The following is a 140,469-nucleotide window of genomic DNA, read 5'->3' as shown; positions in this document are numbered from 1 at the left end:
GAATCGCCCGTGCACGAGTGAAGTGAGGAGCCGAGTCGGTGAGGCTTCTCTGGTGACTGGGTTCCCCGGGCGTCTCCAGAGCCGGCTTGCGGGCTCGGAGCGGGAAACTGAGGCGCTGAGGGCTGCTGTAGTGGTCGGGAGCCTGGCGTGCTTCTGGGTGGGGGAGGGGCCGTTCCTATTATGCAGCGCATGTGGGCTCTTCCACCCCGGGTGCGCATGTGCGGGGCGCTGCTAGCTCCCCGACGGAGTTAAGTCACCCCTCCCGGTCCATTTTCTTACCTTTCGGCTTTCTGTAATCACGCAGGGATGCGGAAGACGCGGTGTACGGTCGCGACGGCTATGATTACGATGGATATCGTCTGCGGGTGGAGTTTCCTCGAAGCGGCCGTGGTACAGGCCGAGGCGGCGGCGGGGGTGGAGGTGGCGGGGCTCCCCGGGGCCGCTATGGCCCCCCTTCCAGGCGTTCTGAAAATAGAGTGGTTGTCTCTGGTGAGTTTACCGTTCCGTGCGGGTTGATGTCACTTTTGGTCAGATACCACACTTTAAAGTTTTCTTTGCATGACCAGTTTGACAAATGTTAGCTTTCATGCCAGATTAAATTATTTTAGTCGCATGGATGAATTTAGTAACCCGGAATTACTGTATTCGAGATTTAGCGAATTAGATTGCAATGCCTAGAATATGAAGATCATTACTTTGCAAATAATTTGGGGTTTTTAATTCTAGAATTTTGAATATTTAACCTGAGATGTTAAAATTAATCATTAATTTTAAAGTAGTCCTGGTTCTAATGTAAATTTTAACTTTAATGTGAAATATTCGTATAATTGTTGAAAAAACTCTTTTTCAGGACTGCCTCCAAGTGGAAGCTGGCAGGATTTAAAGGATCACATGCGTGAAGCAGGTGATGTATGTTATGCTGATGTTTACCGAGATGGCACTGGTGTCGTGGAGTTTGTACGGAAAGAAGATATGACCTATGCAGTTCGAAAACTGGATAACACTAAGTTTAGATCTCATGAGGTAGGTTATACACTTATTCTTTTTATTGGCCAGAATTGGATACAGTGGTCTTAACTGTGGAATTTGAAGGTAAGATTCAGGCAAGGGTGTCCAAGTAAACCCAGTAAAGTGCCTCTGGTTTAAATAAGTTGTATTCATTCAGCATGCCTGAAGACAGGTGAAAGCTTAGATCTTTCAATCGAAAGTTCTGTCTATTCAATAGGGAGAAACTGCCTACATCCGGGTTAAAGTTGATGGGCCCAGAAGTCCAAGTTATGGAAGATCTCGATCTCGAAGCCGTAGTCGTAGCAGAAGCCGTAGCAGAAGCAACAGCAGGAGTCGAAGTTATTCCCCAAGGAGAAGCAGAGGATCACCACGCTATTCTCCCCGTCATAGCAGATCTCGCTCTCGTACATAAGATGATTGGTGACACTTTTTTGTAGAACCCATGTTGTATACAGTTTTCCTTTATTCAGTACAATCTTTTCATTTTTTAATTCAAACTGTTTTGTTCAGAATGGGCTAAAGTGTTGAATTGCATTCTTGTGTAATACCCCTTGCTCCTAACATCTACATTCCCCTCATGTTGATAAATTGTATTTTAAGTGATGTCATAGCCAGGATTGTTTAAATTTAGTTAACTCTCCATGCTCTTCAGACTGTGATATTGTGTAAATGTCTATTCTGCTCTGGTTTGTGTGAACTGGGATGTTGGGGGTGTTTGTGGTTATCTTACCTGGGGAAGTTCTTATGTTTATCTTGCTTTTCATGTGTCTTTCTGTAGACATATCTGAAGAGATGGATTAAGAATGCTTTGGATTAAGGATTGTGGAGCACATTTCAATCATTTTAGGATTGTCAAAAGGAGGATTGAGGAGGATCAGATCAATAATGGAGGCAATGGTATGACTCCAAGTGCTATTGTCACAGATGAAATTGGCAGTATTGACCTTATACTAAAAGGCAAGGGTTTAAATTGATTATATATACATCTACCATAAAACACTTGTAAGCATCTTATGCAGTTACCTTTAGCTACAATTGCTTTGCTCTTTAAACCTTGGCAATTGTGGCAAAATTACATTGCCCATTTTGTAACTATTTTGCTCCCTTCCCTTTTTTGTTTTAATAGGGACTAATGTGGGAAGAACTGGCTAATTTGTCATAATGCTTAGTTACAACTGTTAATGTGTGACCTGCTGTTGGTGTACATGTGGGTACAGGGTGTCTTTAATTCCAACCAGATAGAGTATAATATCAATACTGCTAAATCTGCATGTCCTCTGTGTGACTGATATAGCGTTGCTACTTCATTTTTTAAAGACAAAATGAAAGGAAAATATAGAATTCCAACATATTGGTGTAGATAATCTAGTTGGGAATAGTTTTAAGTCTCACCTTCCCCTTTAAACTAGTATTCATAATTGACTCATGTTTAAAATACTTTAATTTACAAATTAAATTACAAATGGGAGCGTTAGATTTAGTTTAGACTTAGGGGGGTAGCAGTACCAGTAAACTTTTCAACTACTTAACTTTTTGCAACCACAAAACCTGTAATACGCTGTACAGTAACAAGTGTTGGCATTATCAGTTGAACTGTAAATATAAAATGCTTCTTCCAATTAGTCTCTATGATGATTAAGTTTCTAAAATTTATCAGAACACCATTCAGAAACTTGTTTTGGGGAATTTGATAGTTATTGATGTACATCTGTTAAACTGATGACAGACATAACTCATCATTCCCCAGAAACCTTTTTTGATTACAGTATCTAACATTTTGCCTCCTCTTTTTTGGTTTTGCTGGTTATAAAGGTTTGGATTGGAGAGGGCTCACTGGATCCCAATCCTTGGAGCTGGATCATTGGATTCAAATCATAATGTGGATAGGATAGGGAGGATGAATTACAAGGATTCATGGAGCGGGATCAGATTACCAGGAACATAGGAGTGGATTCCTGCCCCAACCAAACCGCATTCGTGTGGATTTTTTTTTTTTTTTTATTCAACTTAATTGGCTATTCCAAAGAATTTTTTTTTTCCTATTTTTGACGATTGGAGCCCTTAAGATGCACGATGGAATTGTGTTTTGCATTTTTGGTAAAAGGAGCAAAGCGAGGACCTGGAGATATACGCTGGAGCAATCTCCTTGGAAGGATTCAGCACGAGTAGATGGTAAACATTTAAAGGGGAAAGGGGGGGTTTGTTTAAAATAGTAAATCAGTAAGTCACTTCTAAATTTAAAGAAAACAAAATTGGAGTTGAAGAATAAGTAGGTTTCCAATTGGCTGTTGCCGTTTTTCTTTGAAAAAAATAAACATTTTTTAAAAAACTATGCATGGTTGTCCTTTTTCCTCTTGTAAGATTTTTTTTACTGGGTGACTAGTCTCAGTTAATACTTAAAATTTATAAGATTCTGATTTTTGTGTTTGTGTTAGTAATTTAAAGGTTCTTGAAAGGAATTTGCTAATGATATTATCTCACTGTTAATTTGTAAAAGTCTTCAGGGGAAGATTAAAAAAAGTGAGAATAAGATAGTTGTGTATGTAATGTGGTAAATGAAGGGTGATTTAGTTTCTGGAGGATAAGCTGCAAAACTTTGATTAAAAATGACTAAGTTTATGGATACTGCTTATTTTTGGAAATTAGCATAAGAGTTTTGTGTAAAATCAGGTAATGACTAGTGAATGTTGGTATTATTAGCCTTTGAGTTTCTCAATGAAAATAATTCATCTCAAAAATCGGTAAGTATTAAAATTCAGCGCAGATTAGAATTCTTAAATTACATTTTCTGTTTGAAATGTGAATAGCACACTAGAAGATTGAACTGTTTATTTGAGTGAAACATTGCTAATAAAAGCTGGGCATTCTTTAAAATTTTGCCTTGGAACTCTCCTCAATCATAGTTACTATCCAAAACATACCAAAGCAGTGATGACATCTTGTCACCTACTAGTTTTTGTATCTTTTACTTGGTAGCCCCTTGGTGCTAAATTTTCACGTAAGAGTTGGGGGAAGGAGGGGGTTTTGCTTAGTATTCCTGATCTTTTTTCTTCTGATTTCCTGATAGTCATGATCATCAGACCACTTTTTGTGCACCTAGAAAATAGCTAAATCATAAGATTTCCCTTGAGTGTTAATTATAATTGGAAGCAGAATTTAAGACTGCTATTCAGGTGATGTGATTTCAAATCTAGGAGACACTAGAAATCTTGGTAGTGGAGACAGCCTGAAGATTTGCATAAGGTCTCCAGCCAATACATTTAATGAACCTCGTGGAATGTCAGGAGGAAGAGAAGGGATAGTAAAGTCAAGATTAGGATTCCATTTTTTTAGAGTACTTTGCATAGATCCATTAAGGGAGTAACTAGTTTTAATGTAGGAATTCAAAATACAGTATTGCAAGAGTAGACAATACATAAAACTAGGTTGTTTCATCTGAGTTGGCCAAAAAGTTTATTCAAGTTTTTTTGTAAGATGTTAAAAGTGGGAATGATTTTGTAAAGAGCTAGACTTGACTGGGCCCTGGGTTTATTTGTATTCATTATTTTGGAACCAGGACCAAGATGAAAATTGCCCTCACTCAAAAGTTGAGTGCATTTAAGCTAAGTTCAAAGATGAGCTCTACTTTAGGAGTTTTAGTAGTCCCAACCAGATTGAAGTGAGAAAATACTACTTGCCTGGTATATAGGCTGTTTAAGATTAGAGAGGATTTTAACCTGTATGAAAGATAGAGGGGCCAAGTTTTCCAGTTCAGTAAGAGGAGACTAGACAACTAATTGTAAGAGGAGATGCAGACTATTTGTCAGTCTTAAGAAATTGACCTTAAATCTCTACCTATATTAGCAACTCTTAGAAAGCAGTCTTGGATTTTCTGCCTTTCTCCCTATTTATGTCCCCTTAGATGTTGTAGGGAGCTTATAATTTATTTTCTAATCAAGGAAAAGTTTAAGTCTCTTAAGAAGCAATTATTTCTCATAACATCAGATTGAGTAACCCACCTTGCTGTTCAGCCTACATCCTGGAAACAAAAGGTAAGAATTCCATTTTCTGATTCCTAATTGTTTGGGACCTGAATTTTATGTTTAAAATTTAAGTTTAGTAATTTTTTAAAAATGCTGTTTGGAATGTGAACAGATTTCCTTCATTTAAAATGTTTTCCCCCCCATAAGTTTTATAGTTTGGAATGTTTATGTATCTACTCATTGTAGTGCTTTAACTTGAATATGATTCTAGATTTTAACTTTCTCATTTTTGTCTTTGAAATATATCTTGCTTGTTAAGGGCCTTTTTTTTTTTTTTTTTTTTTTCAAGTTTCTGTGAATTATTTGTGTGCTTTTTTTGCTTACTTTGTACATGACGTTGTAATGAAATCACAAGTTACATGTCTGTATTTACCATAAATAGTATTAAAAGGAAAGAAACTATTAGACTGAAGTTCTGTTATAGCCATTCTTTGGTTTAACCTATTTCTATCACGGTATGAAGAGTGCAAAGACAGAAAACAGGTTCACAATCTTTTATCCCAGAACTCCAAAATCTTTTGTTGTTAAGCAAATTGAATGTAAAATATGACCAAAATCAATGCATTTGTTTTGTACTTGGTGTGACTAAGAAATACTAATGTCAGTTGCCACGGGTTGTGCTGAGTGTTAATGTGGTAAAGGATCTATATATGAAACCTTTATAAAATGCAAAACGCTCTGAATTTCAAATACATCTGCCCTAGAGAGTGGATAAGGGATTGTAGAACTGTTACGGAATACACGGAGCGAAGGCTTCTGTGTAGTTTTGGATGTGTGAGTGAAAACAAACCCAGTTACTCTTGATTTCTTTATTAAGCTGTTAATTCCACATTTCTTTAGGCTGAAGCAGCCACCAGAAAAGGTATGACAGTTTTTTTTATATTCTGTTGCTATAGTGGACTCGTAATTGTCTCCATTGAAGGAAATAAATACTCTCCCATTCCATTCTATGTGGTGGAATACTCTATTTGGGGGTAATTTTTCCCAGTACCTATTTTTTAAAACTAAGAATCTGATCCTATAGGACAGGGTGGGATTGGCATCAAGTAAAGGGAGATTATAAAGAAAGGTGTTCATTTTGTCTCCTGATTGTTGAAGAAATAGTAATCCCCGCAAAAATTTTGCTTACAATGTAGATCTAAGAACTTACAGTATACTTAAAATAGCTTATCCATGTGATTATACTTAAGATTGAGATTGGGGTGGGGCGTGCTTCTTGGTAACTTTGAAAGCTGTACCTGACAACCTTTTAATGTGATTTTTTAGGGATGAAAGGAGAGAAAGATCTTTTTCTTATACAAAAGTTCTTGGTGCTTCTTAGGCAGAAAAAAATCTCAAACATTTAAAAATAGGTGGCTCACTGGCAAGAGAGAAAACATAAGGAGATTGCTATTTAATGTAGGTATGCAAAACAGAAGAAACAGTTGAGTAGATCCTGGGTGTTTTATCTTCATCTCTTAAAAAGGTTAAACTTTTCAACTTTTTATAATTGCTGATAGGATTATCAGTGTAAAGATAGTAGAAATTAAGAGCTATAGAATGCTGTACTCATCCTCACCAAATGTACTTTGAGCAAACAATTTTAAAGGTATGCCAGATGTCTAATGAGTTGTCTGGAGGGTGTTATTTTGTTTACCATGGTCTATTCCACTCCCCTTATTTGAGTAAATGTTGGGAAAAAATCACATAGCCACTAGAGGGAGCTATGATGCAAAATTAACCAGGAAATACCCTAGGGCAAAGAATGGTAACAGCAAGGTGGAAACTTAATCCTCTGTCAGCTCCAAAGTTAGAATTTTTTGGTCTAAGTTTTTTTCCTGTAACTCTACCTTTGCCTCTCCATCTGTTGGTCAAAATCCTTTGCCTTTTCCTTTGGGTTTTGAATAGTAGTTAATGAGTACCAACCTTGTATAAATCAGAAAACTGTCTAGGTTCTGGGACTTAGGACAAAATGCTGAAGATGTGAAGCTGCTTGTTTTTCTGCCTGCCTTGTACATCCCCAAGTATGTAATAGTAAGGCCAGAAGTGTAAGAATCAGGTACAGGAGTAGATATGTGCCACCCATTCCACCCCTGCCCCCCCCATCTAGCCATGAAATTGGTCATGTGATATAAAAAATGAGTATCCTTTGAGAAACCTTTGTTTATATGGTGTGAAACACTTTCTGGAATGATAAGTCTTATTTCTTGACATTACTGAGACTTTCGGTGATTGTTGTGTCATAGAACCCTGTCTATTCATGAAGTTGGCTACTTAAATTTTTCTGTTTTACAGAACAGGCAGTGATCAAACAGAACAACAGCTCAACAGAACAGTGTGATCAAAATGTCAGTACTGACTTCTCTGTTAGGAACTAACACTTCAGCATTTTGTCATTCCAACCTCCCTTCAACTTTACATTACAAAAATAGAAAAGACACAAGCTTTTTTGTCACTAAAAATAAGTTTTTTAGGCCCACTTGTGATACCATTTAGTCAATATGGGAGCACTTGGCTTCAGACACAAATGTTACAAACTGCTTTGAAGAATAAGACACCAAAAGAGGACAAATTTTTCTAGAAGAGTCACATTTACACAGATTACCTTGCCTACCAAGCTCACGTTTTATGTAGCAAGTTAGGCTACCAAAGGTAGTTGCAAACTAGTAAAATAGCCTTGCTGCAAATTGGATTGAGTACTGAAAGTGCACTAAATTATCCCTTAATTCAAGAAATGTTAGCTCTGATGTCTTAATTTATCTTGTGAGGAGGCTAAATCCTAAATTGCTCAAAGTGAAAATCTGGAATTCCCTTTGTAAAAGAAAAAGGCTAAACTTGGAGGTTATTTTAAGTGCCATATGGCATGGCAGAATTGTACCCTGAAGTGCTGGGTGTTAGGAGGGCCTTTGTAAGTTTGAGATAAGCTTTCAGGTTGTATTTATTAAGGTTTAATCCGTATGACTGGACTGCTACATCAGTTGACAAAAGATAACCTACAGCCTTTAACTAGGACTTGGAGTCTTGGGCTGAATCTAAAGCTGTTGATAACCTCATCCCAGTATCAAAAGTTATCTCTGAAAATTTAACACCCATCATACTGTGTTGGCACAGACTTTTGTGTATATCTGGTATGGCATATGTCTTGTTCTATCCATTTATCTGCCTCATCCGGATTCGTGAGTTTATTTTCTAAGGAACCAAGACCGTGTTTATCACATGATAGTCACTGAAAAAGCACTAATCCTTATTATGCATAGTATTTTTCTACCGGATCTTAAAACTCTAGCCAGTATACCTTTAATCAGTGAGTTGTTTATTGTCTCTCTTCTAACAGGTCATAACCTGTTTTCCCTTTTCTTCCCAAGTACATGGCACAGTGCTGTGCACTGCATAGACACTCAGTTCAGTAGATTACTCAGTTCAGTTGCTTAGAAAGAGAAACCTAGAAATGTGAATTACTCTACTTCCCTTTCTGAGTATCTTGAGTAAGTAACCAGTAAATAGAATCTTAGGTTCTTCTGTTTGCAAATTGGAAATCAGTCCTTCAGTTGATACTTCCAGAAGAAGCTAAGTAACATTAAGACATTTTCCATCTTTTTATCAGCTGATATATTTCTAACTTTTGGAGAATTTTTTTTCTTAAGTTGAATTACAAAATAAGTGACATCCACAACATAAGGGGCTTCCCTGGTGGTCAGCAGTAAAGAACCCACCTGAGATGTAGGAGATGCAGGTTCAATCCGAGTCAGGAAGATCCTCTGGAGGAGGGCATGGCAGCCCACTCCAGTACTCTTGCCTGGAGAATCCCATGGACAGAGGAGCCTGGCAGGCTACATACAGTCCATGGGGTCACAAAAGGTTGGACATGACCGAAGCACCTGAGCACGTACATGCACAACTTGAAATGTAAAATGGTTAACAGTACACTGCAAGTGTACACAACAATAAGAGTGTTTGTTGGTTAACAAGCTCACTACCAAAAAAAAGTGGTTCCTTTGTTCTCTGAAACTACGTAGTAAACAGCATGGTGGGAGTTAAGTTCTGTGTCTGAATATAACCAGTTTCTAGCCACCATGCAGTTGTGTCTGTCACTTGAACTAGAGTAAGGTTTTGTTTACTTCCCAGATGGAGTACTTCAAAATGCTGTTTGGATTTGTCTCCCAACTTCATTTGCCATGCTGACATCTTTGTCCGTACAGCCAAAATCATTCCTGAAGAAATGAAAAACCAGTTAACTGGCCACCTCCATCCTGGCCATCAAGTCTGATCTTCCTAAAACTTGCTTGTCTAGTATGAAACAGTGGGCTGTAGTCTACAATTTATCACCATTTTCAATCACATTTTCCCTGCTCTGGTTGATCTGGTAAATATTTTTTACTGATCATGATTGTTTTTACTTCTCTATTTTTTTTATGTTTTCAAACTTTTCTGCCCTTATTAGCAGTCACCCTGCTGCTTCATGTCCTTATCACTGTCAAGTTAGATTTAATTTCTGAAATTATAAAAAGCAAGCTTTGAAACCCATAAAATAGCTCTAGACCTGTGATGCATTTAGTCTCACAATTTTATTACTGTTGAAATTTGTGTGTTAATTTTTTCTACCCAGTAGAATTTTTGTTGTATTGGCATTTCCCAGTGAGCCATATGTTTACTTGCTAGATGGAGTTCTTCAAAATGCTGTTTGGATTTGTTTCCCACCTCCATTTGGCAGTTTAATAAATGTTGATTATCAAAGAGAAAGAACTTAGTACTCCTTAAAAGCAAAGTGATACAGAAACCTAGTCCACAAACTATTGGTTAACTGGGTAGATTATTGGAGAAAGTGGTAATCCTAACATTGCATCAAATAGTTTCTCAGCTGTGAAAATAGGAAATGCAAATTACTGTTGGTCATTCATGTCAGTTAGAGGTGCTGACCTGCCACATGGTGTAAAATTAACTATAGTCAGCCTTCTGTATCTGCAGTTAATGCATCTGCAGATTCAACCAACCATAGGTTGTGTAGTACTGAAAAAAACAAGTGGATCTGCATAGTCAAGCCTGTGTTCCAGGGTCAACAAATTTAAATGCTAGTTTAAGTCACGTATAATTGTAAAAACAAATGTTGCTCCCCAAAATCAGTCTTGCAAAGTCAAAAAGAAAGTTTTGTTGCAAGATGTGCCACACTTCAATACAGATCCTCTAGAATTGACTGTGTTGTCTCCTAAAGGAGCAGAGGGGTTCCCTCTCTTTCTTTCTCCCGAAGTGAAAGTCAGTTGTGTCTGACTCTCTGCAACCCCATAGATACTGTACAGTCCATGGAATTCTCCAGGCCAGAATACTGGAGTGAGTAACCTTTCCCTTCTCCAGGGGATCTTCCAAACCCAGGTCTCCCTGCTTTCTCCTGGATTTTCCATTATTAAGTATAATTCTTACAGAAGAAGCCTTAATTAGTTCTGAATTTAGTAACCCTGTCTCAGTTTCTACAGTTTTCTCATTAGGATTGAATTATTTTGGTTCTTCTTTATTCGTAGTTATCCATAAAGAGATTCATATATAGAATGAAGAAACTGGGTAGTATATTACTGGTTTAGGAATCTTAACATTACTCCAGGACCATGACCCTGATCCTTAGGCTGATAGAGGATCAACTAGCATAAGCAGTTCTCAAAGCCACGGACTCTGCAAATTCACAAATCTTAAAAGCACTCACATTACTTTTGCCTTTGAAAATTCTTCCCTTCATGATCTGCTAAAGACTAAAGCAATCTTGCACTAATTGCATTGTATTTCTGCTTTGCTTTTCTTCAACATACATAGTGTCACGTAATGGGTACACCTGCATGTTGCCCTTAAACTGGTGTCTGATTTCATGTATGTTTTTATTCCTCTAGCTTCATGGTAAACTCCTGGAGACCAAAATCTGTATTAATAACTTTCTGACACTTTTTCTAAGATGCCTGGTACACAACACTCACCTTACTGTTGATGTATAAATACGTTCATGAAATCCTCAGCAGGTGAACTGCATAGCTTAGATCTTATATGTAGTGTGGTCCTCCAATCAGATTGGGCTTATTTCCAAAGTAGTGACTTCAAGAGTTTGTGCCATTTTCTACCTTCTTAATGGAAAAGTTAGAGGGGAAAATGTAAGGACATAGGATAAATACTTAGTAGAAGTAGTAGCTGTTTTTTTGGAGTGCTTTGACTCCTTTTAATTCTCCAGTGTTGCTAGCCTTATTTTGGAGTTGGAGGAAATGGACTAAGATGTTAAAGTGACAGACCCAGAACTTGAGTCCATGTCTTTTAGTGCTTGTTTATTTTATTACTATATTGATTTTTAAAAACAGCCATTTTCCAGTGGAGAGGTTGGGGGGAAAGAGAAGTCTTTGATCCAAGTGATCACTATCTGTAATACCCACCTGATGCCACCAGGGTGCCCCGTGGTGCTGTCTTTGATCCATGTTCTTAGCCAGGTTGATGGGGCTGTTTGAAAGCAGTGTTCATCTTGTCACACTGGCCAGAGACCAGCAGCACAGAGTGGGGTACTTAGCTCCCTGGCTTTCCAGTGTGCAGTGCACAGCCAGCATCAGAGAAGCCCTTGCCCTCTGTTGACCCCTTCTGGTCACACTGGCCCCACAGAAAGCAGATCAGACAGTGGCCAGAAACTGGCTATCTACTCTTAACAAGCTGCAATCTCACAAAGGATAGTAGCACAAAAAAGATGCTGAGAATGGGTAAATGTTTGTAAACATGCACTTGTCTTGTTAGCTAAGTGTACACTTAAATTCATATTAGCAAAATAGATCTGATACACAAAACCGGATTGAATTGCTTTAAAAGCAATGTGTGATGACTTTCCAGTTTGCAGTAACAGTCTCCATTATACTTGGTCCTGAGCATACAGCCTATTAGGCATTAGTTGTGGTATTCAACCCTAGATGACAGTCCAGTGTCAAAGCTGTCAGTTATGTGAGAACCAATGAAGTCTCATTTAGTAGAACAAGTAGCCCTTTTAATATTTTGTTTTCTTCCCAGTGCTCTTATAATCATTTTGTATAAACATCTAACTAGTCTATAATTCGTTCAAGTTTTGATACCTCTATTGGAGGAGATTTTTAAAAGTATCCAGTGACTGACTAGTACAGTTGCTGGCCTTAAGTAGATGCTTCATAAATATTTGCTTACTGAAAAAGGATGATAGTTATGGCATAGTTCTACACATGAGCCATTTTTCTAAGGAGAGAATCCACATTAGGAGGTCTTTGTTTTGTCCAATCCATTATGAACAGGAAAGTTAGTACCTAGGGTGTGTTGGCTAGCCTTTCAAAACCTAGAATATATCATTCTAGGTTGGAGGTAGCACGGCCTGAATTTTGGGCTGAAGCTGAGCTGATTAGATAGCATCCATGTGGTATCTCTAGGACTAGGCGTTTACCAGGGTTCTTAGAACCATGGGGGAAACTTAAGTTAAACTTTACTGCTTGAAGCTGTGGCCTTGACGTGCCTTTTCCCTCTCCCTTTCCTATTTTCTCAGGTACATTTCCATCCCCAAATTCCTGTGGTTTTAAGATCACTGTGGAACAAATCCCAAACCTCCCCTCTAGTAGTTGAGGTTTGCTTTCAGTTTTTTTAGCTCTTCTGTGGGGAGAAAGCTAATCACAGATTGTATGAACTTGGACCTTCCATATGCTTTGCTTAAGTGATCAGAGTAACTGATCTTTAGCTAAATGAACTTGCGTATAGAACATACGTGGGGGCTTCCTAAGGCTTCATGAGTTTTGCTAAATGTACTGTGTAGATCCTGGACAAATTAGGAATAAAATTTATCAATTCTAATGCAAACAAAAAAATCCTCTTGTCCCTAAGAAGCATAACTAAGCAAAACTAGCTACCTAATTTAGTTTTAATAAATTGGTCTGAAGATAATCTTCCATATGTTAAGAATAAACACATGCCTTTCCTATTTAAAGAATAAATCAGTGAGAGGCAGAGATAGTATGTATTGCAACCCCCAGGATTATTTCTGGGACTGCGTTTTACCTGATGCTTTGGATGCATTTTTACTGGCTTGAATTGAGTACTTGCCATCTGCTGTCAGCACTCACTGCTGAATAAAAGGGGAGGAGCGGGGAGAGAAAGTGAAATGAGAGGTGGTGGGGTGGGTGAGGAGCAAGGAAGCTGGAAAAACAAGAGGAAACAGCTGGGAGCTAGGAAGTTGGGGAGGGACTTAATGTAAGGTCAGTAAAACAGCTTGCAGAGGACAGGGTCAGGCCTGGGGGTAAAGGGCTAAGTAACTTCTGTCAACTAGTTGAGCAGAGCTTTGTGTGCTTTATTTTGGAGACTAAAATTACTTCAGAGGAAACATCTAGATTCTCTGAATCTGATCCATTTTCCCTGTGTATCATAGTAAATTGTTCACCAAGTCAGAATCTATCCTGCCCTCTAGGAATTGTCCTCTTCAGGTCTAGCAAAGAGCTTGCTGCCACGGTTCAGGAAATCAAGGGTGAAATGCTTCACGTAGTAGTAGTGGATAGCAGGTAAGCTTTATGTTTTAGTACACAACTTAAGGATTAAATGCTGAGTACAACTGTTGTCTCTGTAGAGTTTAAAAACCAGCTTGCCAGGTTCCCTGCACCTGCTTGTATACTGGGCCAGATGACTGACTGTAGAACTTTAGACAGCTTCTCAGAGTCAAGAAACATCCTTAAAGAAGCAAATCTGGAGCTTGTGCCAGATCTTACACTGTTCTGACCTTGTGTTGCCATCTCAGCATTGCTGTCTAGAGTGGAGCAACCTACCTAAAGCTTAGTCTAACCAAGTTTTGTGATGCTGCTTCAGTGTCTTAGGTCACCACTGCTCATGTCCCTCACTCAGGGAACATAATAGGTTCCTCAAAACCTGTGTCATTATTTCCTGTTTCTTTCACTACGCAGAATAGAGGGATCCTCAGTTGAAGATCAAATTGACCCAATGAGGCTTTTTTTTATCTAGGCCAATGAAAGGAAGAGGAAGGAGCACCAATTCAGAAAGAGGGAGTTATAAGATCTGCAAGGTATTAACATGGTAACTCTTTGAAGCCTAAGAGAAACAGAATCCTATTTGAATTCTGAACCATGGAGTCTGAGATGAAGATGAAATTGAGATGTTTCTGTTGGAATTTGGGTAAAGAGCGTTTATTCAATATGTATGTTCTTGCTCTGCCCCAGTCTTCTCAAGAGCTTCTGGACAGCCATTAACAAGCACCATTTTAAAATTTTTTATTTTTTTGCAACTGGATCATTTTTTCGTTAATGGAGATGGATGACTACTAGCACAATGTGTGTAGTGTCATTATATCCCTGTTTTAACCAGTGGAATATATTGGGTGGAGGCTACACCACTGGAAAGAGCTTTTCCTTTGTACCAGAGTACCTGCTTGTGTAAGGATTTATGTTTTTGACTATTAGCATGATGTCACTGAACTAAGCTTTCTAGTTTGGTTCAGCCCCACGAAGTTTGCGTGACCTCTCAACTTTTTTCAAGCTCAGCCATCACCCTGGGCTTGGGGCATCTGAGGGCAGGGAGGAACAGGTGTCCAAAGGAGAGATGCTGGTGCCTGAGAGCAATGTTTTCCAGTTGTATTAAATTTCTTACTTGGTGTATTTTTGACCTGTCTTAGTTTCTTTCCTTCTTGTGTTCTATGCTGTTTCGCTTGCTATTTGTTGTATGTCCTGTATCAGCCATTCAGGAGTTGTAAAATGGAAGGTATTTCTACTCAAATGTTTTATGGGTGGAACTGAAAGGTTAAGCATGGTGTGTAGTAGCTTCCTTCAGAAAGAGTGAAGGTGATAAATGTGTTAACCATGGCTTTGGATAGGTTTGGGTATCTGGGGCATATGGCCCTTCTTAGAAACAAAGGAGTATTTCAGGACTCTCAACTACCAGTAGATCTGCTAGGGAAATGGGTAGATTTATTCCCTGTCCCTTTGTTCTCCGTGACTATGTTCAAGCTGTTAAAGGATTTAAATTGGTATTTGGGGGGGGAAAGTCTTTGTTGTTTCTCCTTCCTCACCTTACCAGTTAAGACAGAAATAACTAGTGATGACACTTTAGGTGGTGGAATTGAAACACAAACCCAACTTCTGACCACATGGGCCACAGGCAGTTGGCTTAAAGCCCTTGGTGTGGGGAGGTGGGAAGGGCGGATTAACTTCTGCTTTCTTCTCAGAGAGGCTTGGTTGTTTTTGTTTTTGTGTCTCTCGTGTGTGTGGGAGGGGGTGTGGGGTGGAGGTGTTGGTGGGGTGGTTGTTACCTTTGGTTTGGTCTGGTAGAGTGTGTGTCCTTTCTCTTCAATTGCACTGAGGCTGTTAATGAAGGGTATCATTTCTCTAGCTGATATTTTTGGTAAATATTGCAGTCTTGATTTTTACTAGTAGATCTGTTAGTTCCAGCTTTCTTGCATGAAGCATTAGTTCTTAACTGCGAATTTGAAGCTGCTCCTAAGTAGATGGTCTCTATGACGTTTTGGATTTGATTCAGTTTTGCTTTGTTGAGCAGTCTTTCTTGGGAAAAGTAATTGACAATAGCAGAGATGGTTTCTATTCCTCAGCTTCTGAATCTAATCTTAATGTACTCACACGATTTTAAAGTCCTTTTTAAAATGGGAAGGAACTATCCTGTTACTTTCTAATGTTTGCTAAAAGTTGTCTTTGGAAATGCTAATCTTAATAGGTCTCTTCCTTTGTCATGTGTCATTAGCCTTTTGGCTGTTTACCTTGGGGCTCTTTGAGGGAGGGGTGGGTGGGGCACAGGGAAAAACTTGTTACTCTGAGAGAAAGTTAAGAACTGGCTCAGGGCTCTTATGCAGAATTCCCAGTCCCAGACTTCATCTAGAACCATTCAGTAGCACCAATAAAAAATACTTTCTTAGCACATGTTATATTCCAGGGAATGTTCTAAGCTTTTTATACACATTTCTCTTTTATCTACATTTCTCTTTTATCCACAGTCCTATATGTGAGGTAGGTATTTACTTTGTTCTCATTTTCCAGATGAGGAAATTGAGGCCCTGAAAGATTAAGTTACAGGTTGTACACACTGGGGCAGAGAAGGTGGGAAAGAACCTGAACAGGGTGGGAAGGGAATCTGAATTTTATTTGGGTGGATGTAGGCATGTGTATTTTTTTTTTTTTTTTGTCTTAGACACCAGACATTTCAGTTATTCATCATATCTGGAGGTAACACCGCTGACGCACTCACTGAAAGTTGTTTACAATAATCAAGATGAATTTATTATCCTTAGACATTGCTGTTTTGATTGGGCCCCAGTATGGTCTGTGGAAGCAGGCTTGAGGAGAGGGGTTCATTTTGTTTGTAGTTAAAGATTCTGTCTGTCCTAAGGATGGAATATTTTATCATCCTAATTTCATTATATTCCTCAAAACAGTTGGAGCTGATTGTTTTTGAGTACTCATTCCAAACTTTTGGGTGGTTTCTTTGTAAAATAGCCTAAGATTTAACATTTCATCTGAATTTAAAAGGTTGTTCATTTTTCTTTTTAAGGGGAAAGAAAAATCGGAGCAATTAGGAATTCTGGTTTCATCTCATGGATAGAAAAATGAGCCATTTACCTCAAGAAAAGTGATACTTCTGAATCCCGCTCTTCAGTAATGAGAACTAGACGGTTTTACTTGACGTCTACTTTGAAGTAGTGGGGAACCCCGTCTCCAAAGGTTTTTGAGAAGGACTGCTAAAAAGGGTTTTCTAGATTCTGGGGAAAGAAGTTCAAGAGAGTCCAGCAACATTGTCATTACAAAAATGGTCTTCATCAAGTGCTAGTCTTAGAATCCTGAAGCTTCATTTTCACCACAGTTTGAAAGGCAGCAAAGTAGGAGAGGCTGTACAGGGGAGGAGAAACACTGAGGAGAGATATATTACAGAGACCTTGAAGTCAATGTGTTAAAGTAGGAAAGAAGCAGAGACCTGCATTCCCTGAATGAAAACAAAAGAATGTGCAGTGTCTCAGGTCAGAGCCAAAAGGTTTTAGTTTACCTAGTTAATTTCTTAGGTTTACATCTTGGTTCTTTCCTTATCTTATATGTATATATAAGCTTAGGCTTCCTGAACCATATATTTCTCTTTGCAAAAGAGACTAATGGACATTTTTTAGCAGACATAAAGGGCCACTGTAGCAGTTTAGCTGAGGAGTGTAATCAGAAACTATTCATCATTTTCTGTCCCCTCCTGTCCTAGGCTGACTGGTTCCCTGATGTGTTACCTGCTTCTGCCACTGATTGAAACTACAGAACTTCTTATTGGTCCCCAAGACTTCCAGCAGGGAGTCAGAGGACGTTGGCCAGCCCCTTCACTCTGGTGACTGAGGAGAGGAGAGTGGGCAGCGGCTATGCATGTGTAGTGGATGGAAAAGAAACACAGACTGTCGATTACTGTGCCTCTTTAGTTTCTTTTACCAATCAAATTCCACAACCGTTTTATTTTTATTGTGTATGTACGGGGGAAACTGGAGATGGTGACCTTGATTAGAATGTGACTTAAGAGGAATAAATGGAGGGGCTAAGATAAGAGAGAGTCAATTATGAAAAATGTTGAAGTCTTGAAATAATGTGACTACCTGAGGATTTTTTTTTAAAACCAGAATTTATAAAAAACTGACAGAGCCTGCCCCCTCATTTCCCGCCACAGGAGACTTACAGGACTGGAGGCAATTGTTTAATAATAGCCTGTCTGCTATTCCCAATAGCTACCTCTATGTGAGGAATGGATAGAATACGTTCAGGGCATCATCATACAAAGCTCCAGTAGCAGTGACGCCTACACGGAAGGCTTGGAACTGCAAACAGAGGCTGGGGTCACCTCAGTGACATCTGACGCTGTCCAACCAGAAGTTCGATTTTTGTTTGGGGCGGGGGGTCGGGGGGTGTGAGGAAGCAGACTGTACTAAAGACCTAAAACAATTTGTCTATACTTTCTCTTTAAAAAAAATTTTTGGGCGGCGGGAGAGGGGGGTGTTAAGTAGAATTTCACATCGTATCTGAAGTTAGGAGGATGGGAAAGCTCAGCCCTTCACCCAAGAATAACCCAGTAATGACACCTCTGCGCGTGGGAAGTGTTTCCTTCTGCACAGGGAGGATGTGAGGCTGCACCCCAGTGGGATTCCCTGCTTGAGCTGGAAGGCCACTCAGAGATGCGTGTCGCGCCAAGAGTGCGGAGCTTTCGCTGGGATGAAATACCAGCCTGGAGAGACACTCCAAGTCGAAGGGGCTTCCTCCAGCTTGGAGGTAGGGGCCGTGCTGCGCAAAGGGGACCGGAGAGCCCCGGGACCGCCGCAGCCCGCGCCTTCCGCCGAGGGCCGGCCGGGGACGCGATGCTGCCGGGCGCCGGGCCCGCGTCGCCGCCGCCGGCGCGGCCGTGCCCAGCGAGGCCGCGCCAGACCCTGGCGTCCTCCATGTTCTCTCCCGGGCTCCCCCTGCTCCCGCTGCCTGGGCCGCGGACCGCAGCACCACACACCCCCGCGGGGGGGGACGCCGCGCCCCATCCCCGCCCCCGGCCCCACCCCGGCCCCGCCGCGGGGGCCCCGACCCCACCGCCGGCGGGCACTGGCTGAGCTCCGAGGCCGAGAGCCGGCCGCGGGGCCGCGCGGGAGGGGTCGGGGCCGCCGGGGGCGGCGGCGGCCGGCTCGGGGCTCCCCCCCCGCCCGCGCTCGCCGCGGCGGTGGTGCGTCCCGGAGGTTACCGGAAGTGGCCGCGCTCGGCGCTGCCATGTTGAGGAGCCGCCGCTGCCGCTGCCGCCGCCGCCGCCGCCGCCGCTTTGTTGTCGCCTCCTCCGGCTGAGGAGGCGCCCCGAGCGGGGGGAGTGGGGAGGAGGGGGGTCGGCCGCCGCAGCCATGGAGGCCAACTGGACCGCGTTCCTGTTCCAGGTACTGGGGCCCCCCCGGGGGGGCACGGGGGGGACAGGGGGGCCGGGCCCGGGGCTGGCGGGCGGGCGGGCGGGCGCTCCTCCTCCCTCCCTCCCGGCCCCGCTCTCCGGCCCGGCCTTAATCCCCCTTTGTTTTTCCGCCCGCCCGCCCCGGCGGAGCGGGGCTGCTGAGGGGAAAGGAGGCGGCCTCGCGGGGCGCGGGGGAGAAAGCAGGCCTCGGGGTGACCCCCGGGCCCCCCCAGCACACACACGCACACGCACACACCCTTCGCTCCCGCCCCGGAGGGGAAGGGAGGAGGCCGGCCGCTGTCACCGCCCGCGGCCCGGAGAAAGGAGGGCGCCGGGCCGCTGGAGAGCGCGGTCCGCTTGGCCGCGGCGCGCCGGGCCGGGGCCCACGCCGTGGGGTGAGGGGGTCCCCGGGTCCCACTCAGTCCCCCCCTACTTGGTCTGTCTTTCGCTCGCTCTCCGTTCTTTCCGCCTCTGTTTTTGTGCGTGTGTTGACTTTCTGAGACCCCCCCCCCGCCCCGTCCCCGCGAATAGCGGGTATCCCTGGGCTCCCCGCCACTCCCCCTTCCCGCCGCCCCCCTCGTGTTTACCCAGTTGGGGGTGTTGTGACTGTGTGTCCCCTCCCCAAACTTTTTCACTGGCTTTACGTGTTTTCTCTCGCAAGCCTCTGCCGAGCCTTGGCAGCTGACACCCGCTCCCTCTGTCCAGCTCTCCCGCCGTCCCATTCAGTCCGGGGAATCCCCCGGCCGGGGAGGGGGGTGCAGGGGGGCCAGGACTCGGAGGCCCCACCTTCTCCCGGGGCGCGCTTCTCTCGTCCCACCTCGAGCGTCTCCTCCAGCCAAGTGGGGGAGACGGCAAGTGGAGAGAGCAAACAAAGTCCGCTTACAAAGCCCCCAGATGAGTCATTCGTGGGGTGTTGGTCTTCATTTTTTGCAAAAAACTTGAAGGTGACTGTGGCCGATATGTTGGCAGTCGGCTCACTTGAGGTGGGGACCCCTGTTTAGAAGACCCAGAACTTTTTCTTTTTTTTCCTGCTCCGTTTCTGTTTGCAAACGAAGCACTTGGTGGGCAGTAGTAATGAGCTCACAGGGAAACTTCGTAACTGGAGGCTAGGAAGCTCGTCACTTTAAGTGCGTTCTTCCCGCCTCTTTGAGTTATTTTCCTTCTTTGAATAACTTCTAGGAATCCCAAACCAGTAGCTTGGGTGCTTGAAACCTTTTGTGACTAACCAAGAACGGATGCAGAATTTTCAAAAAGAATCCTCCCAGCCCCTGGACCCATCCCAGTGGAGTTAATATAGGGAACTGGATAATTCTAAACGTTGCCTATTGTGTAGAGATGGTTTATTGTTTGAAGATATATTCTTTCGAATGTAATTTGCTTTTTAAATAATTGTATTATATTCAGGCTTCTTAAAATTGAGCATACTCAAAATTATGGAATTCACTAACTTGGCCTTTTTCTCATTCTGATCTAGTATTGTTTTAACGTGCTTTGATGAGATTGATAATGAGATAAGCCAACTTAAAAATGCATTGGAAAAGAAATGATATATAACCAGCTTGCATCCAGGTTGGTGTGAAGGTGGCAAATGCCCTCTTGAGAAAAAGCTTTCAAATGGTCATTTTAAAATATGGGATTAATGGGCCACTGAAGTGATTTTTCACATGAGGAATGATTGAGATTTACCGTATTAAACGCACTCTCTCTTAATGGAGATTGGAAAAAATTGAGAGTTCTTTATATAAAAGAAAACCCCCTAACTGATTTTTGGAAAACTGTTGAAAAATCTTTTGTAATACTTTTATTATTCTTTTCCTGGGGAAAGCAAATGCCAAGCATTTATTGATCAACTTTTTAATTAGATTTTATATTATTTAATTTTTTTCAGCTATTAAAATCTTTTTTTCCACCTGATGGAGAAGTGTGAAAGCTAATATTTGATCCTGGGCTTGGCAATGTGTGCAGTGATAATTTAGAGCCGAGGACAGTTGAATGGGTAAAGAGAATATTTCAGTCTTTTCTCTGGAAAGGTATGAATAGACTTACTCAGTTCCAGTTTTAAGTAATTTTCACTGGGGAAATGGAGAGTCGAACTCTCTTGTTGTTTCCTGGAGCATCCTATTGAATTTATATTTTAAAACAATTTTAATACCTGCTTGCTTTCCAAATAATCTGGTGGAAAGTGAAAGCCATAGCTGTTAAAATGTTTGATGGATGATTCTTCTCTAACAGGACATTCAAGATGTGACTCACTGATGCTAATTTCTTCAGTGCAAAATCTTTTACCCTCTGGCACTGGAGATTGCATGGTGCCATATCCTACCACCCTGGGTGATGAAGTAACATTTCTGTTTTGCCAGCACCAGAAGAAAGCTTGGGCAGGGTTTTAAGAAAGAAAAGAAAAGCCTTGCTATTGAAAGAGATGGGAGATAAATTTTGGTTTGATGATGCCAGTCAAATAACAGTCTACCCAGAAGTTATATATTTTAAAAAATCACCTAACTGAAGGCAGGCCATGGTTGTTATTTTACTCTGTCTCTCCCCCAGAGAACAAGTTGGGGAAACCCAGTTCCCCTCTTAGAAGGCTTCATGTAGAAGTGTGGGGATCCTAGGAATCCTCAGAGAGTGATTCCTGTAGTGGTCAAGGCATTCTACAGCATTTCACCCGAGAAGCAGGGACCTGGTGTGACCTCGTGTGAGAGTGAGCTTCAGCAATGCTGTAAAAATACTTTATGTTGCCACAGACATCTGAATTGGTAAAATGGCAGTAAGTGCTTTTAGTACTCCATCGAACTAATGGTTGTTTAGAATTGAAAAATGCCTCTAAACGCTATAAGTCTGAACTTTGTCCAGAAGATTTGCGTTTCCTATTATCTGATCTGATATCCTTTGAAATTGTATATCTTGAGCTATCTTCAGCTATTAACCTTTTATATATTATATGGAAGCTTGGGTATCCTACAGCCAGGTTGGAGATGGGGTAAGATTAGAGTCCAAATTCTATAAAAGTGTCTACTGAGGTCACTTGGGTAGATCCTGACAATGGTAGGAGCTCCCTAAATTAAATGAAACGTGGACTGTAATTCAGTATGAGCACTAAATCTCGAAAGAGAGCTCATAAGTAAGCACAAAAGGAAGATTCAGTCAAAATGACTAGATTGAAAATGGTAACTCAGTAACATCTCCTGATGATTCAGGGGAGTCTGGTTCTAGGCTTAGTTAACTATTGTGCTGCTATCAAGTAAACATGGGGCTGTGTGTGGTAGATGTTCTTATTCATCAGAAGAGCTGTGTGTGCGTGTGTGTGTGAATGAGTGAGTGTGTCCTGTCTGTCTCCATGGTTTTTTCTCCTTAATGGAGTGAACTGTAGGACCTGGGATTATAGAGTATGAAGGGTAAATAGGTGTCTAGAGTCTCTAAGCTGATGGGATGGACCCTTCCAAAGATGTTGTATGCTTTAAATATTTGGAACTCTTAGCTCTGAGTGCATATATCCTTTTAGGATTACAAAACTCAAGCACAGGGGCTCAGGGTTACTGTCAAGAGTTTCAAAATTCATGTTGATCAAGTACAACATATTAGGAAGAACTATTTCAGGAATTTTTTCCCCATCATTTCTTAAATGTTTATCAGTATGGAGGTATGGACAATTTCGGAAGAATCAAATCCAAGAGACTAATTACTCATAAATACCAAGAACCTGATCCACAACGAAATGTTGGTTTCAGTGCAGCTAAAGAAAATTTCCAAACAGTGTCCAGCCCCCAGTTTTGGAGGAGTGGAAAGCACTTTATAACAGCAAATGCCCAATACTTTTAACAGGACTTAGAACCACTAGAAGTAGGTGAAAATGAAAGGAATTTAAATTATTTATATCTTGTTTTCTCTTACTAGTTTGAGTTTAGGGTTTGAACTAGTGTTGCTAAAGGATGAGATGAAATAAACTAAAAAACAACTGACAGGTGTCTGCTGGGGGCTGCCTTCACAGATACCTTCCAGGTTTCATTTCAGCCAAATCTTTTAGTTAAAATTAAGTGAAAACTTTGAAAGTAAACTTAACAACTAGCATACGTATTCCCAGAACTAGTGCCTGTCTTTTCCTAGGTAAAATAAACAAGTAGATGATAATATGTCTGTATGTATATATGTGTGAGTGTGTGGCTTGTGCATTACTGCAGTAAGGTACTGTTAAACTCTTAAGTCTAAAGTGTAATTTTTTTGACAAGTTATTTAAACTTGGTTTCAGCACTGGCAGACTAACACAAACTGGTTTCGTCAGCTGGTATGTCCCTCATGAACCAGGGTGGTGTGTAGTTTAGTCAGCTGTTTGAAAGCAAGATCACTGTCAGCAATTTATTTGCAAAAGTTTTGTGTCTGTGCAGTGATTTTAAGTGCTTTGTAATGGGAGCTCTGAGAGTAGCTAGGTAGTTGCTGGATCTCTGCTGCAGAGAGTAGCTTACAGGCTCATTGATTGTTTCTTCTGGTCTCTGTTGTCTGAAGCATGTTGTATTTTGAGGGTGGTTGTGAGAGGCCAAGTTTCTGAAGTGTGAATGTTTGATTTTAGGCCCATGAAGCCTCCCATCATCAGCAGCAGGCAGCACAGAACAGTTTGCTGCCCCTTCTGAGCTCTGCTGTGGAGCCCCCTGATCAGAAACCATTGCTTCCAATACCGATAACTCAGAAACCTCAGGCTGCTCCAGAAACATTAAAGGATGCCATTGGGATTAAGAAAGAAAAGCCCAAAACTTCCTTTGTGTGCACTTACTGCAGTAAAGCTTTCAGGGACAGCTATCACCTGAGGCGGCACGAGTCCTGCCACACAGGCATCAAGCTGGTGTCCCGGCCAAAGAAAACCCCCACCACGGTGGTTCCCCTCATCTCCACCATCGCTGGGGACAGCAGCCGAACTTCGCTGGTCTCCACCATTGCAGGCATCTTGTCCACAGTCACTACATCTTCCTCGGGCACCAACCCCAGCAGCAGTGCCAGCAGCACAGCTATGCCCGTGACCCAGTCTGTCAAGAAACCCAGTAAGCCTGTCAAGAAGAACCACGCGTGTGAGATGTGTGGGAAGGCCTTCCGAGATGTGTACCACCTCAACCGGCACAAGCTCTCCCATTCGGACGAAAAGCCCTTCGAGTGTCCTATTTGCAATCAGCGCTTCAAGAGGAAGGACCGCATGACTTACCACGTGAGGTCTCACGAAGGAGGCATCACCAAACCCTATACTTGCAGTGTTTGTGGGAAAGGCTTCTCGAGGTAGTGCATTTTGCTTTGTTTCTTTGTGTTTTTTTTTTTTTTTTTTTTCTATCATGGTATCAGTACAATCTCTAGATCTAGAATGTTTATGTGAGACTAGATATGTGCAGGCCTGCCTTATTAGAGGAGATTGGTGACAGATAAAGTATTATACCTCCAGGGCTAATTCCAGTTTGGTGTGGTTGACAAGTGTGACATAGGGATTAACTAATTATTTCGTTTAAGAAGTGCCTTGGTGGACTCAGGCCTTTATTTGGCACAGCAACACTTCTTATCACTGCAAAACCAGTACTTTTCGGTTCAGTTGGGTGACTGGTCTTGAGGTTAACTGCACAAATCAAGGAAACATATCCTGGAAGTTGGGATGACCTTGGATACTCTTAAAACTTTTAAGAGAGCGTGTTTTTCCATTTCTCTCTGGTTACTAACATTTCACTAATTTTCATTTGTAAAGGCTTTTTAAAGTTAATATTAATAGCAGTTGTCTCTGGCAAGTGATAGTAAATTTTGGGTATTCTGTAACTGTAAAGAGTCAAGACCTAGTATGATTTGATGTTGACTAGAAGAGAAAATTAACAAGTAAAGGACTAAGACTTTTGTTTATGGTAAGAGAGGTAAGGAGGCTTGCACTGGGGGATGGGGGAGTTGGTAATTCTGCTAGCTTTCTTTGAAATGCCCCCCACCCATATCTGCCAAGCATGTAAACATCACAGTAAGTAGCATTTCTCTATGTGTGTTCCATTACATCTTCTGTTGAAACTCTCTCTTTCACAGGCCTGACCACTTAAGCTGTCACGTAAAACATGTCCATTCAACAGAAAGACCCTTCAAATGCCAAGTAAGAGTTAAAATGACTTATCCTTAGTGTAGCACTTAATGCACATTATCCAGAAGGTCTGAGCCAATCTCACCATTCTTGAATAGTCTTAAAATCACTGACTTGAGTAAATGTGGTCCTCTTGAATTCTAGTTTTATAAAACATAAATGACAGCTTCTATTTCTGGGAGGCGTGATCATTTAAAAATGTAAATAAATGTTGTTTTTGTTAAGCTACATTTCCTTTTCCTTGGGCAGCAGTGTTTAGTAATAAGAAAAAAAAAATGTATTGTCTTGCAAAGGTCACTGTATTTGAAATGAATGAAGGGCTTTAAGTTAATTTCTGGGCTGATGGTTGAGGTTGTTTTAACTCTAATAGAAGAAAATAGGGATGTTTTCCCAAATGTAACCACTTACTGGATTTTTGTCTGCTATTGCCACATTGGAGCACTTTTAATGACATAAATTGTGGTAATGAAAAGTTTAAGAATTTTAATGAAATGACTGTTAGGTGTCAGTAATTCTGTTTTTTATGCAGAAAGTCTTTTTGTGCTCCTTTTAGTTAAATTTGTTAATAACTGATTTTATTAAGTAAATGATTGAATTCTAAGAAAAATCCAGTTGAAGGAAGGAGACTAGTGTCATTGAATGAATACCTGCTATGAGGCCGTGGGCCAGGCTCTTAATCCACCAGTAATTTTGTGAGGTAGGTATTACCTTCATTTTACAGATGAAATAAATTCAGATAGGTTAGCTAGCTTGCTGAGTATTACACTGTTTAGTGAATTAGGAAGCTGGATTTAAATCCAAGGTTGACTGACTCTACAGCTCACATCTTTTCACTACTTGTTCAATATTTTTTTCTTTCCCTCGAAATGTAAGAGTCCAAAATTGACCAGGTGTTTTGTTATGAGTACAGTTTTAGGTAAGACATGCAATTAAAATCCAACTAATTCAGTCTGCTTGCTTACTTGGGTAGGGTAATACCTTAGAATATAACGTACTTTAAAATGAGTAGAACAGGATAGTCTATATTTAAAAAAAGTTTTCCTCCCTCATGCAGACATGCACTGCTGCCTTTGCCACCAAAGACAGACTGCGGACACACATGGTGCGCCACGAAGGCAAGGTGTCCTGTAACATCTGCGGGAAGCTCCTGAGCGCAGCGTACATCACCAGCCACCTAAAGACGCATGGGCAGAGCCAGAGTATCAACTGCAACACGTGCAAGCAGGGCATCAGCAAAAGTGAGCGGCGCCCCAGCTCGCATTCTCGTGGTGGTTCAGATTGATGGAGTGTAGATTGTTTTTTTTAATGATATATTGAAGATATTTTCACTTGTGTTCTCAGGACCGTATTAATATTCATCTTACTTGTTTCCTCCTGTTACTAAAGTACGCAAGCACACATCAGCGGAGAGTGTATGTTAGTGTTGGAAATACACTTAACATGCATGTATACAGACAACACTGATGAACACTCCACTGATTTTGCCTTTATTCCCTCACTGTCTACTAATAATGCCCATGTTAGAGGAGCACAGTTTCCCTGCAGCTGTTTTCCCTTCTTCGGAGTTGGAATAGAAAGCTTTAGTGTGTGAGAATTGTGGTAGAAGTGCCTCCTAACTCCTGATTGCATTAATAACATGTCCTCAGTAACCTAAAGATAAAAGCAGTGTTAAATAATTTTACTTTCCAAACCCAAATCTATACAGAAAAGGGCTATCATATCCATTGGAATGTTTAAATGCTTTGCTTACCTTAAATTCAGAGCCAAAGATAGACTATTCCACGGACCTGTGGATAAAATTCAGTACTTGCATTTAGAGGCTTTTTCTTTTAAGATCTCCCTAACCACCAGAAGAAAGTGTTTTCCTAATTCTGTATTCTGTTATATATGTGCTTTATGTGGCAAAAACATCAGATTCTCAAAATAGCTGGCCAAACGTGAATGGGAAAGAATGTTAATGTGTTTTAATGTCATTTGTTTTTGCTTCTTTGTAAGTATGTTGAGTTTATTATCTAGCATGTCAAACTTTGTTAATTTTACAGAAATTCACTTTTAATGTACATCGTTGTGATCAAATAACTTAAGTATATTAGATATTTTGATGAGCCTCAATTATTCCATGCTAATATTACCCAAGTTCAATTCTGAAAAATACTTGCTTTTTAATGTAGCAAAGAATTCTTTTATATTGATTTCCCTAGCTTTCTGGATTTTTTTTTTTTTTAATGTATCTATTTTGACCAATAGAGACATAGCAGCACAAAAGATGTACTAGAGTAAAAAAATTATTGGGTCAGATGATAAAGATCATAGAGGTGTGAGGAGTCAAGGTATCTTAAGTTTTGGATTTTGGAAAAGTAGCCCACACTTTTTCAGGGTAAATTTGGTGTTTCTGGTTTGTCTTTGGAGTAGCGTGCATGAGTGAAGAGACCAGCAACCAGAAGCAGCAGCAGCAGCAGCAGCAGCAGCAGCAGCAGCAGCAGCAGCATGTGACAAGCTGGCCAGGGAAGCAGGTAGAGACATTGAGACTGTGGGAAGAAGCTGTCAAAGCAAGAAAGAAAGGTAAGATGAGGTGTCCAGTGCCCACAGCGTGGCTAGAAAAGTGTTTGCATCTAGTGTATGCCAAGTAGCAAAGGAAAATAGCCACAGCTCAGAGATTCCTGCTTTATGGAAACACTTTATGAAGATACTCTGTGCTGGGAAGTATCTGGTTGAGTTATTAGCAGCAAAGCTTCTAAGCTTCTGGATAGTTTTCTTTTTCCTAGGAAATAAAAATTCTCAGTACTTCTTATCATGTTCTTTCTTTTGATTTACTTTTCATTACAAATTTGGAGCCACATTTGGTACTTTGCTATGTACGCTCAGAGTTCCTTTTTATGTTCTTTTTATGTCAGCCTCCATGCATTAAAGGCTCCTTTTTTTTTTCTTTATAAAATATTCCCACTCTTAGAGGTAGATGAACTATCCTTCTGTGTACATAGTTCATTTTCTTACAACTGTGCTATTTTCTGCTCTTTAGGGTTGTTTCTGAATTGTGTTTTTTTTTTTTTACATATTTCAGCCTCTGTATTGCCAATGTCTTTTTTTCTCAGTCTTACCCTTAACCTCTTTCATTCTGTCACTAGGGCTGGCATTAGCTTAACGTGTATGTACTTCAGTTGATAGTGACTTGACTGTAATTGTTACTGAAATTTTGAGAATGGTTTGCTTTTCTCTATATATATCTTGTAAAGAAGCAGTTGGAGTATCAGTTTTCAACACAGCTTTTTAACTTAGTAGCTGTAGCTTTGGTTGTGCAGCCATTTCAGTTAAATCATTTTGTCAGAGTATCATCAGCCACTGGACAGATTCCTAAATTCTTTTTTTCCTCCCTCTCCCTTGTCATGTCTTATTTTAAATTCTTGAGGAATCCCCTGCATGTAGGCTCTGCTGTAATTCCTTTGCTGTGTAGTTTCTTCCATCCTCTGCTTTCATGTAGTGAAGCTATTCCCTTCCTCTCAGATCCCTTCTGAGCAGCCTGTACTTGGATAAAGATAAAAGGAATAGCATTCTTTTTCATGCATCAGCTGGCATTGGAGGGCTTCCCTGGTGGCTCAGCGGTAAAGAATCTGCCTGTAATGTAGGAGACACAGGTTCAATCCCTGGGTCAGGAACATCCCCTGAGGAGGACATTCTTGCCTGGAGAATCCCATGGACAGAGGAGCCTGGCAGGCTACAGTCCATGGGGTCGTAAAGAGTCGGACACGACTGAAGCGACTTAGCGTGCACGCACTGGCATTGGAGGAAAAGAAGGGAGCAGTTCAGAGAGGCTTTCCACTTGGTGCTGGTTACTCCTATCTTCCAAATGAATATTGTCATTTTGATAAAATGTTTTGTGATAGAAGGAGTGGAGAATGGCGGATAGGGGAGAAAAATGTATATATGTGTATATGCCATGATAATTGTATAGTGGGTTGAAAGCATATTATGAAGGAGATTTTACCCAGAGAAGAAGTAAGAGTGGTTAAGTTACAGAAAAGGACAGGGCTAGATTAAAAAGAAAATATGGTAGGGGAGGTAGGGAGATGGTGGATGGGGGAGTGAAAATTCACTGGGTTACAATAGGAGGAGAATGTTTTTAGCAGTGCTACCATCACCTCAAAAATGAGTTGGTTTTCTCCCTCATTCTTTTTTTCCTGCACTCTTCTGTTTGGTATTGTATTTCAGTGTGCTTGCACAATAAGACTCAATTGTTTAGCTCATCTTCTGATCTCCATGAAACAAAATGCTATTATAGTCCCACTTGTAATGTGAATCCCTTTGGAGATTCACTGATGTTAGAAACTTCTGTGTTCATGTTAGTAAATGTCACATTTTGGGGAGAAGAGACTCCTGATCTGAAAACCTGAACTTGAATCAGCACGTCACTTTTAAATATTGGGTTTAAACAAGGTAATTAAGTTTCCAAACGTGGATGACAATCAGATCATCATTTCAGGAGCTTCTTAGATGTACAGATTTCCCAGGTTCCGTCTAAATCTCAAGATTGAACTTCTTGGGGAGCAATTCCCCCCCCCCCTTGCAAATAAGTGCCCCCTAGATAAATGATTTTGATCATCAGCCAGTTTTGGGAATCCCTGATAAGGAGTATGGAGCAGTGCCAAGGTTACATCGTGCTCATCAAGGAAGTGCTGCTCTTTGACTCAGGGGGCCACCTGAGATGATTTGACCACATGTGGCATGCAGGCAGACCTCTATCTTTAGTCTCAAATGCATTTCTCCATTTTGACAACCGAGTCACAGCACCCCATCCGTCTTCTTGCTGCTCTTTTCTGACACACCAGCAGATGATGCTGAATTTTGGTTGAGGGGTGGAATAGGGGGGTGTCACCTCAGAGGAAAGTTTTCCTTAAGAAGTGCTCAGGCTTTGCTGATAACAAGGACCATGATACCCCAACTCACTGCAGGGTGTGCTCGCCTCACTAGTCCCCTTTGGTATGGTTGGTGGTTTTGTCATATGTACAGTTAAATGACACTAGGGGTAAAGTAGATGATTATGTCAGTTTCAGAAAAAATGAGAGGGGAGGAGAACATAAACCTACTGAGGGATGCTTGTTCTTAACATTATTAATAAACGTAAGCAGAAACAACAGGATTATTTAAAATGATTTGTCTAAGACTGAAATAAACAGATGATTATTAAAATAGCTTGTTTTTCTATCCCTATTTAATGAATTTTTAAAACCTTAACAGAATGTGGCTTCACCTCTGAGAAAGCTTTAGAGTACATAGCATCGAGAACACACATCTCTCTGCTAGTTACAGTGTGCCTTACAAGAAGATTTTTCTGATTATCTGTTGTGTAACCATCAGCCCAGCTCTGTGTAAGCAAGCTCTTCTAGCCTGGCCTGTGGGTGCTTGGCTCTTCCCTGGAATGTCTGTAGAACTCTGAGGAGCCACATGAAGCGTAGTGATAATACTTAGCCCTACTCGATATCTCTGCCCCGCAGAGTGCCTTGCAGAAATTACCTGATCTTCCAGCATCATTGTGAGGTAGGTAAGTAAATCTAAACTTGAAACCAAAAGCACCAAGGCTAAGCCAGTTTCCTCAGTCCTTGTGGAAGGCCCAGTGTCAGAAAAGAGAACTGCTCTCACACCAGGATTCCTGGCCCCCAATTTTGTTCTCAGAAGGAGCCTCCCTTCCAGTTGACCATGGGGTAGAAAACTGTAATTTAACTTATTAAATGTTTGTCCTTTTTAATTAAAAGAAGTTGATTCAGAAACTCAATTGTGTTCACTGTTTTTAGAGTCTAAAGGCCCTTTTGTCTTCTTATTTTAGAAGCTGCTAACCTGTGCCAAACCTCCACGGCTGCTACGACACCTGTGACTCTCACTACTCCATTCAATATAACGTCCTCTGTGTCGTCTGGGACTATGTCAAACCCAGTCACAGTGGCAGCTGCAATGAGCATGAGAAGTCCAGTAAATGTTTCAAGTGCAGTTAACATAACCAGCCCAATGAACATAGGGCATCCTGTGACTATAACCAGTCCATTATCCATGACCTCTCCTTTAACACTCACTACCCCCGTCAACCTGCCCACCCCCGTCACTGCCCCGGTGAATATAGCACACCCTGTCACGATCACGTCTCCAATGAACCTGCCCACACCTATGACGTTAGCTGCCCCTCTCAATATAGCAATGAGACCTGTAGAGAGCATGCCTTTCTTACCCCAAGCTTTGCCTACATCACCACCTTGGTAAACAGTGTTATAAAATCAGAATATGGGATAAAGTAAATATTTACCAGCAACTTACTTTTAGTTTATTAAAGCAAAAAGTAAACCATGAGATTGGGAGATTCTATTAGTTAATAATAGTGTAGTAGCATTTTCCTCCAATTTGGCTGGGATTGTTCACAGTAGGGTATGTACGTCATTTATCATTGGACCACTTTAGTTTAATCAGAAATTCCTTTTAGCTGACAGCATTGCTTAAACAGGATAGTAGTTGGCAAGATGAAACATCAGAATTAAAACCAGTCATAAAAAAGCAAAATCCATTTCAAAATAAAACAGCATTACTGTTTCTAATCCCAAGAAATCATTTTATGCTAAACACTAGCAGAGCTCTTCTCCCCATATGAACAAGGTGGATGGCGGATTTTAACCTGAAGTTCTAAATCCACGGATTGTGAGCTAGTGTATTGTCTGTGTTTGTTTTTATGAGTAAATACATGCATTGTCATAATAAAATGCATTTCAGAGAATATGCATTTTACCTTTGGGAATATGTTAATTTCAGGCAGCATTCCCTATGGGAAAGGTGATACCAGCTCTGATATGCAAAGCATATGATAATTTATCATTCTAACTTCAACACATAATAGGGATTGTGACCTGATATTTGGAGATGTAAATATTGCTCTGCATACTAATCCTGATGAAATACAGCATTGTAGTTGACTTTTTAAAAAAATTTAAAAAACAAAAACAAAATATACACATTGTGTTTTGGTAAGAAAAGGCCGCAGCTGGCAGAGGAGAAGTCAGGTGTGCGGACAAGCAGACTCCTAACAAACGGAGGCCAGCGGGACTCCTGTTCAGGGGTCACAGAGTACTTCAGAACAGTTAAAATGTATTTGCTTTAAATTGGAAGACGCTGGAGGCACTGGGATGTGATATGCCCCTCTCTCTCCCAATCAGAGCCTGTTGATGTTTCAACAGGGAAAGATGTGTTAGTTGCTCACTAGAGTTTATGTCTTATATTAAATTGTATACAGTTTTTATTCTAACCACTAACTAGGTAGTATGCCCCTTCAGAACAAGCAGAGTCTATCTTTTTTTTTTTTTCTCCTTCCGTTTCTTAATCAAGTATTGTGCAGATTTGTTCAACTTTGTAAATACAGACATCACTTTTTTTTTTTCTTTGAGAAAACACTTGTATCAGCTTTGTGAGGTTTTCAGGGAGACAGCTGTCTGCACTCCCTACAGAAACCCAGCAATGATTGTGCACGTTAAGACATGTGCTTTTTATTTCTTAGCAGGATGTTTTTATCTCTGTACATAAAGTAGAAACCAAAAGCTAGGGAAACAGATACTCTCCACCATCATGCCAGACATTAATGTTTTTAAAGCATTGTGTTTTTTTTTTTTAAGTTACTAAAACCAAGACGCTGTGATTTTTTTTTTTAAGTTGCAATATGTTTTTGGTTTTTTCCTTTTTTAATCTTGCAGTTAAGAGAAATGGACATTAGTTGTGTTAATCTTGCAAAATGTTTGCAGGACTGACTATCAAACTGGATGACTTCCATTTATGCCCCACTGTGTCAGTTCAAGCATCAAAATACCTTGCGTCTGAGGCAGACTTCCTACATCAGGGACAGGTATCTGTGTGTCATTATACAAAACAGTTCGAGGGGGTTGAACTACGTAGTAAAAAATAAAATAAATAGTACTTAGTGTAAAATAATTTTATAAATGATCTTTTGTACTTTAGGACATTAAATTGTACAACTTTTGTATATATAAAAGCTTAGGAACTTTCTGTTTAGCAGGAAGGCAACACATTCCTACACTTTTAATGTATATGTTTGTTATAATGTCCATGTAAACATGCCCTATGTTTGTGCCTTTTAATTAGTTTGTCTCAATAAACAAAATGTAGAGAAAAATATGTAGCTATGACTTTGTTACAACTGTTCCTATCCACAGTACTGAGGTGGTTTGTTTTTAACATGTAGAGCATTGTGTGTGGACTACTGGAAGGACTTGTGTAGGGAAGGCCCACGCGTGGCCCTGCTGAGGCCTGGATTGGGCAGATAGTGGCCACATTTGGAGGAAGCCCATGTTTCCTGGCACGCAGCCCCAGAACGGGGTTCTGGCTCTGCTTAATGGGCCGTGTCGTCTCTCTCTGACTGAGCAGGCAATCCAGTCCTCCAGCATGGACACAGCCCGGCTTCCTCCACAGTGGTCCAAGGAGCAGTCCTCAGTGGGGGCAGATGTGGACCCTACCCCCAGGCTAGAGTGGTCGTCAGAACCCTGAAAGTATTAGTTCTTTAAAAAAAAAAAAAAAAGATATATACTAGAAATGATTGCTTTATCAATTCATTGTATAATAAACAGGAGTGAGACTTCATTGTATGACTTCAGTTAAAATGCTATTTTGTATGCATCCTTTATTCACTTAAGCTTGTCTGCAATAATAAAGCCACGTCGTGTCTTCTTTTGGGAGGGAGAGAGTTGGCAGGATGGAGGTGGCAGTGGGCCACTGGAATGGCGGCGGGGGGGGTGGGGGCAAAGTAGGTTGTGGTGAAATTCTCCTGTCTTGGAACTGAAATTTGAGTTTTAATGCTGATGAACTGATTCAACCAAGTGTTGAAGGCACGACGGCCATCGCTCACAAAAAAGCAGAGAGTTTGTTTTTCTCTTCTGGTTGTAACCTGGTTAAGAGCGTCCCCTTTATCAGATTGGCAGCTAAAGAGTTGTATTAGATAATCCTCAAATCTGACATCCAGCCTGTTACGCTCTAGGGCTCGCTTCTTGGCCTGCATTTTGCCTTTTATTGTATCCATTTCCCTCCTAAGGTGTGCTCCTAAACAAAGGTTTCTATGTAAGCAGATGGATGATTTTTCCTGTCAATACCAGCACTGTATTACTAACATGCAAAAACTGCAGATTTATTTTGACAAATTAAAGTTAACCAGTCACAAATGTTATGATGGATTGCTTAATACCTCAGAAGCTTCACCAGTTCACCATGATAGAGAAATTTTTGCAGCGCTGCTTCTCCAGGTGTATACATCTTGATACTGGGTGGCAGAGAGAGGGAAGGACTAGTGACCCCTGGCCGAGAGGGTGGGACTGCAACCAGGCTGGCTGCAGGAAAACTACTTCCCACCTAAAGTAAACCCAGAGAAGATGGTTTTTAAAACTTTTTTTTCTTGTGCTCTAAATCCAGCTGCTTTACCTGAAAGGGGTTTTAGGTTGGGTTGCCTAATCATTTGTGTTGCACGAGGTTCATCAGATGTCTCCTGAGTGCCAACAATGTGCCAGGCACTGTTAGGCAGTAAAGGGCATAAAACAAAGATGAAAAACTGGTGGCTGCCTCCAAGGAGGCTGTTAAGAGAGATACGCTACGTTCCCAAGTGATAGTATCACCAGACAGCAAATCAAGATGCATCTGACACCATTTAATAAAAAGCTTTGGATGCCTACATCTGTTTTGTATATAGTTGAGGCTTTCCAAACTTCCTCTGATAATTTACCCAGTGAAAACAGCTGGAGGAAGAATTTCTTACGTTGCTTTTGTTTGGAATGGGAAGTGTCATTTCAGTGAGTTGCTAGTTAACAGTGCTTACTGTCCAGGTGTTTCTGCTCTTAGGGAGCCCTGCAGTTTGGTCCTTTCTGAAGAGACTTGGTTTCAGGAGGTTTTCCCTATAGTATCCTCAAGTAACATTGGACTAAAGGACAGTCCAATGTTTTCATGAATTACCATTGAACTTTCCCCTTCCAGCCCTAATAAAATCTGGCCTTCAGCCCTGCACTCGTCCCATTTCCTCCTTAAAGCATCCTGTAGCCTGAAAGAAGGTGATTTGTCCCCCCATCTGGGCCTATAAATCTCCCCAGAGCTGATCTGACCCTGGCAGATTACTGGGTAATCTCCCCTCCCCCACCTCCCGTCCTGTAAAAAAGGGAGCCAGACCTCAGTGTGTTAACGGTTCAGGGCTGAACGCTGACTGAGCTTGTGCGCTGATCTGGACTATAGCTTCTCTTGGCTGCTCACTTTCAGGCGATCGAAGGTCCATGTAGTTCCGGAGAAAAGAATGGAAGGAGGGTTAGGGCTCTGCTTCGGGTCTCCGTGTGGTGAGCGTTCTGCTTGGACCACCCCACCAAGGGGTGGCTCGTCAGCTCTCACCTTCCCAAGACAGGCACTTGACCCATATCTTGGCCCTGGACCCTGAGGCTCAAGTACTCTTCCCTTTACAAAACCTTGCCTGTCATGGTAAGCGAATGGATTTTCACACTTCAGATTCTGTATCACCTCTGACTTGCAACATGGCTTCAGGAGTTTTCTTCATCCCCGATGATCTTTAACTTGATATCCCACCTCCTTCCCAACCCTGAAATACCTCTTTAAAGAGAACAAAGTAGAACTTGAAGTCACTTCCTGGAGCGAATCCTTTCTGCCCACCATGCAGGAAGAATTGTGTGGAGTGTCGAATAAGTTTACATTGTTTATGGAATTTTCTAAGTGAGGTCCACTTGCATTTGGCTGTGTCAGCCCTTCCACCTGAATGTCATTTTTTCCCCTCAGTACATCTGTAAAGAGCCTGGGTAAGAACTAGTAGGCTAGTGATTGACATTTGAGGACACCATCCTCTTCTGCCAGTGAGCAACTTGGCACAGCCGCTGGAGAGGATGAGAAGACCAAGGGGAATGGAAGGAACATGTCCTTCTAGTGACTGCGCAGCAGGTCTGTCTGGCAGTCAGCGCCCAGGTCCCAGGCTGGGAGCAGACATGCCAGTTCCAGAGACTGCTCGTGCAGAGGGGAGCCAGCCTCGGAGGCTGGGACAAGAAGCTAAGTGTTGGTCAACCTTGGGGGCCACCAAAGCCACCACAGTTCTTACAGAGTCAGCTTAGATCCACTCAGAGATCAGGTTCCAACGAGCTTGGATCCTCAAGGCCTTTGCTCACGAGCCAAGAAATTCCTAACTTTGTTAATGGTGGCAGCAGAGCCAGAGGGAAATCAGCTTTGCTTATGAGGTGAGGGAGAGAAGGGAAACTGGGAACCTGGAGGTTAGAATGAGGCCCAGGGAGGGAGGAGAGAGAGATTTTGGCGAAAATGTCCTTGTGCTTCCTGTGGTGTACCCCCCACCCCGCCCTTCCTCCTGTCTCCATGCATCTGCCTTGGGCTGGATGTGATTCCTCAGAGGGCCCCGAGACAGGCTGTGAGGCTAAGCCAGCTGTGCTGACCTCAGCTCCAGTCAAGGGGCAGAAAAGAAGACATGCTCTTCTTAGTCAGAAAAAGGACAAAATCAGTAGCTGAAGAGACAGGCAAGATTCAGATGATTTGTAGGGAATTCCTCCTGTGGTGGGCACCCAGGAGCCACTTCCAGCTGAGGAGGTAGGGAGCCCCCTTCCTGGAATCCCAGAGCTTCATCCTAGAAGCGCAGGCCTTGACTCCAGGGTGGCCTGCCCCACGCAAGGGAAGTCCTGCCACTTTGTCAACACCAGAAACTTTGTGGCCGTCAAGGACGTCTGAGGAAGAAAACTGGGGAGAGGGTGGCGCTGTGGAAAGAGGAAGCAGGAGAACCTTTGTGTATTCTGTCCCTCAGGCCTAGAAAGTCCTCCCACAAGCAGCCGGCCAACGCCTGTGCTCTGTCGTGAACCCCTGGATATTCTGCAAATCTAATGTTTCTCCCTGGGAAACCTTCCCTGTAACTTTTATTTAGACACTTGATTCATTCCTCCTTAGTATAACCAGAGGAGTTGGGAGATATCCAAATAAAGTGGAGGTAGTCCAGAGCTCCACAGAAGGGAGGCTAGTTCTAAAGTTGGACTATATATTCTAGAAAATTTGCCACATTCTCTAAACCTCTGGTTCCAAATTTGTGGGACCATGGCACCCTGCTGCTAACTTGACCTTGCGTATCAATAAGTCCCAATGTTCAGCAAGCCTGAAACATGAGGCACCGAACACCAAGGATGGAAACAGCAGCAACAGGTCAGAGAGGCCCCCAGAAGAGTCAGAGCAGGACAAGGCCTGGCATAAGGGACAGCTTGGGAGGGGCTGTAATTCAGGGTTGCAGTGGAGAGCAGGGGCTTGGGATCTGGCAGGCCTGGGGTATAAACCCAGGCTATGCCAGTTGGAAATGTGTAACCTTGGGCGAGAGATGTAACCTCTGCGGCCCCAGTTTCCTCAGCTGAGAAGGAAAGAGGATAACAGTTGCAATATAGTAAAGATTTTGAAGATCTAATTTGTGTAAAGTGCTTCGTACAAAGCCTGATAGAGAGGAAAAGAGCCTCAAATTCAATATCCCCCACCTGCACCTGGGCGTCCTATATCCTATGTAGTAACAGCACCATCAATTCACTCAGAGGCACCAACTGCGTTCACCCAAAGAGCAAAGGAGCCAACTGCCTTCCTGCATGACTTCCCCATCTCAGACGCTGAGATTTTGAGGGTTGGCATCCAGCATGGGAACTGTAGCCTCATCTCAGGGAATGAGAAAGTTAGATGGGAGACACATCTAAACTGCTGCTGACTGAAGCCTGCTGAATATGTGGCAGGGAGGGCTCCAGTTACACCGAGGAAATAACCAGGCTGGGAGACCTGGAAAAATGTCAGGATGTGTGCCTCTCTGGGGACGGTGCATCGGGAGAAGTCGTTCCATCTCACTGCATTTACCAGCACTCACTATATCCAGAGAAGCTGGCTGTACAGTTTCCCTAGGCAACCGAACCATCCTAACAAAGAGTTAGTTCTTCTTATAGCTTGCTGCGAGCCTGGCACGGGCCTGACCTCCTTCCTTCCCAAGAGGAAAGGGAGGGCCACCACCTACCCAGGCAGGATGTGGGGGAGAAACCTGACATCCTTTGCAGACCTGCTCGCTCGGCCCTGAACCTGTCCTCATCGGCTCCACCTGCTCTCTTGAAGGCATCCTGGACCTAGCGCTCTGAGAGGCGTCCTGCAGAGCGCGCGGAAAATGTGGGTTTTGCAGGGTTGGGTCTGTCCACTACTGCAGTGCCCAAAGTCCGATGCCCTCCACAGTTTGGCCAAATCTATTTTGCCGGCCTCGTCTCCACGATTTCCTTCCGGGGGTAGACTAGGGTTAGAGCGGGACGGGTGGGGAGCGGAGGCAAACAACTCTGAGGCGTGTCAGCCCCGCCCCGACCAGGGCACTGCCGAGTCGGGATTGGCTGACATCTCCTGTGTTCTGGTTGGTCGGGGGAGGGTGCTCATTCACAGGGAGCCCTGCTCCACTCCGGCTGGAAGTTTCCAACGCTGCTTCGCTTTCTGCACTCTGCACAAAAGTTGTACCCCCTTCTATGTAAACACATAAAATCAAGTTCTATGATGTGCCTCCCAATATAACGTTGGCCCCTTGAAGGATGGCCGAATCTGTCAGCTTGCTGTATCCTATTTCTAAATCACACACGTGAGGGTGAGTGGGGAGAGGCTTGCGGGAAGATGCTGGGGGCTGCGGTTTGCCTCCCCCGGGGGAGGCTACGGCTTATCCTGGGGGCCGTTTTGTTGGGTTAGGTTTTCAGAAGGCCCATTTCCCCTTTCTATCATCTACACTTATACTTCACACTTCCCTGCCTTCTGTCTGTTCCACATGGTAGGGGTGCTTTTCCTTCTCATTTATTTTTGTTGGTGGTGGTTTTTTTCAACTTTTTACTTTGTATTTGAATACAGCCGATTAACGGGCTTCCCCAGTGGCTCAGCGGTAAAGAAACCGCCTGCAAGGCAGGATGACATAGGAGATGCTAGTTGGATCCCTGGGTTGGGAAGATCCCCTGGAGGAGGGCATAGCAACCCACTCCAGTATTCTTGCCTGAAGAATCCCATGGTCTTAGGAGACCGTGGACTACAGTCCTTAGAGTCGCCGCACGACTTAAAGACGCAGTCGGGCAGGACTAAAGCGATGGACCACGCACGCACACATAGCCCTTTCACAATGCCCTGATGGTTTCAGGTGAAAAGCGAAGGGACTCAGCCATACATATTCCCCAAGCATCCCTCCCATCCAGACTGGCACAAAACATTAAGTAGAGTTCCATGTGCTATACAATGGGTCCTGACTGGTTATCCATTTTGAATACATAAGCGTGTACATGACCTTCCCAAACTCCCTAACTATCCCTCCCCTCCCCCAAGCATAAGTTCCTTTTCGAAGTCTGTGTCCTTTTCTCTTTCTGTTTTGTAAGTTCATTTGTATAATTTCTTTTTAGATTCCACATATAAGGGGTGTCATACAATATTTCTTCTTCTCTGATTGACTTACTTCACTCAGTATGACATTCTCTAAGTCCAACTGTGTTGCTGCAAATGGTATTATTTCATTCTTTTAATGGCTGAGTAATATTCCATTGTATATATGTACCACATCTTCTTTATTCATCCCTCTGTTGATGGAAATTTAGGTAGCTTTTATGTCTTGGTGTTGTAAACAGTACTGCAATGAACACTGGAGTGCTTGCATCCTTTCAGATCATGTTTTTCCTCCAGATAAATGCCCAGGAGTGGGACGGCAGAGTCACATTTTTAGTTTTAATTTTTTTTAGTTTTTAGTTTACAGCTCTGTTTTTAGTTTTTTAAGGAACCTCCATAGTAGCTGTACCAATTTACATTCCCACCAACAGTGAAAGAAGGTTCCCTTCTCTCCATATCCTCTCCAGAACTTAATGTTTGTGAATTTTTTGATTATAGCCATTCTGACCAGTGTGAGATGATATCTCATTGTAGTTTTCATTTGCATTTCTCTAATAACTAGCGATGTTGAACATCTTTTCATGTGCGTGTTGGCCATTTGGAGAAACGTCTATTCAGGTCTTCTGCCCATTTTTTGAGTGGGCTGTTTGTTTTGATGCTGTTAAGTGTCATAAACTGTCAATTTTCAAGGCTAATCCCTTATCAGTCATATCGTTTGCAAATATTTTCTCCCGATAGATGGGTTACTTTTTTAAAAAATGTGCTTAAATATTCTTGATCCCCAGGCTCTACTGGAGAAAAAGTTGATTGCAGGGCTTGGGCAGCAAAAACACAAACAGTTTTGAAAAACTTTTATTTGGAAATAATTTCAAGCTTACAAAAGTTGCAAAGGTGAAAACAGTACAAGAGACACCTGTATACTCTTTAACCAGATTCACCTATTGCTAACATTTTATCCCTTGCTCAATCACAAGTGTGCTCTATCTCTCTCAATTTTTTTTTCTGAACCATTCCATGGTTTTATACATCATGAACCTTACCCCAAAGTGCTTCTTTTTTTTCCCCCACCCCTCGCCCTGCCCCAGGTATTTCTGTGAAATTGTATACATTTACACTTATATAGTACATTTATTTAATCTACAATCCATATTTCAGTTATGATCTGATTATGTCCTTGACAGCATCTTCATTCCTAGGACAAGCTCTAGTTTAGGGTCAGGTGTTGCATTTAGTTGCTCTGTCTTTTTAATTTCCTTAATCCTAGGCCATTTTTATAGCTGGCTTTTTAAAAAAAAATTACAGACCCCTGCTTTCTTTTAAAAAATAGAACATTCTTCATTTTGTGTTTGTCTGATGTTCCCCATTACACTGATATTATGCATTCTCAGCTGGAATCCTGCCGAGGCAACGTGTCCTTGGGATATCATATCTACAGGCACACGGAAGCCTCTGTCCCTCCAAGGTGACGATCACTCAGTCAAGGCATTGCCTAGTTTCTCCATTGTATAATTATTCTTTTTCCTCTCGCAACTAACAAGAAGTCTGTGGAGAAACACTTTAAGACCTTTCAAATCTCCTCCTCCTCCACAACACTTCCCCCTAGATTTAGCACCGATGGATGGTCTGATGCAGTCTTTACAGTGACAGTGAAAACATCTCTGTGCAAGAAAGTCAGGATGTGAATGTATCAAAGAAGATGGGGTGGACGCAGGAGGGACTTGCCTGGTGGTCCAGTGGCTAAGACTCTACGTTCCCAATGCAGGAGGCGCAGGTTAGACCCCTGGTTAGGGAACTAGATCCCACATGTCAAAACTAAGATTGAAGATCCCACCTGCCCCAACTAAAACCAAGTACATCCAAATATATAAATTAATAGATTTTTTTTGGGGGGGGGGGGTTCCCTCATAGCTCAGTTGGTAAAGAATCTGCCTGCAATGCAGACCCTGCATTCTGGGTTGGAAAGATCCCCTGGGGAAGGGAGAGGCTACCCACTATTCTGGCCTGGAGAATTCCATGGACTATAGTCCTTGGGGTCACAAAGGGTCAGACATGACTGAGCGAATTTCACTTTTAAACATTTTTTTAAAAAGAACATAGGAGTCAGCAAATGGCCAAATTCAGAGCAATCTATGCATCAAAATAAATATTAGTAGCAATAATAATAAATTATAAGCTGTTGGGAATTCCCTGGCAGTCCAGTGGTTAGGACTCAGCATTTTCACTGCCGTGGCTGGGGTTCAATCCCTGGTCAAGGAACTAAGATCCCACAAGCCATGCAGTGGGGCCCAAAATACATATACATATAATGTATAAATATATGTATGTATTTATATATGTAGATGTGCCTGCATGCTAAGTCGCTTCAGTTGTGTCCAATTCTTTGTGACCCCATGGACTGTAGCCCGCCAGGCTCCTCTGTCTATGGGATTCTCCAGGCAAGAATACTGCAGTGTGTTGCCATTGCCCTTCTCCAGGGGTTCTTCCCAACCCAGGGATTGAACCCGTGTCTCTTATGTCTCCTGCATTGGCAGGTGGGTTCTTTACCATCAGCGCCCCCTGGGAAGCCCATATGTGTGTATATACATATCTATAGGCTCTTGAAAAAAGGAAGGATCCATGACAACATAAGTAAACAAATGAGTGCATCCTGCTGCTCCTTGAACTCTCGATTCTGCTTTCTGGTGAAGCAGTCCTGCAGTGGTAACTGTGCCCCTCTCGCCAGCTGCGTTGGTCCTCTGACCAGCCACAACCATGTGGCAGTTCCCTGGGGAATGGAGCTGAACTGAGCCCCAGGCTCTACTCCCCCTGCCCCGAAGGGAGCAGCCCTTACAGCCTCAAGTGCAGGACCTGGGCAAAAGGTCTGGACCCTAGGAACCCATCTTGCCATAGCCTCAGGGTCCTCTTGCCCCGAGGGGCTCAGACCTGCTTCGGGAAGGGGGTTCTGTCTTCCTTTTTAAAGAGACACCTGGTGAGTGAAATCTCCTTTAAAGAGTCACTCAGACCCTTAGTGTCCTCCACCCACCACCCTGGAACTAGCTGTGGTATGTATAGCTCCAGGGAGGCTCTTCCAGTGAAGAATAAGACATTTTTGCCATTTCTTCTAGTGCCCAGAGCCCGGCGCAGGGGCTAAAGTGGTAGTGTCTGCTTCCTCTCCTTCCTTTTCCTGGCCATTTACTGGTGCTCCAAAGGGTCCCTTCCCCGAAGCACAAAGGAGCCCTCCCCAGGACAGCAAGGCCCAAAGGCTCCTCTGCCTGTTGCCCTGCTTCCCAAGCCCCCAGGTATACACATCCTGCCCCATCCCCAACATCCTCCATGGAGCTCCATCCCTGGAGAGAATCAGATCTGAACATCTGGATGAAATTGATCACAGGCAGGCCTCCTTGGAATGAAAGTGAAAGTCACTCTGTTTTGTCCGACTCTTTGCGACCCCATGGACTACGTAGTCCACGGAATTCTCCAGGCCAGAATACTGGAGTGGGTAGCCTTTCCCTTCTCCAGGGGATCTTCCCAACCCCGGGATAGAACCCAGGTCTCCTGCACCTCAGGCAGATTCTTTACCAGCTGAGCTACCAGGGAAGCCCCCTTGGAATGAAAAGCATGACAATAAGTGAAATTGTCATCATTCATGAAGTGTATCTGAGTGACAAGGAACAGACTTTGCAGCCAAACCACCTGAGTTCCTCTCCTGGCTCTGTGAAGAAACTGGGGCAAATTACTTAATCTCTCTGTGTCTCGGTTTCCCAGAGTATAAACAGGGTGTCGTGCATTGGAAGGCAGATTCCTAACCACTGGACCACGAGGAAAGTCCCTAGTTTTTGTAATTATCTCCAGGGGTACAGTGAAGTGCATGGGCTCCAGAGACACAGGCTGGGGCCATGTCTTGGCTAATTGTTGATCTACTTATTGTTGGATCTGGGGAATACTTCTGAGCTCCCTGTGTCTCAGTTTCCACATCTGTAAAATAGATATGGTAATAACACCCGCCCCTTGGGGTTTTTCTGAAGACTAAATGACCTAAAATGTGCAAAAGTACTTAAAACAGGACCAGACATTGTAAATGTTCAAGAAAATTTATTATTATTATTTTTAATCTAGTGAGGAGAAAGGTGATATTTTAGAGATGAGGAACTCAGAGAGGTTAAGTAATTCACCCAAGGTCATCCAGTTTGTAAACAGATACAGCAGGAATTTATTAGTACCCTGCTCTGACTGGCATGAAGGTCTGGGCACTTAGTCACTACACTGTACTTAAGGGGTTTAGAGGGACATCAGGAGGAAGAAGGAATCTGGTACTTCAGGCTGGGATTGAACCTCTAACCTCTATGAATGCTTTGTAGCAAATGCTTAACTCCAAGCTGGCTTTTCCCAGCAGCTGGTCTGGTGCAGGACTGGTGGACCTCACCGTCTCAAGTCTTGGAATTGTCAAGAAAATAAAAATGAATGTTAATATTCTATTTTTAGGTTCAAGCTTGTGCCTTCTCTGCAGATTGCTTGGTGTGGTGTTCCAAGCCCTCCACTGCACACTCTCCTCACCTTTCCAGCTTCATCTGGCTATACTACCCACCACCTACCGCACACTCTGGCCATCATGGACATTCACCCACATCCAAATATGCCTCAATGTCCTCACCTCTGTGCCTCTTCTTATGCTCTGCCCCCCAGATGGGAACACCCTTATCCTCAGTTAAAACCTTTTTTATCTCCCAAGGCACAGCACGAAAGCCAGCTCTTCAAATCTGCCTTCTCTGATGGGTCCTCCATGAGAATTAACCATTTGCTTCCTGGGTAGCCTCAGAGTCCTCTATTTACACCTTAATTTTAGTGTCACACACTGCCTTGTATTATTTTGCTAGCTGCTTCAAATCCATCTTACCCTTTGATTTGAGGGAGTGAAAAGGGGCTACATATTGTCCATCTTTGGGATCTCAGTATGGACATATGGGAAGTCAACAAAAATGGTCATGGAACTGGATTGAAATAGCCTAAGTTAGACAAAATTATGAAGGAAAGCTACTTATATTCACTTTCCTCTTTCCAATCATACCTAATGATTTGCAGGGGAGGGTCTGCACCTCTTGGGTTGTAGGGTTTAAGTTCCCTGGCTAGAGTCTTCCAGGGATCAAATCCATGCCCCAGGAATGGAAGTACAGACTCTTAACCACTGGATGACCAGGGAAATCCCCACATGTAATGATCTGGAAGGCTACATATATATATGATTATAAAGGAATGTATGTTCAATGTAGAAAGTTTGGACAATCTGGGAAAATGTTCATAATGCAGTAAAAGTTATCTATAAACCCTCATCCAATAATTGTTAACATGTTGTCATATAGTTAGACCTATAACTAACTAAAAAACAAAAACAAAAACACCTCACATTGCATATACTGTTTGGTTTTTTTTGGCTTCACCACAAGGCATGTGGAACTTCCCCAACCAGGGATTGAACCTGCACCTCCTGCAGTGGAAACATGGCGTCTTAACCACTGAACCACCACGGATTCAGAATATACTGTTTTGTAGCCTACCTTTCCCATAAAATATTTTGAATGGTTTCATAGACATGTAATATTCTTTTTTTCTCCTTTAAAAAAATTTTAATCAGAGGATAATCGCTTTACAATATTGTGTTGGTTTCTGCCATAAATCAACATGAAGCAGCCATAGGTATGCACATGTCCCCTCCCTCTTGAACCTCCCTCCCACCTCCCAACCCCACATCTAATAGTCTTTAAAAATCATTTTAATTGTTGCACAGAGTTCCATTTATCTATACCTAATCTCCACCCTGGGGCTTCCCTGGTGGCTGAGTGGTAAAGAACCCGCCTGCCAGTGAGTTATGACCAACCTAGACAGCATATTAGAAAGCAGAGACATTACTTTGCCAACAAAGGTCCATCTAGTCAAGGCTATGGTTTTTCCAGTGGTCATGTATGGATGTGAGAGTTGGACTGTGAAGAAAGCTGAGCACTGAAAAATTGATGCTTTTGAACTGTGGTGTTGGAGAAGACTCTTGAGAGTCCCTTGGACTGCAAGGAGGACTTCCTAAAGGAAGTCAGTCCTGGGTGTTCATTGGAAGGACTGATGCTGAAGCTGAAACTCCAGTACTTTGGCCACCTCATGCGAAGAGTTGACTCGTTGGAAAAGACCCTGATGCTGGGAGGGATTGGGGGCAGGAGGAGAAGGGGACGACAGAGGATGAGATGACTGGATGGCATCACCGACTCGATGGACATGAGTTTGAGTAAACTCTAGGAGTTGGTGGTGGACAGGGAGGCCTGGCGTGCTGCAATTCATAGGGTCGCAAAGAGTCAGACACGACTGAGCGACTGAACTGAACTGAACTGAATCTCCACCCCTGGGGCTTCCCTGGTGTCTGAGTGGTAAAGAACCTGCCTGCCAATGCAGGACACGGGGGTTTGATCCCTGGGGCCGGAAGATCCCCTGGAGAAGGACATGGCAACCCACTCCAGTATCCTTGCCTGGAGAATCCCATGGACAGAGGAGCCTGGCGGGCTGCAGTCTATGGGGTCACAGAAGAGTTGGACACGACTGAGGGACTAAACAAGAATAATCTCCACCCCATCACCTTGTAGAGAAGCTGACAGTCTCCGTACAGGAAGGCAGGGTCCCTGGGGCCTTACAAACAGTTACCAGCCAAGGGAAGACGTGGTTTTATTAAGGCACACCAGACGGTCTCATGACCCTTCCCAAGTCAGTCCTTTGGCAAATATTTACACACTCACGGGACCAGCCAGGCCTTGGGCTGAAAGGTTTGGGCACTGAGACAGAAGACGCGACTGACCTCCCAGGAGCTAATTCATTGAGCTCAGCCACAATACCATGTGCTCCATGGACAGAAGGAGTCTGTGGGGGCAGCCTGTTAGGCAGAGCAAGAGGGTTCAAGGGAAGTGCCAGAGGTGCCTGGGGGTGTGAAGGTGGTGGGTAAAGTGGTAACTCGGATGGCACAGGGTTAAAGACTTTGCCTGCAATGCAGGAGACCCAGGTTCAATCCCTGGGTCAGGAAGATCCCCTGGAGGAGGGCATGGCCACCCTCTCCAGAGATTCTTGCTTGGAGAATCCCCATGGACAGAGGAGCCTGGTGGGTTACAGTCCATAGCGTCACAAAGAGTCGGACACAGCTGAAGCGACAGCACAGCACAGGAGAGTGAGGAGGAAGGAACAGGACTTGATAACCAATACATCACAGGGCAAGGGACACTGTGGACTGAGGTTTCCAGCTGTGAAGCCAGATGGAATGGGGATGGGAAGGAAATGCTCTGGGCCTCTTGCCTCCTTGCATTTGGGGTGTCCGAGGGTCCCAAAGGTGGGGAGCCTCCGTAGGCAGCTGGGTGTGTGGGGCTAGAGCCCAGGAGGGTGGTTTGGCCTGGGATCCTGGGGAACATTCAGCTCACAGGCAATGGTGGGAGTGAGGGAGGTTACCCAGTGGGGTGTGAGAGGCAGAGAAGGAGTCTGAGAAAAAGCCTCCTGGAAGAGAGCCCCGAAAGGAAGCATATGTTACTAATGCCTAAGAAGCATTCTTCAAGAAGGAGCGACCATTACAGTGGTCAGTTTCATCTAATGACTATATGAATAATATATGAAAAGATTCCGTGAGCACTCGCCTAATAGCAAAAACTTCAAGCTTGCAGATGCATTTTCCCAGCTCCAAAATGCCAAGGCGACAGGGAGAGGAACTGCAGCGGGATCTCACAAGTAAGCAGAAAAGTGGCAGATGAACTGCGCCCTGGGCAAGTGTAATATAATCTGGTGGGGAGCATTTGGGAAAGGAGACAGGAGTCATGACAGAGGTGTGGGTCATTCCGTCTAGATTAAGGAATCTTTAACCTGGGGTCTAGGGAACAACTCTAGGAGTTTGAGGGGCCCCCAAAACTGAATAAACCACGGAGTGAAAGGGCCTGGGGAGAGGTGGGTGGAAGAGAGGAGGTCCTCGGAGGAGTCTGGGAACCTGGGCCCGGAGCTCAACTCGACAGGCTAGTCAAACCGGGTCTCCCCAGAAGGTGCGGTTCTGAGGTTTCTCCCTCTCCCAGGTCCCCAACCTGCTGAAGAAACACGCCCGACAAGCAAATGATGGAGACACATGGGTGTCTGGTGCACTCTGGTTTGTGGTTTTTACCTTCGGATGTCTCTGTGGCTAGCACCGATTGTCTCAGCAGGCTAGGGGGACTGCAAGCCCTGGTTGCCGGGGGGGGGGGGGGGGGGGGGGGGGGGGGGGTTGGGGGGGGGTTGGGTGTTGGCGGGCGTTCTCTAAGATCTGTACCCAGACGGGCAAGTGGGTCTCTAAGGCAGGCTTGTCCAGGAGGAGGGTGCGAGTCCTTGGCAAGCTGCCCGGGGGCGGGGGGGGGGGGGGGGGGAGAGGGCAGAACTGGAACTGGCTCTTCATGGGTTACAGATCCCTTTCTTAGGTAGCGCCTCTTCACAGCAGGATGCTTGGCACTTGACCCGCCCTCCCCCATCCCCTAATTGGCATCTGAAACTAAAAACACGTGGAAAAAGAAAGCCAAAGCTGATACCCCATTTATTAAAGTTCTTCCCTAGGAGATCTTTTCAAACTTCAGACGCCCCTGAGTTGACCTGGTATGCTGGGGAGGAGGTGGGGAGATGGCAAGTGGTATCCGATGGTGTGAATGGGTAATAACTTTGATTTCTGGATCTCCTCTGATCTCCACCTTTTGTTTCCTCTCCTGAACCCTAACTCCCCGGGGGCCGCCCTCCTCTCCACTTCAGCTGTCCCAGGCTCCAGAGGCGCGGCCACACCCTCTGGGGCAGCCCTGCTTTTAGGACCCCCCCACCCCCAGCTGAGGGCTTGGGTCTCCCGCCCCACCCTCTCTGGGGTGTGCCCTCCCGGTGCCGCTCCCAGAGCAGGGAGGCGCAAGGCGCCCCGCGCGGCCCGGGGGACCGAGGCTCCCCGATCGCGTCCTCCGGCCCTCCAGCCGGGAGTCCTCGTGGCTGCCGCGGGGATCGGTCCCCCGGGGATCCGCCTCGTCTTTTCCCGGCCCCCACCCTCCAACCCCCCACCTCCCCACCCCCTGCGATTGGCGTCCTTGGCGGCCCCCGACCCCGCTTCCTTCCCCTCTCCGAGGGACCGGCCGCGGAGCGGGTCTGGGGGCCGCGGCCCGGCCGGCGCCCCGCCCGCAGGCCCGCTCCTCCCCGCGCGGCCCCACTTGTGGCCTCGCGGCGGCCGCGCAGGGACAGCTGCATTTCGCGCCGCCCGCCGCTAGGAAGCCGGCAGCGCCTCGCTTTCCCCGCCTCCCGCGCCCCGGCCGCGCCGCCGCGCCGGGCCCGCCGCCGCCGCCGCCGCCGCCGCGGGGCCGCGCCCCGCCCCCAGCCCCCGGCCCCTCCGGCCTCTCCGGCCCGCGGGGAGCGGACGCGCGCGGCTGCTCGGTAAGACCCCCTTCGCCCCGCCGGCGCCTCCCGGCCCGCGCGCGCCTCGGCCCCACCTTCCGGGCCCGCTCGCCGAGGCTCCGCCGCGAGGGTCGGGCGGGCGCGAGTTTGATTCCCGGGGCGGCCGCCGGGAGCCTGCGCCGCCCCAGCCTCGCGCGGCGGGTCCGGCTCCGCGTCCTTCCCGGGCCGCCGCCGCCGCCTCCCGGGCCGCGGGCGCGCGGAGCGCGCGGGGACCCCGGGGGCCGGGAGGGGAGCGCGCGGGGAGGCGGGTGGTCGCCGGCGGGCGGGCGGGCGGCGCGGGCAAGGCGGGCCAGGCCTCGGCGAGCCGGCGCCGCACGGAGCCCCTTCCCCAGTCGCTGCCCCTTTTGTGTGGGCGCCCCTCCCCGCTCGGCCCGGGCTGGGGGGAGCCGGCTGCTTGGCGACGGCTGGCAGGGGGCGGCGGGGCGGTGGCGGGGGGCGCCTGCCGGGGCCTGAGCGCCTTTTAGGAAAAGGGGAGATGCGCTTCCTGCCACCGCCAAGGTCGGCTTCGCTTTCTCTGGTCCCACCCGGTCCCCTGGGAGCTGCATCTCCCGTGGCTCGGCCAGGGAAAGTTCACCGGGCGCCGTCCCCGCCCCTCGGCCCCCGCCCCTCCGGCTCCCGGTGCCCCGGGCTCTTAGCTCTAGGGGGGTGGTGTTGGCGCTAATTCATCCTTTCCTCTCCGTTTGCGGCTTGCATTGTTCGTTTTACACCTAGCGCGGGCTTGCCCGTTTCTTTTCCCCTTGAAAGAAGTTTTCGTTCCAAGAAATTTACACTGAAAGGAAATTCCTGGAGAGGAATCTGATGTCAGCGGAGGAAGCTTTTAGATTTTCTTCCTTTCGGTGAGATTGGAGGGTGAGGGGGAACGACTGGGAATTTTTCAGTTGTCCTAGGGGTGACCTAGCAGACAGGACCACCTCCCTCCTCTCCTACCGCTCAGGCAGGAGCTTGCTGAGCACCGGGAGTAAGCCCTCCGGTTGGCTGGGCGTCCTGAGCGCCCTGAGCGCTCAGGTCCAGGAGAAAGGACTCGGGGTGGTGCCTGAGCCTCTGGTTCCTTTTCCTTGCCACGCATGCTCGTCTTGCCAGCCTGGGTGGAGCTGGCCAGGTGTGCCTGAAGGAGGTGAGGGCCGCCAGGAGTTCTCAGAGGAGTCCTCTCACCATGAGATTTGGCGGCAAGGAATCAAGTGTGAAATGGGGCCCTCTCTGCTGTTGGCAGATGAGGTCTTTGGGACCTCTGTTTGCATGGAGGATGGTATCGCTGGGATGGAGAGAGAAACCTGGCTCAGGGAAGCTGCAGGGTGTGTGGGGGAGGGTTGGCTTTGAACTCACCCCACCCCTGCCCCAGTCCACCTTCTGCAGCTGGAAGGAGCAGGAGGCAAGGGACCAGGAGTGGGGCCTCAGGCCTGGACACATCCTTAGATAGGAGAAAGACCTTGGGCAACTAGCCTGACCCAGGGATGATAGTATGGCAGGCGGCAGGGGTGGGGTGGGTGAGTTCTAGGGGGGTGACCCCTAGCCAGAGGTAGGGGTCATGTCCCCTTTGAGGATCTGGTGAAAGCTCTAACTCCCCCCTCCCTCCCTCTGACACAGGCAAGTGTGCAGGGTCACATTTTGTATGCAGGATCAGAGGGTCACTGTGCCCCTTGGAACTGGGACCCCTGTTAAGATCGCCAATCTGTGGTTCATCCTAGGTGGTTCAGAACAGTTCCCTCTTTTGTGTTGAGTCAGTGAATAGTCCCAGGGTGTGAAGAGCAGATCTCTCAAGAGGGCTTTTCTCATGACCTTCCGATGCAACTTTGGGCTTGTGGCCATGGAGACCTGGAAACTCTGAACCGGATCCCAGCTCCGGACAGTGAGCCAGAGAATGGGGGCCAGTGGGGTGGCCGTTCTCCTGGGGCTGATTTTGTTGCCTTTGTGGGCACTAACTAGTCCAGTGCCACAGAGCTGTTGAATTAGAGGTAAATATAGGGATTAGGGGCTTCCCTGGTGGCTCAACTGGTAAAGAATCTGCCTGCAATGCAGGAGACCTGCCTTTGATCCCTGGGTTGGGAAGATCCCCTGGAGGAGGAAATGGCAACCCACTCCAGTATTCTGGCCTGGAGAATTCCATGGACTATATCATCCATGGGGTCGCAGAGTCGGACACGACTGGGCAATTTTCACTTTGACTTCCCTGATGGCTCAGATGGTAAGGAGTCTGCCTGCAATGCAGGAGATCTGGGTTTGATCCCTGGGTTGGGAAGATCCCCTGGAGGAGGAAATGGCAACCCACGCCAGTACTCTTGCCTGGAGAATCGTTTGGACGGTGAAGCCTGGCAGGCTACAGTCCCTGGGGTCACAAGGAGTCAGACACGACTGGGAGACTAAGCACAGCACCGGGGGGTTAGGGTGAGGGATGGTGTCACAACAAAATAGGAGTCAGGTGCTCTAAGAGTCCCAGCTCGTTCTCGGGGCAGCGGCGTTGAGGTGGTGGAATGTGCTTCAGTGGAGAGGGTAAGTGTGAAAGACGCTTCTCCTCCCCCCCGCCCCCAACTTTTTGGTTGAGCCGCTCAGCATGTGGGATCCTAGTTCCCTGACCAGGGATCCACCCCATGCCCCATGGTGTCTTAACCACTGGACCTCCAGGGAAGTCCCAGGACACTTCTCCTTTTGAGGAGGTCTTTACGCAGAGTTGTTTAAGGCTAGGATTGAGGTATTTTAGGTTCCTTGTTGTTCAGTCACCAAGTCAGGTCCAACTCTGTGACCCCATGTACAAAATGTACGCCAGGCTTCCCTGTCCTTCACTATATCCCAGAGTTTGCTCAAACTCATGCCGGTTTCCTTAGATCCTTATGGACTAGAGAAGAGGGAGCAAGCCAGAAGGAATGGCTGTCACCATCCCCAGTGTGTCTGCAAGGAGACCAGACTTGCCTTTTCTTTCTTAACCAAAGCTCACTGGGCCCTGGGCTGCTGCCCAAGTGTTGGTGGCATCACCCTTGTTGGGGACCTGGAAGAGCCTTTAGCAGGGTCTGCCATCTGTGACTTCTCTGCTTGGTATTGAGAAGCCCTTCTCAGGTCCCAGTGGCCCCAGACAATGATAGCTCATGGAGATTTTTCTTTGACTAACAGACACAGTGTTGAGCAGATAGTAGCGCTCAGACTTGTTTCTTCCTTCAGGGTTTCCTATCTATACTTTGCCTTGATAGATTTCCCCCAGTCCTGGCAATAAGCAGGATAGGCTGGAGTGTTCTAGAGCCTTGGGAGCAAGGTGCTATGCTTTGACTATGCAAGGTGCCCTGGAAGGATGTGAAGTCTCTGTTCTGCTTTCAGGAAGTGAGAACCGCAAAGGACCTGGGGTGCTCTGGTCCAGCGGGCAGTCCCTAACTTGGGACTTGACAGTTGTTTTGTAGGCGGGGTGTAAGGGTCCTGTGGTGGTGACTAGAGGTGCCTGTTCCTCAGGGGCCAGGACTTGTCTGCCTTCTCCACCACGGCATCCATGGATTGGTGAGGATGCTGGTTGTGTTGGCTCACTCTGTTCTCTGATGTCCTCTGCTTTCAGCCTCCCAGTAGGCCTCTCTGAATTGTCTGAACAATATAATAGATTCCGAGTAATCCAGCTATCGCTCTTATCTTTAAAACAGGTCATAAATGACAAATATGGTAACAATGCCTGTCAACATAAACTCCCTTTTCATAAATTGTGAAATGCACTGAGGAATGATTGGTGGCATAAAAAGGCTCCAAATCTAACTTCCACTCCCAAAGACGATCTGGCCACTCTGTGTCCATTTCTAGCATGGCTTCATGGTTTAGCGTGTAGGATCTGAAGTTACATACATTTTCCCCGTTGCACTCCCAGCTCTCCATCTTACTCTATGACTTTGTAGGTGCTTCAGTTTCTCAGCTTTAGAAAAAAATGAAAGGAGATACTCTGCCAGACAAAGAGCAAATTCTCTTTTAGAGTGGAAACTGTTATTATCATTCTTCTTATTTCTGCACTTACTAACATTCTGAGGCTTCTTATTATTAAGGAAGATCTTTGGTAAAAACTGTAGAGGCTGAGGCTGGCTTTTGGAGATGTGGGATGGAGTGGGGTGAGGTTTAAATTTTGAGCAGAGGGGAACACACGGTGGGGAGATGAGCCTGAAGCGTCAAGGGTGATGACAGAGAAGTATCGTTGGGGGCAGAATGACTCAGCATTCGTAGCCCTGATGTGGAACTAACTCTCCTCCCTTTTCTTTGGAAAATTTGCCTTCTAAACTGGTGAAGGTGGGGTGGGGGGGAGGACCATAATCAGTAAAGAGGGTTGACTGGCTTTTTAGATTACTGTTAACATCGCTTCTGGAGGAAGGGGGTCTAGTGGGGGGTGGGTAGGCTCGATGACAGTCAAGAGTAGAAGCAGGTCGGGATTTCTATGAAGCCATAGGCTTGGGACATAATAATTCCAGCTTCACTGAACACTCACTGTGGGTCAGACCCTTTTCCAAGTGCTTCTCATGCAACATTTAATCCTCACAAGATCCTGTGAAAGGTTAAATCTATATTTCAGTAAAGAAATGGAGACATAAGGAGGTTAAATACCATGTCCAAGATTGCATGGTTGGAGAGTGGCAGAGCCAGGATTTGAACCCAAGAGGCTTGGTTACAGAGCTTACATCTTTAGAGAAAGTCTGAGAGAGACCCCTGCTGAGCTGAGGGCTGAGAGGTGGGGATGGTGGGGTGGTGGGATTGGAGGGGTGACGTGCTCCGAGTGAAGGGCTGACAGTGCAACATTCAAGCATCGCTGGGACGTGCTGAGGGTTCAGCCTAGCACCGGCTACTGAGAACCACTGGCTGAGTGCCAGACACCCTCCTGGAACCGGAGCCCGCGTACAAAGTTCACTGAGACATGCCCCTGCCTGAGAGATGCCTATAGTCTAGCTGGGGGAACAAATATGTCAGCCTAGAACTTCAGTTGCCATGGCGAACGCTGCACTGAAGTGAGTGCTGAAGAGGCAGATGCTTTGGCAGCCAGAGGAGGAACTGGGCAGGGAGGGCTTCCTGCGGGAGGGGGCACTTGAGCTGAGTGAGGGTTAAAGGGGCTGCTGCCCCCAGCCTTTTGATCTGGCCAGGGTATATATCTCTCTCCCACTCTGTGAACTCCTCAGTAGAATCGAATTTTCTGGATCCTGCAGCACCCTTGCTTTAGTTGGCTCCCTTGGTACCTTTGTGGTTTTTAATAGTCACCTCCTCTATTGCCTGAGCGAACATGCTGAAGAAAAAATAAAAATCTTGTCAGCATTATTGCTCAGAACACAGTGATTCACTCTTGTCTCTCCATACTTAGAAGCAGGACCAGCGGCGAATGAATGTAAACTGCAGAGGAAGGACTTAAGTAAGATCTGAGGACAACACTCCAGATAGGATATGAGGACAAGTGACTCACAGGAGCGGAGGGGAATGGCCATCCCCGAAGGTCTTTAGAAATGGGAGCAAGTTCCATTTGTCTTTGTGGTTTAAGAGGTTTCATCTGGAGACAGGAAGATGAAGTAGAGGCCCCTCGAGATCTGTGTCAGCTCAGCAAAGGGAGGGGAAAACGAGCTGGAATTTTTGAGCTAGAATGTTGCTCAGATCTGGCCTAACCCCTCATTTTCCTGTTAAAGTGACTGAAGAATGTCTGTCTCCTTAAGTGGGTCATTCATTCATTAATGAGCCAAGACACCAACCACATCTGCCCCCAGCTGGGTGCTGCCCTGCGTTGATCCCTGTCCGGGGGGTGCACTCTGGGGGCACCCCACAGCCCTACCGGATGGAGTTCATGCCTTGTGAAGAGGGCTGCAGGAAACCCGCAAGTAGTTGACTGTCTGGCTGGTGGCACTAGAGAAAAGCTTCAGCTCCTACTCAAAAAATGTTCTGAAAATGGCCCAGTGGGAGCTAGTGGTCATCTTATTCACTCCAGTATTCTTGCCTGGAGAATCCCATGGACAGAGGAGCCTGGTGGGCTGCAGACTATGGATTCGCACAGAGTCAGACACGACTGAGTGACTATCACTCTAACTATTCACCCTCCTGGCCCAGCACCTAGAAGAGACCTGGGCATACCTATAGGGCCTTCAGTAAACTTCGCTGAATGAAGAGTAAACAGCAGACAATCCAAAAGTTATTCCTCTTTTACCAAACATTTGTTGGCCAGTGCATTTACCTTTTCAATTCTGTTTTGCTTAAGCCAGCAACTGAATCATTACACGATGCCCCCAGCAACAGAGAGAGGCGCCCAAAAGTGTGCTGGGGGCAAGCGTGACAAACAAAACAGTTTGGGATTTTTCTCAATGTGCATAATTCTTTTGAAAGGGCGGACATTATGTTCATTGATGTTGACTTGCCTTTTTTGTGTGTTGTAGTTTGTTGTTGTTCCCAGACGGAAAGTAAAGGCTGCATATTTCAAATTTAGGAAAAGCATGTGGTCTAGTTCTCTAAGCTGCATTCAGCAAGATGGCTACAGAGATCGCCAAAGGAACAAGGCTTGCTCTCAGAAGAGAATCTGATTAAGGAGGAGCCAAACAGGAGCCAGTGCTGGGCAATGAGTTTAGAATACTGAGTGGTGAAGTTTACTTCATGGGGTGAATTTCAATGGACTTGTGCAAATTAAAGAAAAGCAGCAGAAGAAAACACTATGGCGGGTCTCTTGCTTCTTCTTATCTGTTCATTAAGGAAGCATTGAGTTCTAGGAGGCACCTGCCCAGCTCTTTATTTTCCCGCAACCAGCGCGCTAAATCTGGAGCTCTGATGAGGAGAAGATCCTCTGCGGTCATGTAGGGTGATCAGGCTTAGGAAATGATTTCACTTTGTTCAGGTCTGAGATTAGTTTCGGTTTCAGGCTGTACCAGGAGCTGAGAGAAGAGAGCGTGAGCTAGAGCCAGCGAGAGGAGGAGGAGGCTGCTGGGAGAGCCTCACCATTGGCTGTCCCGAGTGGCAAGGTGGGCGGGCAGGGAACTCCTGCGCAGAGCAGGGAGCGGAGGAAGATGAATCAGAGATACAGTCAGGGGAGGCAGCCACTGAGCATCTCTGTGTCTATGGACTGGGCAGCAGCCTGGGACGGTATCAGCAGGTGTGTGTAGGGCAAAACCCCGCAGTTACAGGACTTCTGAGCCAGGGCTGCGAGGTCGTAGGGAAGCTGTAAAACACAGATTACCTGGATGAAGTGGGTTTTGCATGAGCAGGTGCCAAGCTAGGAGGAAAGCCAGGAGTCAGGGTGCCACAACCCCCCCCCCCCGCCCCCCACATCTTATACCCGTATCCTTACAACTTGCGTCCTCTTGCATTTGAGTTTCCTTTTAAAAAAAAAAAAAAAGACAAATGAAGGTTTGAGAGCTGATAGTTGAGAACTTGCAGACTTTTGCGAGTTGGCGCATCCTCTAAGATTCTGTCTTCAAGCTGTCGTTTCTCCTTGAGACGGTTTGCGGCCAGTCTGGCGGTTTCACGGGGCATCATTATCTCAGAAAATCAGCGCTTTCCCTCCCCTGACTGGCTCTGGGTGCGGCAGACACAGATGTTTCATCTCACCCGAGCAGTGTTACAGCACCATTGCATTTTATTCCTCCAAGTCATAAATTCATTTTATTTCTAAAAGAGAGAAGCATTGAATTTTACAGCCAGGAAGGATTTTGAAGATCATCCAGACTGCTCCTAGAGGAATTTGTGGTCCTGGGTCATTAACCACCTTAAAAAAGAACTATAGTACGTGGTTAAAAACTCTTGAGTCAGACTGCCTGTGTTTGAATCCACCTTTGCTAGTTGCTGCTGTGTTCTTGGGACAAGTTAACTCAATCTCTGAGTCTTAGTTTCCTAAGCCATATGATGGGAGTAATAATACCCCCTAATTGTTGCTAGTGAGGATCAAATACTCATTAAGCCTTAGCACAGTGCTTGGCAAATCGTAAGTTCTCAATAAATGTTAGCTACTGCTAGCATTTGTTATTATCCTCATTTCATGAAATCATATCATCATCAGTGGCTGGTTGGTTAGAGCCCGGGCTACAGTGCTAAACTCTTTACAATACTAGTTTTCTCCAGCATGGCCATACAATGATTTCATCACAGTCTTGAAACACACAAAGAGCATTAGTGAAAGTACTTGTGTAGAAATCTAATGCACAAACATTCATAAAAGAGCTGGAAGAAATGGGCTCAATCCATGTGTTAGATATATTAGACTGTGGGCATGAGGGCATGTGTTTACCAAATAATCTGTGTCCATAAACACCCTTTATAGTGTTTAGAGGTTTCCTAAATGCCAGAATGGTTACCTCTGCTGGAAAGGCCAGGGTGGGTTCTTCGATGTTTTTGTTGAACTCTCCTCAAATTGGAAACATCCATTTCAATGAGTTGTGATGGCAAGCAGGCTTCTGGGTGTAATGGAAATATTTCTGTAGCCTGGCTGCTGTTTATCAAGGGTGAAGACAGTGCGTGTTTTTAAAAACTATGGGCTTGGCAGAAGTCCACATGTCTTAGGCCAGGCCAGCACAATGCCTTCCCAAATGATTTGCACTGACCTTTTTTTTTTGCAAATTGTTGACAGCCTGGGAGCCTCCCAAGGGAGCCTGAAATATTGTTGAGGAGGGTGTCATCCTTGGCCTTGAGGGGTCTTTTGACACTTTTGATGGGGTGGTATAAGGCCGCTTTGGTATATTTTATTGGAATATGAAAACAAATGGAAATTAATTTTGTTTGGCAAATCCTGCAACATTCCCTTGAGATATTGCCACTCTCTGGGGCTTACAGAATTGAAATCTGTTTTTGATGCTGATCCATGGGACTTCTCAAATTTCTATGCCTGAGGGAGAGAGCTTGTTAGAGCGTGAAGTCTGTGAGTGTGATTCAGGGTCCAAGATGAGAAATCCAGTCTGAGCTCTGCTGTGTATGGACTGTCATTCTGAGCAGATCACTTAATTTCTTAGTTTGTACTTTTCTTCAGTTTAATCTGTTATTGTACTCACAACAACAAATGGCTTTTGAACACATCTGTTAACTAGAGCTGGTAATAATAGTACCTGTTGCACTAGATTGCACTGGATGGGGCTTCCCAGGTGGCGCTAGTGGTAAAGAACCTGCTTGCCAATGACAGGAGACATAAGAGACACAGGTTCGATCCCTGGGTTGGGAAGATCCCCTGGAGAAGGGCATGGCAACCCACACCAGTATTCTTGCCTGGCGAATCCCCAAGGACAGAGGGGCCTGGTGGGCTACAGTCCATAGGGTCGCATAGAGTTGGAATGACTAAAGCAACTGAGCATGCATGCATGCATTGCATTACTTGGCTGTGATGGTCTAACAATAATTACATTTTGTTTACCTACTTATCGCACGCCAGTCACCTCTCTGTACATTTTAAGAGGATACATTTATTTACTCAGCCCGCTATGTGTATAGTAGTATTTACCACTTTCCAGATGAGGGGCTGGAGACTCAGAGGGCTAAGTCAACATGCCCAAGGGCACACAGTCAGGAAACTGAGGAACTGGGATCTCAACCCTGAAAGCCAGGCTGCTGACTCTGTAGACAGTGTTTCTAAAATGACTTTGTTGTCGTGTAGTACTTCTTACTCTTCCACTGTTCCTCTTGTTATTTGACGAGCCGAGGGAGGGATAAGCTGAGCCTGGAGGTAGATTAAGTGTACAGATCACAGTGTTGGAAAGAATGAAGAGACAGAGCATATGAGAGCTTTTTTTGGAGTTATAGGGAAACAGCTGTTTCTAAGTTTGGGACAGAGCCGGAGAGCGCCGGCAGAGACAGAGAAGGACATTTCTCAGTGGCTTTTTGCTCTCTGCCGTGAAGGGCTGTGCTGTGGATTTAAGGGCCATGTGTGTCTTTGCTCTCCTATCACATTTTATTTGGAAGCCTTTCTCTCCCTTCCAGCCCTCAGCTGTGACAGCTTCAGAAACTTAGAAAACTGCCGTGGATACAGATAGCAAACTCTTGAGTCATGAAAGGCAAGGTGAAGGATGGACTTGTTAGTGGAAATTCTTCTTTGTTATTGTATTTCTGTGAAACGTCTATGGGGGTGACCCATGGAGTGGCTTGTGCTCAAAGGAGAGAGAATTGAGAGCTTGGGTGACTTTCTTCTCATGAGTTGTCTTAATAAGAATCATCCTATAAGCTTTCATCTTGGAAAAGAGAGAGGGTGCGAGTGAGTGCGATGTTATCTGACGGAAACCAGAGGCCTTCTGTGTGGGTCTCCCAGGGCAGAGCTGGGCCGACACAAGGGTCTTGGTGGCTCGAGCCAAGGGTGGGGGCCCCCAGGGGCTTTGGGAAGGGCTGCCGGCTTTGTGCCACTGCCACCTCCAGCCCTCTCCAGCCCTGAGAGGCTAGGAGAGGACTAGGCCTTAAGAGAGAAGTGGACTGGGGGCTGGGTGTGTGTCAGTTTTCAGTGGGGCTTCCCAGGTGGCTTAGTAATAAAGAATCCACCTGCCAATGTGGGAGACTTGGTTTCGATCCCTGGGTCAGGAAAATCCCCGGAGGAGGAAACGGCAACCCACGCCAATATTCTTGCCTGGAGAATTCCCGTGGACAGAGGAGCCTGGCGGGCTACAGTCCATGGGGTTGCAAAGAGTCAGTGACTGAGTGTACACTCACGCATTTTTAAGTGGCAAACCACTGGTGAAATTCATACATAGCAGTGATAATTTTGAGGATATTAATGTAAAAATTCATCCCATACAACTGGACAACGCAAACGTAAGTTTAGATCTGTAGGGATGTGAATGGCTACTCCGACTCCACCTGATGAAGGGGGTGGGGCGGGGCCCTCCCCGTGTTAGTACCTGGTTCCCTGGTACATTTTGGGGGACCTCTTGTTTTCTTCTAGAACTAAGAAAGGAACCTTCCAGGTCCTGGAGTCACCCTGTTTGTCTCTGAGTTTGTGAAGAAGCTGGGGGGCACAGCCTTCTCTGACCTCCTCTCCGTGACCTTTCTGTGGACTCTCCTTTGGATTGTGAGCTGAGTCTGGGGTCTCCAGAGGAAGGCGAAGTCCCCTTGGGAGGGAGGGATTGCTGGAAGACCCCCTCAGACCAGCCACCCAATTTAGGGATGATCCGTGACAGGGTGGTTGTGTTTTCAGACTTCCTCTGACCTCATGGCACACTTTGCCCAGAGTGGTTGTGTTTCTCCACAAGACCTCACTGCCCCGGTTTTGCCTCATTTTCCTTCCTGCCCCAGCCATCAGCAGAAGATACTTAAAAAAAAGAAAGAAAACAGGTATTTGGCTGTGTTGGGTCCTAGCTGTGGCTTGCAGGATCTTTTCTTGCAGTGCACTGACTCTCTAGTTATGGGGCATGGCCTTAGTTCCTCCGAGACATGTGGAATCTCCTTGGACCAGGGATCCAACCCACGTCCCCTGCATTGCAAGGCAGAAGTCCCAGTACCTACTGTTCTTACACTGCTCCCATGTGTAAGAGGATTTACTCATGTCAAGCAATTCACTTCAGTTATTTAATTTAGTCCTGTAGCAAACCTATACGCCAGGGGTTATTGTCTTTTTAGATGGGGGAACTGAAGCTGAGGGCTAACTAACCTGTCCAAGTAATAGCCACTTACTGTGTGGATGTGTTTTTTTGTTTGTTTTACAGTTTATTATAAAAATTTTCAAATATACCCAAACTTAGAGAAGCTAGTACAATACATTCCCATGGACCCATCACCAAACTTCTTCACTCCTTGTGGAGAAGCCCCCGCTGCAGTGCTTCTGGGGTCGCAGCATACAGCAGATACCTTTGTGTGAATTAGAAGAAAGGACTCTTTCTCTAGGGTTCACAACGTAGTAAGCCAAGCACAGGCTGGATCCAGCCCCATCTGCCCCTACGGGTGGCCCCTCTGTGTAGTGAACAGCCCACAAAACTGTATGTGATGGCTCTCTCTGCCTCACTGCTCTTCTCATCTAGCTTTTGACACAAAGAGTCAGAGTCATTTCTCTGGTTGGCCCTCAATTACAAGGGACGGGGGGAAGAAAGCTCAGGTGTTGAGGACTTCTGGGGCTAGAATAAATTACGCAGGGGGGTAATTCCAGAGGAGATATTCCGGCTGCAGAGGAGGGTGAGGGCAAATGAGCTGTGTCTTTTATTGCTCCTGTTTTTCTACCAGCCACCTGCTCCGTTGATGGCTCCTCCCCGATGCCTTCTCCTGTCTCTTCTGTGCCCAGGGCAAGGGAGGCAGTTGTATGTGTCCATGTGGCTGGCAGGGGGGCAGCTGGTAGAGCCCAGGGTGTGAAAACCTGGTGTGGAATCAGTCTTGGCTGCCACCCTCATGGAGTCGCTGGGACAAGCTGTCTTTGCCTTCTGGCTGTTCACCTTTTCTTGGGGCGCAGTTTAGCCAGTGGCCCAGGGGGAGGTCCCGCCTTCACGCCTGCAGAACTGCTCCTTTTAGTCACAAAGTCTGGTCTGTGGGTCACCAGGTAGGGGCCATCTCGAAGAGAGAAATTGGGTCTTTTTTTTACTGCTGTGCTTTTGGCTGTACAGCGTCTAGTCTTGGGGCTCTAGGAATATTTGTTAAACAAATGAATGTTAGACAATTATAGCATCCTGCAGACCAGAGAAAGGTGCTGAAGAGTCCCAGTTGAATGTTCTATGTGTTTCATTTGGGAGAGTAGCTGGACTATGCTGCAGTACTAGTCAGACTCTGACATTGTGGTGGCTTGACACAAACTGTGTTTCATTTGCACTCATAGGAAGTCTGACGTCGGTTAGACAGTCCTCCCCTCATCTGGTAGTCACATCATCTGAAATATGGGACCATCACAGTTCCCCAGCCCCTGACTTTTAACTGCCTTACCAACAAAGGTCCGTCTAGTCAAGGCTATGGTTTTCCCAGTGGTCATGTATGGATGTGAGAGTTGAACTGTGAAGAAGGCTGAGCGCCAAAGAATGGATGCTTTTGAACTGTGGTGTTGGAGAAGACTCTTGAGAGTCCGCTGGACTGCAAGGAGATCCAACCAGTCCATCCTAAAGGAGATCAGTCCTGGGTGTTCATTGGAAGGACTGATGCTGAAGCTGAAACTCCAGTACTTTGGCCACTTCATGCAAAGAGCTGATTCATTGGAAAAGACCCTGATGCTGGGAGGGATTGGGGGCAGGAGAAGGGGATGACAGAGGATGAGATGGCTGGATGGCATCACTGACTCGATGGACATGAGTTTGAGTAAACTCTGGGAGTTGGTGATGGACAGGGAGACCTGGTGAGCTGTGATTCATGGGGTCACAGAGAGTCGGACACGACTGAGCGGCTGAACTGACTCACTGACCAAGGAACTGACACCTATTACTTCTATGCACATTTAATTGGTCAGAACTTCTCACATGGCTCCAACCTAACTGTAAAGGAGGGTGGGAAGTGTAGAGGGGTAAAGGGTTGTCTTCATGGTTTCAAAGAAGAGGATTTTGTTTTTGATTTTTGTTTTGATAGGTAAGAAGGGAATTTGGAGAAGGCAATGGCATCCCACTCCAGTACTCTTGCCTGGAAAATCCCATGGACGGAGGAGCCTGGTGGGCTGCAGTCCATGGGGTCACTAAGAGTCGGACAGGACTGAGCGACTTCACTTTCACTTTTCACTTTCACTCATTGGAGAAGGAAATGGCAACCCACTCCAGTGGTCTTGCCTGGAGAATCCCAGGGACGGGGGAGCCTGGTGGGCTGACATCTATGGGGTCACACAGAATCGGACACGACTGAAGTGACGCAGCAGCAGCAGCAGCAGCAAGAAGGGAATTTATTCAGATTCAGAGAGAAGAGCACTCCACAGACAGAGTGTGGGCCATCACAGAGAGCGAGTGCTGCCTGTATTTCTTATCTCTGGTTTTAATCCATTAGAGTGCCTACAGCCTCATCACTTATCATCAGTTGTCATATTTTTTTAAAAACACTAACAAGAAGGGAACACCTGCCACTTTCTTTAATCCAGGGAAGGAGGCAAGAGATGGCCGAAGGGGAGTCACATGGCAGGAATTTTAACCCCTCCTTTATTACATTTAATCTTGTGATAATCATTTAGTCACTCCACCTTTGTGAGCCTCTTTCCTCATCTGCAAAAGGAGGATAATTATCCAACCCATCTGTTAGTTCAGACTCTACTGATTCCAAGTAACAGAAACCAACTTGAGCTATTTGAAGCCAGGGAGAATGCAAGAATCAAGGGCAGGAAATACTGCTGGCCTCCGAAGTGCCTGGAACTGCAGGATGCCGCTGCTTCTGTGGATGTATGCTAGATATCACGGGTTCTCAGCCCCCTGATATATCCATTTTCCTTCTAGAAACATCAGACTGGATTGTATTTCAGACCTTTGATTCAGATTCCTGAGAGAAGAATCTGATTGGTCCCTTACTGTCAGTTGTCTCCTGCTGGTCCAATCAGTGATGGCCAGGGGCACATGGTCATATAGTACCACCTGGCTTGGGCCCTTTCCCCTGTGAATGTGGGTGGAGGCAGTCCTCAAAAAAGGTGCTGATGCTTACCTGGTTCAAGGGTTGTTGAGCTGACTGGATGTCTGTAAGAGAGCTTTGAGAACTATTAATATAAAGTGCTGCATAAATATGAGCTGGCAGGGTGATGTGTTAGGAATCTTGGAGATTGCACTGCCCTGAAGAGGGGTGGGAGAGATTATATTGCTGTGAGAGAGAATTTAAATTTTGTTGGAGGCAGGGGAGCTGTTTGTTGGAAAGTCATGGAGCAGAGACTGAAGGAAGTGGACAGGACTAGCATGGTACATTGCCTGGGTCAAGCTACATTTATAGGCCATTAGACCATAACATTGTAAAAGAAGGAGTACTTTGAGTGTGTTTTCACCTCTGTAGTTGAAACTGCGATTGTGGAAATGATGTTAGTCCAGATTATGGCTTAGTCCTTGTCTGACACGATCCCAGTGGGCTGACTATGAGCAAGTCATGTCACCTTCCCTGGGCTGAGTTAATTCTGCTCTTTGAAGATGCTGTATCCATGAAACATGGGGATTAAGGCACGAAGTTTGGAATGAGACGGTTGGGTCTGGATCCTCACCATTCACTTGCTAGTTGTATGACCCGGGGACATTTCCTAACCTCCTCCAGTCTGTGTCCTTACTTGTGACAGGTACCTACCTCATAGTACCTACCTCATAAGGTTATTGTGCCAGTTATATGAAATGAAAGCTCGGTAAAATATCAGCTAGTATGGTTAAGGGAAGTCAAAGCTGCCGGATGCCAGGGACCCGTGGCCACTGTGGTAACACTGTGTGCTCAGTACTCTTAGTCAGAGTGAGCACGAGGCTTTCAGGGGGTGGGTGGGGCGCGGGGAGGGAGGGTGGCACGCTGGAGGGGCCTGGGGACCCACCACTAGAGGCAGTCTACGGGGCTGGCGCTCGGGGCTTTCGAATAATCCAGTTCCTCCCTGGAGACCTGTGCCCGCTCCCGCCCCTCGGAGCCGCTTCTGGACAGGCGGTCGGCTGGGTTCAGAAAGTTCAGCGGCCTCTTCCCTGCAGTCTTGGGAGGTCCTGGGTCTCAAACCAGAGCCAGGTTGAGGATTAAACTGCTTCCCGTGGTGAAACGGCAGTTTCACCTCTTCAAAAAATTTTGAAGATCTCTTCAAAAAAATAAATGAAGAACCCCCCCAGACCACAGGACAGTTTGAGGGCTGAATTATTCAGACGCCCGGCTGGCTCCTCGGGACGCGGGGCCGGGGAAACGAGGGCCCAGCCCGCGCCCTCAGGCTGCGTCCCTACGCCGCCCGGCCGCGGCCGCGGGTCCCGGCGCGGCGACTGTGAGGGGCACGCAGCGCGGCCCGCGGCCCGAGAGCGCGCGGCTGAGCGAGGAGGCAGGGCCGCAGGGAGGCAAGGGAGGTGTCGCCGCTTTCGCCCCCTCAGGACCGCGTCTTCTGACTGGAGGAGCATCGCGCTTCCGGCGACTGAGGGGCGCAGGAGACGGGCGGGGCCGCGGGGAGGGTCGGGGCGGGTGTCAGGGCGCCGCACCGCCTCCGCCGCCTGGAGGGCCGTGGCTATGGCAACCCGGCAGGCCGCGGCAGCGCGGGCTTTCAAAGGCCGCCTTGTTCCTGGTGGGGGCCCTTCAGCGCCCGCAGCGGGCTCTCCAGGCCCGGGCAGGGAGGGGCCGCGCGGAGGGGCGGCCTGCGGCGGAGGAAGTGCCGTTCCGCGGCCCCCTCCCTCCCCGGCTGGTTTCCTGGAGGCCCCGGTTTCCACAGCTCCTTCTGGAGAATGAAGAGAAACCTCAGCAGGAGGATGTGTTCGGTCTCCAGGCGACAGTGTGTGTGTCTGTGTGTTTGTGTCTGTGTTTCTGTGTGTAACTGAGAGGAGGTAAGGAAGCTTGGCGGGGGGGGGGGGGGGGGGGGGGGGCGGGATGGGAATCACTATCTTGCTGGCCTCCTACAATGGAAGAGTCTGGTGCCCTAGACAGATTTTAGCAAGCTAGCCAGTGCCACCTGAAGCAGCTCTTTAAGACTCTCTCATCCTTTTGGCAGTGAATATCAAAGGAGAAAATATCAGAGAAAATACTAAGTCACTCATTAGATGTAACCTAACCACATGGCAATTTACATGCTTATGTATTAGCTAGTGAATTTTAGTGACAAATCTGATCTTGAGAGCTTGAATAGCCTTTGCTGTTTTGGGGGGAAGCTTGGCCCCTGTGATTTCCCACCCTTTGTTTAGTCTTTAGTGTTGAAAGTGAAAGTGTTAGTCCCTTAGCTGTATAGGACTCTTTGTGACCCCCTGGACTGTAGCCCGACAGTCTCCTCTGTCCATGGAATTCCACAGGCAAGAATACTGGATGGCTTGCTATTCCCTTCTCCAGGGGATCTTCCCCACCCAGGGATCTAATCCTAGTTTCCTGCATTGCCGGCAGATTATTTACCAACTGAGCTACCAGGGAAACCCAAGTATAAAAATTGGGAAGGATGGCATGTCTGCTCTCTAAGCACCTTGTGAGTGATGAATGCATTTCCACTTCAGGCTGCTAGGGGTTAAGAGCCAGATCTTCCTTGACACCTTATCCCTCTTCGGCTTTCTCTGAAGAGGTGGCCTGCAGGGGTAGCCTCGGGTGTGGGGAGTTTGGGAGGCAGGACAAGAACTTGACTGCATCCTGTCAACATTGGTCAGGCCACTGTCAATCAGTTCTCCAGATCCTCCTGGGAAACCCTTGAAGCAAGGTGTGGGGAAAGATTCTTGCCTTTGGGTCTCAGAAAAAAGCTAATTCTGGGCCTGAGTTTAATTCCAAGTCATGATCAGCCCGAGGGAAACAGCGTTGTCAGGTAGACTGGATCTTCTACTGTTGCGGCTGTGCCTTGGCCTCATGCCTTCCATTCTGGCCAAGAAAGGTGGAGAGGGGTCAGTAAACTTGAGTACACATAGGCGGGCATCCTGGCTGTTTAGCAAAGGGTCCTCATACCTGAGCGACAGCATGCAGGGGGGCTTCTTCAGAGGTTGGGCACCGAGACCAAAGTCAGGTGGCTGGACTCTCAAAGGTTCCTGCCTCCGTCCCCTTCTCCTTGTGAAACCTGGAAGATTGTGTTAATAGATTATTCTTGTCATATACAATTGAATCTGGGGGAGATGGTGTTACCTGCAGTGGCTTCTTCATCTAGTGGGGGTGGAGAGGGCTCAAGAACTTTCCAAACTCTTCTGATTAGCATGAAATAGGTGCTGCACGGAGCATTGTCTGAAGCTTGGTGGAGAGAGGGGAAAAAAAAATGTAGTTCATGTTTCTGGAGAAATTCAAGTCTATGGATGAACCAACCAGCACATTAAAGGAGGGCCTGTAAAGTGACAGACATTCTTGTTTACTTGTAGAATCTTAGACCAGAATTAGAATGTGTGTGAGGTGGGCCCAGGCACCGGTGAGTCAGAAGCTCCCTAGGTGTTTCTTATGCACAGCCAGGGTTTCAGGCCATTCCCCCAGTGCAGTGTTCACAATCGGGGATGGTTTTGTCCCCCTGGGAGACATTGGCAGTGTCTAGAGATGTTTTTGGCTGTCCCAAGTACTGACAGGAGTGAGAGCAACTTGTAGGGAAGTAGCACACAGCAGGGTTTGGAGGTAGGAGAGTGTGGTTTGGGTTTGCAAAGAAGAAAGCGGTTCGTGGTTTCAGAGAGTCAGCTGAGATCCGGAGTTGGTTTTTCAGCCTGATTCTCGCCAGTGTGGGTTGTGTCTTGTCCAGACACTTTTGGTTCAGACATTGAGCCCCTCTAGCTGTGTTTACTGTGTGTGTCAGTAGCCCTCAGGCCCTGTTGTGAGGGAGGTGAAGGAGCTGTTGTCAGGTACATTCAGCCTCAAGGACCCAGCCCCACCCTGGGACTGCATGAGGGAAAGCTGATGCGCAGAAGCTCACCTTCCTTCTGGCTCCAGGATCAGGCAGTGCCCTTTGCCTGAGTTAATGGCTTCGTGGCCTCGTTGGTCATTTATTCCATCCTCTTGGAAAAGGGTGAGGAAGTGGCCCTTGTCGGTCGAGCCCATCATGGGACCAGGCTCGTGGCAGTTGGTCCAAATGTATTTTTGAATGAAAGAGTGAATCCCTAATGAGTGGGAGATCTGAACCTTTTATTGTGAATTGCCTCCTTAATAAGTACGCCTTGGGCCATAGTTGAATTAGGAGAGACAGAGTGGTAATAAGGAGGACAGTCTCTACAGTCAGGAATTTCCAGGGAATAGGACAGGTAACCTGAAGCAAGTGGGAACCATTTCCCTTTGGAGTGGCCACTAAACCATTTCTGCCCTCTGAGGGTAACCCAAAAGTGCATGTGTGGTGATCCTCCCAGGGCCTCACTGAGATCCAGCCACAGGGTGGAACGAGCAGAGCCAAAGCAGGAAGCACAGTTGTCTCTGTCTCTGTGTGTGTGTGCGTGTGTGTGTGTGAGCTTCTTTTGCTTAACGTGATATCCTTGAAATTCACCCACATTGCTGTATGTATAAAGTGTGTGTGTGTTCTCTTGTATTGCTGACCTGTCGTCTTTCGTTGAATTGATAATCCACAATTTCTTTTTTTTTAAAGACAGGAAGAGCACCTCAAAGAGAGATAGACTTCTCTGAAAAAGCCTGAAATGTTCTTTTCCAGAATCTGTGAATTTGTGTGTTTATTTCCGGGCTGTGCTAGGTCTCAGTTGCTGTGTGGGCTTTGCTCTGGTTGCCATACATTGCTGTTCCCGTACATTCCCGTACAGGGAAGCTTCTCACTGTGATGGCTCCGCTTGCTGTGGAGCACCAGCCCTGCAGAATACAGACTTCAGTACTTGCAGCACGAAGGCTCAGTAGTTGCCGTCTCCAGGCCCTAGAGCACAGGCTCAGTAGGTGTGGCCTTCGTTGCTCCTTGGAATGTGGGATCTTCCTGGTCTAGGGATCGAATGCATGCCTCCTACGTCGGCATGAGGATTCTTTACCACTGAGTCACCAGGGAAGCCCCAGGAAGCACAGTTCAATCAGAATACCTCCTCTTCTCTGCTCTGGTTATAGGTAGCAAATGCTTCAGAGCTGCTTTTCTCTGCCTTTGAGGCCTTGTTTCTGCAACTCAGGAGAAAAAGGTCCCTGGTGTCCTAGGCTCAGGCTAGGGTGGGGAAAGTGTGTTTCCGAGGTTGCCTGTGATAGAAGCCCAGTCCCATGCAGGGTGTCCTGCCCTCTCACAGCCAGCCCCAGGAAGTGGGCCTGTTCTTGGGCCCGTTGCTGGGTTCCTGCTGGCTTTGTCCAGCAGAGCTCCCAGTACCATCTTATCTGCTCCTGAGTGATGTGCGGTTAGAACCTTGCTCCTTGATGTCAGGTCCCCAGACCAGCAGTACCCATGCTGCCTGGTTAGAAATGGAGAGTCTTGGGCCCCACTTGAACTGCCCACGTCAGTCTGCATTTTAACAAGATGCCCGGGTGATTTGTGGGCATGTAAAAGCCTGAGGAGTGCCCTGCGAGAAGACTGTTCTGCTGAGGGGGCATCTGGGGAAGTGGCCTCTTTTGAGCAGCATAGGTGCTGTGTTTGCAGAGGGCTTTAGGACAGTGTTTCTCAAACTCTGAGGTGAAGGACCGGTGGTTTATTTTGTTCATCTGGGGACGGATATGTGGCCCAATGAGCACGGCCATCACAAGTCAGGGCTGGTCTGTATTCAGAGAGACAAGTCTGCCGTCACACACTTGAGTGTGTAACAATATCAAATTGCTGGAACTTCTCTAAAGCCTTCTTTACTCTCCCTGTACTTACCTCCCCAAGGACCTTCAACTAACAGTTTGGTCTGCAGATCTGCTTTCAGTGATCTTGGTCTAGGGTCCCATCTTCAGGGTCAGACAGACTTGAATCCTGGTTCTGTCACTTCCTTGCTGTGTGTTCTTGGGCAGCTGTTTAACCTCTCTGAGTCTTAATTTTGTCATCTGTAAGTCAGAGATAATAATGCCCGTGCCTCATAGGGTTGGAGTTAGGATTAAATAAGAAAGCGTGGGTGAAGCATGGAAGGCATACTTGATAATGTGCTGTGCTGTGCTTAGTCGCTCAGTCGTGTCTGACTCTTTGATCCCATGAACTGTAGCCTGCCAGGCTCCTCTGTTCATGGGGATTCTCCAGGCAAGAATACTGGAGTGGGTTGCCATGCCCTCCTCCAGGGAATCTTCTCAACCCAGGGATCAAACCCAGGTCTCCCGCCCTGCAAGTGGATTCTTTCCGTCTGAGCCACTAGGGAAGTAAAGAATACTGGAGTGGGTTGCCATCTCTTCCTCAAGGGAGTGTTCCCAAACCAGAGATTGAACCCAGGACTCCTGCATTGCAGGCAGGTTCTTTACCGACTGAGCCACCAGGGAAGCCCGAGAATACTGGAGTGGGTAGCCTATCCTTTCTGCAGGGGATCTTTCCACCCAGGAATTGAACTGGGGTCTCCTGCATTGCAGGTGGTTTCTTTACCAGCTGAGCTATCAGGGGAGCTCATGCTTGATAATATTGGCTATCAAATGTGGGCAACAGCACCATTGTTAGTGATTGCTGTCTTGGAGCATCTGAAAATGAAGACAGTGGCCCCAGTTAAGGGGTACCATTGGTTTTTAAAATATTTATTTATTTTATTTGGCTGTGCTGGGCCATTAGTTGTGGTATGCAGAATCTTTTTTAGTTGTGGCATGTGGGATCTAGTTCCCAGACCAAGAATGGAACCTGGGGCCCCTGCATTGGGAATGTGGAGTCTTAGCCACGGGACCACCAGGAAAGCCCTTGGGTACCATTGTTTTTATGACTAGACAGACAGTGGTCTTTACATGTGTAGCAAGTTTGTTTGGAACAGAAACTTTCTTCTCCCTGTGAATTTCTGATAGTCTGGGACTGCTGGTAATGTATTTTCTGCTATGTGAATTCAAGCAAGAATTGGGACAATGCTGGAACTTGGTTTTCAGTGACTGAAAGAAGTAAAAAAAATGCTAGGTAGGAAATCCCTTTCATCCGCAGGGCCATCTGCTCACCTTTCCCTCTCCTCCCCACAGTGTGTCTCTTGGATACTGTCTCCCAAGCAGGCCAAGGGGATTTTCAGTGCTAAGTTGCCTAATTCTAAACTGCCAGTGCATCCTCTATTTCTAGAGAAATGCAGCTACCCTTTTGGCTGTTTCATTAGCATGTAAGGAAGTGAAGTGAAAAAGCAGAGGACTCACCTTAAAAGATTTGTGTCCTGGAGTCAACTTAGCAAATCATTGATTGGGGTATCACCTCATTGGCCCACATTTGTTAGCCTCTTTTTGGGTTCCAGACCCCTTTTATAATCTAAAGAGAACTTTGACACCCACCTTTACCCTGAAAAGTGCACTCACACCCAAACACATTTAATTGTGCATTTGATGTCCTTGGAGGGAGGTTCCTGGACCTCGTGGAAACCTCAAGGACCCTTGGCTAAGAAGCCCCACAAGGCTCGTTTCTCATGTACTAGAATATTCAAGAGGCAGGTTTTGGAGTCAGAGTGCCGGAGTCTGAATCATGCCTCTGCTGCTTGCTGCCCTGCTGAGCTTGGGTAAGTTCATTATCTCCTCTAAGCCTCAGTTTCCCCATCTGTGAAGTCAGGACAAGAATAGCACTTACCTTACTGGGTAGTTGTGAAACTAGGTGAGGGAGTGTTTGGCAGATGTCTCTGTTGTGTAATTAGTATTTGGCCTACAGAGTGGCCCACTGCTCCCTGGAGGAATCCCCCCTTGGTGGCAAGAACTTGTGCCATCCTTGTTTGAGAGCAAACAGTATTTGGACTGAGACCATGAGGTTTTCCTTGGGATGGGTGGGGAGTGGCTCCTCAACACACCTCTGGGAAATTTAGAGAGCTGGACAGCTTTGGAGTGAGGCTCCTAGAAGCTCTGTTGGCCCAGCTGCTCCCATTCAATAATTTCCTTGTGCCGTTGTTGGTTTTGGCTCCGGGCTCAAGGGCCCTGCCTCACGAGCTTCCTTGAAACTAGATGCCAGACCCAGAGGAGCAGGGAGGAGGGAAGGAAGAATGAAGACGCAGACTTTTTCTCCTTCCTTAATTAACTCTGACTCTCTTGCTCCCTGGGCTTTCAGGCTGTCTGCAGCCCCAGCAATTATTGGGAGTGTTAACTGGGGTCAGGGCTGCGGCTGGGCTTCAGGGAACTCCCGGGACAGTGCTGAGGGAGGAGGGACGTGCCCGTCTCCTGGAAGGAGGGCTTCACCCCTGGCTGCCCCCTTTGAGCCGAGCCGCCTCTAGCTCCAGCCCCACACTCAGGCTGCCCCCGAGATCGAGATCCGCTGGAGCTAAGGGATTCCAAACCACGGGCCCCCGCCCACTGGGCCTTAATTGCATTAACGCACAAAGCAGGGATGGCTGCCCTGCCTGTCCCCCGAGAACAATCGCGTCCTGTTCTCATGGCCTGTTTTCCCGCAGCTGCTCCTCCCTTTCATCTCGGCCTCTTTCCCAGGGACGCGGGGCTCATTCCCAGGAGACCGGCATGTGCTTTCTAACCTTCTTCCTTCTTCCCTGGTCTCACTGGTTTTGTGTATCCCTCTCTCCCCTCTGGTTCAGAAGCCCCATCCTATGTTCCTATCCAGTCCTGATTTTAGACTGTGTGGGTGAAGGGTTTGAAAAAAAAAGATTAATCTGTCTGTTTTTGCTTCTCATTTGCATGTTGTCATGAGAGGGGAGCAAAATGCCCCCACTTTATTGGTTTATTTTTTATAATATTTGTTTGTTTAGCTGTGCTTAGTTTTGTGTGTTTAGCTGTGTCTTAGTTACAACACACGAGATCCTGTAGTTGTGGTGTATGGGATGCAGTTCCCTGACCAGGGGTTGAATTCATGCCCCCTGCATTGGGAGCACAGAGTCTTAGCCACTGGACCACCAGGGAAGTCCCCATAATGCCCCCACTTTATTGATTTATTTTTTATAATTTATTTATTTATTTATTTAGCTGTGCTGGGTTTTAGTTGCAGCACACGCGATCCTGGAGCTGTGGTGTATGGGATGCAGTTCCCTGACCAGGGGTTGAATTCATGCCCCCTGCATTGGGAGCACAGAGTCTTAGCCACTGGACCACCAGGGAAGTCCCCATAATGCCCCCACTTTATTGATTTATTTTTTATAATTTATTTATTTATTTATTTAGCTGTGCTGGGTTTTAGTTGCAGCACACGTGATCCTGTAGCTGTGGTGTATGGGATCCAGTTCCCTGACCAAGGGTTGAATTCGTGCCCCCTGCGTTGGGAGCACATAGTCTGAGCCCCTGGACCACCAGGGAAGTCTCCATAATGTCCCCACTTTATAATGATGCTCCACTAGTCATAAGATACCTTCCGTTGGTTTAGAATATGATAGTTTTAGGAATATCATCACAGAAACGTTTTTCATGAATCAACACACATGTTGATGCAGCAGCAAGGCTGGGTACCGCTTACACCTAATTTAGGGGAAGGAAGGGGCTTGTTACCAGCCTGACAGCTAGGAAGTCACAGAACAGGGACAAAACCCTGGTCTGACACTCAGGCCCTTCCTACCTCCTTGGCTTCCTGAGGGTGGGCCTTTCTTACTCCAGCCCAGGGTCTCTGGTCTCAAATGCCGGCAGCAGAGGACATCCAGGGGGCCCCGTCAGTGATGGTGAACTTGAGCTCCATGCCATGAGCTGTGAGTAAGGGGCCCCAGAGAAGCAGCATTTCTGATCTCTCCTCTTCCTCTGTCTCCTCCTCAGCTTCAAGGGACAAGGACGTCACTTTTCTCCTATTTCACTGTCGCAATTATTCCAGGTGCTTAGTTCTTTAAACTCTCCAGAGAAGGCGCTTCCCTAGTCCTATCCCCCTTCTGGTGTCTCCCAGTCCTGGCGCCCAGCACAAGCACCCGACCCTGTGACCCTGGAGACTTCTCGGTCAGCAGGACCTGTGTGGGCTGCTTTCTGGACCGGGGCCTCCCTGCCCAGCTGGTGACCGGCCTGAAGCCCCAGCCTCAGGCCGGGCCCGGAGCCTGGGCAGCTGGGTGACCGCCTGGCCCCCTGGGGAGGAACCTTGCTCACAGAGCCCAGCCTGCTGCAGGTGGCGCAGCCCCTGTAATTAGTGTTGTTTTGACGACAGCTGGTGCCTTCCTTCACTTTAAACCCCTTTCCTCCTTCACATTTTCGCAGGGCTCAAGGACCTGCTGTTCTGCCTCCCGCCAGCCTTCCCAGGAGGCTTCTGAGCCTCATGGTAAAGCTCGTCCCTCTTACACACTTATGCTGACGGGCTTTGTGGCACAGGCAGGAATCCTCGTCTGCCAGCAGTCTCCAAGGGACCCTGGAGCCCTCGGTGGCAACCGTCTTCTGCCCCCTCGCCTGGGGCAGGGCACCTGCCTGGATGGTTTCAGTAGGCATCTTTCACCAGAATCCTTTAGAGCACTTTGAGGGCGAATGGGCTTTTTGTTACATTCCCTGGCTTCCCTGGTGGCTCAGATGGTAAAGAATCTTCCCGCAGTGCAGGAGACCCAGGTTCAGTCCCTGTCTGGGGAAGATCCCCTGGAGAAGGAAATGGCAACCCACTCCAGTATTCTTGCCTGGAGAATCCCATGGACAGAAGGAGCCTGGTGGGTTGCTGTTATGGGGTCATGAGCAGTCGGGCACGACTGAGTGACTAACACACACATATACACACTGGAGAATTAAGCGCCCTGGGAAGGGTGCCCCACTGGCCTGGGGGCCACACGTGAGCACCGATGCCCCGGGGCCTTGGGCTGCAGCCACACCCGTGCTGTCTCATTGCTGTGGGCTGCTCACCTGGGGCTGTGCCATCCCAGAAAGACTTCATCCTGACCCCTCAGACACACGGACTTCAGTCAGAATCTGCTCCTCTCATAAATCAACTGTGCTTCAACTTAAAAAAAAAAAAAGTGTTCCGCTTACCCCTGTGTAGTTTGTATTCTCATTCAAAAATAAAAGGAGGGGGGGATGCTTAATTTCCAACAGAGATCGTTCTGATAATTTAAATATTGCCACCAATTTGGGCTTCCCAGTGGTGCCAGTGGCAGAGAACGTGCCTGCCAATGCAGGAGACGTAAGAGATGCATGTTCAATCCCTGGGTGGGGAAGAGGAGGTCATGGCAACCCACTCCAGTATTTTTGCCTAGAGAATCCCCATGGACAGAGGAGCCTGGCGGGCAACAGCCCATGGGGTCACAAAGAGTCAGCCACGACTGAAGTGACTTGGCATGCACACACCGATAACATTTGATTATATTTCCCTCTGCTCTTTTTTTTTTTTTTAAACGTGTATAGCTTCTTGAAATTAATTGTAATCTTACTGATTACATACTTGAAAAGCTTTGTATGTAGCTTTTTCATGTGACACTGTAGAATGAGCACTTTTAATGACATGGTGTGGTTTTAAATTATTTTCAGTGACTATACCGTTGCTTCCTTGTGTATTCCCTATTGTTGACCACCCCCACTCCTAGCTCCTCTTGAAGCCTCAGAACTTTGTGGAGCATGACGATCAGGAGCCATTGTTGGGGTTGTATGGGCGTAACATTAATCCAGAGTTGCCAGGGTGCTGGCGGGAGGGGCCTGGGGCCCCGCGGGATGGAGGCTCCCAGCATGGCCCCTTCAGCCCGCGGTGCCAGAGCCCTTGAAATGGGGCACTCATTCGAACAGGCTGTGTCTGTCTCAGGAACCTTCTGTGGTTTATGCAGAGGTGAGGCTGGAGTACAGGTTCAGGCTGGCTCTCAAGGCCCATTAGTTGAGTTTCATTTCCAGCTTTGGGCCTGGCGTGGTGGCCCAGGCAGGCAGCTGGGGCCCAGCTCAGGCTCCTTCCTTGAGCCATTGGCTTTTTGGACACTTGCTCTGTGCCGTAGCCAGGGCCTTCTGAAGGTCTGTGCTCACCCTGGTGTCATCAGGTGCTGTGCACCCTGGCCCGGAGGGCCTGGAGACTGCAGGGGCCCGGTCTTAGCCACCTGAACGTCTTTTCTCCCAGTATCTCTTAACTAGACTTCTGATGAGGATAATGACGAATAATAATTATAATGCTAATAAACATCAGCCTTTCAGTTCTGTTGATTTATACCCTTTCCCCTTTCTTGTGAAGAGGTTAAGTTGAGGCATCAAGAGATTTAAGAGTTTTGAGCTTGGCTTCCAGTCCTGGCTCTGGCCTCTGTAAGTTCCATTGTCACGTATCCACTGAGCCTCAGTTTCCTCATCTGTACAATGACAGCAGTGATGCCTGACTTGCCAAGTTGATGGGAGGATCAAATTGGAGTATTTCTGTAAAATTCTCTGGCATGTAGTTGGCGACTAGTCAGTGTCATTTTGACGATGTTGTTCAGGGTCACAAACTATGCCAACCTCAAAGCCAGAGGGACTTGTCTGCCCAGTCCCTACCCTGCTCATGTTTCCCTGGAGTCCCTTTAACTGTGCACTTACCTCGCCAGCTCCAGGCAGGAAGCTTTCCTGCTTGGCTGATCAGAGGAGGCTGGCCCAGCAGAGCTGCGATTGTTTTCAGCTGCTTCTGGATGGGACGTCCTGCCAAGTCAGGCCCTGCTCTCCTTCACCCCACTAATCTGAGTGAAGGTAACTAGGACCCTTTCCTTCTGCCTTTCCCCTGGAACCGTGTTGAGAAGGCAACTCCAAGTGAATGCAGGGTGTGGTGTCACAATTGAGTATCTTTGGCCACACTTGTCTGCAGGCTCTTGCTCGATCATCCCCCCTCCCTGCCCCACCTCCCACCGCCAAGAAAAACAACAACATGAGGCCAAAGAGAGAGTCGTCTGGGGACAGCCTCGGGTTCTGAGTCCTTGTGCCCCAGTCTGAGGCCATTTAGGTGGCTGTCTGCTTTCAGGAGGCTGTGAGCTCTAGCCTGGCTAGACAGAGCTTGCCTTTGAGACTTCCCAAGAAGAATCTTATCAACTTTCCAGCCATCTGCCCAAGACCTTGAGTTTTGAGCGCCATTCCTCCTGAGGCCATGACCCAGTAGCACCCTCGTCACCAGGGGGACTAGATGGGAATGCAGAATCTTCAGGCCTCAGACAAAACCTCTACTGAGTTGGAACTTGCATTTTAGCAAGATCCTTAGGAAATTCGTGTGCACGTTAAAGGTTGAGAAGCACAGGTGCATACTGGAATCACCTGGAAAGCTGTAAAAAAGGAACTGATTGCCTAGGTCCTAGTCCAGACCACTGAATCAGAATCACTGAGGATAAGATCTAGGCATTGGCATTTTTAAAAAAGAAAAAAACAGACAAACCCCAAAACTTCCTAGGTGATTCTGATATGCAGCTAGAGTGGAGAACTAATGTAGACAGAACCTTGTCTTTGGGATGGGTGGTTCTGAATGAGAGGATCATGACAGTAATACTAAGAGTTGCTATGTATTGAGCATGAAAGGCTTTATTCTTATCTGGAATCTTCTTCCCAAACCTGAGGCTTTGAGAAAACTGAGGGTCAGAGAGGTAAAGTTAGGTGCCTTAGGTCATGTAAGTATTGTGGCTGAACTGTCTGCCTGGAGGCTTCTTTTGCTGTGACTTCACTGTAACTGAAGCTCATAATGGTTTTGAAGGGCCTGGTTCTTGGAAAATCTGGCCGAGGATTCTTTTCTTTCTCAGTTTCAATGGGACCTTCAGACTGTGTGGTTTTAGGATTGTTCAGTTTGAGGAAAAGCACACCAGCTTTTAGTCTTCATATTTGTGAACCTTTTAGAGTGAGGGATTGGGGGTGAGGTCAGTGACAGACATGCTGCAAAGAAATGATGGGAAAATCTTAAGGAAAAGGACATATTGCCAAAGGTCATAGAGAACCTGACCCCCCTTATTTATTTTAAGCTAGCTGTGCGGGTCGGAGCAAGTCCCTTCATCCCTGTGGACCCAAACTCCACCCCTCCTCCCGCAGGGGGGACTCGCTGCTCTTTCCAGTTCTGCAAAGCTGAGTTCTAAGATAAAAGTGGGGAAACCAAGGCATCGACCAGAGAGAGCCAAACTCTGGGCCCTCGAGCGGCTGGGGGGCCTTGCTGGGGCCATGCTGGGAAGGCATGGAGAGCCTGGCAGAGTGGAGCGTCCGTGACCCAGGAGGAACCCTGACACCGCCTCCCCGGTCCCGAGCCTGCAGAGAAACCTGGCGCGGAGCAGAGAGAATGCGCGGAGCAGAGAGAATGAGAAACAGCCCTTTCTTTTTGTGTTTTGAACCTCATCCAAACCTAACTTTTAAGTTCGAATAAGGATTTGGAAATCAGCCTGGGGCTCCCATGGACTCTAAATCCAGGTTACTGTGTGTGTCTTCCTTATAAAGTCATGGACTGTCTGTGTTTGGGGAATAGAATGAGTGAGGGGGACGGTTTCACTGCTTTCTTTCCTGGCTTTTCCTTTCAAGAAACACAGCACCCTGCCCTTCACATGGGCCTCTGGTGCATTTTGATGCATGATTGGTCCCTGCAGCCACTCTGTGAGCCTAGAAGGGTGTGAGCGGGACCCCCATTTTTGCAGGGAAATCACAGGCCCAGAGATGCCAAGTGAGGCCCCTGAGGTTCTGAGGCAAATTCAGGGCACAGCCTGGCCTTGAATCCAGGTCTTTTGATTCCAAGTCTAGCACTTCTTTTCCTCCATCACACTTCCCTCGGGTCCCCCTTCCTGGCCTTCCAGAGGACCATCAGTTGCCTCCTGTAGACATAGCTCATGAAATACTATCAATTTCCAGTGATCTGGAGTGTGTTTTTTGTTATATTTCTTTATTTTTTTTGGCTACCAGGCATGTGGGAGTCCAGCTCCCCAACCAGAGTTCGAACCTATTGGAGGGTGAAGGCTTAACCACTGGGCTGCCAGGGAAGTCCCCTGGAGGGTGTTTTAAAACATGCTTTTAAAAAAAATTATGTCGCTATGGAAAACAGTGTGGAGATTTCTTAAAAAACTGGAAATAGAATTGCCATATGACCCAGCAATCCCACTTCTGGGCATACACACTGAGGAAACCAGATCTGAAAGAGACACGTGCACCCCAATGTTCATCGCAGCACTGTTTATAATAGCCAGGACATGGAAACAACCTAGATGCCCATCAGCAGATGAATGGATAAGGAAGCTGTGGTATATATACACCATGGAATATTACTCAGCCATTAAAAAGAATTCATTTGAACCAGTCCTAATGAGATGGATGAAGCTGGAGCCCATTATACAGAGTGAAGTAAGCCAGAAAGATAAAGAACATTACAGCATACTGACACATGTATATGGAATTTAGAAAGGTGATAACGATAACCCTATATGCAGAACAGAAAAAGAGACACAGAAATACAGAACAGACTTTTGAACTTTGTGGGAGAATGTGAGGGTGGGATATTTCAAAAGAACAGCATGTATACTATCTATGGTGAAACAGATCACCAGCCCAGGTGGGATGCACGAGACAAGTGCTCCGGCCTGGTGCACTGGGAAGACCCAGAGGAATCGGGTGGAGAGGGAGGTGGGAGGGGGGATCGGGATTGGGAATACATGTAAATCCATGGCTGATTCATATCAATGTATGACAAAACCCACTGGAAAAAAAAAAAATAATAATAAAAATTAAAAAAAAAATTATGTAACCAATATACAACTCCATTCCTTTCATTAAAAATTTCAAATAATTTAAATGGTCCCGCTTTGACCACCTCTTCTCCCCATCTCACACCACTTCTCAGAGGTAACTGCTGATGATACTTTGATATGAGTCCTCCTTACCCTTTTTAAAACATGCATTTTGCATATGTTCAGTCTAGTTCAGTTCAATCACTCAGTTGTGTCCGACTCTTTGCGACCCCATGGACTGCAGCATGCCGGGCCTCCCTGTCTATCACCAACTCCTGGAGCTTGCTTAAACTCATGTCTGTTGAGTCGGTGATGCCATCCAACCATCTCATCCTCTGTCGTCTCCTTCTCCTCCTGCCTTCAATCTTTCCCAGCATCAGTGTCTTTTCCAGTGAGTCAGCTCTTCGCATCAGGTGGCCACAGTATTGGAGTTTCAGCTTCAGCATCAGTCCTTCCAATGAATATTCAGGACTGATTTCCTTTAGGATGGACTGGTTGGATCTCCTTGCTGTCCAAGGGACTCTCAAGAGTCTTCTTCAACACCACAGTTCAAAAGCATCAATTCTTTGGCATGTGATATTGGTGGATTATTGTAATCCCTAACTATCTTGCCGGCTTTAATTGCCAGCTGTGTGTGTGTGCATGTGGAGAAAGCAAATATTCTAACATTACCTTCAGCAAGATAAAACCAGGATGTAAATCAGCTGGGCTGGTGGTTTAGAGCAGTGTGTCTCTAGCTTGGATGTGCATGGGGTAGGAATCATGCATAGATTTTGCTAGAACGCAGATTCTGATTTAGTAGGTTGTGGAGTAGGGGCTGGGATCCTGTGTTTCTCGGAAGGTCTCGGTTGGTGCAGACACTGCCAGTTGGAGACCACCCTTTGAGAACGGTGAGTTTACAGCACATCCTGTAGAATTGAACAGACCCACTGATCCTTGTGGGCTTCCCTGGTAGCTCAGATGATCGAGTCTGCCTGCAATGCAGGAGATTCGGGTTTGATCTCTGGGTTGGGAATATCCCCTGGAGAAGGGAGTGTGTACCCACTTCAATATTGCCTAAAGAATTCTCTGGACAGACAAGCCTGGCAGGCTATAGTCTATGGAGTCGCAAAGGGTCAGACACAACTGAGTGACTAACACTTTCACTTCTTCTTTCACTATCGTTGGACCTTAAGGGCTTTCCTGGTGGTTCAGGGGTAAAGAATCCACTTGCAATGCAGGAGTCACAGAAGAGAGACGTGGCAACCTCCTGCAGTATTCTTGCCTTAAGAATCCAATGGACAGAGGAGCCTGGCAGGCTACAGTCCACAGGTTCACAAGGAGTCAGACACAACTGAAGCGACTGAGCATGCACACACATTGGACCCTAAATGGTAGCTGAGCTTGGCAAGTGTGTAAGCTTTCTGTGCTTGTAAACGGGGGCGATGAGAAGGACGCTCTACCCATAAGACTGATATGAAAACGAAATGAACCAGGACCTGTGAAACACCTAGTCCAGTGCCTGGCACACAGTGAATGCTCAGTAAATATCAGTTATTAGTATCATCTGGAGACAAAGACCCTAAAGTTGTCCAAGCCGAACAGAGAACACTTGCTGGTTGGCTACTATTTAGGGCTATTTGTTTAGTGCATGTCTGGTTATTCATTTAATATTATCATTATCACCATATCAGGATTTTTAATATGTCTCTTATGGTATTATTCCCATGAGCTTATGGGTAACTTTATCTCAGGGAGTGTGTGTTAACTTAACCAGATCCGCAGAGCTAAGAAGTAGCAGAAATAAACTTACACCCAGGTTTTAGGTCTAATGCTTGCCATGTCCCTTGCAGCTACCTTCTCTTGAGAATCTATTACACTCATGGCCCAGTGGGTGGTGTGGAAGTTGTAGCCTCTGAGGATGGCTCCAGGGAAGGAAAGACACAGGCTTAAAACTGTTTTTGCTCTCACAGCTGTCAAAAAAATAAAAACCAAAAAACTGTATCCCCTTGTGTGTGTGTGTTCAGTAGCTCAGTCGTGTCCGACTCTTTGTGACTCCATGCGCTGTAGTCCGCCACGCCCCTCTGCCCTTGGAATTTTCTAGGTAGGAGTCCTGGAGTGGGTTGCCATTTCCTACTTTAGGGGATCTTCCAGACCCAGGGACCGAACCTGAGTCTCTTACGTTTCCTTCACTGGGAGGCGGATTCTTTTACCTCTGTACCCCCTGGGAAGCCCTATACACTTAAAAATTCACATAAGCATTTTTTTCTCATAACTTTTTAAGTAGAGTGTATTTCCAGGCTTATTGTATGTCATATTCTTCAAATATAAGTTCATGAAAGCCTAGAATGGCAAATTCAGTTCACAAGGTTGTGGAAAATGTCTGCTGTAGCTCTTGATTCGCAAGGCCAGATCTTGCTGTTAGATGATGAGCCAAATCGTGCTTTGTGTTAGAAAACGTCTGACTCCATTGTTTGATTCAAATAAATGTGTTAAGCAGGCATCCCTGTGTCGGCTTCCTTGCTTCCTAATTCTAATCCTGGAATAACCGGATGGTTATGCATGGTAGAGTCGATCTTGGTAAGATAAGGCCAGCACCCTTCTCAGTGTCCATCCTCAGGAGACTCCTTCCAGGATTGCCGCATTCTTGAGTTGTCCCTTTGTTTGATGGCTCCTGTCAGGTCAAAGTGCCAGGGCAAAGCTGGCATGGCTGTGGAGATGGGCCTTTCTTTGGGGAAGTCTTGAGGAGGGCCACCTCGAGAGAACTTGTGGGCTCAGATGGTTCCCAGCACATTGATACGGACGGACACTACGGGGACATGGAGGTTCTGGAAATTGATTCCCTGAAGGCCTTACCACATCAGGAAGTTAAACTTCCCAGATGTACCTTGGTGGGCAGACCGTTGACCAGATGCCTCTCCTGGAGAGGCTGCCCTGGGTTGTGGCTCTGTGAACATTACATTGCTCACTTCAAAGCCTGTGGCTCTTTGGGAATCTTTGGTGGAGTGGGGACTGAGCCCGAACCTCCCAGGGTTTCCCTGGTGACAACCCTGGCCCTTGGCCCGTGTTTCTTCCCAGTTCCTCGCAATTAGCTAGCGGGGGCACTGACGCTACAGTGATGAGTGACTCGCTGACAGAGAGGTACACTGAAGCCTGGTCCTGCTGAGTGATTTCATGGCCCCAGAGCAGTCCACATACCCCACCAGAAAAGCTGGCTGCCATCCCAGGGGAGCCATCACAAAGCAATCCAGCCTTGGGTGCGTCAGGAGAGCTGGTCCTCTGAGCTCATCCCCTGCCTTAGGGCAACTCACTTGCCTTCTCTCCTCCTTGGCATCTTTGTCTGTGAGATGGGCTGATGCGGCAGGCATTTAGCCTTCAGAGAACTTGAAGTTGGGCAGACCTCTGTTTGAATCCTGGCTTTGTCACTTACTAGCTGTGTGACCAAGTTACATACCTCTCTGTGCCTGTCTCCACATGGCTGAATGGGCAACGACAGTGTCTCTCTCGTGGGCTGGTTGAGGGGATACAGGAGACAATGGCTAGTGAGCATGCTCAGGAGATAGTCTTGCTGTGGTTACACTTGTTCCTCGGAGGAATTAAGCAAAAGACGGGGTGGCGTGAAGGCCTGGTTGAGACTCTCCGAGGGCAGGGCGCCCCTCCCTGGGATGGCACCACACGCACGGAGGCGCTTGGCGGGTGTCAGCAGATAAAGGGCAGAGCGGGCCCTGCCACCTGCTGAGCTCCTTGCTGGCCTCCTGCCTTCTTGCTCCCCCAGGGGAAAAGGCTGCCCCTGATTGCTCCCCGCTTTCCCTGCAGCCTGAGGGCCCTGGCGTCCACCCTGTGGGCACCCATTGGAAACCTTGCTGCCCGGCCGCCTCCGCTGGGCCCTCTCTGGGGGACGGGCCGCAGGCTCTCAAGCCTTCTGTTTGAAAGCTGCCCTGGTTGGATTTCCCGAGGGCCTCTCCCGGCAAATGTTTTAGAAGCAGAGTCGACTCCACCCCTCTGTGCCTTCCCCGCAGGAATTTTGTCATCTTGTCTAAACCGACTTTCAGCTGGAAGTTAGCCTCTCCTCCGCCCCAGAGGAGTAAATACTGAAACAAAAGCAAAGCTCCTGGGCACCTTGGGATCTGGCCCTTTCAAGGAGTCTCTTTGTCAAGCAAAGAATCCTTTTGTAAAGTGAATAATGACTCATTTTGGACTTCGGTTGGGATTTTTTTTGTTGTTGAGGGTCTTTCTCAAGAGTGGGGGCCAGGCTAATTTGTAGGCTTGGGGGCAGGCGGGGTGGGTGGGGGCAGGCCACCGTGTCCCTCGCAGCAGCTGAAAGGGCTCTGGGTTTGGCTGCTGATCTTCCGATTACACTTCTTTCTTCCAGTGTCTTCCTGTCAGGGCTCTGGCCCACCGACATCGATCACGCGGGCCCGGAAGGTGGTGACGGTTTGTGTTTCTTGCTGTTTTGTTCCTTTGCTTCACTGATCGCGTCTCCATGGAAACAGACACAGCCTTTGTGTTCCCCTTGCTTTGGGCAAATCGATGCCAACTGGGGATTTTTCTTTGCTCTCCACCTTCTTTGGGATCAAAGGGAAAGGTGGGGGCGAGGCAAGAGGACTTCCAGCAGCCTGGAGCTCCTGGAGTTGGGGCTCCTCCCCCCGGGACTATGGGGTCAGACCCCTGCCTGGTCTGACCTGTGTGGTGGCGCCATGAGAGTCACGAGGTCCCGGGTGGAGCATGTGCGCTGTGGTTTATGGACACTCAGCACCCCCATCTTGGCCCGCCCCCCTGCCGACTCACAGAGATGGCTGCTGGCCACTGGGAACAGGAGGCTGGTGGGAGAGCCGCTCCTGTTGGCAGGAACTTGGGGTGAGGCCTTCAACCTTTCCAGGCCGTGGTTTCTCTCAAGAGGGTGGAGAGGTTTTGAGCCCCTTTGGTCCTGGGACCCCTTAAGGAAGCCCCACGTCTGGGTTTCTGCAAAATCACTGCAAAATCTGCTGTCATATGATTGTTCGATGGTGAATAGTAAATTCTGTGTTTGAGTCGAACCAGTAAGTTGTGTAGTTTTACATGAAACTTCAGAATCAGGAACCTCTCTCTAGACTAGACGGAACATCCTGTGTGTGATCCAGCCCCCCCAGCCCCGCCCAGGGTGTCCTGCGTTCCCAGACTGATCATGACCTACTAGGGGAGACTTCTGTTCCAGGCCGAGGCAAAAGCGTTGGCCTGAGCAACCCAGGAACAACAGATCAGCTCTGTGTCCTCGGAGACCTCCCAGTGGGCGTGCCCACACAGGACGGGGCTTCCTGAGCCTGTTGCCTACCACACTCCCATGGTCATCTCAGTCACTGCTGGCTTGATGAACTGTGTTATCCAGCAGGCGAAACAGGAGGCTTCTATCAAACCACACTCCCGCCAACTTTATACTCACTGACTAAAACCGCCAGCTCCACACTGCATTTCAGTATCAGAACTCTCTACCCAATCTGTTTGTTAAATTTGGCAAAGGGTTTTTTGAAAAAAATATTTATTTATTTGACTGTGCCGAGTCTTAGTTGTGGCATGTGGGGTCTAGTTCTCTGACCAGGGATCGAACCCTGAGCCCCCTGCATTGGGAGCTCGGAGTCTTAGCCACTGGGCCACCAGGGAAGTCCCACAAAGGATGAGTTTATTCTCAGATTTACGTTGTCCAAGAGCCTCCCTTCAGACTGGAGCTAGAGCCAAGTTGTCTGAGGAGACCTCCAAGTACGCCAGTGGCCTTGTGGTGACGGAGGCCAGCCGGTCCGGTCTCCTGCCGGCAGAAAGGCAGTTGCTGGAGCGAAGCACCATTCAGGGGCCTCTCCCGGGAAGTGGTCTTTCTAACCCCTCTTTACAGTCAAAAAAGTTTCTTCTGGAGTCTAAGTCCCATTTTATTTGTTCTGTCTTGAAGAAAGAGAACAAAGAGCAAGTATCCTTGCCGCTTTACCCAGAGACCCTTACGTTCCCACTCAGCCTCGGCCAAACACCCCCAATCTGGCAGGGTTACCGCCTCACTCGCGCGCGTTCCGGCAGAACAAGGGCCAGGTGTCCTGTTGGTAAGACAAGGAGACTAGCAGCCGCCTTACTGGGTGGGTGTGAAAATTAAATCCTGCGGGCACGCACCTCCGCAATGCCTGGCGAACGGTTTTCAGTCACTCTAGTTGATTCTAATACATTTTCTTTCCTGCCTACCTTTTTTTTTTTTTTTTTGGCTGTGCCTGAAGCATGTGGGTGGATCTTAGTTTCTTGACCAGGGATTGAACCTGAGCCCCCGGCAGTTGAAGCACAGAGTCCTAACTACTGGACCGCCAGGGAAGTCCGTTCCTGCCCACTTGGAAGCCACCCAGAGTTCTTGCTTTTCTCCACAGCTTCCCCTGAGTGAAGCCCCCCGGGCCGCTGAGCCATATTCTGGACTAGCCTGTCTCTGGGCCCAGAGGGGCCGCGGGGGCAGGTACATAGAGGCCCTGGGTGGCACTGGCCTTGTTGCCTATGCTAAACCTCCTAGAGTTCCCAGCTGGGACTGCTGACTCCCAGGCTCTCCCAGAGGCTGCACAAGGGTCCCTGGCACCTCACTGAGAGACCTTCAGCATAAACTGCCCCTGCTTCTGTGGACAGCAGCCTCGAACTGTGCTTTGTCCAAAGGGTGACGTGTGGGGTTGCTGTGAACCCCTACGCCCAGGAGCAAGGACTGCAGAGGGAGCTTTTTTTCCCCCCAGATTTTACTCTGTCTTTGCTTTGAAGCATCGGTATCGTGGCAGAGGGTTGAGAGGAGGAGCCGTGCTGCCTGGGTTCTGACCCAACTCTGCCCCTGTGGACACCCTTCCTCCTTGGGCCTTAGGTTTCTCTGTGGCACACAGGCAGTGCTTAAGAAAATATTTGCTCTAATTTCCTGAGCATTTTGAAAAAATTTCCATTGTTTGACTTTAAATTTCCTCCCCTCCCTTTCTCCCGACCTGCATAAATATACAGGCAGACCTCAGAGATGTTGTAGGTTCACTTCCAGACCGCCATGGTAAAGCGAATATTGCGGCAAAGTGACTCACACACGTGTTTTGGTTTCCTAGTGCATATAAAAATTATGTTTACATTATACTGTGGTCTATTAAGTGCATGATAGCATTACGTCTTTAAAAAAAAAAAAAATGTACATGCCTTAATTAAAAAGTATTTTAGTGCAGAAAAAAATGCTGACCATCATCTGAGCATTCAGCCAGAGTAGTAACATCAAAGATCACTAATCACTGTCACGAATATAATAATAATGGAAAAGCTTGAAATATAATGAGAATTACCAAAATGTGACGGAGACACAAATGAACAAATGCTGTTGGAAAAATGGTGCCAATAGACCTGCTCATTGTAGGGTTGACACAACCTTCAATTTGTAAAAAAGAAACAAACCTCAGTATCTGTGAAGTGAAATAAAGTGAAGGGCAGTGAAATGAGGTTTGCCTGTAAGTATTGCTGCCTGCGTTATGCTGGGCACTGAACTAGGTATTGGGGGCAGAGAGCTGAGTAAAACCAAGAGAAGCCTGCTCTGTTAGGGCCACCAGTGGGCACAGTGAAAGTGAAAGCTTAGTCACTCAGTCGTGTCCGACTCTTTGTGACCTTATGGACTGTACCCGCCCCCAGGTTCCTCTGTCCATGGGATTCTCCAGGCAAGAGTACTGGAGTGGCCTGCCATTCCTTTTTCCAGGGTATCTTCCCGACCCAGGGATCAAACCCGGGTCTCCTGCATTGCCAGCAGATTCTTTACCATCTGAGCCACCAAGGCTCTAGGGAGCACGTTGGTAACTGTGATATCATGTAACTAGTCCTGCCATCTTAATGGTGCAGCGAGAACCTAACGGGCCCAGGCCATGTGGGAGTGAGCCACGGAATGCATCTGGGAAGGCTTCCTGGAGAAGGAGGCCTGTGTTCTGAATCCTAAAATTGCAGTTGAGCAGGATGAGTCTGTTAGGGCCGAGGCGTTAAGTGCGCGGGACTAGGGGAGTGTGCTGGGACATTGTGGTGGCCAGACGAAGGAGTGGCCCAGCACTCGGGCCCGCGTGGCTGAAACATCAGGTGCCAAAGGACTGGTCAGCCTGTGGAAGGAGGGGGTTATCTCCTCTCCAGAACCTGACCTCGAGAGTGGGGGGCAGAAAGGAAGGGTACTTCACTTTTGACAGTCCTTCTCGGCTCCCTTGGGGTTTGCTCTAGGGCCGAGGTCCCTCCCCTCCTCCTCTTTTAGAGAATGATTTGTCCCCACCTCTGGGCTTGTGCCTCCTAACTGTGAGTGGTTCAGAATACCTCAAGCCTCTCTGACTCGCTGGGGATTTGGTGGACAAGGACTGTGTGCCGCTAGTCAGTAGAGGGCCCGGGACCTCTGCCTTTCAGAAGCTCCCCGACATTCTGCTGCCCTCCCCCACCTGAGAATCCAGTCGCCAGGGATGCCCGCCGGAGTACATCCAGGGTTCCGCCCCCAGGCATCCATGATGGATCGTCCCTGCCCTATCTCCGTGTACATCCTGTTACTTTTACAGAGTGGCATTGTTATTGTTTGTTTTTAATCTCTCCTTTTATTTTTCCAACAGGGATCTCTATCATCTTGTTTTTTGGCTTTGCTACTTTAAAAAAATTTTTCTTAGTAGTAGTGGTGTTAGTTGCTCAGTCATGTCTGACTCTTTGTGACCCCATGGACTGTAGCCTTCCAGGCTCCTCTGTCCATAGGGATTCTCCAGGCAAGAAGGCTGGGTCAGGTTGCCATTCCCTTCTCCAGAGGATCTTCCTGATCCAGGGATTGAACCTGGGTCTCCTGCCTTGCAGGCAGATTCTTTACTGTTTGATCTACAGGGAAGACGCAAAAGGAAAAAAAAAAAATTCTTAAGGTTATTTAATTAAATCAGTTAATTAAAATATTTACTTAGTTACTTGGCTGTGCTTTTTCTTAGTTGTGGCAGCATGTAAGATCTAGTTCCCTGACTAGGGGTCACACCCGGCCCCTCTGCATTGGGAGCGTGGAGTCTTAGCTTTACCACTGTTTAAAAAGGTGTTATTAGATAGTGAAACTGGGGCACAAAGAAGGAAACGTTGTCCAAGGTTATGGAGAAGCCAGAACCTGCCCTACAGTCCACAGTGTCTTCAGCCTGCAGCGTGTCCCCTTGGGCAGAGGGCCTAAGGGCCCAGAGCCCCAAGTGTTTGGAGAAACAGGCTGGGCGCCTGCTCCTCAGGCACGTAGTGCCTCAGACACCGCAGGGTCTTCTTGGCTCCCTCCAGCGGGGTTCAGGCTGGCACAGTCACGACCATTGTTCCCAGTTGCTCTGCCCGCCTGCCTGGACATCTGTTCTCCTAACAATATCTGCCATAAATCCTTGCCCCGACTCCAGGGCGGCTTAGCTGGGGGACAGTGGAGCCTGTGACAGGCAGCCAAGCCTTCCCCACGGCTGCACAAGGGCGCATCCACACCTGCGTGTTTCCCGGCAGCACCGATGCCTGCCTCTCAGGCTGAGGTGGTCTGCGCCGCCGTCTCCAGGGCTGCAGTTGGAAGCGCTCCTCACAGAGCCCTTTCTGTTATGACTCACACTGTTGTCATTCTTAGCCTTTTTGATGAAAAGCGATTTTTTTTTTAATCGTGTGTATTCTGGCGTACAGTAGGTCCTCACTCAGTGTGTTTTGCCTGACAGTGAATGAATGAGGGAATAATTAACTGCCTGTGCATGAAGGTCACTGGGGTGCCTGTGAATGAAGCAGACCTAGTTCTCCTGGCACATGCAGAACACCCCCTGGGTGGCACCGGACCCTGGGAAGTCCCTCCCCAAGTCTGCCCTGAGGAGCTGGGCTGATGGAGGGAGACAGCAAATGATGAAGGGCCACCTTGCCCATCATTACAGCCACTCAGGGCTCTCTCCCCTCTTCCAGACGACTTTGAGTGCTAGGGCTGACCTGGAAGAGCCCAGAGGGATCAATCAACATTGGCTGAAGTTTCCAGAGACCACCTCCTGGCAAAGAGGACCTTGAGCCAGGTCTTGAAAGCTGGACAGGCCTTGTTTGTGAGGACAGAGGAGAGGCGCAGACGGCTGCTCTGCGGTCCCTGAGGCTGTTGCATGGGGGGTAGAACCCAGTGTGTGCTGACAAGCCCTGGAGGTGACCCCGATGCTCACCGACTGTGGTGACAGCTGATGCAGGAACAAAGAAAGAGAGAGACTGGGGAGCTGGGAAGCGACCTGGCGTGTTTTAGATGAGTTCTTCTGTTGGTGGCGCAGAGAGAAGACAGGAAGGAGATGGGCAGAGAAGGCAGGAGGCATCAAGGGAGGCAGGCTTGGGATGCTCAGGGTCCCAGCTGGGTTGGTGGTGGCTCTGGGAGCAGAGAGCAGAGCCAGGTGGTCCCATGAAGGGAAAGTGGGCAAGCCCGGTGACACATCTGATCTCATGCCACACTTTCAAAGCACTCTTTTCTTTAAAATGTTTCAAATTGATCTGTCTCCTATCACCCTTGTTATATGCTAATTATGGAAATGTAAGAAAGAAACAGAGACATTACTTTGCCAACAGTGGTCCATCTAGTCAAAGCTATGGTTTTTCCAGTGGTCATGTATGGATGTGAGAGTTGGACCATATAGAAGGTTGAGTGCCGAAGAATTGATGCTTTTGAACTGTGGTGCTGGAGAAGACTCTTGAGGGTCCCTTGGAAAGCAAAGAGATCTAACCAGTCCATCCCAAAGGAGATTAGTCCTGAATATCCATTTAAAGGACTGATGCTGAAGCTGAAACTCCAATACTTTGGCTACCTGATGTGAAGAGCTGACTCATTGGAAAAGACCCTGATGCTGGGAAAGATTGAAGGCAGGAGGAGAAGGGGACGACAGAGGATGACATGGTTGGATGGCATCACCGACTCAATGGACATGAGTTTGAGTAAACTCCGGGAGTTGGTGATGGACAGGGAGGGCTGGCATGCTGCAGTCCACAGGGTCACAGAGTCAGACACGACTGAGCGACTGAACTGAATTGAACTGAAGAAAGAAACGGGGGGCACAGAATTTCACTACCAACCAGGATGACTATTGATATATGGGCATATTTCCCTCTGCTCCTTTTTCCTACACATCTTGCCTTTACATAGCTGAAGACATACCCTATGTATCAGTTTGCATCCTGCATCCTTTAACAAAATATCATCAGCATTTCCTGATGTTCTCTGAGGCCGTCTCTCTTTATTGTGAGAGGAGGGCCAGAAGATGAGCAGGGCGGTGCTGGTAAGGAAGCAGTAACTGTGGCTCGGGGAGAGAAGGAAGCTTGCTCCATGAACTTCAGGTAGTGGGGAAGTCTGCAGTTACACAGCCTGGGTTCGTCAACTCATAAATTACAGGGAAAGAAGGGATGAAGGGGAAACCTATAGATTAAAATAGACTTTAAAGACAATGTGCAGGACTTAAGTATAGTGTCCAGGCATGTACTTTTGAGGGTCAAGAAATGCAAGAAGGTGATTACCACACAGGCCGCTTGTAGGCCACAGAGAGGGCGTTGGAGCGGCTGGCAGAGTTTCGTTTCTTGACATGAATGGTTGTAAGGTGTTTGCCATGTGATACTTCATCAGACTTATATGCATTCTGTGCAGTTCTCTGTATCTGTTTGATTCTTTGTTTATCTTCGGCTGTGCTGGGTCCTCAGCGCTGCCCGGGCTTTCTCTAGCTGCGGTGAGCAGGGGCTGCTGTTGGCCGTGGTGTGCGACTTTTCATCACGGTGGCTTGGCTTGTTGCAGAGCAGGGGCTTGAGGCCACGCAAGCTTCAGTAGTTGTGGCGGAGGCCTTAAGCTGCCCTGCATCGTGTGGGATCCTGCCAGACCAGGGGTTGAGCCCGTGTCCCCCTACATGGGCGGACAGACTCCTAACCACCGGATCACCAGGAAAGTCCTCTGTTTTATTTTTTTAAAGGTTGAAAGGAAAAAGGAACTCGCTCAAGAATTCGCGTGGCAGAGCTCGTTCCAGAACCCTGTTCACAGGTCCTCCCTTGGGCTTTCTGTCCGCCTGTTCCCACCCTGCAGGGGTTGCCTTCTTACCCGCCTCCCAGCCCCAGCCCCCAGTCTGCAGCTTGCACGAAAACCTGCAGATCGACAGCTCATTTTGTTTGACTTTCGGGGCCAAAGCTGAAATAGCCTGGGGAGAAAACGGTGATGCCCCTTTGACTCAAATGGGGACATTTTTGAGGAGATTGGTTAGTCAGAAGTGAAGATATCTCAACCATTTTCCATCGTCATGTGCAGCGGTGGGAAGTGCCTGGACCCCTTTCTCTCTGTCTGGTTAGTGCAGAGAGACAGGCTCTAGCCCCCAGGCTCTGTGTTTTCAGAAGCCCTTTCTGTTCATTTCCTTGGCCTCGCCTTTTGGGTTCCTGGAAAGGATGTTTTTTCCTTTTAATGAGCACCATCCCTCCCTCTCCCCTTACCACATACATACCCCCTGCCTCAGTTCAGTTCAGTCACTTAGTCCTGTCTGACTCTTTGTGACCCCATGGACTGCAGCATGCCAGACCTCCCTGTCCATCATGAACTCCCGGAGCTTGCTCAAACTCAGCTCCGTTGATTCGGTAATGCCATCCAACCATTTCATCCTCTGTCACCCCCTTCTTCTCCTGCCTTCAATCTTTCCCAGCATCAGGGTCTTTTCCAGTGAGTCAGTTCTTCACGTCAGGTGGCCAAAGTATTGGAGTTTCAGCTTCAGCATCAGTCCTTCCAATGAACACCCAGGACCGATCTCCTTTGGGATGGACTGGTTGGATCTCCTTGCAGTCCAAGGGACTCTCAAGAGTCTTCTCCAACACGACAGTTCAAAAGCATCAATTCTTCGGCACTCAGCTTTTTTTATAGTCCCACTCGCACATCCATACCCCCTGCCTCTGATTCCTTCTCATTGCTCTGAAGAAGCCCAAAGAGGCAGTGCCAGGGCCTCCATGGGGCACACCCAGAAGAGGGGCCAGTGGATACGCCCTGCCAATGCTAAGTGCCCCCCTCTGTCCCGGAGAGCCCAGGATCCTGCAGGTGCTGACTCCAGACTTGGGCTCCTTGCTGGACTCCTGCTTCTCCCTGCCTGGGCGTCAGATCTTACCATGGGAACCGGGCCAAAGCTTTGATCTTGGATGAGGCCATGGCCACCAGTGGGGAGAGGGACTAGTGCTCACCCTAGCTCTGCCTGCCCAGGAAAAGGGGGTCTTTGCACTTACCTGCCCTTCCCAGAAGGAGGTGGAAGGGCTTTTCCATTGGGAAATCAATTGTTCACAGTCCTTGTTCTCCCTAGATGATTGTTAACGAAGTCCCCCAGTTACAGGACACCAGGGCTTCATGCTCCTCTTAGGCTTTGGAACAGCACTGTCTGATAGAACTTCTGTGATGCTGGAAATGTTCTAATGTGTGTGCTGTTCCACATGATGGCCCTTCAACACTTGAAACGTGGTAGTGTGATTGAGGAACTGAATTTTAAGTAATTAACTTACTTCTTATTTACTTATTTATGTGCCCGCATTGGGTCTTAGTTGTAGCACGTGGGATCTTTTCACTTGCGCCATGCAAATCCTGAGTTAGTTGCATCACATGAGCTCTTAGTTGCAGCATTGTGGGCTCCAGTTCCCTGATCAGGGATCAAACTGGGGCCTCCTGCATTGGGAATGTGGAGTCTTAGTCACTGGACCACCAGGGAAGTCCCTTATTTATTTAATTTTAAATAATGTAAATTTATCTTGCCACACGGTGGCTAGTGGCTCCCTTCTTAGGCAGTACAGTTCTGGAAGGAGGGGGTGTCTGAGAAGGCTCTAAGCGGCCAGGCCAAGGTGTCTCAGAACCTCTGGCTCCCCTTTCGTCTCTGCGCATGTATGCACACATGACACATTTCAGGAAGGCCCTGGAGGCAGTATCTTTTTATAGCAAAGTCTGCGGGTTAAATAGTCTTATCTCAAGTGAGGCAGAGCTGCCATTGACCATAAATGTCCCCACATGCGACTTCTCTATGTCCTCGTACACCTGGAAGTAAGTGGGGTGAGACCTCAGGAACCATGCACCTGAGTCTGGATTCAGTGGTCAGAGGCTGCAGACCCTGGTCTCCCACCCCTGCTGCCCGTGCTCCCCTCTGCCCCTCCCTTTTGGGAAGAAAGAACTCGGTGTGGGTGGACGCCTGGCAGCTGGCAGACGCTCTCCTGTGAGCCACCGGTAGCAGGGGGCAGGGTGGAGGTGGCAGCCCACGCGGGCAGTTTTGATCTTATTTCCTGTTCCGAACAGCTCAAGTAAGAGGGATCTTTTGTCTTTGTTCGGAAGGTAGGGATGAGGAACAGCTTTTAATTTCTTGTTTAGTTGCTGTTCAGTTGCTAAGTTGTGGCCGACTCTGCGACCCCCTGCATGCCAGGCTTCCCTGTCTTTCACCGTCTCTCTGGAGTTTCATACGTGGGTATATTTTCTGAGCAAGGAGTGAAGCTGCATCAGGGTCTTAACCAGCTGAGCTGGTCCCCTTATCCCCGCTTTGCCCCCAGTTTCCCACATCCTCGCGTGCCCTGTGATATCTATGGAGTGAATGAATGGAGTGGTTTCTGCCTGCCAGAGCGCCCTCAGGACAGACTTCTGCTTGTCCTCTCACCCTCTGCCCTGCAGTGCAGGTCGGTCAGCTCTCTCCACCCTCCCCAGCCCCCTACCCCGCTCCTTCTACCCAAGGCATATGCTGGCACACTGGCCTTTTCTAATAGCTGTTTCCTGGTGTCATAACTTGACTGTCCCAAATGTCCCCCGGAGCATCCCTGCGTGGCCACCTCTCCGCCACCCCCAGCCCTGTGGCATGTGTGACTCTGGAGACCAGTGAACAGTCCCCATCAACAGGGCTGTCATTGTTCCCTGACCCATGCCGTGCAGATGGGGACAGAGCCCCTCTATGCAGGCAGGATTTCCTGGGCTGGCAGCCCTCTCTGCACAGCCCAAAGAGTGCCCCCTTCTGCCTGGTGACTCACAGTCTCTTCTGCAACCCGGCGCCTCATCCTGCCTGATTTGCATCTTTATTTACTGTCATTGCAGTAAAATGCACATAACATAAAATTAACCATTTTAACAATCTTCAAGTGGCAGTTCGGTAGCACTCAGTATCCGGACAGTATTGTGTAGTCCTCACGATTGTCCATTTCTAGAACTTGATCATCATCCCAAACAGAAACTCTGTGCCCATTAAATGGTATCTCTCCATTCCCCTGTTTCCTCAGCTCCTGGGAAACTCTTCTGGTTTCTGTCTCCAGGAATTTGCCTATTCTAGGTACCTTATAAAGTGGAATCATACAGCGTTTGTCCTTTTGTGTCTGGCTTATATAAGCATGTTTTCAGGGTTCATCCATGTTATAGCATGTATCAGAATTTCATGCCTTTTTGTGGCTGAGTTCCATGGTTCCGTAAGTACAGTCTATATTTCATTCATCCATTCATCTGGTGATGGACACCTGGGTTGTTTCTGCCTTTGGGGTGTTGTGAATAATGTTGCTATCAACACTGGTGTTCAGATACCTGAATCTCTGCTTTCAGTTCTTTGGGGAGTATGCCTGGGAATAGAACTGCTAGATCGTATGATAATTCTGGGTTTAACTTTTCGAGGAGCTACCAAACTGTTTTCTGCAGCAGCTGCATATTCTATGTTGCAACGTATATTTTAAAAAAATTCTTAATTTGGGGGACTTCCCTGGTGGTCCAGTGCTTGAGAGTCTACATGCCAGTGCAGGGGACATGGGTTCAATCCCTGGCCCAGGAAGATCCCACATGCCCATGAGCCACAGCCACTGAGGCCATACCCCTAGAGTCCATTCTCTGTGGTAAGAGATGTCACCGCTGTGAGAAACCCAGGCGCTGCATCTAGAGCATGGCCCCTGCTCGCTGCAGCTGGTGAAGGCCCATGTGCAGCAGTGAAGACCCAGCACCGCCGAAAATAAATGAAGGGTTTTTAAAAAATGAAACAAACAAACAAAAATTCTTAATTTTTAACTATAAAAACAATGCATGTTTGTTAAAAAAAAAAAACTTCAAAGGATGCAGAGATGCATGAAGTAATCAGCAAACCCCTCGTGCAACCCTACCTCTTAGACAACTGCTCCTTAGTGCTGGGCGTGTATTCACTCGGTGGCCTCCCTGTGCATTTCAAATATATAAGCATACACTCTGACATTTCGACAAAATTACTACAGGGGACACCTGGCCCTGCCACTTGGTTTTTTCGTGTCATCTGGCCCTGAAGGTCTCTGCTGCCCGCCTCTCCATTCTTCGGAGGCACCTGTGTCGTGTTCGGTTCCTGGGTATCCCACAAACCCTCTGCACTCACAGCTTTGCACACACGGGCAACCGCCTCACCAGATGGGAGATGCATGCTGACCTTGGCACTGGGAAGGCCGTGCCACCCCAAATCACCTTCCCCATCAGTCTTGGCTTTCCCTCAGTTGCTCTACACTGGAGGCAGCTAAAAGAGCTGAGCTGCAAGCTGCTTGGTGAAGGAGGGCCACCCACCTGCCCTTCTCGAGCTGCAGCCTGGCCAGGCACGTCCTCCCCTCTGGGAATTCCGGGAGTCAGCCTCCTCTGAAGTGAGGAAGTAACTTAGAACTGGGCAGAGAAGTGAGCTGCGTGGAAGTGACTTGTGCATGTTTGTCCGGGCTCTAGTAACGTGGGGTGGGCGGGGTTTCTCTTTGGGGCCCCGAGGAGGAGCCTGCGGGGCCATCAAGGCATGCAGTCCCCTCCCACACTTGGCAGGGCCCGGCCGAGGCCCGACAAGAGGCCACCTTTCAAGCCAACGACCAGCTTGCCTTTTGCCAGCACCTTTTTCTGCAGAGCCCCAGGCAGCTGGTGGGAGAGTACAAAGAGGCCTGGAAAATCCATAAACTGCATCATCAGCCTCTGCATCTTGGCCGCTTGACTCTGTTTATTGCTTCCTGTCCCCGAAAGCCCTTTCCAAACAGACGGGCTTTGAGGGGGGTGAGCTGGACCTGGTGGGTGGCCTGCCCCTGCCAGACGTCAGGGAGCAGGCGGCTTCCCTAAACAAGCCGGCTCCTTTCCAATTCTCTCTGCCACCCCCAAGGGAACAGGGGTTGTCTAAGAGCACGAGAGGGCCCCCCAGAGGAGGGCCATCTCCCCAGACGGCTGTTTTCTTTCTAATTGACAAAGGATAGGGGTCTCATTTCTACCAATTTCCTTGAGGGCCTGGAGGTTAAGTTCTAATGAGGTGCAGGAGGGGAGCAGGGTAAATCCTTAGCCTCTGACTGACCCCTGCAAGGTAGGGAGGGGAGCAGGGGTCTGTTCCTCAGGATCTAGGGATGAATGGTTCTTTTCCAAGGCCCCCAGGGCTCACTGAAAGCCGTTTTCCTTTTCCAAGGACGCTGAGGCTCACTGAAAGCCGTTTTATTCTTACTTGTATTACATTTTTGCGGGGGCGGGGGGGGGGGTGGCGCGCTCAGCTTGAAGGATCTTAGTTCCCCAGCCAGGGATTGAACCTGCGCCCCCAGCAGTGAAAGCACAGCGTCCTAACCACTGGACCACTGGAGAGTTCCCTGTGTTGTGTTAACTTTTTAAAGACAGATTTCTCCCTGTCAACGGACTTTCCTCTCTTCCTCTCTCCTCCCCAGCCTTCATCCTCCCTGTCCCAAAGTTAACTAATTCGCTTCTCTGCCTTTCCCACTCTGCTGGTGGCGGAGATGTGACTCTTGCAGGGAAGAGATGCCACCTCAAAACATTTACCTGGATATTCATGGTGGGGGGCACCCTGGAGGGCTGTTTGCTGTGCTTTCCTGGATTCTGGGAGACGCTCACGTGGTTGGAGGAGGGATGCTGTGTTTTGGAAGAGGGGTGTATAGGGAGGTGGTCTCCCCGAGCTGGGGCTGCCCCTCCAAGCCGGATGTGGGGAGAGTTGTCCCCTTCCGACCTGGGGTTCCTGCTGTGCTGGGGTCAGAGGCCCGAGATCCGCATCTTCCCCTCTGCTGCCTGTCTGCATCCTCCCGGCCTTAGAAGCCCCGATGTACCCCTGCTGGATGGACGGCTTCCCTGGTGGCTCAGATGGTAAAGAACCTGCGGGCAGTGCAGGAGACCAGGATTCAATCCCTGGGTCGGGAAGATCCCCTGGAGGAGGGCATGGCAACCCACTCCAGTATTCTTGCCTGGAGAATCCCATGGACAGAGGAGCCTGGCGGGCTGCAGTCCATGGGGCCACAAAGAGTCAGACACAACTGGGCGGCTAGCACTTTCACCCCTGCTGGAAGGCCTCTCTGATTGAAAAAGCCGAGGGAATGAGTGAGCCTGTGCTGTCTGTGTGGACCCACCGTGTCTGAGGGCCGTGGGTCGACTTGTACTTTTCCACAGGGGCCGGGCCATCTCAGCCAACTTTCCACGTGGGACCTCTGTGTGTCTGAGCCTGTGCTTCTGGTTGTGCAATTCTGAGCCTGCCCCACCCTCCCTGCTCCTTCCTGAAAGTGAAATGCTACAGTCCTTGCTCAAGAACAAAGGCCCAGAGCTCAGCCCTGCATGTTAATTATTTTCAAGCGTGGCCACTTCCTCCTGCCGGGGCCTGACTCACTCACTGCTGCCCAGGGTGGTTGGGATGGAAACCCAACTTGAAGAGCCCAGAGCCACACAGGGGGGCCCTGCTGGGTGTGGGAGCCGGCCCTCAACCCCTGCGGGAGGGGACGCCTGTGGCAGGCAGGCCATGCCCGCTCCGCTCCGAGCTGCGGGCCACCCCCTTGTTTCCTGTCTTCCCGCTCGCGGCCAGTGCATGTAGTGCTTCTCTCTTGCTCCAGGGTGACGCCACATTCCTTCTGGAGCCCCAGTTTCCCCCTTTGCCCCGTGAAGAGATCAGAGGCTCCCCGTTACAAGTGGGGTGACAGTGTAGTGAGTGCTTGGGGACCTGGGCTCTGGGGTAGCATCCGGAGCCCCCCACTTCCTGGCTGTGGGGCTCGGGCAGGTTATCCGCAGGATAGCCTACCTCGTCGGGCTGCGGCGAGGATGTGGTGGAGGTGGAGTGCCCAGCACAGTGCCAGGTAAACCCCTGCTCTCGAGCACAGGCCCAGCCTAGAGCCTGGCCGAATGGAGAGGGCTCTCCCAGCCCTGGAAACCGTCAAGTGCCATGCACACGGAAAACACCATCGTTTGGGGGCAGTCAGCACATTCAGAGTGAGAGAATGATCTATTTTTAAGGGCTGGGATCAGCAGTCGTGGGCTACAGTTCACAGATGTTTCCCACTGGGCAAGCCGGCTTTTCACTCTTGCCTTTCCTGTCAATCTTTCCTCTCTTTTCTCCACTCTTGCCTTTCCTCTCAATCTTTCCTTTGCACACACACATGGGCTCCCCCTCCACAGAGGTCGCTTGAATCTGAAATCATCCCGTGTCTGTGGGCTCCTGGTCTGATAACCCCCGTGGCGCCTCTGTCAAGGATTGATAAACCTCGAAGGATAAGTCAGTTATGTTTGCCAGCAGCCAGCAGTGCTTGAGCACTGGCTGAATACTGCGTGGTGTTTCTACAGTGCACATCGAGGCGCCACAGGACTAGGGGATGTCCAGCTGCTTTTGAAAGGTCCCAGTGACGGCTGGACTTGCTGCCCCACTGTTGCCTCGCACCCGTTAAAGTCTGGCTGGCATGCAATCCACTTGTAGGCTGGGGCCATTCTGGCTACGGCCTCTCTCCCACCCAGCCCTCACGCCCATCCTCTGCTGGGAGAAGGGGTCCACACATCCCTGGCTGTCAGCTCCTCGGGAGGGACAGAGCGGCTGCGAGTTTGGCCTTGTGGGGCAATTTGGCAGAGCCTTTGTTTGATGACTGTTGATCAAGCCCAGGTGTGCAGACCTAATGTTTACAGAATCCTGCTTGACTCAGGATGGAATGAAGAAAATAGATATTCAGGGGAGTAGGGAGGTGGCACTGGATAATCCAAAAGCCATTTGTTTAGGGCTTGGAGCCAGAGATAAGTAAGGTGCTTTTGCAGATCTCCCTAAATCAGCCACACAGGAATTCTTTTTAATGTGTGCTTGCAGTGTACATTGGTGGCTCCAGGGACTGAACAGTCCATGAAACTCAGCTCAAACAGCTGTGGACCATCTGGAGACTCAGGGCAGACACGGAGGATGCCAAGAATGAAAGGGATCTTGGAGATCCATGCCCATTTTTCAGACAGGAATCTGAAAGCAAGGTCACTTGGTTGGTTTGTGATGGAACTGAGATCAGAATCCAGGGCTCCAAACTGTAAGGGAATGGTCCTCACACTCTCCTGGTCATTAGAATGATCTGGGGATCCTGTGAATATGCAGATTCCCAGGCTGTCTCCCCAGAAATTCTGATTTAATAGTGAGGTGGAGAATATGTGTTCTTCGCAAACCGCTCAGAAGGCTCTGGTGAAGGTGGTCTCCGCCATCCTCTGAGATACGTTGCTCTAAAGCAAAGGGCATTTGCTTCTTAGACTGATAGAGAAGTACCTTTGCGTTTCCCAGAGCCATGTGAGCAGGTCAGCAGCAGTGCAGGGAACAGGTGGAGATGCACACAGCTCTGGGTAAACCCAGGCTTGAAAGCTGGTAGCAAGTAACTGGTGTGTCAGAAGACGTGACAGGCTCACGCTCACTCTCCTCTAAGGGCATGCCATCTGGATGTGGTGTGGTCCTGGGCAGCCTTTAGGTCACACGCGCCTTCTTGTCCCTGTCTGCACACTGGCTCTGATCATGGTAGAAGGTAATGATCTGCAGGACTGGATTACTGTGAGGATTAGCGTGAGGCACGGAAGCCCAGCCCAGCACCCGGTCAATGTCAGGCTCCCTCTTTACTAATTGCTGGGGGAGAGAGGCAGGGCAGGCCTCTGCCTAATGTCTTCATAGAATGGGCTTCTGCTGGGGATTTCCTCTGAGGACAGGCATTCTAATTCTGCAGCTTCAGAAAGGGGACAGGTCCTTCCAGCCCCAGGGTCCCCAGGATGCAGCCACCCCCTTCTGCAGAGCAGCCGTCATAGTGGTACCTAGCATGGGGGTGCCTTTCTCTGGCACCCCTCTCGCGCCCCCCACTCCCACTCATGTCCTTGCATCTCTGGGAAGTTTCAGTGATGGGTGAGGTCAGACTGAATAGGGTCTTGCTTCTCTCCATTTTCTGAAAATGGAGACTGAGGCCCTCTGAGGCAAAGAAGGCTGGTTCTGTGACCCCTGCCCCTGCCTGTGCGAGGGCCAGAGCTCCCAGCCCCAGCGGGCTGAGGTCCATGCCTGGACTCCCTTCCAGGAGCCGGTCCTGCAGGGAACCAGGAAGCCGCTGCCTCGGCCGGGGCGTGCCACTTCCCTGTCTTGTTCTGGGCAGATTTGCTGCCGAGCAGGTCAGCCCGACCTCCCTCTCACCATCGGTGCACCTGATGCCGTGCAAGCCGTGCTGGGCATAGCTGAGGAAGAGAGGAGGGCCTCATCTGGCCCCGCTGTCAGCCTGGAGGAGGGAGGGGCTTGCAGGGTGGGGCCGTGGGAAGGCTGAGGGTGCGTGCGCTCAGGGCACCTTACCGTGTATGTGTGTCTAGGACAGCGTAGCTGGAAAAACACAGCTTCCGAGTTGGGCGAAGAGAGGAGCGGATGGCGTGCTGGGCTGCGGGGAGAGTTCGGGGAAACCTAAAAGAGTGTGGCCTCACGGTTGTGGCACCGTCCCACCAGTGAATGCTTTGCGGGAGCTGGTGTGTGCAGCACACTCAGGCGTGTGAGCTGTGCGTTGGTGTGCTGGGTGCACACACACACAGGGGAGAGTGCTGACCCAGGAGGCCATGATCTGGGTTCAGATCCCAGCTCTGTGGCCACTGAGCTTGGACCTTGGGCAGCACACACACACGCCGTCTGGCAGGGAGAACATGGCCTTTCCTCCTGCCTTCCTAACCCTGGCGTCTCCGGAGGGCATGTGTGGGCCTGCGGGTACATGGCCTGGAGCCAGCGTGGGTCAGGGACGGCCGGCAGCTGGCCTCTGGGCGCCCCGCCGAGGCGGGTGGGAGCGAGGGGAGGGGGCTGCCTGCGGCTGGGAGAGGAGCTGGTCCAGTAATGGCTCTAAACAATCCCATCTGCCGCCCGGGCCGCTGGAATTTCTGACGGTGTCCGCTGCCCGCCGAGGGGGCCATGGCTCTCCCCCTGCAGCTGCCGCCTGCTCTTTTGAAGCCGGGCCCTCCCCAGGCCTCTGCTCCCCTGCCCTGGGCCTGCATTCCTTGGCTTCCGGAGGCGCACTTCTGAGAAGGGCCTGGTTCGGGGGGCCTGTGCTCCCGCTGTCCAGCCCAGGCCCTCTGCAGGGGGCATAGGACCCGCCCGCCCCAGCAGCAGTGGGAGGCCCCACACAGGGCTCCCGGAGCACCCCAGCCCTGAGCAGCGCCTTCTGCTGCACGCTCCCCTGCCCCCACAATCAGGACCGGGTTCAGGATCACGACCCCGGGTCTGACTCCGAGGCCAGGCTCTGGAAACAGACCCTCTTATGTGCCCCGAGAATGAGCACACGTGATGTCCCACAGGATCAGGGGGTACACACGCGAGGACATGCGCTCAGAGCAGTCCCGCCCACCCAGGCAGCGGGGACCGGGGTGGAAGCTGGGCTCCGCCCAAGGTGAGGCTCACCCTGAACCGCTGCACTCTTACCCCAGACTCAGCACCGGTAAAAGCCAGCATGTGGTTTTCCCTCCACCAGGAGCTTCCTGGCTAGACCCTGCCCTGTGCTGCCCCCAGGGAAGGGGGCCCACACTGCGGTCTGACCTCTGAAACGACTGCGGCATCAGCCATGACCTTGCCCCGGAGGGAACCGTTGGACTCCCTGCAGCTCCACCAGGAGGTGGGCGGCACCCTTACCTGGAAGCGGGGCTCAGGGGAGCGTGTGGGAGCAGCCTGGTTCCCACTGAGGCAGGACTGGGGGGCTTGCCCAGAAAGTCCGGGCAGGAAGGACTGGGTTGGGATGTGAAGGATTACAAAAGTTTTAAATCCCTGGAGGCTCTGCGGTTTGCTTTTTTCTTAAGACTTTTCCCTATCATCATTCACTGTTTGTTTGGTTTAGTTTTTTAAAATCAGAGAACAGTGTAAGGCAGGGGTTCAGAAGAGCATGGACTCTGGGGACAGATTGTTTGGATTCACATTTTGGCTCTGTCACTGACTCTGACCCCACATAAGTTATTTAAACTCTCCTAGTCTTCAGCAGTCTTCATTTGGGCTTCCGAGGTAGCGCTAGTGGTAAAGACCTTGCCTGCCAGTACAGGAGATGTAGAAGATGGCAATTCGATCCCTGGGTTGGGAAGATCCCCTGGAGGAGGGCATGGCAACCCACTCCAGGATTCTTGCCTGGAGAATCCCATGGACAGAGGAGCCTGGTGGGCCACAGTCCATGGGGTTGCAGAGAGTCGGACACAACCGAAACGACTTAGCACAGCACACACAGTCTCAGCTTATCTGTAAGATGAGTATAATAATTGCTTTACTGTGGGACTTTGATAAGATCATGCATGCCACATGCTTGGAAAATGGCAATAGTAAGCATGCACAGATATTTACTATAACAGTTATTAAAAAGTAAGTCATATCCATTGTAGACAATATGTATGTGAAAAAGGAACAGAGAAAATCACTGCAGTGCCACCACTTTGATATTCTTTATTTGCTTATTTTACTTATCTATTATTTATGGCTGTGCTGGGTCTTCATTTCTGCGTGGAGGCCTTCTCTAGTTGCGGCTAGTGGGGGCGACTCTGGTTGCAGTGCGTTGGCTTCTCCTTGCAGTGGCTTCTCTTGTTGCAGAGCATGGGCTCTGGGCGCACGGGCCTTAGTAATTGTGGTGCCTGCGCTCAGCAGTTGCGGTTCCGGGGCTCTAGAGCACTGGCTCAGCAGTTACGAAGCATGAGCCTAGTTGTCCCACTGATGTGGGATCCTCCTGGACAGACCAGGGATCAAACTCGTGTCCCCCGTGTCGGCAGGCGGACTCTTCAACACGGAGCCACCAGGGAAACCCTCTGCCTATTTTATTTTTAAATCAATGAGCATGAATAAAAATTTAAAACATACCAAAGGATTTACAGCAAAAGTTTCCTTGATCTGTCTCTTGTGACCTAATTCTCCCCAGTGAAAGCCCATGTTAGCGATTTCTTAAGAATTTCTTTTGGAGCCCACTCCCTCACCCTCTCCATATGTACAGACATGCTTGTGTGCTAAGTCACTTCAGTCATGTTGGACTCTGCGACACTGTAGCCCGCCAGGCTCCTCTGTCCATGGGATTCTCTGGGCAAGAATACTGAAGTGGGTAGCCATGCCCTCCTCCAGGGGATCTTCCTGACCCCGGGATGAAACCTGGGTCTCCTGCATTGCAGGCAGGGTGGCTTAGATGGTTAAGGGTCTGCCTGCAATGCAGGAGACCCAAGTTCTATCCCTAAGTTAGGAAGATCCCCTGGAGAAGGAAATGGGAACCCACTGCAGTATTCTTGCCCAGAGAATCCCATGGACAGAGGAGCCTGGTGGGCTACAGTCCTTGGGGTCACAGAGTCAGATATGACTGAGCGACTAACACTTTCTTTACCACTAGTGCCGCCTGGGAAGCCCGTGTATAGACGTACACATACCATAAGGCAGTAGAGGACAGAGGATACACTTCCTGTTCTGAGCCTTGCATTGTTCCCCTAAGCAGTAGATCTTGGGCACAGAGATACCTCACTTTTGTTTACCATTGTATGGTGGTGGTGGTGGTTTAGTCAATAAACTGTGTCTGACTTTCGTGACTCCATGGACTGTAGCCTGCTGGGCTCCTCTGTCCAGGGGAATTCTCCAGGCAAGAATACTGGAGTGGGTTGCCATTTCTTCCTGACCCAGGAATCAAACCCGGGTCTCCTGCATTGCAGGCAGGTTCTTTACCGACTGAGCTACGAGGGAAGCCATTAAATATGTTATGCGGATCCCACAGAAATGGAATTCATGGATCAGTGGGGGAGGGGTGTGAAGTGTGTGGGAGTGTGGGGAGGAGGGCCCTCTGCTGCTCTGAACACCCCTCCCTACTCTTGGCTCCTTGGCATGTGCAGATCCTGAATTGTGTGGCATCACTGACCGATCACCTATCCCAGGGGCCCAGAGGCATCTCTCGTTCCTGCCCAGACCTCGGGGCTCAGCCCCAGCCCTTGCAGACCCAGCCTGTAGAGGGGCCTCCTCCTGCCTGAAGGGGAAGCCTGGGGAGGGGCAGCTGGCCCCTCTTTCCCGAAGAGCTGGCCCTGGGCCAGCATGAGCTCACGCCTGGAGCCAGCCCAGCCTCACTGCCTTGCACCTGAGCTGGCTGCCAGCTCCCCTTTCTCCAAGCTTGGGCCGCTGCACTTGGTCCCAGGCACAGACACATTCCTGCCAGCCCAGAGGGGCTCCCCAAGGCTGCAACCCCTGGGTGGGGCCCCGGGGAGCAGCCTCCCCTCTGTCCACTGAGGGCGGATCTCCTCTCCTCCTCGGCACCTGGGTTGAGTGTCTTGGCTGAGCTGATGGCGTTTGTTGATGGAGAGAGGGACTGTTATGGAAATAGTCCCGACCAGTTCAGGTGGAGATGGAAAGCATTTGGTTGCCCAGGCAACAGACAACCTTGGCAGAGTGGAAAAAAGGTTTATGTAAGGAAATTGCTGTGGTTCCCTCTCCTCTGGTAAGCTTTGCCTGCAGACTCCTTCCTCCCTTCTTCCCTGGACACCGGGACAGCGCCAGGGGCAGCTCTGCCCCGTGAGGACTCCACTCCGCTCACAGTTGCTGAGTTCTTGCCGGGGGCCTGGCCCTGTGCATGGCTCTGCAGATACAGAGGGCGGTCAGGCCTGACTGTGTGAGACTGTCAGATCTGGAGTCAGATCTCCTGGGTTCACATGCCATTTTGGCCACTGGGCTGTGTGACCTTAAGCAAGTTCCTCAACTCCTCTGTGCCTCACTTTTCTCTCTATAAAGTAGAAGTAGCATTGGTAGCATGTACCTTTCAGGGCTATAGCGGGGATGAAAAGGCATTAGCTTGCATAAGGCACTTGGAATAGTGGTTGGTGCATAAAGAAGCAGGTGGTAAGTGCTGTATTATCATCATTGCTATTACCACCATCATTCTACCAAGATGAGCCAAGCAAACGACAGGTCACTCGTGCCCGGGGTGGGTGGGCTTCATCTTGAATCTTTTCAACTGGAAGGCAGAGTTGACTTCTTGGCCCTTTGACAGTGGCCAAGCCCAATGTTTGGGCCTCAGAAACAAACATGAACAACGGTGTCCTTAGAACTGAGGCTCTGGGGCCAATCCTTTCATAGGGGAGGGACTTTATTAAAGTCTTTGAAACGTCTCACCCTCATTTTTTTTTCTTCCATAGATTTTTAAAAATTTTATTTATTTGGTTAGTTATTTTTGGCTGTTTCGGGTCTTTGCTGCCGCGCACAGGCTTTCTCTACCTGCAGCCGCCTGGCCGCTGCTCACGGTGGTACCCAGGCTTCTCCTGAATTCCCTTGGTTTCGGAGCACAGGCTCTGGGTGCGCACGTTTAAGTAGTTGTGGCCCACCGGCTTAGTGGCCCCTTGGCATGTAGGATCTTCCCAGACCAGGAATGGAACTGGTGTCCCCTGCATTTCAAGGCAGACTCTTAACCACTGGACCACCAGGGAAGCCCCTCCTATAGATTTTTAAAAGATATTTTGGGGGGAGGCAGATTATTTTTTTCCTGCCCCAGCCTTAGATTGGACTGAATGGTGGGGATGGCCCAGACAGGTGAGTGGCTAACCCGAGGCCACACAGCCAGGCATGGCAGAACTGTCTCTCCCTGTCTTCCCGCACCTCTTCCGCTCAGGTCCAGCCAGGCCACTGTTTCCGATGAGTGTGCCCGAGGGTCCCCCCTGCCCCTTCCTGACACCCCCTCCCCCGGGAGCGGGCACAGGTGTGGCTCCCCAGCAACTCCGCGCGGCTCGGCTGGGGAAAGAGGCTGGCTTTGTTGCGGGCCCAGCAGCTGGGGCCGTTTGAGTTTCCATTAAGCTGTTTCCGCGCCTTGGGCGGGAGCAGGAGGCTCGGCATTTAAAGGTCACCCGGCTTTTGAAGCTGCAGTGACATTAATAGCTTGGGAAGAAAACAAGCCTGTACGGGGCGGAGGACAAGGCGCCTCTGTCAGGGCCGCCACCCCCCGCCCTGCGCCGGGCACTCACACGCACACACACACACACACACACACACTCTTGGACACTCACACACACTCGGATACTCACACACAGCCCCTGACAGCCTCTCTCTGTCTCTTGTCCCCCCCCTTCCTTTCTCCCCCTTTGGGGCCTCTCCAGCTCAGAAGCCAAGAAGCTCAGGCAGACTTCCCTGCGCCCTGCCCCCGCCACGTCCGAGGTGACAATTGCACAGGGAGACAGATGCCCCAGGCCCGGCGGTCTCTCCCTGAACGCAGCCGTCACCCACTTGAGGTTCCCGCAGGACCAGCATCCCAGGGGTCATATGACCTCATTCTGGCCCTGCTGGCCTTTGCAGCCTGGATTCCTAATGAGACAAAATAAGCCTGGGCCTGGTCTTCTCATACGGGAAATGGAACAGCTGGCAAGCAGGGTGTACCTTGCGTGCCAGTTCTAATCACTCGGTGGTGGCTTGTCCAGAGCACCGGGTTGAACAGGCTTCTGAGGCCGTGCGGGTTGCAGAGGACAATGCCTCGATGGATTAGTGATGTCTGCCTCGGATGCCGGGTAGGAGTGAGTGGCATGTGTGCCTTCTGTTTCCCACCTTGAGAATAAATTGGCCTGAAACCCTCCCTGTCTTGTATTCTGAGACCCCTGGGGCGGCGGGGGGCTCCCATCCCCTTTAATCATGAGCGAGTGGGGCGGGTGGCCTGGTCCCTGGGGAGAAGCCACTCTGCGTTTCCTTTCTTGTGAGCAGCTCTGGCCTGAGCCCTCGGACCCCACCTAGTGGCCTGGCACGGCTGTGCCGCTGGGCTGGGCCCAGAGCTTATTAGGCAAGAAGGGACAGCGCGTCCCTCTGACGGCTGCGATCACAGCAGCTCAGACAGATCACAAGATCTGGCCTGTCCCTTGGCCCTGGGGGTTTTCAGAGAGGAGAGCTGGGGGCGTGCAGGGACACTGCCGGCCTCGGGTAGTCGCTCCAAAACGACAGAAGAATCAGTGGGGGGCGTGGGAGTGGGGGTTGATGCAGAACAGCGCTGGCCCCGGGGCCTCCGGCCTCCCAGCTCTGCACCTCCTCCCGAGGACTCCTGTGCTAAGCGCCACCTTTTGGGGTTGAGTCCTGGCCCTCCCAGAAGGCAGTAGAATTTGATTCAGGTCTTGGAGGGGGGTCGACCTCCTGCCCTCCGGAACTGTCGTTGGCTTGGAAAGACTGGCCTGCCATCAGCCTGGTGTGCCAGGGAGGAGGCCCTCAGGCCAAGTGGTGGGGGCGCAGGTACCTGAACTGCGTCTTGGGGATGCCCTGGCCTCGGTCGCTTCGTCCGTGAGGTGGGGCAATACTGCACACCCTGTGTAAGTGACAGGTTTGCTGTGAGTGCTAAATGAAAATGTAGAGAACGGGCTTTGGAAATGAAGAAAGCACCCCGTCCCCACCATTGCGATGAGCTGGGGGAGGAAGGCGGGACGAGAACCCACAGGTGCTGCACTCCCAACCTCTTTCTGTCCTGTCTTTACTGGCCGCCTGATAAGTTATGTTGGAGCTGCTGTTGGACATCCGTGTGGAGGCAGCAGGTCGGCCATGCAGGTGTGGGGGTGAAGGGTGTATTCCTGGGAGACGTCGCGGCAAGAGAAATCTGGGAGGCAGCATTCAGCGTGTTGTCGATGTTCAGTCGCTCAGCTGTGTCCGACTCTTTGCGACCCCATGCACCGCAGCAGACCAGGCCTCCCTGTCCCCCACCGTCTCTCAGAGTTTGCCCAAGTTCACATCCATTGCATTGGTGATGCCATCGCATCCTCTGACGCCCTCTTCTCCTTCTGCCCTCAATCTTTCCCAGCATCAGGGACTTTCCAGTTTGGCATGTAGATGGTATTTAATGATGTGGGACTAGATAAGATCACTCAAGGTGTAATTGTAGCTCTGGAAAAGGGCCATGACCTGGGCCGGAGGTCACATCATCCTGTCTCGTCAGGTGCTCCCTATGTTCAGTTACCTCTGTAAGTTCTATCACAAGCACCCCTTCCACGGAGGTGTTATCTCAACTTTGACAGGAGGAAGCCGAGGTTTAGAGAAGTGAAGTGATTTGTCAAAGTCACACAGCTTTTCCAGGACCAGGCAGAACTGGGACTGGGATTCTGGCTCCTGGACTCTCCCCTTCCCCAAGTGGGCCCTACCTGGCCCTGCAGGAGACTTGCTGGGATGACCTTGGGCGAAGTCAGGAGAATGACTCTCGGGCGGCTGGCCCACCTCCCTGGGCCAGGCCTGGAGTGACTCAGGCCTTGGCTGTCTGCACACGCTTGGAGGGAAGCTTGGCTGCCTGCCGCCCCTGCCAGGCCTGGGTTCCTCTCTGGGGAGGTTGGACGGCCTGGCTTCCCAGGGCCTGGGGGAGGACAGGTGTGGGGTTCTGCCTCCGAGTCCCCAGGTTGCTCACAAGCTGTGAGTTCAGGCAATCTTTTGAGCCTGCCTCCAAGGTGTCTAACGGGCTTGGCAGGTTTGATTCACTTCCTTTTTCAGCAGTCAGGAGTTATCGCCCTCTGTTTCCCTGCCAGTGCCCTGTAGCCAAGATTCAGAGAGGTGGAGGAGTGATTTCCTCAAGGTCAAGGAGCTGGTTCTGGGGTGGAGCCAGAAGACCCCCTCCCTGCACCCACCCCCAGAGCTGTCTGGGTCCCCTTTCCTGTGTGGAACGGTAGTCTGGCTGGGCCCAGTCTCCTGAGCCTTTCTGAGGCTCTGGGGCTCTTAGATTTGCAAGCCTGACTTGGCGTTTTGGGCTCTTAGGACGTGAGTGCCTAATTTTGGCCTCTTTACATGCTGGCTGTGTGGCTTTGTGCAAGTTACCTGACTTCTCTGAATTGGTTTCCATAGCTATGAAACGGGGATGATAACATCTGTCTCTGGAGTTGTAAAAGATTACACGTGAAAGCACTGGCCTGAGCTTGTGACCCTGTCTCCTGCCTTAATTTTTCCATGTGTTTTAAGTGGCTTTTCATTTCAGCTGTGCTGGTTGCGGACGGCAGCCTGGCATGGATGACTCTGACCCGAGGACAGTCCTTCTCCTTGCTCCCAGCCACGCTGGCCAAGCCCCAGTCCTGACCTCAGCTTCTGCATTTGAGCTCAGTGAGGGGCGGGGGGCGGGTGGTGGTGCCCTGAGAAGGGGGAGCTCTCACATCCTCGCCTGTGTTAATTAAAGGCATCCTGGTTTGGGAAGTCCATGGGTCCTTGCAGAATCCTGTGAAAATGGCATTTCTGCACATCACATCCTGTTTCCCTGTGTTTTCCATTACTGTTTCGGAGCCACCTTCTCCTCATCCACGGAAACACCCTTTGATGGAAAAGCTGAGGCTTTGCCACTTCTCGCACTATGTCTTGGGCATCTCCTCTGGTCTTGGGTCTCATCTCTTCATCTGTAATGTGGAGCAGCCTATGGGGCTGGCTTAGAGTTGTCGGCTTGTTTACATGTCGGGGCAGACACACAAAAATGCTCTTTTTCAAGGCTTTACACCGGGGGTAAATGGAAGTGGCTGCTGGGACTGTGGGATCTCCAGCTGCTCAGGGAAGCCCTGCATCCCCGAGGGCTGCGAGGATCGGGATCGCCTTCCTGAGGGCTGACAGAATTCTGGGGGTTGATACCCAGATGCAGGGGAAGGCTCCCCTCGAAGCCCCTACCCCCATCGGCTCCGGGATCACTTGGCTGGGATGCCAACCGCCCCTGGCTCTGTGCCAGCCTGCTGGGGCAGTAGCAACGACAGTCATGCAGCTAACCACTTTCCAGGCAGCGTGCTCGGGATCATCCTGTTAATTCTCATTGAAGCCCCACTTGTATAGGTGAGGTCCTGGGCACAGAGAGGAGAGGGTGCATGGACGAGGTCCCGCCGCTGGAGTGGCAGAGAGGAGGGGTGCAGCCTGGGGCTGAATCGGGGCACTTACTTAAATAGTAGGAGGGTGAGAATGCCTCATGGGGGCTTCCCGACACTGAAGCCCAGAGGCCGAGCGACCTGTCAGGAGGGCTGCTGATGGGGAAAACATGGTCCCCGTCATCTCCCTTCTTCCTCTGTCGGGGTGGATCAGGTCCTGGCCTCTTTCTTCAAGGTACTGCCTTTTGGCAACGTGGGAACTGGGTCCCTCAATCTCTCTTGCAAATTACTCGAGGGGGAGGCTGAAGGTGGCTTTGCTCCAGAGGCATTAGCACCAGGCACTGACCCCTATGTGTGATGACACCAGATAGCAGACTGGCAGTCCTGGTCTGCCACCCCGGCTCCCGGGGCACTGGCTTCTGGGGCCTCCTGGCCCTCGGGCCCTCGTTGAAAGCCTCAGGGCACGTTTCCTGAACCCAGGACAGACAGCCACCAGGGTGGAGCCCCACTTTGGAGGACGTTTTGGCAGCGTCCCCTGACCTTCAGTGTGTCGGGGTGATGGGAGGCGTGGCTGTGGGGCACCGGGGTGTCCGAAGCTGGCCGTGGGAGGCCACGTCATACTTGGCTGCCTTCCTTGTTCTCATGACAGATTTCTTGGACTGGCCGTTTGAGGTCATGCCTCTGCGCTTCCTCGTGAGATGGCTTTGGCCTCTCTGATCTGTGATTTGCTCATCTAGGCAAGAAGTGGGGTGGAGGAGGCTGGATAATAAATCATACTTAACTCAGTCATCAGACTCCTACTCAGGCATTAAAAATCATGAAGTAGATCTCTGTGCTCTGACATAAGGAGATGGCTACAATCAATTATTAAGTGGAAAAAAACAAGTTGCATAGTAGAATTTATGGTTTGATCACATTTGAGTAAAGTGAATTCATGCATGTGGTAGGACACGCGTAGAGAAAAGTATCTAGGTGTAGGTGTGTGCTGTGGTGTTCTCAGTGGCTTCAGTCGTGTCCGACTCTTTGCGGTCCGTCGACTGTAGCCCACCAGGCTCCTCTGTCCATGGAATTTTCCAGGCAAAAACACTGGAGTGGGTTGCCATGCCCTCCTCCAGGGGATCTTCCCAACCCAGGGATTGAACCCACATTCTTTACAGCTGAGCCACCGGGGAAGCCCAGATATAGAGTGTTAACTGGTTTTCTCTGCGGGTGGGAGGCGATGATAGTTCTGTAACATCAGTGTCCGGAGGCTGCCTGGGGCCCATGTGCTTCTAGATTTGAATACAGCCCGCTTCCCTGGAACTAGGCAGACACCCACCCAGCAAGTCCCAGAACAGGAGACCCAGACAATTTCCACATCCCTCGGAGGAGGTGGAGATCTGAAGGAATAAAAATCTCAGCACGGGGGCACTGGAAGGGCTAAGGGGACTGTATGATTTCATTTTACCTGTGAGAGGACTGACCTAAAGAAGGTGCCAGTGGCAGGGATGGGTCTTCTGAACTTGTGGTGAGGGAGGGCACTTCCACTGCCCCTTTCACACCCTCTGTTCTAGTTTTCTTTCCATCATCAATTAACTGTCGAGATCATGGCAAGGAAGAGCCTCGCACTGTTTTGCTCACACTGGCGTTTATCTATCAGCTGTTAGGATGATGACCTAACATTAGAGAAGTCTTAGGAATATCCTTTGATGCAACAGTCCCTTAAAATAAAGCTGGCACTTTTCTACAATTAGCAAAATTACCGTACATCCTGGGATAAGCCTAAGAAAAGTCAGAACTTGATGGTTTTAGACACATTCAACACTCAGTTGACGGCACTAACAGAAATGTGACCTTGGTAGTGATTGACACCCTGGTTCTGAGTGGGCTGCACAGTGTTCTGCCGCAAGTTTCAAGGAGGTCTGTGCAAAACGGGAGGTGCGATGGTGGGGCCCTGAGGGTGGGAGGTGAGGCAAGTAGAGACTGGATGGGGCTGGAGACCAGAGCGGGGCACCGCCAATGCAGAAGCAAGGCTGGGGAGTGTGCTTAACAGTTGAGACCAGTGGCTGAGGGGCTGCAGGAAGAAGTAAAAGTGTGAGTCACTCAGTCACGTCCGACCCTTTGTGACCCCATGGACTGTAGCTCTGTCCATGGGATTCTCCAGACAAGAATTCTGGAGTGGGTTGCCATTCCCTTCTCTAGGGGATCTTTCCAACCCAGGGATTGAACCCCCGTCTCTGGCATTGCAGGCAGATTCTTTACCACCAGGGAAGCCCCTCAGGGGCCACAGTCCTGGGTTCAAATCCCCACCGTCTCCACTTTCTCAGGTCTGTGCCTCAGTTTTCCCATCTGCATAAGGGGGATCTAAGCACCCACCTCATAGTGGTGTCACGAGTTAACCGACAGGAAAATATGTAGGATGTGAGTGAAGTGAAGTCGCTCAGTCGTGTCCGACTCTTTGTGACCCCATGGAATGTAGCCTACCAGGTTCCTCCATCCATGGGATTTTCCAGGCAAGAGTACTGGAGTGGGTTACCATTTCCTTCTCCAGGAGGTCTTCCTGACCCAGGGATTGAACCCAGGTCTCCTACATTGTAGGCAGACGCTTTACCATCTGAGCCACCTAAGCCCTTGTTAATTGGAAAAGAGCTATAGCTGTGTAACTACCATAGGTGGAGAGAAAGCAGAAAGAAGCAGTTCTCCCCAGGGCGTGGTCCTGGGGTGGGGAATCGCCCTAACCTCCTTGTTTACCACCCCGAGCTGGAGTGGGTTGCGTTCCCGCTGACTCTGTCTCCCTCAGTTTCAGGTGGGATGGTCCGTGGAGCCGGCCCCAGGATGCTCCCCGGGTGTGGATGACCGAGCCGCCAGCCTCCTACGGATGCCGCGCCCCAGTCTTCTGACCCGGGGACCCCGCCCGGCGCGGGCCTGAGCTTCCGAGCAGCCACGGCGCAGGGACCCGGGGGAAGGAGCTCAGCGCCGGCGGGAAACATTCTCCCCCAGCGACTGGGCAAGATGACCAGCCTGTTCCGCCGGAGCAGCGGCGGCGGGGGCGGCGGGGGCGCGGCGGGCGCTCGCGGGGCCGGGGCCGGCGCGGCCGCCTCGCAGGAGCTCAACAACAGCCGGCCGGCCCGCCAGGTGCGCCGCCTCGAGTTCAACCAGGCCATGGATGACTTCACCACCATGTTCCCTAACATGGACTACGACATCATCGAGTGCGTGCTGCGCGCCAACAGCGGCGCCGTGGACGCCACCATCGACCAGCTGCTGCAGATGAACCTGGAGGCGGGCGGGGGCGGTGTCTACGAGGACAGCTCCGACTCAGAGGACAGCATACCCCCAGAGGTAGGGGCACGGCCCCGATTGATCCTTCAGCAGGAGCTCCAGCTACTTGTTTGAACCTCTTAGAGGACTTGAGTTATACTCCTGCCTGGGTTCCACCTCAGGAAACTGGTACCCAAGTCAGCCCAGTGGCCTTGGTTTCCGGGCAAAAATCAGGCAGCACCTTCTCAGAGCTGTGCCAGGCACTTGCTAGCCCCTGAGTCAGGGGTCATCAGAGTCAAGGAGATTGTTCAAAATGTAGACACGTGGGTCCCACCCCAAAATACCGAATCCCCTCTCCGGGCTGGTGCTGTCTGGTCTGTATGTTTGGATTCTTGCTGCTAAGTCGCGTCAGTCATGTCCGACTCTGTGCGACCCTATGGAAAGCAGCCCTCCAGGCTCCTCTGTCCACAGGCTTCTCCAGGCAAGAACACTGGAGTGGGCTGCCATTGGAGTCTTGGGGTATCCACTTAGGCCAGCGCAGAGTCTCCGCCCTCATCAGAGTTCACGGTCCCGGGAGGACTGGAGGTAGATGTCCAGCAGTGGCAGTCCACAGGAGTGAGTGCTCAGATGGGGAGAATGGAGGAAGCAGAGAGGAAGAGATGGCTGCCCAGAGGAGGGGTGAAGAAGAGGCAAAGGTGTGCAGACAGAGCGAATGGCTTGTGCAGAGGCGGAATAGAGCAGGAGCCCTTAGGAGCTGGTGGCAGGGCCTCTGTCAGGTTCCTCGAGTGAGCAGAGAGCAGGAGGCCTTGCAGCTGAAAAGGAGGGAGAATGTTCTAGAGCAGCAGGAACCACGGGAGATGGGTGACACATCAGACTTGCGAGCTCAGTTCGTTTGCCGGAGGCATGAGGGATACTCAAGCAGTTGTTTCCTTTCTCCAGGGAGGTGGCTGGGGGAGAAGGGACCCACCCACCGCCTTGGCCCACCTGCTGGGTGTGGCCAAGCCTCCGTGAGTTCACATCTGGCCTCCCATCCTTGGTAGGACCTGCAGCCCTGGGCCCAGAAGGGGCACCCGGAGTCTTTGAGAAGAGGGTCACTGCCTGCAGGGGAACCTGGCATGTGTAGCCATGGATAAGACGGGACGACCCAGCAGAATGGATTCAGCTCTGCTCTTCACTGAGTCCCAGCCTGGGCCAGGCATCATCCTATCTGCTTTAGATGTATCATCACTTCAAACCTTCACACACTTCATGAGGTGGCATTATTATTATCCCGTTTACAGTGAGAAACCTAGACCTTGATGTGGCCTCAGAGTCCTTCTGGACACAGACCTGCATGTGGCCGTTCTCCATCAATCAGAGTCATCCTGCTGGGCAAAGCCCCCTCGCTCTTCCTCCTATTGGGGTGCTGCCTGGGCGTTCTCTCTCTGGGTAGAGGAGAAACTCTGTGGGCAGTGACATCTGGCTCGTCCCTGTGCCACCTGCAGCACCCAGGACAGTCATTGTACATAGCAGGTGCTTGGGGAGTGTTTGTTGTAAGACTAAATGTTGCTGCTGTCTTTGCACAGCTTTCTTTAGTCTCTTTTCCTGGGAGAGCACACCTTGGCTCTCCCTGGATCAGCCAGTGGGTCCTCTTTGCGAAGAGGAGGGGTGTGTGTGTGTGTGTTTGCAGATACCGCCTTTAATTGTGAACTGGAAGGAAAGTTCTCTGCAAACACTGACCCCTTCCACAGTCTCATTTGTCCTGACAGTCTGGCAGGTAGGATAGTGTTTCCCCCCTTGTTCACAGCACCCACAGCCCCAAGACCCTCTGTAAAAGTCCCCTGATGCCCTCGATAGGCCTGCGCTGTGTGTGCTTCTGTTTTTCTAAGTATCTGGCTTTCCAGATGGAGCCCCTTCTCAGCAGCCCCCTTGGCTGTTTCCCCAGCTCTCGTCTTTGGAGCTCTGCGTGGGCCCATCGGCAGGCGGTTCCTGAGCCAGCGGAAAGTGTTGCGGAAAATTTATGAGCAGCAGCTGGGCTGACAATAACTGCTGACTGGAAAAAGCCCCCTCTCTGGGGGCTGATGAATGGTGGGCTGGTCTGAGGGGTATCCTCGCCACAGAGAAATGTCTCCCGTCAGATAAATGGCCTGGACCTTGGCCCCCAGAGCACCTGGCAGGCATCCATCACCCACACAGGGCTAAGCCGGGAGGCCAGGGAACCAGAAACTTCAGCACCTTTAGAGCCAGAAGGACAACCTCACTGTGGCTCTCATGGCATTGCGGGGGAAGGGGAGGCCAGAAGCACGACTGGGGTTACTTCTCCCCGAAGACTGGGGGTCAGCCTTTCCGGAGTGTGCCTGGCCTGCTCTCTGCCTTCTGGCTTCATCCTGCTCCAGGAGCCTCTGATGGGCATCTGGTTCTTGGAGCCCCCGGAGGCCGCGCTCAGGGGCTGGAGCGGCTGAGGAGAGAGACCTCACCGCCCCCTCCTGTGCGGCGGCCCGAGGGGCAACTGCTGCAGGCCTCAGTCAGAGGGACCCCCAGCAGCTTCCCTCTGGGAACAGTCTTACGGAACTCGCCCCTCTTCACCCGTCTGACTCAGACCGGCTTCAGTGGGGCCAGGCCAGGCCGGCCACTGAGGGGCGGCGGTGGGGTTGGCTGGCGGCCCCAGCTTGGAGCCCCGTCCCTTAGAGCTGTGGTCTGCCAGGGACCAGGACTGGATCTTACGGTGCTCTCGCTAGCTCTCCTTTTCTTGTGGAAATTCGGGGTAAGGAGAGCAGTGGCCCGAAAGGCAGCTACCGTCTTTTTTTTTTTTTTTTTTCCAGCAAAAGCATCTGTTTAAATACTTTCCGCCTCAAAGGAAAGAACGTTAGTGCATTCCAGAGCAGGAGGCCTCCTTGGGTCAGGCTGGCTGGGTGTGTACGAAGCGTGGCAGTGTGTGCGCGATGGTGGTATGGTGGTGAGCACAGACGCCGCCCGAAACATGAGGCAATGTGTGTATGTGTGCATGCATGCTTGCTCACCCAGGCTCCCGCCCGCCGTGGTATCCCTGTTGAGACTGGGGGCCCGAGAGTGGCTGGGCGAGGCCAGGGGCGTGCAGAGGCGTCTTAGTGGTGACTTCTGCAGACTCACTTTGGATTCCGATTTGGGGCCAGTTGACAGGCTCCGAGCCATTTATGTGTCCTTTGGTCTTGGAGGTGAGATAGGCGCAGAGCTGGGGAAGGGCTGGGGCGGGGACTGTGTGACCTGGGCTTTCCTCTGGCTCCAGACTCCTCTGGAGAAGGGTTCAGATCAGCCCGTACAGCAGGAGCCTGGCCTTTGCCCAGCATTTGGTTTCGCTTGCCCCCTTTCTCTGGCTCCTGGATGAGGAGAGGAATCCATGATGAAGGGTCTGGGCTCTCACTTTGCTGGTCTCTGCCCTGAGAATCCAACCTGGGTGTGCTGGCATTGTGTCCAAAGGAGAGACTCCTGCTGTAGACCCCACATCCAAGTTACAGACTCAGTTCTAGAAACAGTGTGTGGCTTTTGCCGTGTTCATCAGTCAGCCTGTGCCTCAGTTTCCTCATCTGTAAAATGAGGGTGATGATCCATATCCTACTCTGCCAAGTTGTTTGGGCTTAAGGTGAGTTAATCAATGGGGAAATTCTTTGAGAGGATAGGAATGATGTTAAAGCCATTTACCAAAAGTAACACATGAACAGAAGAGTTCACAAGGCCCAAGCAGGCAGCTCAGTGAAGTTTCATCAGCACTAGGATCAGGAAGCATCAGCAGAGCCTGGAATGCCCCTTCTCAGCCTCCCCATCCCCAGAGGTCACACTGCTCCAGCTGCGATCCCTGTGAAGTTGTTTTGCCTGGTTTTGAACCTTCCTTGGATGGCTCTGAGCATTCCTCCGGGGACATGTGCGTTCACGTCTGCTGTGTGTGTTGGAATCGTGGGCTCAGAGGTAGCCTATGTGCTGAGTGCCAGTGCAGGAAGCCAGACAGTTCTGCAGAGCAGTGGTTGTATCACTTTCCACTCCCACCAGCAGTAGCGGAATTCCCTGACTACACATCCTCGCCCACGCTTGATGTTTTGTCTACATGTTATTTCAGTTCAAGGAAGGGTTGTTAATATTTCTTTCTTTCTTGTCTCTGATGCAGATTTTGGAGAGGACCTTGGAACCCGATAGCTCTGATGAGGAGCCCCCGCCTGTGTACTCCCCACCTGCCTACCACATGCACGTGTTGGACAGGCCTTACCCACTGGCTCCCCCCACTCCACCTCCCCGGTAAGAATCTCCCCCCAGAGTGCAAGGCAAGGGGCAGGAGGACCGGGGTTGGGATTGAGTACAAGCCCAGAGGGCAGCTTGGCTGGGTCCCTCCGTATTCCACCCAGAACAGGCTTCTACTGCAGCAAAACACATTTTAGCTAGAACCCAAGGAGAATTTTCAAGCTCTAAGGATTCCAAGAACAGACATCCACTGAATTCATACTCTGGGCTAGGCGCTATGCTGAATGCCGGGCAGGACACAGAGTTAAACAAGGCTCAGCCTTCACTTTCTGGGAGTTTATAGTTGAGGGAGATGCAGAGTGGGAATGACAGACACCTGGAAGGTGTACTGACGCTTCCCCTCCTGTGCCCATGGCAGACATCACTAATTGATCACCGTGCTCTTGCTGGCTCAGGTAAGACGGAACCTCAGAATCCACTGCAACACAGGGCTCACTCCCAGTCATCAGTAATCAATGACGTGGATATTTGAGGTTCTAGGGAGATTGTGGGGATTTTTAAGCAGTAGGAACAAGTAAGTCTCTTTTTCTAGGGTAATCTGATAATCGGAAGCAGACAGTAGACTGCTATGTGCCTGGAGACTTTTTCCAAGTCAGGGACTCTGTAATTTAGAAGTTTAAAATGAAGCTGGTCTCTGAAGTGCTTGTATTACTGGACTCTGCACTTGAGGTGGGGCTTCTGGTATCCTTGCCTGGGAAATCCCATGGACAGAGGAGCCTGGCAGCCTGCAGTCCACGGGGTCACAAAGAGTCGGACATGACTGATCGACTAACACACTTTCCCTGGTGGCTCAGATGGTAAAGAATTTGCCTGCCAATGCAGAAGACTCGGGTTCGATCCCTGGGTCGGGAAGATCCCCTGAAGAAGGAAATGGCAACCCACTCCAGTATTCTTGCCTGGAGAATCTCATGGACAGAGGAGCCTGGCAGGCTGCAGCCCATGGGGTTGCAGAGTTGGATATGACTTAGCGACTACACAACAACAGCAGGCATTTGAGGTGGCTGTTGGAGCCCAGGCCTCTCTTTGTCCTGGAGCTGCTCATCCTGAGAATGACTGAGGCCTGGGATGGGGAAGGGAGGGGGGACATGATAGGACAGGAGACTTGCTCCGATGGATCTTGCCTTCTGGGGATCCTGGGAGTCCCAGGCAGTAGTAGTGGAAAACTTTGTGGTCATACAGGCATAGCTAACAATAACAACTCCCATTATTAAGCCCCCTTCAAATGCCAGAAAATGGCAAGGTTCTTTACCTGTACCACAGCTTTCAAACCATCTAACAACTTGTGAGGTAGGCACTGGTGTTGTCCCCATTTTATAGATGAGGAAACTGAGCCCCAGAGAGGTTTCAGAACTTCCCTAAGACCACAGAGCTGGAACCTGAACCCAGGTCATTCTGACTCCAGAGCCAATAAATGCCATCCCCTGCTGTGTCCTGTCATCCCCTAATGAGAAAAACCTCTGTGATTGTAGCTCAGGGAGCGGATAGTGGCCTGTGAAGTTGTTGGGAGTAGGGAGCATTGTTTGAAGTCAGGGACAGAAGCAGAGCTGAGGCTGTAATGAGGGAGGCATAAGTGGATAGTCTGGGTGAAATCTTGGTAGGACTTGCAGCCCAGGATGGGTCACGATGCCCAGGGCTAAATGATTTTCCTTTGACATTTTTTTAAATATTCCAAGATGCTTTTGCAAAAAAGAAAAAAATAGTTCAGTTTCTATTAGGCAGAATAGTTCTACCTGTTTTTCAGAAGGGAAAACTTAGCCCATCAGAGACAGCATCCCACTGTAAACTGGCACGGATATCCTAGCTGCATCCTTCTCTCCCTCCCCGGGTATCATCGGTGGAGGAGGGCAGAGGTCATGCAGCCTGTTGATAGGAGCCCCAGTGGGGGACAGAGCGACCTCCGCACTAGACCAAGGCTCTGGAAGCCTCACTCACACCCTGTGACTTTGGACGAGCCACTGCCCTTGCCTGAAGTTCAGGGGCCTGACCTGGACAGGAAGGCTTTGCTGGGCTGGGGGTGGATTCAGGGAAGAGAGCCTGTGAGCTGTGGAGTCAGATGAGGCCATGTTCTCCCCACCTCCCCCTCCCTCAGCCGTCTAACTCCTGATTCTCGAGGTGCCTTTGGCTCGCTGCTTACCCTCTCTGGGCTCCATTTGCCTCATCTGTGAAATGGGAACACTCATCCCCGTCTCAGCACTCTGGTGAGGGTTGAACGAGATGCTGTGTGTGGGACACTTAGCACGGGCCCAGGTATGAACCAGACGTGTCAGCAGACGCCCCACCCGGCTGCACAGCGGGCCTCTGAGGTCAGCTCTGCCGGTGAACACTGAGACCAGGGTTAAGGCTGCCCCCAGAGGCTGGTGTTCAGAAGAAGCAGGCCCCACCTCTGAACACCTGCCGCGGTGCTCTGGGCTGGCTCTGCTAGGCCCAGATGGCCCAGATTCCCACCCCCACCCCCGCCCCCAGGGCCTCATGCAGTCTCTCCATCCAGGACATGCGTTTCTAGCTTTTAGGAGCCATCTGAAGCGGACAGGTGCTGAGCTGTGTGTGATACAGAGGTGAGGACCCTGCTACCCTGACCTCCCAGGGAGATCGGAGTCTGGGGGCGGGAACAGACAGGGCAGTCCAGGGAAGGCAGCAGAGGAGCTGAGGTCCAAGCTGCAATCTGCCAAAGCGGAACAGGAGGGCATTCCAGGCAAAGGCAACAACACACGCAAAGAAAGGCCTGGAGGCAGGAGACAGGGCACCAACCGAGAGAACTCCAGGAAGTGTGAAAAGGCCTGGTGAGACTGAGGCCGGCAGACAGTGGAAGCCCACCTGGGTCCTCCAAGGAGCTCTGACCTTATCCTGCACCCAGGGGTTCAAGAAGGAGGGTGGTGGGATCAGGTTAGTGTTTTAAGCATCTCCTTCTGGCTGCTGGGGACCATCAGAGTTGAGTTGAGGGGGTGGGGCAGGAATGGCCTGGCTCCTTTCTGCCACCTCCAGGCACTGGACTGCCTTTGAGACCAAAGGTGGAGCAGGGTTTGGGAGCTGCTGGGGTGCAGAGAGGCAGGGAGCATGCCTGGAGTGCCGGGACCCCGGGGCCCAGGTTTCACCAGGAGGATCTGTGTGCCCGGGGACAGGCCTGGCCCCACCTGGGCCTCCTTGCCTTTACCAAAAGTCTTGCTTGGAAGGCTTGTTGCTGAAATCCTAGGCTCTGATATTCTTCAGGTAAGCCTGGGGGTCTGAGTCTGTTGGCACTTGGAGTTCTAGTTCTGGGTGCAGAGGCAGAAACTCTGGGCCAGAAGAGGCTTCCCAGCCTTCCCTCTCCTTTCTTCCCCCAGCCTGTCCTTGCCTCTTTCTCCTGAATGAAAGATGCTCTGAAGCCCCAGCACCCCTCCTCACAGGCCACCTGCTGTTCTTCTGTTGAAATTACAGCCTTGGAAGTTTTCATTTGCCTCTCAGCTCATTTCTGACATTCCTTTCTGACCACAATGGAGGTGCCTGGGCCGCCTGTGCTCAGGGCCCCCCCTGGCTCTCGCAGCTGTGGGCTGACCTCATCTCAGCCTGAGCCAGGGCAGGGGGCTCAGCCAGCCCCCTCCTCCAGGGCCGTGGGCCCAGCATCGAGGGACCCTCACCTCCAGCTCCTTGTCCCCCTCCCCACTTGGGTGCTCAGTAACAAATGGCTACAGGGGGCCAGCTGCAACTCTGGGGCGCTCTCCAGGGCTTACCTGGGTGACTCTGGGTGTGGTTGAGTTGGGGTGGGCACCCATGTCCCAGTGAAGACTCTGAAACCACAGGAAGGGTGGTGAGGCTGGAGGCGATTTCTCCAGGGTGCCGGGAGTAGCGGGGGTGGGGTGGGGTGGGCTGAGGGGTGGTCTGGCCCTTGGAGCAAAATGAAGTTGCCAACTCTGTCGGGAGGCGGAGAAGTGATGAAGCAGGAAACGCGCCCAGATTCGGAGTCCCCAGCCCGCCCCCCGCCCCCGTCCTGCCCCTCTGGAACATTCCTGTGTCTGTACAGCAGAGGGGCCCGGGGTTCCCTGGCTGCCGTCTGGAGCTGCGCTCCCACCACGCACTTAGCAGCTTGTTATCCTGTCTGCTGCCACCCCCGCCCTTCCCCCTGGGCCGCCAGGCCACCCGCCCAAAATAGAAAAGGAAAGGAAGTTATTTCCATCGTCAGTGGCAGCCCGGAAAAGCTCCCCTCCAGTGAGTGGGCGGGCGGGATTCCTGGAGCTGGAGACCAAATCAAAGCCGGCCCGCGAGAGCGGCCCCCACCGCCCCCGGCGCTCGCCTGCCTTCCCCATGTGTCATTTCCCTGATTCAGCAGAACACGTGTTCTGCGGTTGCCACGCTGCAGGCCGCCGGGGAGCTGTGGGGAGCTCCTGGCCCGGCCCCAGGCTGCCCTCAGGCCCGGAGGGCGGGGCGGGAGGCCGGGGGTCAGGGCGCGCACGTGCCCGCGGCCCCCTTCCTATCCCTCCTCCTGCTGTGGACTCTGCCTGCGGCCAGGAGAGCAGCCCCTGCTGGTTCCACCCTCCGCGTGCCTTTCCAGCTTGCTGTTCAAGGCAGCCTCATGAGGGGCTCCCACGCACCTGGGCAGGGGGGCAGCGGTTTGCAGATGAGGGGACAGCCCCACAGGGGACACGGTCTCCCCCGGGACCACCCACCAGGCCTGGAGCCTGGGTCTCCTTGCCCCCTAGGGACCCTGGTGTCCTGTGTCCCCTGATCCCAGCAAACTGACGCTGGGGAGGGCTGGGCTGTTGGCCACGCTGGGTATCTATTCACCCAGAGCACACCTATCACTCAGCACCCAGGAGCTCGTGTTATGCTGGATGCTAGAGACAGAAGGCTGAAGGGCTGTGACCCCTGCATCCGTGTCCACACCCAACATGAGCTCCGCAAACACAGACCTCTCTAGGCCCAGAGACCTTTTGTTTGTTTGTTAGGCCAAGACGCATGTGGCATCTTACCTCCCTGACGAGGGATCGAACCTGCACCCCTTGCATTGGAAGGTGAAGTCTTAGCCCCTGGACCGCTGGGGAAGCCCCTAGGCCCAGAGAGCTTGCAGACCTTGGGTGGCTGGAAGCAGTGACTGGCACAGTAGGCGTCTAGGCCCAGAGGCGAGGGGTCAGCCAGTGCTGGAGGCGGTGGGATGCTTGGGCACACGGTGCCATTCTGACACACCACCACATGGTGTGATGGGCCTGGACCCCCATGTGTAGGCCTGACTGTTCCCTCCTCATCCTCACCTGTTGCCCTGCAGCATCGACGTGCTGGGCTCCGTGCCCCCTTCCAGCCAGAGCCGTTACCGGAACTGGAACCCCCCACTTTTGGGCAACCTCCCTGAAGACTTTCTCCGAATCTTGCCCCAGCAGCTGGACAGCATACAGGTAACGGGGCCCCCCGCTCCCAGTCTGTGCAGTGTCTGTGTGCGCACCAGTCTCTGACCGCCCCCTGACGTTTCAGCTCAGGTGGAGCTGCCCTGGGGTGGTAGGGAAGGAAGACTGAACCAAAAGCCTGCTTCCCAGTCGGGGCCTGTATGGTGTTCCCTTCCACTCAGGATGCTCTGGCGGCCCGCATCACCCTTGGCTGGCAGGAGGGGCGTGGGGGCAGGGGTGGGAGGGGTCATTCAGTGGCAGAAAGGCAGAGCACCTTCCTTCCTTCCTTCCCCTGGGAAAGGGCCAGGGTGCTTCTCCCCAGAGGCTGGCCCTTGCAAGCGGTCTCCTCTGAGACAGGACAAGGAAAGTATGAGTATGGGGACCCTGAGCTATTTGAAGATCACTCTTTAGGACTATTCAGGTTTTGACAAAGGAAACATTGGTGGGAAGGTCCAAGGTGCCAAGCTGGGGAGGGGGGAGTAGTTCTTAAGCCCCTGATGCTTCCTCAGCACAGAGGGCTCTGGTCTGTAAAGCTGGGTCTTGGCTGACAACTCCCTCTGGGTAGAGGAGGTCCTGGCCTCAGGGTGTGGCCGCAGCATCCTGGAAGGGAAGGACGTGTACCCCCGGTGCGCATGGGTGTTGGCGCAGTGCGCACCCTTGTGAGTAGGTGATCCACATGCTTGCTCCCCTCCTCAGGCCACCTCCAGGGGCTCCAAGCTTGTGAGCACAGAGGGCAGCCTGCCCCCCGCGGTGGGGCCTGAGCCCAGGGACCAGGAGAGCCGCTGGAAGCAGTACCTGGAGGACGAGAGGATTGCGCTCTTCTTGCAGAACGAGGAGTTCATGAAGGAGCTGCAGCGCAACCGTGACTTCCTGCTTGCCCTGGAGAGAGGTGGTCCCCTGGGGCAGGTGCTCCGGGCCAAGGCGGGGTGATGTTGGCTTTAGCCTGGGGCTCTGAGCTGGAGGTCTGAGATGTCCTGGTGAAAGTGTGAAACTGTTCGTCACTCAGTCACGTCTGACCCTTTGCGACCGCATGGACTGTAGCCCACCAGGCTCCTCCGTCCATGGGATTCTCCAGGCAAGAATACTGGAGTGGGTTGCCATTGCCCGTCTCCAGGGCATCTTCCCGACCCAGTGATGGAACCTGCGTCTCTTATGTCTCCTGCACTGGCGGGCAGGTTCTTTACCTCTACCGCCACCTGGGAAGCAGAGGTCTGCTCACAGGGACCTGAGTCACCAGCCAGCCCTCCCCCACTCTGGGGCTTAGCGGGAGAGAGGGGCGCCCTCTGAGCTCTGCCCCTGCTTGCCCCCCCTGACTTCTGCTCTGTGCCAGGCGCTGGTGTCTGCCCTGTGTGACTGGAGCTTCAGAAGTAGAGGGTCTGGGTAGGTGGGTGCCAGGGTGCATGCCTCCCTGAGCAGAGGACATTAGAGCAGGGCCTCTGGAGGGTTTTAGAGAAGGAAATGGCAACCCACTCTAGTACTCTTGCCTGGAGAATCCCATGAACAGAGGAGCCTGGCGGGCTACAATCCACGGGGTCGCAAAGAGTTAGACACGACTGAGCGACTTCACTTTCACTTTTTCACTTTTCTGGAGGGTTTGGGGGTGTTTGGGTTGTCTCTGGGCCAAGGATCCTACTCCCCCGAGCCTGGCTGCCTTCCCCCTTTAGAGTGGGAAGGTTTGGGGTGGGGTACAGCGAGGGGCCTGTGGGAGAGGGGTTCGTGTGTACATGTGTGTGTGACTGGCATTGTGTTTCGGTTAGGAGCATGGCGTGCAGGGAAAGTCTGGCCTGAGACAGAGGAGCCCAAGGCTGGACCCAGCTCTGCAGTAAAGATGCTGGGAGTCTCCAGGCCTTTCCTTTTAGATGAAGGGCTGGACGATCCAATTTCTCAGGGGCCTTTTAATTTTGACATTCTGACATTCCAGGCAGTTGTCAGGGCAGTGCTTTCTGTGTCTTTGAGAGTTCTGGTTCTTTGAGAGCCCATAGGTGTCACGTGTGCACATGTTTTGTGTGTGTGTGTGTGTGTGTGTGAGATTCTCAGGGTTTGGCCTCCAACCACCTCTCAGCTCAGGTGGCCCCCGGGTGGAAGCTAGCTCCCCTGACCAGACTGTGGGCCTTTTCCAGATCGACTGAAATATGAGTCCCAGAAGTCAACTACATCCAGCAGCGTGGCCGTGGGAAATGACTTTGACTTTCCCTCTCCTGTCCCAGGTAACCTTGCCTTCCCAAGAGAGAGGCCTGGAGGGTGTAGGGGGCTCACGCCCCCGGGAGTTTGGAGAGAGGGTGGGGAACAGGCTGCAGAAGATGGTTCTGCCCCATCATCATACGCCCCGAGCGGTGAGACGGGCCCTCCGCTCGGCAGCCCTGGTTCCTGCCAACCCAGCGGCTGTTGGAACCCTCACCTGGGGCCGGCCCGCAGACTGGCTCTGCTCCTTAGAGGCGCTTGGAGCCTGGGCAAGAAGGGGACACAGCATACCACATAATGTCCCATGGGGTTCTGGGGGTGGCAAGGGACTCAGAGACCAGGGCACTGCCCCAGGGGAGCTTATGGTCTTATAGGGAGTGCAGGAGATGCCTCCAAGAAACAGGGAGCCCGAACCAGCAAAGCTGAGGACACACTTGTTAATTATAGCAAACACACACTGGGAGACAGGGAGGGTCCATCTGGGGAAGGTTCATTCATTCATTCGGTACCTGGGGAATATCAACCCTCTCAGGCCAGGCCCTGCCTTAGTATTGCAGAAAGAGAATTTTGAAAGTTTCATATACAAGATGGTGAGAAGCAAGAATTGCCCAAGCAGCTGAAGGAGGGCCCAGGGTGGACAGCAGGCTACTGGGCTGCACAGATAGGGGTGGAGCTGGAGCTGGGGACCCCTCTAGGGCCCTGGTTCCACTCTCAACATCTGGATTCTGTGTGTGTATGTACACTGGCCCCTGGTCAGCTGGTGCCCGCCTCTCACACACAGGCCTCCCGCCTCAGAGGAAGAATGTACAACTTTTGCCCCAAACAGATCTTTCATTGAGTAGGGGAGGAGAGGAGGGGGGCAGAAAGAGGGGGAATTCAGTTGACCCCAGCCTGGAGAGAGAAAATCCTGTGGAACTGATTCATAAGCAACAGGCTGGGAGCTTACACCCCACCAGATGTGCAGCGGGGGGTTTAACGGCAGCCGCATGTCCTTGATCCCGAATTAACCATAGACACCAGGATGGCTGAGATGGATCAGAATGACTCACAGGGACTTAGTGGACAAGGTGACTTGGGATTAGCGTGGGGGCCTTAGGAGGGCAGCGAGGGGCCCAGGTGGGTGCTGAGTGGTTTGGGAGTCTCCGGCTGGCAGGCTGGGTTCTGATTTAGGGACTCGCCCTATTCTCGTTCCTGCTTATGGTCTAATGAGTCAGAAACTCTGTGTCTGGGGGAGTTATGGAGAGTGGACCCTGGCTGGGGGAGAAGGGCATCCCCACGCGGGTGCCTGCTGTGTGCCCTGAGCCTGCTTCCATTGCTGTGTTAATTCTCACACCGCGTCAGGACACAGGCCAGCCAGCCGCATGCGGGTGAACTTTCAACAGCCTATAGGGGTGCAGGGGAAGCCCCGGTGCCTGGCATCTGGTAGCTTCCATGGTGTGAACACTCCAGTCACAGCTGATTTCAAGCTCCCAAAGAGCCTTCGCGGGACACAAAGTGGTCAGAGGAGCAGACGGTTGGGAGCCAGCCCTCTGCACATAGTTTTTACAGGAAAGGGGAAAGTGAGACTTGGATGAGGAAGGAAGCAAGTGCTCGTTGAAGCCTAGTGGGACTCCCTGCCTGCAGCTTCCTCCGGGAGGAAGCCTGTGCGCCCCTCCTCACCTGGAAGGGTGGGGCCGAGCCCCTGTGCTGGGGAGACAATCCTGACCCACCGCCTCGGGCTTCAACCAGGGCACTGTCCCTCTCCAGCTGGCCCTCAGAGATGTCTTCCCCCTTCCAGGAAACAGCGACGCCAACCCCGCTGTGTCTGAAGATGCCTTATTCAGGGACAAGTTGAAACACATGGGAAAATGTGAGTCCGGCCCACGCCCTCCCCTCCTCCCCCCACCCCGCCCCAGCTATTCCCAAACAGGCCTGTGGCTTCCTGGGAAGGGAGGGAGCCACCTGGTATTTTTAAGTGCCCACTGATTCTTGGTGAACCAAAGTGACATTTTAATCACTGACTGGCTCCCTCCGCTTCCCTACCTCACTTCCCTGTGCAGCTGAGTCTGGAGACAAATTAAGTTTTAAATCCTCTTGAGCCAGCTGTCTGCAGAAAAATAAGATTGTACTGGGAACACCCCCCCCTACCCCACCCCACCCCACTTTAGAGTTCACATTCTCTGTGCTTTGAGGCGACTGCTTGGCCAGGGCCAACCGAGTGGGGAGGCCAAGCTCGGTCCACTTACCGTGGGTGGGAGGCCTGCTGGGTCGGTGGCCTCTTCTCACGGAGTCCCGCCAGCCTGGGCACACCTTCCTGTCCCCCTCCATCCGACAGACACACAGCCACGCGTGAACAAGGCTGCCATGCCCTCAGGCCCCGTTTCAGAGAGAGTCTTGGATTAGTCATGGAAATCCCAGAGCCAGCTCTGGAGGTGGAGGCGGGAGACGGGGAGGTGGCTGGAGAGAAAGCCCAGATGCGTGGCTGGCTGTCCCAGCGGGGCCAGGAGGCACACCCGGATCTCCGCTGCGGGCAGTGGGCCCTGACCTGCAGTAACTCCCCCACCAGCCTGCCCCGGTCCTGGGGGCTGCTGGCTCACAGGTCTCTTTGTCCCCAGCCACCCGGAGGAAGCTGTTTGAGCTGGCCAGGGCCTTCTCGGAGAAGACCAAGATGAGGAAATCAAAGAGGAAACACTTGCTGAAGCATCAGTCGTATCCTTTTGCAGCCTGGTGCTGGGTGGCGGCGGCGGTGGACGCAAAGGGCACTGAAGTCCCGCACTGTGCTCCCTCGGGCCGCGCCCTCCCCGGGAGTGGGGCTGGGCCCTCCCTCGCCCCCCTGCCGTCTCCACGGGCAGCCTCATCTTTGGGTGCCATTTCTTGACACCCCCACCCCCAGGCGTGGGGAGCAGGCCAGTGTCAACCTGCTGTGGGCTCAGAAGTTGTCCTACCACTTTTAAACTTTTTTTCTGGGGTCATCTTGGGAGAAAACTTGGTTCTTCCATCGAAATCAGCAAACCTTTCCCTGATTTCTTAAGTTGAATTGCTCCACGGACCTTCCCACCTCCTCATTTCACAGGTGTTGGCCCTGCCTTCTCAGTCTTAGTTCCTCCAAAAAAAAAATACAGCCTTCCACAATATTACCCAGGTTCCCACCCATGCTTATCAGACAGGGTCCAGGATGTCAGATGCTGAGCAGCCAATGAAGCGAAGAAGTGAAGTCACTCAGTCGTGTCCGACTCTTTCTGACCCCATGGACTGTAGCCCACCAGGCTCCTCCGTTCACAGGATTTCCCAGGCCAGAATACTGGAGTGGGCGGTCGGTCATTCCCTTCTCCAGGGGATCTTCCCAACCCAGGGATCAAACCCAGGTCTCCCACATTGCAGGCAGACTCCTTACCCTCTGAGCCACCAGAGCAGCCAAAGGAGAACAGAAAGAAAGTTGTCCCCAGAATTGGGAGCCGGGTGAGAGTCAGAGCCTGGCTACTCAGCTGACCCCCAGAAAAGGAGCCTGTGGAGGTACTGGGGCATTGGCAGGGATAAGGCTGGTGTGAGGGAGGCCTCCTGAGCTCTGGCTGGGAGGTAGAAGGCCAGGGCCAGGGAGTGGGGAGGCCTGGGAGCCCCGAGGCAGTGCCCACTAATCCCTGGGACAGTTTTCCTGAACAGCCCGGCAGGCTGGGGGCTGCGGCGTCAACAGCCAATCTCCTGGATGACGTGGAGGGCCATGCTTGTGGTAAGGTGGAGAGGGCAGGGAGGCTGGAGCTTTGAGTTGCCATGATGGGTAGTCCTCCAAGAGTAGGGCCTGGCTGTTTCACAGGTGAACCCAGCCTGTCAGAGCAGGCATTCCCAACTATGGGACACGTATCAGGGTTGGTGGGCAGCTGACCCAAAGAAATCGGTCCCCCCAACTTGGTCCCACTTTATTGACTACACCAAAGCCTTTGACTGTGTGGATCACAACAAACTGGAAAATTCTGAAAGAGATGGGAATACCAGATCACCTGGCCTGCCTCCTGAGAAACCTGTATGCAGGTCAAGAAACAACAGTTAGAACTGGACATGGAACAACAGACTGGTTCCAAATCGGGAAAGGAGTACATCAAGGCTGTATATTGTCACCCTGCTTATTTAACTTATATGCAGAGTACATCATGAGAAATGCTGGGCTGGAAGAAGCACAAGCTGGAATCAAGATTGCCGGGAGAAATATCAATAATCTCAGATATGCAGATGACACCACCCTTATGGCAGAAAGTAAAGAAGAACTAAAGAACCTCTTGGTGAAAGTGAAAGAGGAGAATGAAAAAATTGGCTTAAAGCCCAACATTCAGAAAACTAAGATCATGGCATCTGGTCCCATCACTTCATGGGAAATAGATGGGGAAACAGTGGAAACAGTGTCAGACTTTATTTTTTTGGGCTCCAAAATCACTGCAGATGATGACTGCAGCCATGAAATTAAAAGACACTTACTCCTTGGAAGGAAAGTTATGACCAACCTAGATAGCATATTAAAAAGCAGAGACATTACTTTGCCAACAAAGGTCCATCTGGTCAAGGCTATGGTTTTTCCAGTGGTCATGTATGGATGTGAGAGTTGGACTGTGAAGAAAGCTGAGCGCCAAAGAATTGATGCTTTTGAACTGTGGTGTTGGAGAAGACTCTTGAGAGTCCCTTGGACTGTAAGGAGATCCAACCAGTCCATCCTAAAGGAAATTAGTCCTGGGTGTTCATTGGAAGGACTGATGCTGAAGCTGAAACTCCAATACTTTGGCCACCTGATGTGAAGAACTGACTTATTGGAAAAGACCCTGATGCTGGGAAAGATTGAAGGCGGGAGGAGAAGTGGACGACAGAAGATGAGATGGTTGGATGGCATCACTGACTCGACGGGCATGAGTTTGAGTAAACTCCGGCAATTGGTGATGGACAGGGAGGCCTGGCGTGCTGCAGTCCATAGGGTTGCAAAGAGTCGGACACGACTGAGCGACTGCACTGAACTTGGTCCCCATTGCCTCTCCTTTCCTTTCACTTCTGAAAGGGGGCCCAGCCACATCACCTAGATCTTTACCTGGAGCACAAAGAGCTGGGTGATGCTTCTGGGGAATATTCTCTGGGGTGTGAGGGGACAGACAAGCCCAACTACATGGAGGGACCTCGCCTTGAGAACCGTGCTCTGGGCAGTTTTGGTGTTGGGGCCCAGAGGCCTTTCAACCTCCGTTCAGTCCCTCCCAATGGCATGTGGGCCAGAAGATGCTGCCTCAGACCTCCCTGGACCCACAGCTGAGCCCTGGTTCTGGTGAACCAGAGCAGAAGGGCCCTTCGGTGGTCAGGAGACATCCAGAAACAAGGGCCAGAAGGGCCTTGCAGGTCATCTGGACAGTCCCATGTCCCGCATCTCATTTTATAGATGAAGAAACTGAGGGAAAAACTTGCCCGAGTTCTCAGAGCTCAGAGATGGAGGCAGAGCAGCAGCCAGGGGTCCTGACCCCACACCCGTGGCCTCTGCCCAGGCCCCGAGGGGGCAGCGTGTACTTCAGCCGCTGCGGTTGAGAGAGCAGGGTCAGCCGTCTTCCCCAGCCTGGGGGCTGTGCCTGAGCGAGGCTGTGCAGTGGGGGTGCTGAGGTCCTTTCCTCTGCGTTTCAGATGAAGACTTCCGGGGGAGGCGACAGGAGGTGCCCACGGTGGAGGACGCCCTTAAGGAAGGGCAGTAGGAGGTAAGGCCCGGGGCCGCCCTGCCCGGGACTGCCTGCTGTCTCCCTGGGGTGGGGGTGGCGGGCTCAGGCAACTAGATGCTGCAGGCCCAGTTCTTCCCCTAGGTGTTGTGACTGGGGAGCTCGTGGTTTGCGTTTTCTCCATTATTTATTCATTTGACAAAAGATAATCACACCTGCCTGTGCCAGATGCTAGGAACAGGAAAAGAAAAACCAGCTTTGACCTTGAATAGTTGAGAAGAAAGTCCAGGACACACACAGCATGCTAAGAACAGTGTGGGAAAAGTGGAGATGGCTTCACCCCGGCCGGGTCCACACCGCCTCTCCTCTGCCGGCTTGGGCTTCAGTGGTGGAGGCGATGAGGACATGGCCCCTCTCAAGGCAGCCCTGTCTCTGGCTGGAGCCCTGGGCCTGCAGTCTGGTTTTCCTTCTCTTTTCCTGTGCGTCCCAGGACCAGGGGACGCAGACACCTCCCCCAGGAGGGGAAGGACCAGGGGATGCCTCCCCCAGGGCCATCCCTGGGGCGGGACCAGGGGATGCCAGCACCTCCCCCAGCTCCACCCCTGGGAAGGACCAGGGGATGCCAACGCCTCCCTCAGGACCATTCCCAGGGGAGGACCAGGGAATGCCGACACCTCCCCCAGGGTGGGGAAGGACCAGGGGATGTGGACGCCTCCCCCAGGGCCATCCCCGGGGGAGGACCAGGGGATGCCAACGCCTCCCCCAGGACCATCCCCGGGGAGGGACCAGGAGATGCCGGCACCTCCCCTAGGGTTCGTGGACCCGGTCCCTCCTCCAGCACCTCCCCCACCATGAGGCTGCCTGTCCACCCTGCCCCGGTTGCTGTGCTGGTCCCAGAGTGCGGGGGATGCAGCCAGGGACAGTACGGAGCCCTCTGTCCTCGGCCTGGGCCTCTGGCCTTCACGTCCAGTTGACTTGCCACTACACCCTCCCATCAGGCACCTTCACACCCCTGCTGTGCTCTGAGGCTTTCCTCACCCGTGTTACTGCAGCCGCATGTCCCTGTCATCTGGAATGCTGGAAAAATAAACAAACCCAGCCAGGGGAAGGACCCCCCTCCCACACAATGTTACTGCCACGTCCATCCTTCCCATTGGCCCAAAGCCACCCCCTGACAGGAGCTTGCTCATCACTTATTTCTCTCCTGAATGGTCCACCTTTTCCCTTTCTAGCTCCATGCTCAAGCCTATATCCCCCTGCTTCCCATCTTAAAAGCCAGGAGTCCTCAATATGCTGTGAGCCACCCAACCTGAGAGAAGCCGCACCCTCCTTCGCCCATGCTGGGTTGGCTGCCCCCCCAGATTGGCTTGCCATCACCTGCCTGCTCGGGGGCCTCTGACGGTCCGGCCCTGGCGCTATCTTCTGCATGCTGTGCCCATTGTCACCCCGCGGCCTCCTGCGGCCCCAGCAATCCTGGGCCCCCGTTCTCTCTGCTGTTGCTTCTCTGTGCGCCTTTGGGCCCCCGGCTCTCCTGGCAGCTCTGCCCTTGACCCTCCTCAAAGTCTCCCTACCCCCCACTCCCCCCAGCTGCGTCACCAGCCTCTTTGACAGCCACACTTGTGTGCGGTTGGCTCCAAAGCCTGGCTCTCCATGTTGGTTCTCCAGATCTGTCCCTCAGCCCCCGCTGTGCCCACCACGGTCTTCCTGGCACTGGGTGTCCACTCACTGAAGCCAGACAGTCCTCTCCTCCTGATGCCCCCCTTCACTTCTCTTCTCTATCCTTTTCATCATCGCCCTGCAGACTCTCATCACCTGGCTCAGGGCTGTGGGCTCTTCCCTGCCCCTGCTCTCTCAGCCATCACCAGGATGCCTCTTGAGTCCCCCGTCTCTCGCTCGCCCTCTGAAAGGGTCTTCTGCGTGAAGGCTCCTCAGCTTGGTGTGGGGTTCTACCAAGTTCCGGCCCCATTTTGCTTTTCTGCCCCTCCAAGCACCCTGGGTGTAGTTCTGTGTAGTTCTGCTGAGTGAGTTCCGCTGCGTCTGGTCACAAAAGAGGTCAGGTACCGGCTCGGTCCTCAGCCCTCCACAGACAGAAGCTTCACATCCACCAAGCGTTCCAGACCCCCACTCCACCTCTAGCAGCCGGAGGCCCCCCTGGTTTGCACGTTGGGATGCTTCTAGGACCTTGGATTGGCGTGTGTGACCCCAGGCCGAGTTCCAAGGCTGATACAGAGTCCCTTGGGGGAAGGAGAGGGCCCCTGTGTTTAGAAGCTTCTGCCCCAGACTCTCTCTCCAGGAACTAGTGATGAGGGAAGACCACGGGCCTCCATTGAAAAAGACCTCTCCCATCCCTCTTTCCCACCAGATACCAGCAGTTCCTCCTTGCTGGGGACGATCCGACCGGCGGAGGCATCCCAGCTGCCGTCGGACAGATGGTGCTTGAGTTCTGAGGCCCGGTGATCCTCTGGCCACAGTCCAGCCCAGCCACTGCCACTTTCCAAGGGACTCAGAACTTCCAAGTTGCCCGCTGTGATTGCAGGAAGGGAGGAGGGTCGAGGCAAGAGCCAACCACAGCGCCTCGTGTGAGCGGGCTGTTCTAAGGGGAATGGATGGAAATGCAGGCTCTAACCCCTCTTCTGTTAAAAAAAAGAAAAAAAAAAAAAAAAAAACACCGAACAGAAAGCAGGCAAGGTGGGGATACCCAAAAGGGGAGGATGATCCTACCAGAGTCTTCTTGGCCTGAGGTGGAGCCCCTGCCTCCCTCCTGTCCTGCAGGAGAGACCACAGACATGGCCTGACCCCCGCCCTCATTCCAGCTCCCTCTGGGCACCTTGGGCCCTTCCTTCCCATGGCCTCCTGCCTTTCAGCTTCCCCCAGGGGCGCTGGCCCGCACCCCTCCACTCCACCCCTTCACAGAGCCCTGGGCGGTCTCTGGAGCCCCGTCTGAGGGGTGACGGGCCCTGCAGAGCCGTGTCTGCCGCCCGCTCTGCATGGGCTCCTTGCTGCCTCCGTTGGGGGCTGGCAAGGGTCCTCAGAGGGGTGGGGAAACAGGCCACCCTGGAGCTGGAGGATTCTAGTGGGGCGGGGGGGGTCTTCAGTCTGGCAGAAGACAAAAAGCCAGTTCTGGATGGGATCCTGCAGCCCCTCTCCAGCGGCGCTGACCTCTCATCTGGACTAGAAGTTCCGCTGCCGCCAGGTGGGCAGTGGTCAGTTCCTCGGTAACCCCGGGAAGGTGTGGGGCTGGGGGGCGTGAAGAAGAGGCTGCCAGCCGGCCTGCAGCCCCGGGCCAGAAGGGCGTGCTGGGTGCCCCTTGCCAAGAGCGAGAAGGTGAATGGCCAGGAGGAGAACAAAGGACCTACGGACCTGAGCCAGCACCAACCACTGCCAGCGGGAGGGCTGGGGGGCAGTTAGCCCCGCCTCTGCGGCGCCCCCCCCCCGCCTGGAGATGGGGGTGCGCTGACCTGGGGGAAGCCTGGGTGGGTCAGAGGCTCCAGCTAGAGCGGGGAGCCTGCCGGCCGCACAGTGTTGGAATGTTGAGAGGAGACGCCAGGCCCGCTGGGGCTGGATGGCCACGAGTCACCCTGAGATAAAGAGGGCCTGGCGTGCCCCCCGCAGTGCCCGGGGGGGACCCTGGCCACCTCCCCATCCCGCGGAAGTGTGGTTGCCCTTCGGCCCCCTGCCGAACCCCCACAGACCCCCGTGCAGTAGAGGGGAGCCCCAGTCCATGTGTGTGACTTTGTTAGTTCTGTTTCTTCTCCTCCGTGTGGGTTTTTTCCCGGAGCTGTTTCGTAGGAATTGGTGTAATAAAGACTTGGTGTTCTCTTGGTGCTCTGACTTGACGGTGCCTGGGCTGACCCTCCTCTTCTCCTCCCCGCACTGCCGCACCCCTGGGCACCCCGCGCCCCGGGGCCGCCGGCCTGGCACACCCGCAGCTCACGCGGACCCGGGGCTCAGCCTCTCAGGGGCCCTGGTAACACCTGTGGTGATACCACAGCCTCGCCCGCCTGCTGGGCCACCCACTTTTCTGTCTGCCCGGGAAGGTAAACCACTTGCGGACAGTCTGTTGCAGCTTCTGCAGCCGATCACTTCCCTAAATAAACAGAAAGCTGCCAGAGTATCGGGCGCCTGGGGCTGCGGGAATGTGCAATCTCAGACTTCAAAGGGCCCGCAGAGATCTTCCAGTTCAGATCTCTCTGGCTTTCTCCCCACTGCCTCCCGGGCCAGGGGGCTCACTGCCCAAGGAGGGAGCTGGTGCCCTTTTCAGACAGAGTGGTTCTCAAGGTTAAAAAGTTCTTCCTGGTATTGAGCCGTGGGCCTCATTGTGGCTTCAACCGCACACATCTCGATTCTGGGCTCGAGTCACCCGGGCCAAGTCTCCCTCAATGCCGTGTTGGAGTTCAGTGGCCTTTCTCCTTCTGGATAAACAATGCAGCTCCCTCCTGCCTCCCCTAAGAACAGATTCCGCTCAGACCCCTGCCCTGCTCCCAGCCCAGGCGGATGAAGGTGGGCTCGTAAATGGACTTAGCCATTGATGCCTCAGACAGACCTGGAGTTTGTGTTTGTGTGCTCAGCTGTGTCCTGCTCTGTGATTCTGTGGACTGTAGCCCGCCAGGCTCCTCTGTCCATGGAATTTTCCAGGTAAGAGCATTGGAGCGGGTTTCCATGTCCTACTCCAGGGGATCTTCCTGACCCAGGGGTCAAACCCTCGTCTCTTGCATCTCCTGCATTGGCAGAGGGATTCTTGACCACTGTGCCCCCTGGGAAACCGAACCTGGACCTCAGCAAACCAAGAGGAGACTAAAAAGACACTTGTTCTTTGGAAGGAAAGTTATGACAAATCTAGACAGCATATTAAAAAGCAGAGACATCACTTTGCTGACAAAGGCAAAGAAAGCTTACCAGGCCCTGCAGGTGTGCAGAAGGGGAGGCCCCTGCTCCATGAGGCATTCCTCCTGGCTGAACAGTATAGAGAGGACCCAGGAAGGAGTCGGGCTGGGCCAGGTGACTGCCCCAGCCATCTGCCTTTCCGTTATGCTCATCTGTGGGTTCTGGGTTCTTGCTATCCACAAGGTGATACCTATAGATTCACCTTCTGCAAAAATGAGCCCGACTTTCTGGACTTTGGTCCAACCAGAGCCCCTCCCACTTTTTATGCTTTGCTGTCCTCGGGGCTCAGTCCCGACTTGAGAGGAGCTCACAGGCCTAGGGAATGCTGTGCCCAGAAGAACTAGGCTGTTATTACCATAGCAGGGGTCTCAGCCCTCCCTCTGGGCTCATGTCCTGATTTCTGGCTGCCCTGGGTCTCCGCTTTTGTGCAGGGTTTTCTCTGATTTCCATGAGCGGGAGCTACTCTCTAGTCGTGCTGCATGGGCTTCTCACTGCAGTGGCTTCTCTGATTGCAGAGCATGAGCTCCAGGGTGCGCGGGCCTCAGTAGCTGCGGCTTCCAGGCTCTAGAGCGCAGGCCCAGTAGAGTGGCACCCGGACTTAGTTGCTCCAAGGCAAGCGGGATCTTCTCAGACCAGGGATTGAATCCACGTCTCCTGCATTGGCAGGTGGATTCTTTACCACTGAGCTGCCAGGGAAGCCCCTCTCTAGTGTCCTGAGGCACCTGCTAGAGGGTTGAGGTTGCAGGAAACACAGGAGAACTTGGTTTGAAGAAGACAGGCATGACGTGAAATGATGATACTGGGAGCTGCTGATCAGTGCTTCCTGCATGTCAGTCACTTTCCTGGGCTGCTTTGTTCACGTTATTTTATCACGCAACTATACTGTGAAGTCAGTGTTAATCCTCCCATTTCCCAGATCAGGAAACTGAAGCACAGAGATAATCAGGTCCTTACTCTGTAAGTGGTACTACCTGAATTTGAACCCAGCCAGCTTCCCTGGTGGCCCAGCTGGTAAAGAATCCACCCGCAATGCGGGAGACCTGGGTTCGATCCCTGGGTTGGGAAGATCCCCTGGAGGAGGGAACAGCTACCTACTCCAGTATTCTGGCCTGGAGAATTCCATGGACTGTATAGTCTATGGGGTCGCAAGGAGCCAGGCACAACGGAGTGAATTTCACTTTCACTTTCAGCTGAACTCCGAGCTGGTGCCTGAACACTGAGCGATACAGTCGGGTGGGGGAACAGGTGGTACGACTTACAACCCCGGCACAAATGCAGTCTCTAGAGCACAGAAGGGTCCACCTGCTTCAGAGCATTTCCAACAGCATGCCCGAAAGTCAGCTGTTAGCATCCTTTGTCTGGTTTTAGTAACAAAAACAGTCTTTTAGCATTTCCATTAAGTGGCAGATGTGCTACTGAGGGAGAAGCATCGCACCCCTTTCGCCCATTATCACAGCCTTAGATTGATATTTGGTGAACTGGCTGGCTGGGCCCGCTGGAGGAAGGTTTGGAAGTTTCTGGAGTTGATGGTGGGGGCGGGTAGTGGTGTTGAAGGGGGCGGTGCAGGTCTACTGCCACCTGGTGGTTGTCTTAGAAGTGACAGGTGGGGGCCACTGAAAGGCCAGACCACCACCTTCCCAGAAGGAAGACCTGAGCACCTGTGTTTTCCTCAAGCCAAACAGACAGACGACGTTTACTCTGTTCACATGGTCTTACGTTTGGTAAAATCTGCAAAGATATTTTTGTACTTTTTTTTTCTTAAAAGGGCCACTAAGACTATATAAGCTTCAGGTCCACAAAACCAGCATCTACCCTGCCTGTCATTTCTATAGATTTCACAGTTTTTTGTTTTTTTTTTTTTTAAATCAGGCCAGGAGGATTATTCCAGGGACTCTGCAGGAGGGACTGGTGGAGCTCAGTACAAACTCAGCATGAGCTGCCTTGCTCTGACCTTGCCATTCAAAGTGTGGTCTGTGGATATGGTGATCAACTGTTCTGGTTTTCCAGGACTGAGTGGTTTTCTCCGATGTAAAACTTTCAATGCTAAACCAGGAAAGTCTGGGGCAAACTTTTTTTTTTTTATTTTATTAGTTGGAGGCTAATTACTTCACAACATTTCAGTGGGTTTTGTCATACATGGGGCAAACTTGCACAAGTTTCTGACTCTATCTTCAGACCAGCAGCCTTGGTGTCAGCCTGGAGGTCTGTTAAAAATGCAGAGATTCAAGCCTCACTCCAGACCTACTGAGTCAGAATCTGCATTTTCCAAGAATTCTAGGAGCTTCAGGGGCACATTAAAGATGCAGGGCTCTGCCTTCCCCAAGAAAAGAAGGGCCCACACCAGCCCCGAAATGTGTGCTTTTAAGGGTCTCATCTTCTGCTGAGAAAACCCCATAGTGTGATTCCAACTGTCCTTTAATTTTGATAACCAGAGGTCAGGACTAACTGGCTCCTATTTCCTTGGCGACAACAGGAGCCACGGTGATACCATGAGACCTCCCAGGGCAGGTAGGCATAAAGTGCTTCTCTCTCCTTTGCCTAAACTGGATTCTTCTTGGGGATAAGTCTGCTGTTTGCTGAAGCACTGAATGGGCAGCCGTGTGAAAATGCCTTGAAAATTGTTAGGTGTGCTCCGTGGTGGTTCAGATGGTAAAGAATCTGCCTGCATTGCAGGAGACCCAGGGTTGGGGAGATCCCCTGGAGAAGGGATGGCAACCCACTCTAGTATTCTTGCCTGGAGAATCCCATGGACAGAGGAACCTGGGGGGCTACAGTCCATGCAGTTGCAGAGTCAGACGCAACTTAGCAACTAACACACACACAATTGAATAAGTTGTAATTTATTGCTCTTAGGCATGGAATGGTCAGAAATCGTTATCATCATTACTCCTATTTGTTGAACAATTACTATATACCAGGCACGGTTTTAAGCACTTTGCAGGTGTTAACCCTCTGACTCCTTACAACAAGGCTATGTGGTGGGTGGGTGCTATGATGTTGCCCATTTCACAGAAGACAAAGCTGAGGCCCAGAGGTTTGTAAAAGAGATCTGTCAGTGAGGCAAAGAGGACAACCAGGACTGGAAGTGACCCGGGGTGTGATGGGGTGGAGGACTGCTTCCATTGAACCACAGCTTTCTCCCCATGGGTGTACCCAGGGAAGGCCTCCAGCAACGAGTGCTGAGATCACCACATCCTCATTTGCCCTAACTTGGTTTTATTTCTTGGTGCTGTTCAACTAGAAAAGTCTTTCTAAGAGTCAGCTCTAGGCTCAGCACCAGGCTGGGTGTCAGGAGGCAGAGATAAGTGTCCTGGTTGCTGCTTCAAAGAGGCCCAGACTCAGACAAGCAGACAGCGTTACAAGACCAGGCCGGCCATATGGGAGCGATAAGCTGAGGGAGTGAACAGGCCCCGGGGACATATCTGTCCCGTCTGGTGGAGTGTGTCCTGGGGCTGACACACCTTCCCGGCTGACTGTGAGAGGAAGTGGAGGTGTGGGCCTCGAGTAGGGGAGGGGAGGGTCTGGCCAGGAGGTGAGAGGGGGCCCTCCTGCCGCCTCCTTGAAGACCCCCCGCCTCCGAGCGCTTCATCTTCCTGGGCCTTGTCCTGTGGGCTGAATGTATGTTCTTGCTTGCCTCCTCTTTCAAAGCAACAGCTAACTGCTCCCTGCCAAAGGTGAGCAGCAGTATTCAGGATTGCATCCACTTGCCAAAGCTGTTCTGTCATTGGAGATGCTCTTGTTCTTTCTCTCAGAGAAGCTCCTGAGCACTAATTACAAAGATGTGGGCAGAGTGTAGGGAAGTCACCAGGGTGGCCTGGCCCCTATAGCGGGTACAGACGGGCACAGTTGGCCGTGTCTAGGCCTAAAAGGAGGGCAGAGACAAAGCCTGGAATCGGGAGAGAGCTGGGCGTGGAGGCTGCCCTGCAGACTTTATGGTCCTGGACTGTATGGCGGGCGGAGTTGGGGGGCGGTGACGGCGGGAGTGGGGAGCAACTTCTGTCTCCTCCTTCTTCTCTGTCCCAGGCCAATGCCACCCGTTGGTGATACCAGCTGGAACCCGACTGGGAACAGGGCAAGGGGCTGGAGGATGCAATCCTAGAAGTCAGCCTCCGGGGCTACAGAGCAGGGTGAAGAAGGGCACAGAGAGGGTGTGACCCTGGGTGGGAAAATGGAAATATTCAGTACAAGTACTTACTGCTCAGTGTTGTGGGCTGAATGGTGTTCCTCCAAAATTCATATGCGGAGGTCCCAGTACCTCAGGATGTGACTGTGTTTGGAGATAGTATCTTTAAAGAGACCTTTAAGTTAAAGTGACGTCATTAGTTTGGGCTGGAATCCAGTATGCTGATGTCATAGCAGAGGACACAGACTCACACAAAGGGAAGACGGTGAAGCACGGGAGATGATAGCTGTCTACAAACCCGGGAGAGAGACCTCTGCAGAAACTAACCCTGCCAACACCTTGATTTCTGACTTCCAGCCTCTAGAACCATGAGACAATAGATTTCTATTGTTCAAGCCATTTGTCCTGTCGTTTTTTGTTATGGCAGGCCGAGCCAGTCAACAGTGTCAATAAATTATTCAGCGTATGACATCAATTATGGATTTGCCTCTCTGTCTCCCTCTCTGGACAGCCAGTTTCTCTAAGGACTCAGCACTGGGTCAGGTAGGTGCCGAAATGTTTCTGGGACGAATGAATCATTTAACAAGAAAAGAAAACATTAAGGTGATCTATGAAATAGCATCAAAAGGCTGAAGTCTTGGGTGGCAATCAGTGGGTTACAGGACACAGCAGCAAGAGGGATGCCGTAACAGCCACTAGGCTTGTTTGTGACTCGCCAGCCCCACTCTGTGCTGGTGCTGTGATTCCTGCTTTACATGAATGACCACTTTTAATCTGACAACAGGCCACTTAGATAGCTGGCAGATGTCAGCTGGGGAAACAGAGTCTTGAAAAGTTACCTAAGTCCCCAAGATGCCAGAATTAGTGGGCACATCTCCAGTGTGATGCGGTGGGACAAAATGGGCCTGAGTGGTATCATGGAAGGAATATGGACCTTTGGCTGGAGGAGGGCACAGTGACCCACTCCAGTACTCTTGACTGGGGAACCCCATGGGCAGAGGAGCCTGGCAGGCTACGGTCCATGGGGGTGCAAAGAGTCAGACACAACCTCAGTGACTGAGCACGCACGCAAGCATGGCCTTTTGGGGGAGTTTACAAGCTCTGTCCTCTTATCTGTAGGACT

General features: G+C 50.1%; 3 protein-coding genes and 1 non-coding gene across 10 annotated transcripts in view; 3 read left to right on the top strand and 1 right to left on the bottom strand.

Moving 5' to 3' along the window:
* The window catches only part of SRSF1 (serine and arginine rich splicing factor 1), a 3,786-nt gene extending 446 nt beyond the window's left edge, over positions 1-3,340 (top strand). Inside the window, exons 2-4 of the mRNA XM_061142616.1 lie at positions 305-489; positions 851-1,023; positions 1,226-3,340. Coding sequence (XP_060998599.1) covers positions 305-489; positions 851-1,023; positions 1,226-1,420 — 553 coding nt within the window. The 3' untranslated portion in view covers positions 1,421-3,340. The remainder of the gene's footprint in view (positions 1-304; positions 490-850; positions 1,024-1,225) is intronic.
* A 14,856-nt stretch (positions 3,341-18,196) lies between these two features.
* Positions 18,197-33,154, top strand: VEZF1 (vascular endothelial zinc finger 1). 6 transcript variants are annotated; one of them, XM_061142612.1, is made up of 9 exons: positions 18,767-18,906; positions 20,389-20,483; positions 20,803-20,910; positions 21,462-21,681; positions 23,479-24,173; positions 24,948-25,011; positions 26,036-26,237; positions 27,409-27,561; positions 30,818-33,154. In XM_061142612.1, exons 4-9 carry the CDS (start codon positions 21,676-21,678, stop codon positions 31,243-31,245), a joined length of 1,548 nt encoding a protein of 515 aa, XP_060998595.1. In that variant the 5' UTR covers positions 18,767-18,906; positions 20,389-20,483; positions 20,803-20,910; positions 21,462-21,675; the 3' UTR covers positions 31,246-33,154. The 6 variants fall into 6 exon arrangements, with proteins under 6 accessions (XP_060998592.1, XP_060998593.1, XP_060998594.1 ...); XM_061142614.1 differs by lacking the exon at positions 20,803-20,910; XM_061142615.1 differs by lacking the exons at positions 20,389-20,483; positions 20,803-20,910 and having other exon boundaries at positions 18,790-18,906.
* A 15,600-nt stretch (positions 33,155-48,754) lies between these two features.
* On the top strand, positions 48,755-134,163 carry CUEDC1 (CUE domain containing 1). Of its 2 annotated transcripts, XM_061142607.1 has the most exons (12): positions 48,755-48,825; positions 112,451-112,992; positions 117,029-117,156; positions 122,079-122,144; positions 122,396-122,522; positions 123,207-123,399; positions 124,631-124,717; positions 126,469-126,540; positions 127,286-127,379; positions 128,339-128,397; positions 130,311-130,381; positions 132,702-134,163. In XM_061142607.1, exons 2-11 carry the CDS (start codon positions 112,663-112,665, stop codon positions 130,376-130,378), a joined length of 1,224 nt encoding a protein of 407 aa, XP_060998590.1. In that variant the 5' UTR covers positions 48,755-48,825; positions 112,451-112,662; the 3' UTR covers positions 130,379-130,381; positions 132,702-134,163. The 2 variants fall into 2 exon arrangements, with proteins under 2 accessions (XP_060998590.1, XP_060998591.1); XM_061142608.1 differs by lacking the exons at positions 48,755-48,825; positions 122,079-122,144.
* Positions 96,195-96,267, bottom strand: TRNAE-UUC (transfer RNA glutamic acid (anticodon UUC)). Its single transcript has one exon. It is a non-coding gene; the product is annotated as a tRNA-Glu (tRNA).
* Positions 134,164-140,469: the final 6,306 nt, after the last annotated feature.

Source organism: Dama dama, chromosome 5 (genome assembly GCF_033118175.1).
Source record: "Dama dama isolate Ldn47 chromosome 5, ASM3311817v1, whole genome shotgun sequence".
Taxonomy (NCBI): domain Eukaryota; kingdom Metazoa; phylum Chordata; class Mammalia; order Artiodactyla; family Cervidae; genus Dama; species Dama dama.
Note: the sequence above shows the minus strand (reverse complement) of the source record. Positions and strands in the feature narration are given on the sequence as shown.

Bases quoted from the DNA above. Each gene is read 5' to 3' on its own strand.
- CUEDC1 (XM_061142607.1), top strand. From the start codon at position 112,663: ATGACCAGCCTGTTCCGCCGGAGCAGCGGCGGCGGGGGCGGCGGGGGC. The intron at 112,993-117,028 runs GTAGGGGCACGG...TCTCTGATGCAG, and splicing joins AGGACAGCATACCCCCAGAG to ATTTTGGAGAGGACCTTGGA. The intron at 128,398-130,310 runs GTAAGGTGGAGA...TCTGCGTTTCAG, and splicing joins CGTGGAGGGCCATGCTTGTG to ATGAAGACTTCCGGGGGAGG.
- VEZF1 (XM_061142609.1), top strand. From the start codon at position 18,212: ATGAAATACCAGCCTGGAGAGACACTCCAAGTCGAAGGGGCTTCCTCC. The intron at 24,174-24,947 runs GTAGTGCATTTT...TCTCTTTCACAG, and splicing joins TGTGGGAAAGGCTTCTCGAG to GCCTGACCACTTAAGCTGTC. The intron at 26,238-27,411 runs GTGAGCGGCGCC...TCTTTGGAGTAG, and splicing joins CAAGCAGGGCATCAGCAAAA to CGTGCATGAGTGAAGAGACC.